General features: G+C 46.2%; 1 protein-coding gene across 2 annotated transcripts; it reads left to right on the forward strand.

Moving 5' to 3' along the window:
* Positions 1-20,795: 20,795 nt before the first annotated feature.
* On the forward strand, positions 20,796-84,217 carry DNAAF1 (dynein axonemal assembly factor 1). Of its 2 annotated transcripts, XM_073659610.1 has the most exons (12): positions 20,798-21,105; positions 30,864-30,939; positions 46,469-46,560; positions 49,716-49,937; positions 50,693-50,859; positions 53,433-53,554; positions 53,647-53,813; positions 67,984-68,256; positions 71,807-71,913; positions 75,551-75,625; positions 83,226-83,526; positions 84,021-84,214. In XM_073659610.1, exons 1-12 carry the CDS (start codon positions 20,970-20,972, stop codon positions 84,107-84,109), a joined length of 1,827 nt encoding a protein of 608 aa, XP_073515711.1. In that variant the 5' UTR covers positions 20,798-20,969; the 3' UTR covers positions 84,110-84,214. The 2 variants fall into 2 exon arrangements, with proteins under 2 accessions (XP_073515712.1, XP_073515711.1); XM_073659611.1 differs by lacking the exon at positions 67,984-68,256 and having other exon boundaries at positions 20,796-21,105; positions 84,021-84,217.
* Positions 84,218-144,179: the final 59,962 nt, after the last annotated feature.

The raw sequence follows: 144,179 nt of genomic DNA on the forward strand, positions 1-144,179 counted from the left end.
TCATATTACAGTGGGGAACATCACTGCCAGTCTCTTAGCTTCATATTACAGTGGGGAACATTGTCTGATCATACCACATCTCCTGGGCAGGCGAGGAAGCAAAAGAGTAATGGGATTGCAAATTATTCTTTTTTTGAAGTAAAACATTTTTTAAAAACAGGCAGTGAAATGTTTTATCTCACAAAGAAAATCAGCTGTGATCTTCTGCTGTCTTGTCTATATTATCTCTTTTGCTTTCTCTCCGGCCCAGGAGCTGTGGTATGATCAGACCATGTCCCTGCATGGTCAGACACAGCCATTACACAGTACATAGCAGGGGCACATTTGTAAGATTATCTCAGCTCAGGAAGATTTTTTAAAAACACATCCAATTGTGGAAATTATTATTATTCCAGCATCTATTGATTAAAATCAACTATATTCATGGGACAACCCCTTTAAAACTGATTATATGTAAGATTATCTCAGCACAGGAACATTTTTAAAAAAAACAAATCCAATTGTGGAAATTATTATTCCAAGATGCATTGTTTAAAATCAACTTTAAAATTAACTTTGTTTGTGGGAAAACCCCTTTAAGTATGTAAACCATGTGGTAGTGCAGCTATATAACTTACACAAGTGAATTACTTACCGTGGCATGCCAGAGCCAGTGTATCACTCTCCACAAGGAGAAACGTTACCCCTGAGACCTCAGTCCAGAGCCTCTCACCTAGCCAAATCAGTTCTCATATTTCGCACTGACGAGGGCCAACAGCCCGAAACACTGTGTCTGCAAATTGAGATTCTGATTTGGCTATTATCCTAAGCCATACTGCACGACTCGTTAAAGGGTCGATTGTGACTTGTAGGATTGTGGCTTACAATAGGTGGCGCTATAGAGTTCAAGTCCTCTTTTTGTCTGAAGAGGGAATTTGCATATTCAATTTCCTAGAGGAGCATTGCACGGCGAATAAGCCTCCTTACCTTGGCAAGCCAGAGCCAGTGTATCACTCTCCACAAGGAGAAACGTTACCCCTTAGACCTCAGTCCAGAGCCTCCCACCTAGCCAAATCAGTTCTCATATTTTGCACTGATGAGGGCCAACAGCCCGAAACACTGTGTCTGCAAACTGAGATTCTGATTTGGCTATCATCCTAAGCCATACTGCACGACTCGTTAAAGGGTCGATTGTGACTTGTAAGACTGCTGCTTCCAATAGGTGGCACTATAGAGTTCAAGTCCTCTTTTTCTCTGAAGAGGGAATTTGCATATTAAATTTCCTAGAAGAGCATTGCATGGCGAATAAGCCTCCTTACCTTGGCAAGCCAGAGCCGGTGTGTCACTCTTCACAAGGAGAAACATTACCCCTTAGACATAAGTTAATTATATTACTTATCACATTTAATACATCATATAGATACATCATTTGTCTCAATTGTTCACTACAATCTAATTTCTAGTGCATAAAAATGCATCAGGCACACTGCAAAGGCATAAATATCAAACACACCAATACATTTTATTGGGCAATGTGCACAAGCTGTTATTTTTCTACACCGGTGAATGAGATTTCTGAAATCATTGCTTATTCCTTCCTTGCAGATATGAAGCAGATTCAAACCAGAAGCATGTCAATTCTTGCAGCGGATTTCACCCATACTAATGCGCAGGGAAAAACATGCAACAAAATGGCGTTTTTCCTGCCAACACATATGGATTTTGAAGCAGAATTTTCTGCTGCAAATCTTTAATGCGTGCACATAGACTTAGGCCGTAATCACACATTTGTGTGTCACAGTGCGATTATAGCACTGGCGGACACAGACAGACGAGGGCCCCAATGCAAGAACAGAATATGGGCCCTTTGCAGCCCAATAGCTCATTATCATGCACAAATCCACCTGCTTTGGAGCCCTTATCTCTTGGGGCCCTGCGCAGCTGCACAGGCTGCACCAATGATATGTCCGCCCCTGGACTGTAGACTGTAACTCATGGACCAGCCACGGGTCTCATGACCCAAACGTCAGGTTGTCAAGTTTGAGTCAGGGGACCAGCTGCTAGTCTGTGAATCACGTGAATGTGGCCTTACACAGTAATATACAAAAATCTGCAGGTGTATCAGTGATATGATGAAGATTAACAGGTTGACACAAACTATATTCATATAGTTTGTGTCAACCTGTATTCACAGATGATCACCTCTCTGTAATACTAATACACAGATAAACTTAAATCTCAGGAGCCTACTGTGCATGTTTAAAACTGGTTTACCAGTTAAGCATATTATGTAAAAAAAAAAGATGGAACATTAGTATCCTCTAGTGTTCATGGCTGGTATTACCAATAATATATCACTATATATCTATCTGAAAAGAGCAAGAAAAAAAATTATAAAAAAAACAGACAAAATATATCAATTACTGATAATATTATTGGGAGGTAATAATAATTAGGTAAAGAAGAAAAATTATATAAATTACTGATAATGTTATTTCATGAGAAAAATATAAGCATATTGTCAGTAAAATCCCTTAGGCTAAGTGCCCACGATGCAGAAATGCTGCATATTTTTTCCGCTTCTCCCTGGCAGGAAAAACGCATGCGGATTTTACATGCGTTTTTCCTGCCAGACAAGGGGGGAAATTAGAACAGAGTATTGGGTTGCATACTATAATTGCAAATATTAAATGAAACATAAATATGTCACCCATACTGCAACCTACTCAATGGATATGCAGGAGGCCTGTCGTCAACAACTAATACCTAGTGGGTGCCAAAGCAAAAAAACAACGATTATATGGCCCATTGTACTGAAAGTATGAAACAACTTTATTCAAAATATTAGCACAGAAAATCTGGGGAGAAAATGCCAAAAATACATACATTACTTTAAAATATCAATAAAAGCAAGCAATTGTCATGTAAGATGCAGGTATCACACCTCTCCAAAGTTTTCCTGCTCCATAATTATCATATGATAGAGAAAGTGTGCTAATAAATAGGGGAGAATAAGCAAACCTGTGTGTATAATATAAATGACCACATCTAAATACTCATGTCACTTTCCCTCCATCCATCATAAATAGCCACCATCTACCATCATTACCTTAGGATGAAGCGGAGCCTCACCTTGTGGGGTATTCTTGATCATGAGGAAGGTGAGAGATCAACCTAAAACTTACTATTGCACCAACAGTTGTCTCCTTCTCACCCAGTGTCTTAATTATGGTTTTGTAGCCCATTCCAGCTTTGTGCAGGTCTATGATCTTGTCCCTGACATCCTTAGAAAGCTCTTTGGTCTTGCCCATGTTGTAGAGGTTAGAGTCTGACTGATTAATTGAGTCTTTGGACAGAAGTCTTTTATACAGGTGACTATGTAAGACAGCTGTCTTTAATACAGGTAACAAGTTGATTAGGAGCGTCTAACTGGTCTGTAGGAGCCAGAACTCATAATGGTTTGTAGGGGATCAAATACTTATTTCTCGCTGCAAAATGCAAAAAAATTATCTAATTTATACAATGTGATTTTCTTGGGATATTCTATCTCTCAATGTTAAAATGAACCTACCCTTAAAATTATAGACTGTTCATGTCTTTGCCAGTGGGCAAACTTACAAAAACAGCAAGGGATCAAATAATTATTTCCTTCACTGTATGATCCACTGATCTATTCAATAGGCATGTTCAGATCCTGCCTCTCTACATATATCTTCATCATGACTGCAGCTCGCAGTTCATGATTTATTAATGAACTCAGCTGAACCTATGTTGCTAGTATATTGACACCGCCAATGCTATTTAAGATACAATCACATAGCCACCCCAACAAGTTTCACGACAAGGGCTTCCTCAGGGGGCTGGGGCTATAATGAATACAGAAATATGCCGCTGCTCTTTTTAAGGCCTTTGGTTATACGCCATAGGTCCACAGAGAACCAATGGACTTCCCAGCACAAAATCAGTCAATCACATATACAGTGCTCAAAAAAATAAAGGGAACACTCAAATAACACATCCTAGATCTGAATGAATGAAATATTCTCATTGAACACTTTGTTCGGTACAAAGTTGAATGTGCTGACAACAAAATCATACAAAAATCATCGATGGAAATCAAATTTATTAACCAATGGATGCCTGGATTTGGAGTCACCCCCAAAATTAAAGTGGAAAAAACACACTACAGGCTAATCCAACTTTGATGTAATGTCCTTAACCGCTTCCCGACCGCCCACTGTATATAAACGTCGGCGCTGCCTGGGCTCTGTGCAGCGCCGACGTTTATGAACGGTCGGTGGTCCCACAGCCCTCAGGACCCCCCAGGGTCCTGCAAGTGCTGCGGGTGAGGTGCAGAGCGACAGCTCTGACAGGGGACATCATCAGGACCTGATTGGATCAGGTTCCAATGATGTTAACCCTTTGCTATCTTCTAGATGCCGCGATCTATAGTGATCGCGGCATTTAGAAGATAGTGAGAGGAGAGGGGGTCGTCCACTTACCTCTCCGACGGCCCCCTGATGTCTGACAGGACCTGCCATTGTCATGGCTGCCGGAGGTCACATGACCGCCTCCGGATCTGGCATGTATGGTGTCCTGCTAGACTCAGCCTGCAGCTGAAGTCTAGCAGAAGACACTGACTGTGAAACTGTCAGCAAAGTTCTCATGCAATGCAATACATGTCTATTGCATTGCATGAGAACAGTGATTAGGAAAATAAAAATTACTGTCCCATACAGGACTAAGTAAAAATGTAAAAAAAAAGTCTAAAAATTTTTTTTAAACTGTTAAAAAATAAATAAATCACAAAATAAATAAAAATAAATAAAATATTAAACCAATAAATGAGTATATTTATGCAAAAACAAAAAAAGTACACATATTTGGTATCGCCGCATCCGAAACAACCCGATCTATAAAACGGTCACACTAATTAACTCCTTCTGTGCACACCGTAATAAAAATATCATCATATCGCCAAACAAAAAGTGGAAAAAAATGCGATCAAAAAGCAAAATGGAGAGAAAAATGGTACCGCTGAAAACGTCATCTTGTTCCACAAAAAAAAAGCCGCCATACAGCTCCATCAGCCGAAAAATAAAAAAGTTATAGCTCTCAGAATAAAGCGATGCAAAAAAAATATTTTTTCTATAAAATTATTTTATTGTGTAAAAGAGCCAAAACATAAAAAAAAATAGAGTAAGTGTAGTATCGCTGTAGACGTACTGACCTGAAGAATAATGCTGCCTTATCACCTTTACCACACGCAGAACGGCATAAAAAAAACAATTCCTGAATTGTTGGTTTTTGTTAATTTTACCACCCAAAAAATGGAATAGAAAGCGATCAAAAAATGTCACGTACCAAAAAATGGTACCAATAAAAATATCAACTCGTCCCGCAAAAAACAAGCCATCACATGACTCTGTCGGCCGAAATATGGAAAAATTATAGCTCTCAAAATATGGCGATGCAAAAACTAGATTTTGCAAAAAAGCGTCTTTTAGTGTGTGACAGCTGTCAGTCATAAAAACCCGACATAAATCTGGTATCTCTGTAATCGCACCGACCCGAAGAATAAAGTAATCTCATCACTTATACCGCATGAGGAACGGCGTAAAAAATAAATAAAACCAATTCTTCACTTGCTACTGATTTGTTTATGTCTCCCAAAGATCGCAGTAAGGCTCTGCTCACATTTATCCTGCGCTCTGCGCTGAGCACTTACACCAGAGTTTCCGTGTAAATCTCTGAAATAATTGATTCAGACAGAACCCATGACGGAAGATTCCTTGTAATGAGGCAGATATAGGCCACTGTGGATGAAGTCTGGCCTGTGATCCCACGGTGTCAGTTTTTTTAGGCATGCATAAAAGTGCGGTTGGCCAAAGTTTTGTGCACTTCTGAAAAAAGGACACCGCTAAACAGAGGCCAGACGGAGTCCAGAGTAACTCTGCTGCCTCATTACAGTGAATGGATCCTACAGGGGTTTCATCTGAATTACATCACTTGGAAATTTAGATGGAAACCCCAATGTAAGTGCTCAGCCTAGAGCCCCGGATAAATGTTACGTAAAATGTTCCCAATAAAAGCTTCAACTCAGTCCTCAAAAAAAGCTAGTCCCCACTCAGGTCCGTTATCTGTTAAAAATATAACGGACTTCCAAGTTAGTGGTAGCAGAAAGGCTCTGGAAAAGCAAAATGGCCCTTGCCCCCCAAAAGAAATTCATAAAATTTTGTGCTCCCAAATCCAAATGCCTATTCTACAATAATTTGTTCTCCAATTGTCAAATAGTGCTCCATCCCTCCCAGATCTCGCCGTATGGCTAAGCGGTACGATACAGCCACATATGGGGTATTGCCACGTTTAGAAGAAATTGTGTGACACATTTCGGCACCATTTTTATCCATTGCCCTGTGTGAAAATGTAAAATCTGAGGGTAAAACATTTTTTTGTGGTAAAAATATAATTATGCTTTCTTCACTGCCCAATGGTATAAATTTAAAAATTAAAAAATACTCACTACTTCCCTAGATGAATTCCTTGAGAGGTGTAGTTTACAAAATGGGGTCACTTGTGGGGGTTTCTGCTGTTTCGGCATGTCAGCGACTCTTCAAATGTGACATGGTGTCTGCAACCTATCCCAGCCAACATAGAGCTCCTTTCTCTTCCAAACCCTGCCGTACACCAAAGCAGTGTTTTTCCCCCACATATGGGGTATCAGCATACTCAGGAGAAATTGCACAACAAATTTCATGGTGCAATTTCTCCTGTTATCCTTATGATAATGCAAAATTAGGGGATGAAAAACATTTTTTGTGGGAAAAATGAGAAGATTTTATTTTTATATTCAATATTATGAACTTCTGTGAAGCACCTGGGGGTGCAAGGTGCTCACCACACATCTAGATAAGTTCCCTAAGGGGTCTAGTTTCCAAAATGGTGTCACTTGTGGGGGGTTTCCACTGTTTAGGCACATCAGGGGCTCCCCAAATGCAACATGGTGTCCGCTAATTATTCAAGCAAATTTTACATTCAAAAAGTCAAATGGCGCTCCTTCCCTTCCAAACCCTGCCGTGCGCCCAAACAGTGGTTTTCCCTCACATATGGGGTATCAGCGCGCTAATGAGAAATTGCACTACAAATTGTGTAGTCCATTTTTTCTTGTTACCTCTGTGAAAATAAAAAAATTGGGTCTAAAGTAACATTTTTGTGAAAAAAAGTTAAATGTTCATTGTTTTCTTCCACATTCCAAAAATTCTTGTGAAACACCTGAAGGGTTAATAAACTTCTTGAATGTGGTTTTGAGCACCTTGAGGGGTGATGTTTTTAGAATGGTGTCACTTTTGGGTATTTTCTGTCATAAAGGCCCCTCAAAGTCACTTCAAATAAGATGTGGTCCCTAAAAAAATGTTTTTGTAAATTTTGTTGGAAAAATGAGAAATCGCTGGTCAACTTTTAACCCTTATAGTTTCCTAAGAAAAAAATTTTGGTTCCAAAATTGTGCTGATGTAAAGTAGACATGTGGGAAATGTTATTTATTAACTATTTTGTGTGACATATCTCTCTGATTTAAGGGCATGAAAATTCAAAGTTTGAAAATTGCTACATTTTCAGCCATATTTCCGATTTTTTCACAAATAAATGCAAGTGAAATTTTACAACTATCATGAAGTACAATATGTCACGAAAAAAACTCTCAGAATCAGGGGAATTCGTTGAAGCGTTCCAGAGTAATTACTTCATAAAGGGACAGTAGTCAGAATTGAAAAAATTGGCCTGGTCACGAAGGCAAAAACAGGTACTGGCGCGAAGTGGTTAAAACGAGTCAAAATGAGACTCAGTATTATGTGTGGCCTCCACGTGCCTGTATGACCTCCTTACACCGCCTGGGCATGCTCCTGATGAGATTGCGGATGGTCTCCTGTGGGATCTCCTCCCAGAACTGGACTAAAGCATCCGCCAACTCCTGGACTGTCTGTGGTGCAACGTGACGTTGGTGGATGGAGCAAGACATGATGTCCCAGATGTGCTCAATAGGATTCAGGTTTGAGGAATGGGCAGGCCAGTCCACACCTTCAATGCCTTCATCTTGCAGGAACTGCTGACACACTCCAGCCGTATGAGGTCTGGCATCGTCATGCATAAGGAGGAACCCAGGGCCAACCGCACCAGCATATGGTCTCACAAGGGTTCTGGGGATCTCATCTTGGTACCTAATGGCAGTCAGGCTACCTCTGGCGAGCACATGGAGGGCTGTGCGGCCCTCCAAAGAAATGCCACCCCACACCATTACTGACCCACTGACAAACCGGTCATGCTGAAGGATGTTGCAGGCAGCAGATCGCTCTCCACGGCGTCTCCAGACTCTGTCACGTCTGTCATATGTGTTCAGTGTGACCCTGCTTTCATCTGTGAAGGCACAGGGTGCCAATGGCGACTTTGCCAATCTTGTTGTTCTGGGGCAAATGCCAAGCATCCTGCACGTTGTTGGGCTGCGAGCACAACCCCCACCTGTGGACGTCGGGCCCTCATACCACCCTCATGGAGTCGGTTTCTAACCGTTTGTGCAGACACATGCACATTTGTGGCCTGCTGGAGTTCATTTTGCAGGGCTCTGGCAGTGCTCCTCCTGTTCCTCCTTGCACAACGGCGGAGATAGCGGTCCTGCTGCTGGGTTGTTGCACTCCTACGGCCCCCTCCACGTCTCCTGGTGTACTGGCCTGTCTCCTGGTAGCGCCTCCAGCCTCTGGACACTATGCTGACAGACACAGCAAACCTTCTTGCCACAGATCGCATTGATGTGCCATCCTGGAGGAGATCCCGCAGGAGACCATCCGCACCCTCATCAGGAGCATGCCCAGGCGTTGTAGGGAGGTCATACAGGCACGTGGAGGCCACACACAATACTGAGCCTCATTTTGTCTTGTTTTAAGGACATTACATCAAAGTTGGATCAGCCTGTAGTGTGTTTTTCCACTTTAATTTTGGGGGTAACTCCATATCCAGGCCTCCATTGGTTAATAAATTTGATTTCCATTGATGATTTTTGTGTGATTTTGTTGTCAGCACATTCAACTTTGTACAGAACAAAGTATTCAATGAGAATATTTCATTCATTCAGATCTAGGATGTGTTATTTGAGTGTTCCCTTTATTTTTTTGAGCAGTGTATATCACAAATGCTTAGTAAGTTTCATCATTGATACAATGACCAATCATGACAGTTATGTACTCCTTTCCCAAGATGCCTCACTACAGAGAGCTTATGATTCACCACCACGTCAGACGCCAAGGGGGCACCTACCTATATCCTAGGATCCGGTAGGTGCTACCGTATCCACTGGGCAGCGTAGATACTGCATGTATGCTGACATCGGATTGTTTATCTTTTTCCCATTGGGTGATGGAACTGGCCAAACATAGCATGCCACGTCTCCCTCCCTGATTGGTGCGCATCAAATGAAATTGTTTCTCCGTGGACAAAGAGAACATCTGATTAAGGTAAATGAGCAATTAGAAAAGGAGCTTAGTGAGGTACAACAATATATAAGCTCACCAGACTTTGTTAAACTAGAATTAATTCACAAAAATTGGATAATGAAAACTATTGTATAGTCATGACAATTACAGTATACCTACAAAAGAACTACACAACAAGATTGTATTCAAATAAAATGTTATAGCTTATTAAATATCAAATTAAAATCAGAAAAAAAAACAGGTGGAAGGGCAAGGCAGGGGACAGAAAATATATGCCACAGTACTGGTTGTTGTAAAAGGTATTGCATACTAATACACATAACAATAAACAATACTCCAAAAAATACAGAACAGAGAAATTAGATATGCCACCACAGATTAATTAATGCCCTGCATACACATAACCCCTGGGACACACAAAAATAAAAAGAATTGCAGTATCTGTATGTATGATATGCACGTTATTAAAAATTTACTTTTAATATATATTTTAAAATTAGACATCTTTAAAACAAAAAAAACACCTTATCACTGCAGAAGAAAGAAAGGGAGTGCCTTTCCTTATTATGGCACTACCTTGCCCTGCATATATGGGGCCATGTGGCTATTTAAATAGGTAAGGAGCCAATTGAATGGACGGGAAGCCGGGTGTGTCGGTGGGGGGAATCCGGAAGTGCGGCGTCATGCATAAACTAGAACACAATCTACAGAGAAATATCGAGGAATTTAAAACGTGAGATTAAGGACCGTAAACATCGTAAGTTTATTCGTGATCTGAATGATTTTGAGACTGGACAGGTATATAGGCAAAAAACTAGGACTGGTAATCAAAGACCTCCCAACGGTAGGTCGAGATATACAGATATCTCTGAAACAGAAAATTCAGAGTCGGATAATTCTGTGAGCAGGGTCGGACTGGCCTGGCGGGATACTGGTAAAATTCCAGGTGGGCCCCGGGGCCCCGCGACAGAGTTTAAAAAAAAAAAAATTTAAGGGACATGGGCCCATTAAATGCGCGAGTCAGGGGCGCGCGTACGCATGCATGCACGCGAACCTGACCTACCGCGATGTCCATGGCCAGCGGCCGCTTCACCACCCGGCAGACCCAGGTAAGTGCTGGGGCCCCAGGGGGAAGGCGCGCTATTGTGTCGGGGGAGGGAGAGCCCCCACCTCCTCCTCAGATACGCACCTCTCCTCGTTCCTCGCACGTCTTCTGATTCTGACGTCTCAAGGCAGAGGGCGAAGTGATGTCACTACCACCCTCTGCTCTGAGAACTGCAGAGTCAGAAGACGGTGACTACACTGGACCTGTAGCCAGGGAGAAGGAGAAGTGAGGATTTGATTTTTTTTTATGTATACAGCAGCATGAGGCCCCATATACTGTATGGAGAAACATCATGGGGGCCCCATACTGTATGGAACAACATCATGGGGGCCCCATATAGTGGATGGAGCAACATCATGGGGGCCCCATATAGTGTATGGAGCAACATCATGGGGGCCCCATATAGTGTATGGAGCAACATCATGGGGGCCCCATATAGTGTATGGAGCAACATCATGGGGGCCCCATATAGTGTATGGAGCAACATCATGGGGGCCCAATATACTGTATGGAGCAACATCATGGGGGCCCATATACTGTATGGAGCAACATCATGGTGGCCCATATACTGTATGGAGCAGCATTACATGGGGCCAATATACTGTATGGAGCAGCATTACATGGGACCAATATACTGTATGGAGCAGCATTACATGGGGCCAATATACTGTATGGAGCAGCATGGGGGCCCTAATACGAGGGTCAGTCAATAAGTAATGCCTCCTATTTTTTTTCTCCTTTTAATTGGCAAGAAATTCAAATGCAGTTACATAGGTTGAAAACCAAAACATTAACGATTAATTTGTCACTTTTCAATATAATCTCCATCCATTTCCAAAGTCTTGGTCCACCGTTTAACAAGGGCATGTATTCCAGCATGGTAAAAAGCATTCTTGGGACCTACCGTGCACAAACTTTTCTGTATCCCAGTTGTCCAATAATTTTCATCACACTGCCTTTACTGAGGCAGATAATGCCACACAATTCATCTGCAGTCACCCGGCGGTCACCACGAATGATGTCATCGACTCGCTGAATGTTGCTTGGAGTCACTGCGGTTACTGACCTGCCACTCCGCATTTAGTCAGCCAACGGTGATGGCCCTTCAGCTGTGTTACAGCGACGAACCCATCGTCTAACAGTACTGACATCCACTTTGCATCATCGTACACATTTTTCAGTCTCTTATGAACTCGAATGGGCGTTTCACCTTCTGCATGCAAGAATTCAATCACAGAACGTTGTCTAATACGAACATCGATGTCAGCCATTTTGCAAACGGATACAGTCCTGCCACCTATTGGTGCAGGAAGTTGCAATTGCTGTGGATTGGAGAAGAAGGTTTGAGGAATTGTGCCAAATTCAAATATTTAACATAACTACCTTATTTAAGGAGAAAAAAATAGGAGGCATTACTTATTGACTGACCCTCGTACTATATAGAGCAGAATGGGGCCCATATACTGTATGAAGCAGCAACATGGGGCCAATATACTGTATGGGGGCCCATATACTGTATGGAGCAGCATGGGGGCCCATATACTGTATGGAGCAGCATGGGGGCCCATATACTGTATGGAGCAACATCATGGGGGCCCATATACTGTATGGAGCAACATCATGGGGGCCCATATACTGTATGGAGCAACATCATGGGGGCCCATATACTGTATGGAGCAACACCATGGGGGCCCATATACTGTATGGAGAAACATCATGGGGGCCCATATACAGTATGGAGCAACATCATGGGGGCCCATATACTGTATGGAGCAGCACTGGGGCCCATATGCTGTATGGAGGAGCATGGGGGCCCATATACTGTATGGAGGAGCATGGGGACCCATATAATGTATGGAGCAGCATGGGGGCCCATATAATGTATGGAGCAACATCATGGGGGCCCATATACTGTATGGAGCAACATCATGGGGGCCCATATACTGTATGGAGCAACATCATGGGGGCCCATATACTGTATGGAGCAACATCATGGGGGCTCATATACTGTATGGAGCAACATCATGGGGGCCCATATACTGTATGGAGCAACATCATGGGGGCCCATATACCGTATGGAGCAACATCATGGGGGCCCATATGCTGTATGGAGCAACATCATGGGGGCTCATATACTGTATGGAGCAACATCATGGGGGCTCATATATTGTATGGAGCAACATCATGGGGGCTCATATACTGTATGGAGCAACATCATGGGGGCTCATATACTGTATGGAGCAACATCATGGGGGCTCATATACTGTATGGAGCAACATCATGGGGGCTCATATACTGTATGGAGCAGCATTACATGGGGCCCATATACTGAATGGAGCAGCATTACATGGGGCCCATATACCGTAGGGAGCAGCATTACATGGGGCCAATATACTGTATGGAGCACCATTACATGGGACCATTATACTGTATGGAGCAGCATTACATGGGGCCAATATATTGTATGGAGCAGCATTACATGGGGCCCATACACTGTATGGAGCAACAGCATGGGGGCCCATATACTGTATTGAGCAACAGCATGGGGGCCCATATACTATATGGAGCAGCATGGGGGGCAATATACTATATGGAGCAGCATGGGGGCCAATATACTATATGGAGCAGCATGGGGGCCCATATACTGTATGGAGCAGCATGGGGGCCCATATACTGTATGGAGCAGTATGGGGGCCCATATACTGTATGGAGCAGCATTACATGGGGCCCATATACTGTATGGAGCAGCAACACATGGGGCCCATATACTGTATGGAGCAGCATTACGTGGGGCCCATATACTGTATGGAGCAGCATTACATGGGGCCCATATACTGTATGGAGCAGCATTACATGGGGCCCATATACTGTATGGAGCAGCATTACATGGGGCCCATATACTGTATGGAGCAGCATTACATGAGGCCCATATACTGCATGGAGCAGCATTACATGGGGCCCATATACTGTATGGAGCAGCATTACATGGGGCCCATATACTGTATGGAGCAGCATTACATGGGGCCCATATACTGTATGGAGCAACAACATGGGGCCAATATACTGTATGGAGCACCATTACATGGGACCATTATACTGTATGGAGCAGCATTACATGGGGTCAATATATTGTATGGAGCAGCATTACATGGGGCCAATATACTGTATGGGGCAGCATCATGGGGGCTCATATACTGTATGGAGTAGCATTACATGGGGCCCATATACTGTATGGAGCAGCATTACATGGGGCCAATATACTGTATGGAGCACCATTACATGGGACCATTATACTGTATGGAGCACCATTACATGGGGCCAATATATTGTATGGAGCAGCATTACATGGGGCCAATATACTGTATGGAGCAGCATTACATGGGGTCCATACACTGTATGGAGCAACAGCATGGGGGCCCATATACTGTATGGAGCAACAGCATGAGGGCCCATATACTGTATGGAGCAACAGCATTGGGGCTCATATACTGTATGAAGTAGCATGAGGGCCCATATACTATATGGAGCACCATGGGGCCCAATATACTATATGGAGCAGCATGGGGGCCAATATACTTTATGGAGCAGCATGGGGGCCCATATACTGTATGGAGCAGCATAGGTGCCCATATACTGTATGGAGCAGCATGGGGGCCCATATACTGTATGGAGCAGCAACATGGGGCCCATATACTGTATGGAGCAGCAACATGGGGCCCATATACTGTATGGAGCAGCAACATGGGGCCCATATACTGTATGGAGCAGCATTACATGGGGCCCATATACTGACTGTATGGAGCAGCATTACATGGGGCCCATATACTGTATGGAGCAGCAACATGGGGCCATATACTATATTGGTCAGCAACATGGGGCCCATATACTGTATGGAGCAACAACATGGGACCCATATACTGTATGGAGCAGCATTACATGGGACCCATATACTGTATGGAGCAGCATTACATGGGGCCCATATACTGTATGGAGCAGCATTACATGGGGCCCATATACTGTATGGAGCAGCATTACATGGGGCCCATATATTGTATGGAGCAGCATTACATGGGGTCCATATACTGTATGGAGCAGCGTTACATGGGGCCCATATACTGTATGGAGCAGCATTACATGGGGCCCATATACTATATGGAGCAGCAACATGGGGCCCATATACTGTATGGAGCAACAACATGGGGCCAATATACTGTATGGAGCACCATTACATGGGACCATTATACTGTATGGAGCAGCATTACATGGGGTCAATATATTGTATGGAGCAGCATGACATGGGGCCAATATACTGTATGGAGCAGCATCATGGGGGCTCATATACTGTATGGCGTAGCATTACATGGGGCCCATATACTGTATGGAGCAGCATTAAATGGGACCATTATACTGTATGGAGCACCATTACATGGGGCTAATATATTGTATGGAGCAGCATTACATGGGGCCAATATACTGTATGGAGCAGCATTACATGGGGCCCATACACTGTATGGAGCAACAGCATGGGGGCCCATATACTGTACGGAGCAACAGCATGAGGGCCCATATACTGTATGGAGCAACAGCATTGGGGCTCATATACTGTATGAAGTAGCATGAGGGCCCATATACTATATGAAGCAGCATGGGGGCCAATAAACTATATGGAGCAGCATGGGGGCCAATATACTATATGGAGCAGCATGGGGGCCCATATACTGTATGGAGCAGCATGGGTGCCCATATACTGTATGGAGCAGCATTACATGGTGCCCATATACTGTATGGAGCGGCAACATGGGGCCCATATACTGTATGGAGCAGCATTACATGGGGCACATAATCTGTATGGAGCAGCATTACATGGGGCCCATATACTGTATGGAGCAGCATTACATGGGGCCCAGAATTCTGTATGGATATGGTCACTGTATCACCTGTATATACCTGTATTACAGCATATATGTGTACTCTGTATATGCTGTAATGTCACCAGTGATCACTGTACAGTCATGGCCAAAAGTAATGAGAATGAGACAAATAGTAATTTTTCCAAAGTTTACTGCTTCATTTTTTGTAATGGCAATTTGCATATACTCCTGAATGTCAAAGAGTGATCAGCTTAATAGCAATTACTGTACTTGCAAAGTCAATATTTGCCCAGAAAATGAACTTTAACCCCCAAAACGCATTTCAACATCATTGCAGTCCTGCCTTAAAAGGAGCAGCTAACATCATTTTAGTGATTGATCCATTAACACAGGTGTGGGTGTTGATGAGGACAGGGCTGGCGATCAATCAGTCATGATTAAGTAAGAATGACATCACTGGACACTTTAAAAGGAGGCTGGTTCTTGGTATCATTGTTTCTCTTCAGTTAACCATGGTTATCTCTAAACAAACACGTGCAGCCATCATTGCACTGCACAAAAATGGCCTAACAGGGAAGAGTATCGCAGCTACAAAGATTGCACCTCAGTCAACAATCTATCGCATCATCAAGAACTTCAAGGAGAGAGCTTCCATTGCTGTCAAAAAGGCTCCAGGGCGCCCAAGAAAGACCAGCAAGCGCCAGGACCGTATCTTAAAACTGTTTCAGCTGCAGGATCGGACTACCAGCAGTGCCGAGCTTGCTCAGGAATGGCAGCAGGCTGGTGTGAGTGCGTCTGCACGCACTGTGAGGCGGAGACTCTTTGAGCAAGGGCTGGTTTCAAGGAGGGCAGCAAAGAAGCCACTTCTCTCCAGAAAAAACATCAGGGACCGACTGATATTCTGCAAAAGGTACAGGGAGTGGACTGCTGAGGACTGGGGCAAAGTCATTTTCTCTGATGAATCCCCTTTTCGATTGTTTGGGACATCTGGAAAACAGCTTATTCTGAGAAGAAGAGGTGAGCGCTACCACCAGTCTTGTCTCATGCCAACTGTAAAGCATCCTGAAACCATTCATGTGTGGGGTTGCTTCTCAGCCAAGGGAATCGGCTCACTCACAGTCTTGCCTAAAAACACAGCCATGAATAAAGAATGGTACCAGAATGTCCTCCAAGAGCAACTTCTCCCAACCGTCCAAGAGCAGTTTGGCACCCAACAATGCCTTTTCCAGCATGATGGAGCACCTTGCCATAAAGCAAAGGTGATAACTAAATGGCTCATGGAACAAAACATAGAGATTTTGGCTCCATGGCCTGGAAACTCCCCAGATCTTAATCCCATTGAGAACTTGTGGTCAATCATCAAGAGACGGGTGGACAAACAAAAACCAACAAATTCTGGCAAAATGCAAGCATTGATTATGCAAGAATGGACTGCTATCAGTCAGGATTTGGTCCAAAAGTTGATTGAGAGCATGCCAGGGAGAATTACAGAGGTCTTGAAGAAGAAGGGGCAACACTGCAAATATTGACTTGCAGCATTAACTCATTCTGTCAATATAACCTATTGGTACTCATAATATGATTGCAATTATATTTCTGTATGTGATATAAACATCAGACAAACACTAATAAAAACCAGAGGCCAGCAGATCATGTGAAAATATAATTTTGGTGTAATTCTCAATACTTTTGGCCATGACTGTATTACCTGTACACTATATACAGGGCTCCTGTGTATAATGTCAGCAGTGATAATATTAGTGTTATAATTATTGTGTTTTTTATTAATGATCACTATTGTATTATTCGGTCACTATGGGGTGGTAATATATGATCTGGTCATGGTGTGTAAGTATTTGTTCCTTGTATGTGGTATTATTCGGTCACTATGTGGTGGTAATATATGATCTGGTCATGATGTGACAGTATTATTCAGTCTCTATGTGGTCTGGTCATGGTGTGACGGTATTATTCAGTCACTATGTGGAGGTAATATTGTCATGGTGTGACTGTATTAATCGCCTGTATGTGGTATTTGGTCACTATGTGGTAGTAATATGTGGTCTGGTTATAGTGTGGCGGTATTTGTTCCTTGTATGTGGTATTATTCGGTCACGATGAGGTGTTAATATGTAGTCTGGTCACGGTGTGGCGGCATTTATCCCTTGTATGTGGTGGTATTGCTCTTGTTATAGCAGATTTTGTTGTGTATGGCGGCCATTTGTTCTCTCTGATATCAATAAGGGGAAGATTCTTGATTTCCAATAGAGATTAAATACTTGGATGTTTAACCCCTCTCTGTCCTGTGACTATTACACAATAGCAAATATGCACTTACAGGTGTTCTATGATGAAAACAAATAATCACCTATCCTAACGACCCGTTAACACGTTCAGTATTTGGTCAGTATATTACATCAGTATTTGTAAGCCAAAAGCAGGAGTGGGTGATAAATGCAGAAGTGGTGACTGAGTGCTGATTGTTCCACTTCTGGTTTTGGCTTACAAATACTGATGTAAAATACTGACCAAATACTGAACGTGGCCAAAGCATAAGTGATAAGTTATTGACTGGTGGGGGCGCAACTGCTGGGACCTGCACCGATCTGCAGAATGTGGAGCATTTATCCTCATTAGTATGGAGCGGCATGTGCAACTTGACCACTGATCCATTCATTATCTAAGGGGCTGCACTTGACTTTTTCTGGAAGCCCCAAAGAGGATGAATGGAGCTGCGGTCAGACATCCCACCTGCCGCTTCATTTTAAAATGGGGATAAAAATTCCCCATTCTTCCGATTAGTGCGGTTTCCAATGCCCGGATTCCACCGATCAATAAGTTATCACCTATCTAACCTGTGGACCGGTGATGCTTTGTTTTCACCAAAGAACCCTTTAATGTAAACTACCGTAATTCTGTGTACATCCCAGTTACAGTTACAGTATGTGCACAGTAGATGTGCAGGAGCCGCAGTTCTGACGGTAATCCAAGGGTTAAAGCAATGTCCCACCAAATAACTTTATTCAGCTCCAAAGAGCATTCATTGATGTAGAAAAACGAGTCAAAAAATGCACGTTTTTTTCCACAGCGTTTTTTCTGCCAAGGAGATGCAGAAACACTGCAGAAACGCTGCAGAAATTTCTGCTTCAAATCCTGAACGTGCGCACACACCATTAAAAAGATGAGCACTATATTTCTGTATTCATTATAGCCCTAGCCCCCTGAGGAAGCACTTGTGGTGAAACTTGTTGGGGTGGCTATGTGATTGTATCTTAAATAGCAATGACAGTGTCAGTGTACTAGCAACAAAACAGAAAAAAACAGCCTTAGGCTGTGTGACCACTATGCGCTTTTTAAGCAATTCCGCTGCAGAAACGCTTAAAAAACGCATGGTAGACGGCCTGCCATGTTCCCCAATGACAATCCGCATGTGCTTTGCACATGCTGTGGAAATTTCCGCTGCGGATTATCATTGCAGAAAAATCCGCAGCATTACCATTAATTTTGCGTAAGCGCGGCATTTTCGCCGCCATTGACTTGCATTGGAACTCATGGAATCCACATCACTGCATCTGTACATGCAGAATTCAAGTGTTTCAATGTGTGGATGGTACCCGGGTCTGGAGAAGAGGAAACTCTCCTCCGGACCCGGGTACCATAGAACCTGTAAAAAAAATAATAAAATAAAAAATAAATATTATACTTACCTTCTGATGGCCCGCAGTGTGCTTGTCTCGCGGTAGACAAAAGGACGTGATTTAGTCATGTGACGGGTCACGCGATGCTGACGTCAGCAAGTCCTTTAGTGTACCATGAGCTGTCGGCAAGCGAAGACAAGGACACCGGGGGCCATCAGAAGGTAAGTATATATTTATTTTCTACCATTCTTTTGGTCACACTATATAAATGAATGCCGTTTGCAAGTTGTTACCAAGTTGTCAAGCACTTTCCAAGTGATGCTAAAATCGCTTGGAAAGCGCTTGTCAACCCGCATGCCGAAATGCATGAGAAGGACGCTTCACTTCCGCTTGTCCCTGGCAGGAAAAACGCATGTACAATCCGCATGCGTTTTTTCTGCCAGGGAGATGCAGAAACGCTCAGGAAAAAATCCAGAGCATTTCTGCATCGTGGGCACATAGCCTTACCAACACCAGGTCAGATTACCAAAGCACAAGCAGAATGCAGCAGACCCCCGTGATGAAGGCGGGGGCAGCACAGGTGCGTACTACTGATGCGACAGCCACCCCCTCCATGAACTGGCAGATATGTGAGTGGCTGTGCAGTATTATAATGCACACAACTGCAGTTTGTATAGGACGCAAGTCACACAGATAGGTGTGGTACACTCTGTTTGGCTTACAGCCTATTGATGACACCCATAATTTTAAACCGTGCGGGCTGCCCGGCACTATATACGTGCAACCCACAGGACAGACGCCCCAATTCACCCAACCAACATGCGCGTCATAGCGCATGCGGCCCCCAGCGCTGCAAGCTTTACTGCCTGGCCATCTCATACTGCGCAACCGACAAACGCTAACTTCAGTGCTCGCCGGGAGCAAAATTAAAATAAGTGGGCGGCGCCGACCCTGACTGAATGCGAGGATCACACCCGTTTGACTAAACGAGCAGGTAGGATATAAGTATAGGAAATGTTATATACGCATTATATTTGCGCCAATTTGAATGAAAAAAGCGTGCTAGCGATGCACATTGCATCATTAACAACGCAATGGGGGCAGTTTACATAGTCGATAAGACATGACGGGTTCCCTATAAGGGCATGAAAATTCAAAGTGTAAAAAATTGCAAAACTGTCGACAAAATTTACGATTTCTTTCACAAATAAATGCAAGTTATAGTGAATAGATTTTACCACTATCATGAAGTACAATATGTCATGAAAAAACAGTCTCAGAATCAGGGGGATCCGTTGAAGCGTTCCAGAGTAATTACCTCATAAAGTGACAGTGGTCAGAATTGTAAAAATTGGCCTGGTCATGAAGGTGTTAACCAGCTTGGGGGGGGGGTGAAGGGGTTAAATACACAACCAGAAGTCGCAGGTATATAGTTATAAAATACAGGGCACATGGCTTAATTTTTCCATGCGTTTTTTATGGGAGAAAAACTTAAAAAAATTGCTTCTCATTTTTTTTTTTTTTAATTCTCTATTATACTAAACTGCCAAGTTTCGGGCTACAGGAAACCATGTCACACCACAGCTAACAGCTGAGTCCCTGGACGTCGCCGTCCATTGTTACTTTCTCTCACAGAAGCCGACTTTACCTCAGCGAAGCGCGTAAGGGGAAAGAGTGACGTCACACATGGTGGGCGGAGTCTTCAGCCGGAGCTTTCTCCCGCGCAGGCGCGCTGTGGCGTAACCAAGGAAGACGCTGAGGGCGCGCAGTGGCTGATGGGACTAACTGATGGTAGCTGCCATGGTAACGCTAGACGCGCTGACTTTAGCGTACAGATAGATCTACTCCTCTTTGCACAGGGATTTGCCGTGTTTTGGGGGGGCGGTTGAGTAAAATGCTGCCAAAAACAGAACAGTGTCCAGAAGCAGAGCAGCAAATGGAAGACGTAAGGAAGCAAGAAAGCAGTGAGAACAAGGAGAATGTGGACAGCTGTAAGGACCCCCGAGAGGCAGGAGACAGGAGGCTGCCCGGTAGGTGACGGGTGCTACCAGTGAGTGTTATCCACAGCAGCCAATCAGAGCATTGCTTTCGTTTTCAAGAATGAAAGCTGGATTCTGATTGGTTGTTGCCCTGACTCTTTTGATTGGGCATACTTCCATACATGATGGGTTTAATTGTTGAGTGATGAGACCGAGTCGGGGTGAGGACGGAGGTTTTGTGACGGCCTTGTGGTCAATTGCAACTTTTTTTTGCTTTCAGAAAAGGTGCAGTGATTTTTAAGCAATATGGAGCCTCAGCTGTAATGTGCAAAACATCCTTTATTGCCTCCGCTGTACTAAGCCCTGGCTGCATCGCTGCCAGTCCTGTGCGGAGGCTGGTCACTCTGCAGAGCTCTGATAACCCCTGACAGCCAGCCTCCTTCCTTCCCATGTTCACCAGGTGACTGCCAACACCGCAGCAATGTCCCAGAAACACAGGGATGGGGCTCCCAGAAGTCTAAGCCAAAATGACCGTGGGGTCCCGATAATGGGTACGTCAGAAGCCTAAACTAAGGCAGCAGTGGTGCCCGGATCACGAAAAAGCACCATGCAAAATGACGACATCTACAGCTGGAAGGAAACGTTCATCTAAAGGGGTTAAAGGGGTTGTCACTCGCTTTCCCTGGGCTCTCGTGCGGTTGTATGACACGTGTCCCCGGCCTTCGTACGAATTGAACATGAATAGGAAATCAGAGATCAGTGGCAGCCTGGACTTCCTCTTCATGTTCAATTCCACAGAAGGCTGGGACAGTGACACCAGCGCTGATAGTGACGCCGGCCACTACTTGTCACAACAACCACACGGGAGCCTGGGGAGAGCGAGTGCCGACACTGTGGGAATGACATGGGAGGTGAGTTTAGGCTTTATTTTATAGGGGTCAAACATTTAGCACAAGAAGGGGTTGTCCTCGTAGTGGACAACCCCTTTAACCCTATTAAAGAGGTTGTCAAACCATTTATTTTTCTCTTACCAAACTGCATGCTTTTTTGGCTAAAAAAAAAAAACAAATTTTTTTTTTATGTAAATGGCGTTCATTAAACATTTAGCACTATTTATTTTCTATAGCCTCTGGGGTGAACTGTCTATTTCTGGCTGCAGAATGAGTGAGTTAGCCGAGAATCCGTCAGTGAGCGCATTCTGATGGTCTGACAGTAGAGGTTGTAGCCAGGGCTGTGGAGTAGGTAAGCCAAACCTCTGACTCCTCAATTTCCATGACACCGACTCCGACTTTTTTGCTCCCCTTCTTCTCGGAGCCATAACTTTTTATTTTTCCGTCAATATGGCCGTACGAGGGCTTGTTTTATGTAGGACGAGATGTTTTTGGTTGTCATTAAGATTTAAAAAGAGAAAACACAGTAATTTGACAATTAATGGCTTCACCCAACCAATAACCATGAGTGGAGAAAAAGTTTTTTTGTTATTATTCGTAGTCTCTGAAGCAAGGCCAAGAAAGGAAAAATTCTGCCGGGGTATGTAAACTTTTGAGCACAACTGTAAACCTTGTAAAGTGACCCCGGCAGCCATGATATGTTAATAGTGTCCCCCATGTGCCTCCATTTACTAATCCGCCACAGTGTTTCTTCCTCTCGGACCTAAATGTAAAGGCTGCAGCCAGACAGCCGTTGCTGATTGGCTGCAATGGTCACGTGATATTGTTTCTATCAGCAGACCAGCAGGGCACACAGGGCTGGTTCAGCAAGTAATTATAGGTTTTATTTATGCAGCACCATGGGGGCATTATTAACCCCTTTACTCCCGGGCCATTTTGCATGTTCGTTTTTTGCTCCCTTTCTTCCCAGAGCCATAACTTTTTTATTTTTCGGTCAGTATGGCCATGTGACGGCTTATTTTTTGCGGGACAAGTTGTACTTTTGGAAGACACCATTGGTTTTACCATATTGTGTACTGGAAAACGGGAAAAAATTCCAAGTGCGGTGAAATTGCAAAAAAAGTGCAATTCCACACTTGATTTTTTTTTTTTTTAACATGTTCACTAAATTCTATAACTGACCTGATATTATGATTCTCCAGGTTATTTATGTGTGTATATATATATTGTGACAGAGTCAGTGGTCTGATATACGAGGGGAGGTATGTGTCACTCAGGATGCTCTCCTGTGTGAACTGAAACCTACTGAATTTCTACCAGCATGTTATATGCTGGGGGGTTACCTCTCTTAAAAGGGTGTTGTTTTATGGGAATGGCAAAGAGGGTGGGAGGCCATTCCCCTACCTCCCCTCAGGGTGTGGCTGAGCAGGGTTAAATACTCAGTCAGCTTTGTTTCTCTGCAGTGTGTGGTCTGGAGAGTGAAGTCTCCAGGCTGAGTTTGGGTGAAACCAGAGAGCAACACCGGAAGACTGGTGTTGCTGAAGACATAAACAGGGTTATCCGGTACTTTTTTTAAGTTGCCCAATGTATTCAGCATGTGGGGATAAGTATCTCTGTAAATACCTTGTGTTGCAGATAATGCCTGTGAGCGGCGCCATCACTGGCCGCTCACAGACATCATGTGACACCCGGCTGCAGCCGGCTCTGACATCCGCTGACATCACGACAAGTCCAAGCTGCAGCCGAGGGTCCCTCTTCCGCGTTCCTCCGGTGGCTGCTGGGTTGTGGGCGGGGTTATTCCCCTGCGTCACACTCGGCATCCACCGCGCACTCTTCTCCCCATTCATTGGGAAAGCGCGCGATGGATGCTGGGTGTGACGCAGGGGGTAACCCCGCCCACAACCCAGCAGCCACCGCGGGGACCCCAGCGCTGAGTCATGCCTCACTTGTCGTGACGTCAGAGCGGGGTCACGTGATGCATGTCAGCAGCACAAAGTATTTACAAATATACTTATGCCCACATGCTGAATACATTGGGCAATTTTAAAAAAGTACCGGACAACTTCTTTAAAGGGAATCTGTCACCCCCCTGGGCGATATCAGACCTCTACTTCTGGGCATACAGGGTATAGAAAAGTAAATCTATACATACCTGTATGGCCCATAGTAGAGGTTTGTTTGCAGAGAAAAGCGTTTTAATCAATTCTGTTTTGTACAGGCTTGGCATCCCGGGGACACCAAGAAACCCCGCCCATCTGTTTATTATCCCCCCCCCCAAATCCCCGCCTATATTCTTAATTATCATATCCCCCCTCCCCTGCACGTCACAGGGCCCGGTGACGTGCACTGTGCTCCCTGACTTCCCAGGCATTCGCAAAGCACCACTCACATAGAGCGCACTTTGCTTCACCCTGGCCCCATCTGCCGGTGCTCTGCTCCGCAGGTTTCTACTGCGCAGGCGTCGGGAAATGACATTGACCCCCGGCGTCAATGTCTGTGTCTGTTTATTTTTATGAGTTACTGCTGGAGTTTATGCCACAGAATAAATCAGCAGGAAGTTTAACCCTAACCGTGTGTCCTATGTCTTCCTCTGGAGAGACGAGCAAGTCGCTTTACCACAGTTGGTGGAGAATGCAGGCAAAGATCCAGGAACACGTGTACCTGCCACAGAGAACGGTGGATGGGTGAAGGCCGTCAGCCAGCCAGAGATGTCCGGCAACATGGAGTAGCTTATTAAGCATTTAGTCCAGAGCCAGCAGCAGCAACATCAGCAGCACCTGCAACAATTAAAGCAACTCCGGGAGCTACAGCAGCAGCAGATCCTGCAGCAAGCTCAACAGGAGACGGCCAAGCTGTTACTACAACAGATCCAGTTGCAGCTAAAGGCTCAGCACCAGCAGGAGCAGCAGCATCAGATACAGCTTCGGTCGGACTCCATCCAGGGCAGAGCGACCTCCCCAACCCCAGGGCTGACTAATGACTCATACGTCAGTAAGGCGGTAAGACGGGCCATACAGAAGATGACCCCCGGGGATGGCGGTGAGAGCCCAACGAGTCCACCACTGGGTATACACCAGCGACAACCCCCCTTGCTCGCAGATGTTTGACCTACTGCATCTCGTTCAGAAGTGGTTGCAGCCAGAGTCCTCCACTCCGGCCTCGATGGTTGAGCGGGCGGTGATTGATAGATTCATGCGCTCCCTTACCAAGTCGGTACAGACTTGGATTGCCCAAGCCGATCCACAGAATGCAGATGACTTCATTGGCCTGATAGAGAGGTACAAGGGTGGTTGAGAAATCCCTTGGGAAACTGGATATAATCACTGCCCCGTACTGTGATACCCAAATAGGGGCGGGTTCACCACGGAAGGGGTTTAGAGCCACCACTGGAGGGCGTACCATGTCCACTGAAGGTGCCGCAAGGACTGTTGTTAAGGATATGGTCTGTTGGCGGTGTCACAACCCGGGACACGTAGCCGCCCGGTGTCATGTGTCCCCTGAGCCCATGGACTGCAGCCTAGGCAGCGAAGTTCTTATTATGCGTTTCCAGCCTACAGTGTGGACTGTCAACCCGGCGAGGGGGCACAGGCATGTGCTATGTCCATAAATGGAGTAAAGGTGCTTGGGCTGTTTAGACTCTGGAAGTCTGGTGACTTTAATCAGAGCTACCCTTTCCCACCAGTTGGTCCCTTCCAAAACTGAGGGCGTTTGGTGCATCCATGGGGACGCCAAGGACTACCCCATGGCCACAGTGACAGTGGGAACAGACTGTGGTGCCCAGTCGCACGAGGTCAGGGTGGTTAAGGATCTGATACATCCCATCATACTGGGCCATGATTTTTCTTTCTTTAGGGACTTGTGGGAGAAGGGAACTGGACTAAGTAGTGTGGGCAAAGCCAGGTCCCCGGAGAAGAACCCTCGACGAAGTTTCAGGTGGATGAGTTCCCACTGTGTGTCCTTGCCGGCGATGAAGGTGACACGGTGACCGAGGAGGCCGACCTCCCTGAGTTAGATGTGTCCGGAGAGAACTTTGGTACTACTCAAGTTTGGGACCTGACCTTAAAAGGCGGCGTTTGACCAGGTTACTGTATGTAATGGGGTTACCCAAGAGCCGGGGGCCGACGTCAGGTTCCCCCACTTTGCAGTTCAGGGGGAGTTGTTATATCGGGTGGCAAACTAAGGGGCGGTGAGATAGTGGAACAGCTACTAGTCCTGGGGCCATGCAGACGGAGGGTGCTAGATATGACCAATTCAAATGTTCTGGGGGGACACCTAGGGGGTCGAGAAAACTCAGGAGAGGATATTAAGAAGATTTATTGGCCAGGATGTTACCAAGAAATTCTGAACTATTGTAGGTCCTGTCCCACTTGCCAAATAACCGCTCCCTCCTCCCACTTCTGTAGTCCGCTAGTTCCACTACCAGTGATAGAGGTCCCCTTTGAGAAGATTGCTATGGATCTAGTAGGGCCCTTAGTCAAATCAGCCCGAGGCCACCAATAAATTCTAGTGATCATGGACTATGTGACCCGGTATCCAGAAGCGTTACCGCTAAGGAACTCTTTGAGCAAATGCATAGCCAGGGAACTGGTTCATATATTTGCCAGGACCAGGCTGCTGAAGGAAATCCTAACGGATCAAGGGACCCAGTTCATAAGCAAGGTAATGAAGGAGCTGTGCAAAGTCCTCCAGATTACCTAGCTGCGAACATCTGTTTACCATCCGCAGACAGACGGCTTAGTAGAGCGCTTTAATAAGACCCTGAAAGCGATGCTCAAGAAAGTCGTAGAGAAGGATGGACGTGACTGGAACTACCTGCTGCCATTCCTGCTCTTTTTGGTAAGGGATATTCCGTAAGCCTCTACCGGCTTTTCTCCATTTGAGCTTCTGTTTGGACGACATCCGTGAGGGCTCCTGGACATCGCTAAGGAAACATGGGAAGCCGAGGTTACGCCACACCGGAGCGTCATTGAACATGTTGCCCAGATGCAGAAAAGAATCTAACGAAAGTGATGCCGATTTTGAAAGCGCATCTACTCTAGGCGCAGGAAGCCAAGGCAAGGGTCTATAACCGATCGGTGAGGCTGAAGCAGTTCCAGCCCGGGAACCGTGTTTTGGTGCTAATCCCTACAGTCGAGAGCAAGTTCCTGGCCAAATGGCAAGGTCCGTGAGAGGTGGTGGAGAAATTCAGCGAGGTTAATTATAAAGTCCACCAGCCTGGCCGAAGAAAGCCGCACCAAATCTACCATGTGAACTTGCTCAAGCCGTGGAGTGACCGGGAAGCGGAGGACTCCTTGCCTGGGAGCCGCTCCCGAGGGCAAGGTGGAGTAGGTCACTATAGCCGAAACGCTATCGCCGGCCCAGAAGCAACAGTGTCGAGAACTACTACATCAGAATCGGGAGCTGTTCTCAGAGTTGCCGGGACATACTCAAGTGGTAGAGTATGACGTACTAACAGAGCCACATGTAAGAGTGAATCTGAAGCCGTACCGGATTCCGGAAGCACGCCGGGAGGTGATCTCGGCCGAGGTGAAAAGGATGTTAGACCTTGGGGTGATAGAGGAGTCAAAGAGTGGGTGGTCAAGCCCAATTGTCCTTGTACCAAAACCTAACGGAGAGTGGAGGTTTTGTAATAACTACCGCCGGCTGAATGAAGTGTCCAAGTGTGACCCGTACCCGATGTCCCTCGTCGACAAACTCATTGAGAGGATTGGACCGGCGAGGTTTGGACCGGCGAGGTACACCACCACTCTGGACCTGACGAAGGGCTACTGGCAGATCCCCATGTCCCAGATGGCTAAGGAGAAGACGGCTTTCTCGACACCTGATGGGTGCTTTCAATACACTTGGATGCCGTTCGGACTACAGGGGGCCCCCAGCCACCTTCCAGAGGGCTATGGATCGTATCCTAGCCCCACATAAGATGTATGCCGCAGCCTACCTTGACGACATCGTAGTCTTTAGCCCAGACTGGGCTAGTCACCAACCTAAACTACAGGCCAATGCTCTAAGGAAGGCGGGATTTCCCATAAATCCGAGAAAATGTGCCGTCGGAAGAGAGTAGGCCAAATACTTGGGCTAAGTCGTTGGAAGAGGCGAAATAAAGTCGCAAGTAAATAAAGTGGAGGAAATCCAGACCTGGCTGCAACCGCTATCCAAGAAGCAAGTAAGAGCATTCCTGGGAATGGTGGGATATTATCGGCGGTTTATCCCGAATTTTGCCATGATGGCTGCGCCACTGACAGATCTCCTAAAAGGCACCTGGTCAACCATGGTGAAGTGGATGGAGGAAACAGAGACCACGTTCCTACAGATAAAGCTAGCACTGTGTAAGCCGCCGGTCCTGGTCGCACCAGACTTTAAGAAAGGGTTTGTGGTCCAGACAGATGCTTCAGAGGTTGGTCTAGCAGCCGTACTCTCTCAATAAATAAATGGGGAAGAGCATCCCATTCTCTATCTGAGCCGGAAACTTTCGTCATACGAGAAGAACTACGCAATAGTAGAGAAAGAGTGTCTAGCCATAAAGTGGGTAGTAGATCCTTTTAGATATTATCTACTAGGCCGGAAGTTTAAGTTGGTGTCAGACTATGCCCTGTTAAGATGGTTGAGGGAAAAGAGAGGTAAAAATGCCACGGTAACTAGATGGTTCCTAGGTTTCCAGGACTTTAACTTTCAAGTGGAGCATAGGCCCGGGAAGTTACACAGGAACGCTGATGCCCTCTCTAGGATTCCCTGTCTAGTATTGGAAGGGGCCTAAACCCCCGGCTTTGGGCAGAGGGGGGGAATATGTGACAGAGTCACTGGTCTGATATACTGGTCTGAGGTATGTGTCACTCAGGATGCTCTCCTATGTTGTGAACGGAAACCTACTGAATTTCTACCAGCATGTTATATGCTGGGGGGTTACCTCTCTTAAAAAGGTGTTGTTTTATGAGCATGGCAAAGAGGGTGGGAGGCCATTCCCCTACCTCCCCTCAGGGTGTGACTGAGCAGGGTTAAATGCTCAGTCAGCTTTGTTTCTCTGGAGTGTTTCTCCAGTCTCTTTTGGGTGAAACCAGAGAGCAACACCGGAGGACTGGTGTTGCTGAAGACTTAACTATGTTACCTGCAGCGGGCAGAGCCTCGCTTACTATTGGACTCTGTCATACCTTATCTTTTTATATATACACATGGTTCCTGGAGATGACAATGCCGGGAGGAAGTGGGGAGAGCACCTTGCGCTCACCGGAGGTCACTGGAGCGGAAGTCACAGTGACTCGTCTGCACACAAGATCCATGCTGTACACTGAACATAGATGGGAGGAAACAGTGCGCCTTGCGTAAAAGGTGAAGTGCGCAGGCGCAGGATTTGGCCTCCTCAATTGCACGTCACTGGACACTGTGACCTGCAGGAAAGGGGGAAATATTGTAATGAACATAGGAGGCTGGGGTTCCTTACGGGCCTGCAAGGCATCAGAAACCGGAATTAGTAAAAAGAAATTTCAAAAGCAACAAGACCTCTAATATGAGGCATACAGGGAGGTACAGATTTACATTTCTATCACCTGTATGCCCATATTAGAAGGTCAGATAAGTGCCAGGGGGTGACAGATTCCCATTAAGTGGTGAAAAAGAAATCCAAAGTTTGTTAAAAAAAAAAAAGTCGCCATTTTCCAAGACTTGTAGCATCTCAATTTTTCCGGATCTGATGCCGGGTGGGGGCTTATTTTTTGCGTGCTGAGCTAACATTTTTATTGATACCTTTTTCGGGTAGATACACTGTTTTGATCGCCCGTTATTGCATTTTATTGCAATGTTGCAGTGACCAAAAAAATCTTAATTCTGCCGTTTCTAATTCTTTTTCTCGTTACGCCGTTTACTGATCGGATTAATTCTTTTTATATAGTGATAGATCAGGTGAGTCTGAACACGGCGATACAAAATATGTGTAAATTAGATATTTTTTTTTTGGTTTATTTTGAATGGGGCGAAAAAGAGGTGATTTAATAAACCTTTTATTTTTAAAAAAAAATTTAATATTTAAAAAAATTTTTTTTTTACTTTTACACATTCTTCAATAGATTTCATGGGAGACTAAAAGCTGCGATTGTCTGATTGCTTGTGTGTAGTAGAAATGCTCACTTGTTATGAGCGCCGACTGCTGGGCGACGCTCATTGCAATCTGGCAATGACAGCCACAGAGGTCTCCTGCAGACCCCGGGTTGTCATGCTAACCCATCGGCGACCTGCGGTCACATGACACGGGTGCCAATGGGCGGAGTTAGTGACGCACTTTTGGTAAGCACGAGTTAAATGCCGCTGTCAGAGATTGATAGCGGCATTTAACTAGTTAAAAGCCGCGAGTGGATCACGATTCCACCCGCGGCTGTTAGGGGCACATGACAGCTGTACAGATCAGCTATTATGTCCCCGGAAAGGTGCGGGCTCAGCGCCGGAGCCCACACCATAGGTGGAGAGCCCGACAAGTATTGTAATAGTACGACACCTGTCGGAAAGGGGTTCTTAAGCAGTGAACATCCCCTTTAAGGTAAGGGGAGCAGCCTAATTAATATAGTATTTGACTCATTGACAGGACAGAACAGGACAAGTCAGGATGTACAAAGAATGTCGCTGTATGTTCCGTTCTTGTCACATGGACATGTGACCACTGTAGCCAGTCACTAGCTGCAGAGGTGATGCGATGGTCACTTTTGCAGCCAGTAACTGACTTGATGCACAGAGATCAGAGAGGGAACCAGGCAGCGAAGAATGAGGAGCAACGGCGATCAGAAAGGTGAGCATACATTATTTTATAGCATTCTTGGCCATTTAAAAGTCAAAACGGGTGGAAAACCCTTTTCTATGACAGATATAACACTTGCTTATAAGATGATTTATGCAACTTTTTCTTCTCCTAAAAGCTATTTAATTTTTTCCTCATAGTTCACTGTGCAGAAACTGGTGAACACAAGGAAGAGAAAAGATTAGCATCTACGAAGGAGGATGACAGTGGCTCCAGGTAATTATGTACACCCTGACATCAGGTATATCATTAGAGCTCTTATGGCCTGGGACAACTTCCATCACCACCAGTGTGTGCCTCAGATGCTTCAAAAACACACGCACACACACGTCCACAAATATTTGGACAGTACCTAGAGATGAGTGAGAATGTTCTAAAAACGATCGCCAATTTCAAATCAGCACAAATATAGCGAAGTCTGATTCGTGTTCGGGTTCCCGAGCCTTTTGCGCAAAAGTCGGCCCAAACATGAACATCCCTGGTTTCCCATTCTGTCATCAGCATGACTGTGCGGGAAACAGTGTCTGTGATCGGCGGTAACAGCGCTACCGCCGGTCACAGCGTTGCAAAATCGTGGTGTGAGTGTGATCCCTCAGCTGTGACAGTGACCCGCGGTAAAAAGCTTACCGCGGCTCATAGGCGCCGGCTGATGGGAGTACTACACCCATCATCCGGCGCCTTCTGTCACAGTAAATAAGCAGCGCAAGCGCCTTTTCATGCCGGTGCTTGCGCAGTGAAAGTGAAAGTAAAAAAATAAATAAATGATCATTTAAATAAAAATAATAAACACATTATACTCAATTTAAAAAAACACCACATTCTCACCTTACACCTAATCCCGGATGCCCATGTCATCTGAGATAAAGATAAAATATTAAACCACCATAATGCTCACCTGTCCGCCATAGTCCATATAATATCGAGTGTCCCACGACGATGTCACTGATAGCACAGCCACATCCGGAGATGCGATCGTGCTATCTGGCAGCCGGCAATACACTGACAGGAGCGCGATCGCTTCCACAGTGCATCGCGATGAGCTGCCGGCACTGAGGTCACTGGAGTTCACACAGCTGAAGATCAGCTGAGAGCTCCGGTACCCTCACTTACAGCACCTGTGCTGCGTGAGAATTTTCCCACGCAACACTGATGCAGGAAGTGAGGTCACCGGGGCTCTCAGCTGATCTTCAGCTATTTGAACTCCAGTGACCTCAGCGCCGGCAGCTCATCGCGATACACTGCAGGAGCGATCGTGCTCCTGTTATTGTGTACAGTGCTGTCTTCTATAACAGTCACATCAGTGACTGCTGATGTGACTGCTGTAGGAGTGACCCGGATCGTCGTGGGACACTAGATTACGTCGTGATGGCGGACAGGTGAGGGATATTGTTGTTTTATTAGGTGAGCATACAGTGTTTTTTTTTGTTTTTAAATTAATTATTAAAACCGTGTGTTTTTTTTATTTAAAATAAGGACTTTATTCTGGCCGTGTCTTTATTTCAAAAACCTCGACTATGGGGTTAGTAATCTTATAGACTCCTCTCCATTACTAACCTGGGGTTCATGTCATCCGCTAATACAAGGCTGACATGAACCCCAACCCTATTACCCCACTCACCACCGCTACACATCAGTGGGAAGAGCGAGGCTAAGCGACAGATTTGGCACATCTTATGGATGCGCCATTTCTGGGTCCTCTGAGGGATGATATTGTTAGCCTCAGAAGGGGCCAGGATCCATGGCCCCTTCCTTGGCTATTAATTTCAGCTCACTGCTGTCTGTTTAGCCTTTGCTGGTTAGATTTTATAGAGGGATCCTACATAAAAAAAATTCTGGGGTCCCTCTGTAATCTAGCCAGTAAAGGCTAAGCAAACAGCTGTGAGCTGTTATTAATAGCCAGGGAACATCTTTGGCTAATGGCCCCTTCCCCAGCTAGTAATATCAGCAGTCGGCTTTCCCTCTGTTGGTTATGAAAATTATGCGGGAGCCCACGCGTTTGTTTTTTTTAATTTAATTCTTCATTTTATTTCATTTATATGAAATCCCATGCTCACTGTGCTTGTTTTTGACACTGCGTAAACTCACCCGCAGCATGTCCATTTCTGTAGCAGAGACTCAAGTCTCCTCTGCAGATCTTGTCCAATTGAAATTTCATTACATGCGGTGGATTCGCTTGTACTGACAAAACAAGTGCGGCATTAGAACGCAGCGTTTTGGACGCAGCGAAAATACTCACCCCATTTTCGATGGTAATCTAAGGGTTAAAGCGATGTCCCGCATTTCTTTTTTCAAATATCTTTATTTAGCTCCAAAAAGCATTCATTGCTGTACAAGGAACGCATGCAAAGAATGCATGTAAAAACACGTTTTTTCTGCTGCAAAGTGAATGAGAAACGTGAAGTGTCATGCACATGTTGAGTAATTTTGACTTGCAGATTTGGTAATCATCAGCATGTCAATTCTTTGTGCGTTTTTGCCGCATTTTTTACCCAATGAATGCACTGAAAAAACACAGGCAAAATCACGGCAAAAATTCATAAAAAACGCAGACAATAAATCGCATCAAAATCGCGGCGAAAATGCAGGCAAGAAAATGCCGCAAAATCACAGGCAATAAAATACATCAAAAACACAGGCAAGAAGACGTATCAAAATCACGGCTACATCAAAACTGCCACAAAATCGCAGACAAGAAAATGCATCAAAATCGCAGGCAATAAAGCACATCAAAAACGCAGGCAATAAAGGAATTTAACTAACACGCAATTTTGCTGTGTCTTATTGCCTGTGTTTTTGCCTTGATTTTGATGCATTTTCTTGCCGCGATTTTGATGCGTTTTCTCGCCTGCGATTTTGATGCGTTTTATTACCTGCGTTTTTGCCACGATTTTGCTGCCTGCGTTTTTTCCTGCGATTTTGATGCTTTTTTTGTGTATATTCTTTATTTAAGAATGTTGTAAGGGAAAAACAGAAACATAGATAGTGTGGTAAAGCAACTTGCTCGGCTCTTCAGAGGCAGACACAGGACACACGGTTTGGGTTAACTTCCTGCTGGTTTATTCTGTGGCATAAACTCCAGCAGTGTCCCATAAAAATAAACAGACACTATCTGGGTGAACAGGAAAAACAAAAAGATAAGGTATGACAGAGTCCAATAGTAAGCGAGGCTCTGACCGCTGCAGGTAGCACAGTGAAATCTTCAGCAACACCAGTCCTCCGGTGTTGCTCTCTGGTTTCACCCAAAAGAGACTGGAGACTTCACTCTCCAAACCAAACACTCCAGAGAAACAAAGCTGACTGAGCATTTAACCTTGCTCAGCCACACCCTGAGGGGGAATAGGGGAATGGCCTCCCACCCTCTTTGCCATTCCCATAAAACAACACCCTTTTAAGAGAGGTAACCCCCCCACATTATAACATGCTGGCAGAAATTCGGTAGGCTTCAGTTCACACAGGAGAGCATGCTGAGTGACACATACCTCCCCACATATATTAGACCAGTGACTTTGTCACATATTCCCCCCTCTACCCAAAGCCGGGGGTTTGGGCACCTTCCAATACCAGACAGGGAATCCTAGAGAGGACATCAGTGTTCCCGTGTAACTTCCCGGGCCTATGCTCCACCTGGAAGTTAAAGTCCTGAAGACCTAGGAACCATCTAGTTACCCTGGCATTTTTACCCCTCTTTTCCCTCAACCATCTTAACGGGGTATAGTCTGACACCAGCTTAAACTTCCGGCCTAGTAGATAATATCTAAAAGTATCTACTGCCCACTTTATGGCTAGATACTCTTTCTCTTCTATTGCGTAGTTCTTCTCGCATGACGAAAGTTTACGGCTCAGATAGAGAATGGGATGCTCTTCCCCATTTATTTATTGAGAGAGTACGGCTCCTAGACTAACCTCTGAAGCATCTGTCTGGACCACAAACTCTTTCTTAAAGTCTAGTGCGACTTGGACCGGCTGCTTATACAGTGCTAGCTTCATCTGTAGGAACGCGATCTCTGTTTCTCCGTCCACTACGGTCGATCTGGTGTCTTTTAGGAGATCCGTCAGCGGCACGGCCATCATGGCAAAATTCGGGATAAACCACCGGTAATATCCCACCATTCCCAGGAATGTTCTTACTTGCTTCTTGGATAGCGGTTGCGGCCAGGTCTGGATTGCCTCCACTTTATTTACTTGTGGCTTTATTTCGCCTCTTCCAACGACATAGCCCAAGTACTTTGCCTCCTCTTTTCCGACGGCACATTTTCTCGGATTTATGGTAAATCCCGCCTTCCTTATAGCATCCAGAACGGCCTGTAGTTTAGGTTGGTGACTAGCAGAGTCTGGGCTAAAGACTACGATGTCGTCAAGGTAGACTGCGGCATACATCTTATGTGGGGCTAGGATCCGATCCATAGTCCTCCGGAAGGTGGCTGGGGGTCCCCTGTAGTCCGAATGGCATCCGAGTGTATTGAAAGCACCCATCAGGTGTCGAGAAAGCCGTCTTCTCCTTGGCCATCTGGGACATGGAGATCTGCCAGTAGCCCTTCGTCAGGTCCAGAGTGGTGGTGTACCTCTCCGGTCCAAGCCTCTCGATGAGTTCGTCGACGCAAGACATCGGGTACTCGTCACACTTGGACACCTCATTCAGCCGGTGGTAGTTATTACAAAACCTCCACTCTCCTTTAGGTTTTGGTACAAGGACAATTGGGCTTGACCACCCACTCTTTGACTCCTCTATCACCCCAAGGTCTAACATCCTTTTCACCTCGGCCGAGATCACCTCCCGGCGTGCTTCCGGAATCCGGTACGGCTTCAGATTCACTCTTACATGTGGCTCTGTTAGTACGTCATATTCTACCACCTGAGTATGCCCCCGCAACTCTGAGAACAGCTCCCGATTCTGCTGCAGCAGTTCTCGACACTGTTGCTTCTGGGCCGGCGATAGAGTTTCTGCTATAGTGACCTACTCCACCTTGCCTTCGGGAGCGGCTCCCAGGCAAGGAGTACACCGCTTCCCGGTCACTCCACGGCTTGAGCAAGTTCACATGGTATAGTTGGTGCGGCTTTCTTCGGCCAGGCTGGTGGACTTTATAATTAACCTCGCTGACTTTCTCCACCATCTGGTATGGAGCTTGCCATTTGGCCAAGAACTTGCTCTCGACTGTAGGGCACCAAAACACGGTCCCCAGGCTGGAACTGCCTCAGCCTCGCTGATCAGTTATAGACCCTTGCCTGGGCTTCCTGCGCCTAGAGGAGATGCGCTTTCACTATCGGCATCACTCTCGCTATTCTTTCCTTCATCTGGGCGACATGTTCAATGACGGTTCAGTGTGGCGTAACCTCGGCTTCCCAGGTTTCCTTAGCGATGTCCAGGAGCCCTCATGGATGTTGTCCATAGAGAAGCTCAAACAGAGAAAAGCCCGTAGAGGCTTGTGGAACCTCCCTTACTGAGAAGAGCAGGAATGGCGGCAGGTAGTCCCAGTCACGTCCATCCTTCTCTACGACTTTCTTGCGCATCGCTTTCAGGGTCTTATTAAAGCGCTTTACTAAGCCGTCTGTCTGTGGATGGTTAATAGATGTTCGCAGCTAGGTAATCTGGAGGACCTTGCACAGCTCCTTCATTACCTTGCTTATGAACTGGGTCCCTTGATCCGTTAGGATTTCCTTCGGCAGCCTGGTCCTGGCAAATATATGAACCAGTTCCCTGGCTATGCATTTGCTCGAATAGTTCCTTAGCTGTACCACTTCTGGATACCGGGTCACATAGTCCATGATTACTAGAATGTATTGGTGGCCTTGGGCTGATTTGACTAAGGGCCCTACTAGGTCCAGAGTCTAACAAGCCAAGAACCTTTACTCCATTTATGTACACGGCACACGCCTGTGCCCCCTCGCCGGGTCGACAGTCCACACTGTAGGCTGGATTCGCATAATAGGAACTTCGCTGCCTAGGCTGCAGTCCATGAGCTCAGGGGACATATGACACCGGGCGGCTACGTGTCCCGGGTTGTGACATCGCCAACAGACTATATCCTTAACAACAGTCCTTGCGGCACCTTCAGTGGACGTGGGACGCCCCCCAGTTGTGGCTCTAAACCCCTTCCGTGGGTGAACCCGCCCCCTTTTGGGTATGCCACTACGGGGCAGTGATTATATCCGGTTTCCCAAAGATTTCTCTACCACCCTGGTACCTCTCTATCAGTCCAATGAAGTCATCTGCATTTTGTGGATTGCCCTGGGCAACCCAAGTCTGTACCGATTTGGGAAGGGAGCGCATGAATCTATCAATCGCCACCCGCTTGACCATCTGGGCCGGAGTGGAGGACTCTGGCTGCAACCACTTCTGAACAAGATGCAGTAGGTCAAACATCTGCGAGCGAGGGGGTTTGTCGCTAGCATATGCCCAGTGGTGGACTCATTGGGCTCTCACCGCCATATTCACTCCCAGACGTGCTAAGATCTCTGTCTTTAGCTTGGCATATTCCTTGGCATCCTGCAGTCGTAATATGCCTTTTGGGGTTCATCCGACAAACATGGCGCCAGAACGTCTGCCCACTGTTCTGGTGGAAGTCTCTCACGATCAGCCACCCTCTCAAAGACTGTCAGAAAGGCTTCTACATTATCCCCAGGGGTCATCTTCTACATGGCCCGTCTTACCGCCTTCCTGACGTGTGAGTCATCAGTCGGCCCTGGGGGTGGGGCGGTCGCTGTGCCCTGGATGGCGTCCGCCAGAAGCGGTTAACGGGAAAAACAAAAAGATAAGGTATGACAGAGTCCTATAGTAAGCGAGGCTCTGCCCGCTGCAGGTAGCACAGTGAAGTCTTCAGCAACACCAGTCCTCCGGTGTTGCTCTCTGGTTTCACCCAAACACAGCCTGGAGACTTCACTCTCCAGGCCAAACACTCCAGAGAAACAAAGCTGACTGAGCATTTAACCTTGCTCAGCCACACCCTGAGGGGGAATAGGGGAATGGCCTCCCACCCTCTTTGCCATTCCCATAAAACAACACCCTTTTAAGAGAGGTAACCCCCAGCATATCACATGCTGGCAGAAATTCAGTAGGTTTCCGTTCACAACATAGGAGAGCATCCTGAGTGACACATACCTCAGACCAGTATATCAGACCAGTGACTCTGTCACATATTCCCCCCCTCTGCCCAAAGCCGGGGGTTTAGGCACCTTCCAATACCAGACAGGGAATCCTAGAGAGGGCATCAGCGTTCCTGTGTAACTTCCCGGGCCTATGCTCCACTTGGAAGTTAAAGTCCTGGAAACCTAGGAACCATCTAGTTACCGTGACATTTTTACCTCTCTTTTCCCTCAACCATCTTAACAGGGCATAGTCTGACACCATATAACATGCTGGCAGAAATTCAGTAGGTTTCCGTTCACACAGGAGAGCATCCTCGTATATCATAACAGTGACTCTGTCACTGAATTTCATGAAATAATTAAAAAAAAATTTACGTGGGGCTTCGCCCTATCTTTGTATCCAGCCAGGTACAGCAGGCAGGAACCCGCAGCCCCCAACCACCAGCTGCCTATTTGTACCTGGCCGGACACAACAATATAGGGAAGCCCTTTTTTTTTTATTCTTATTTCATGAAATAATTTAAAAAAAAAAAAATATGTGGGGCTTCGCCCTACTTTTGTGTCCAGCCAGGTACAACTAGGCAGCTGGGGGCTGGAATCCGCAGCGCAGGGAGGCCCAAGCTTTCTGGGCCCCACCCGCTGCAAATTGCAATTCGCAGCCACCCCAGAAAATGGCACATTCATAGAAGCGCCATCTTCTGGCTCTGTACCTAACTCATCCAGGGCCCTGGTGTGGTGGCTCACTGGGTAATAAAGGGGTTAGGGCCAGCTTGGTATTATCAGCTGGCCCTAAGCCCGAAATTCATGGGATCACGCCAATATTAGACATGACCGCCATGAATTTCTAGTAAAGTATTTAAAAAAAACACAACACCCAGAATAAAGTCCTTTAATTGAAATGAACGCACAATTTTTTAATGTTCTAAATTAAACCATACTTACCATCACGTCCATTCCAGCTGAAGCCAATGTCTTCTGCAGTAAAAGTAAAATAATAAAGCAACCTCATCCTTACCTTTCCATGGTTCCCAGGACAGCTTCCGCTCTGCTACATTCACATGACAGGCTGGATCACAGCCGAAAGCTGCCATCCAGCTTGCCATGCCGCAGACACTGAGAAGCGCAGGCATGCTTGCACTCCTCAGTGTCTGGCTGTGACGGTATCCAGATGAGCCGAGTTCATGTCCAACGAACTCAGCTCACCTCATGCACGTCACTGACAGCGTGGGAAAATTCTCCTGCGCTTGCGGTGAGCGTGAGAGAATTCTCCTGTTCTTACTGCAAGCGCAGGAGAATTTTCCCACGTTGTCAGTGACGTGCATGAGGTGAGGAGGAGCTTCACTGAGGAGCTTCTCAGTGTCTGCGGCATGGCAAGCTGGATGGCAGCTTTCGGCTGCGATCCAGCCTGTCATGTGAATGTAGCAGAGCTGGAGCCGTCCTGGGAACCATGGAAAGGTAAGTATGAGGTTGGTTTATTATTTTATTTTTATTGCAGGAGATCGCTGGCTTCAGCTGGAATGGGCGTCATGGTAAGTATGGTTTAATTTAGAACATTAAAGAATTGTGTGTTTATTTCAATTAAAGGCCTTTATTCTGGCTGTTTGTGTTTTTTTTTAACTTTGACTATGAGGTTAGTAATGGGGGTGTCTTATAGATGCCTCTCCATTACTAACCTGGGCTTGATGTCAGCTGGCATTATAAGCTGACATCAACCCCAACCCTATTACCCCACGGCCACTACTACAGTGCAGTGGGAAGAGCGAGGCTAAGTGCCAGAATTGGCGCATCCTATGGATGCGCCATTTCTGGGGTGGCTGACGGCTGGTGTTTCTAGCCTGGGAGGGGGCCAATATTCATGGCACCCTTCCTGGGCTATTAATATCAGCCCCCAGTTGTCTGCCTAGCCTTTGCTAGCTATTAAAATAGGGGGGACCCCACGTCATTTTTTGGGATGGTCCCCCATTTTAATAGCTGGTAAAGGCTAGGTATTCAGCTGGGGGCTGATATTAGTAGCCTGGGAAGCTCCGTGGGTATTACCCCCTTCCCAGGCTTCAAACATCTGCCCCAGCCGTCTGCTTAACCTCCGCTAGAGACTAAAATTACGGAGAACCCTACGCCAATTTTTTTTTTAATAAATCCTTTATTTTAACACTAAATGACAAGTACAGTAACCAACACTGTCACTCTACTTATTATATATGTGACTGACATGTTTCTATCTATCTATCTAATCTATGTGTGATGCTCTATTCTTTCTGTTCTAAATTGTCGGGTACCGATGTATGCCGCTGATGAATTACCGGCCGGCTTTTTTAAGGAGATGGGTGCATGAAAACACTATTATTTTTTTAAAATAAATCCTTTATTTTAACACGAAATAACAAGTACAGTAACCAACACTGTCACTGTACTTATTATATATGTGACTGACATGTTTCTATCTATCTAATCTATGTGTGATGCTCTATTCTTTCTGTTCTAAATTGTCGGGTACCGGTGTATGCCACTGCTGAATTGCCGGCTTTTCATGTTTCACTGTGAGCACTGTTCCCATCGATTTGGGCAATCACTGTAATTCCACAACCAGCATGGCTGTGACATTACAGTGAGTGGCAGACAATCCTTGCATGATTGGTGCTCTAAATAGCGCCAAACATGCAGGACGGGGACCCGAGCTCCCCCCCGAGCATCGCGCAAGTATTCGGCGAGCTCCGAGCATCTCGAGTACTGAGATGCTCGGGCGAATACCGAGCAGTGGCGAGCATGCTCGCTCATCACTAGTAAAGATGTATGCAGTATAAACATAGTTTGTTGCTTAATTCCATGCTTCATAGTATACTCTTATTTTGGTATTTGTGCCAATGTTCCAGAAGCTTGTCTTGCTTAAGATAAGTCAAGTGAGTTTTTTAAAACGAATATTTGGTGTTTGATTTGTTAACCCATTCTGAAATGGGTGGAGGGTCAGGGCTCATCCATTGCCCTTCAATAAGGATTTTGGCCACATTGAGGAGATGAGATATTATAATATACTTTAAGTATTGATAGGTTGATTCTGAGAATGGAGGTTGAGTATGATTAGTGAGGGAGTTAGAGGGAATGAGATGTGATGCGTTTTATTGCCTACATTTTGCCTGCGATTTTGCCTCGTTTTTTCAGTGCATTCTGTGGGTGAAAACCACAGACAAAAATGCACACAGAATTGACATGCTGAAGATTATTTTCTATTTTCGCTTTTGGTGCATTTTGCCTGCGCTTTTCACCCATTGAATGCACTGGAAAAACGCAGGCAAAAATACACAGATAATTGACATGCTGATGATTATTTTCTGCACCGAATCTGCAAGTCAAAAAATAATCAACGTGTGCACGACACTTCACGTTTCTCATTCACTTTGCTGCAGAAAAAACATGTTTTTGCATGCGTTTTTTGATGCGTTTTTGTACAACATTGAATGCTTTTTGGAGCTTAATAAAGATATTTGAAAAAAGAAACATGGGACATTGCTTTAACCTTTGGATTACTGTCGGACCCGGGCTGAGTATTTTCACTGCTTCCAAAACGCTGCTTTCTAATGCGGATCCACCGCAATGTACTGACATTTAAATCGGTCAAAATCTGCAGCAGAACTTGAAATGCAGCGGATGAGTTTATGCCGCGTCAAAAACAAGCACAGTGGGCATGGGATTTCTTATAAATAAAATAAAATGAAGAATTAAATAAAAAAACGGCGTCATTTTCATAACTAGCAGAGGGAAAGCCGACCACTGGGGGCTGATATTACTAGCCAGAGAAGGGGCCATTAGCCATAGATGTTCTCTGGCTATTAATAACAGCGCACAGCTGTTTGCTTAGTCTTTACTGGCTACATTACAAGAGGACCCCAGAAAAATATCGACTTAGAGTCCCTCTTTAAAATCTAACCAGCAAAGGCTAAACAGACAGCTGTGAGCTGATATTAGTAGCCAGGGAACGGGCCATGGATCTTGGACCCCTCCGAGGCTAATAACATTAGCCCTCAGCGGACCTAGAAATGGCGCATTCATAAGATTCACCAAATCTGGTGCTTAGCCTCGCTCTCCCCGCTTCTGTGTAGGGGTGGCGAGTGGGGTAATAGCGTTGGGGTTCATGTCAGCTTTGTATTGGTGGCTGACATGAAGCATCTATAAGACGCCCCCTTTACTAGCCCTGTAGTCAAGGTTTTTGAAATAAAGATACTGCTAATTGTAAGGTAGCGCTATTCATCACGCTGGGGGCACTCGCTTCACCGGGTCAAAGCACACATGCAACGTTTTTCCGGTAATTCACAGTACAGCAGTTTATTACATCTCATAAACCGCTCATAACATAGTCCATCTCAGTGGCTCGCCGACATGTTACACATAATATCCCAGAGCCTTTCTAGTGACAGACATGCCCACTTGGCTCCAGATACAGCCTTCAGCAAGGTAACAATATCAATGTCCACATCAAGCAGCGTTTTTACCTTTGCCGGGTCGTAGCTGCTTCAGTCAGCTCGATTGTGCCACAGCTGTGGCTTTAAGGCTTCCCAGATGGGGCCTCTGGGCCACGTACCTTCAAAGGCTACTGGTATCTCAAACACAGGGGGGATCCAGCCTCTGCCTTCCAGGCTAGTGGAGTCCCACACAGGGACCAGGCCTCTCGCCCTCCAAGGCTACTGGTATCCTAAATACAGGGGGATCTAGCCTCTGCCTTCCATGCTTCACCAGGCCTCTCTTTCTCTCTCTGTTTCAAAACCACCAGGGTTTATATATCCTTTTGTGCACACAGGATCTGTGATGATGTCACAGTCACGTGATCAGTCACCTGAGGGGGAGGTAAATGGTCAGCTAGAGCACACCCCCTGGACATTCTAGCAATGCAGCAAGCCGCTGCATTACATAAGATAATGTCTTTTATTTAAATAAAATTCCACATGGTTTTAATAATTTATTTAAAAATAAAAAACACTGTATACTCACCTAATGTCTAATCCCCAAAGCCCTAGTCTCCTGTAAGAAACCAAAAATAAAAAAACAATATCCCTCACCTTTCCGCCGTCATGACGTAATCCACAGTGTCCCACGACGATCTGTGTCACTTCTACAGCTGCCACATCAGCAGTCACTAAATAATAATGTGACTGCTGTAGAAGACAGCACTATATACATTGACAGGAGTGTAATCACTCATGTCAGTGTATAGTGCTGTGCAGCAGGAGTGAGGTCATTTGAGTTCAAACAGCTGAAGATCAGCTGAGAGCTCTGGTGACCTCACTTACTACATCAGTGTTGTGTGGGAAAATGCTGATTCCAGGTGTAGCATTTGCTTTTGAAAGCTGTTGCTATGAACCCACAACATGTGGTCAAAGGAGCTCTCAAAAAGAGAAACAGACCATTAGGCTGAAAAAAAAGAAGAAATCTATCTGAGAGATAGCAGAAATGTTGGGAGTACCCAAAACAACAGTTTGGTATATTCTTCAAAAAAAGACGGAAGACAGAAGACCACATTGGTGGATGATCGCAGAATCCTTTCCATGGTAAAGAAAAACCCCTTCACAACATCTACACAATTGAAGAAGATTCTCCAGGGAGTAGATGTTTCAGTTTCTAAGTCTATCATAAAGAGAAGACTTCATGAGAGCAAATACAGAGGGTTCACCACAAGACGCAAACCATTAACCAGTCTTAAAAATAGAAAGGACAGATTAGACTTTGCCAAAAACCATCTAAAGAAGCCGCCAGGTTCTGGAAAAGCATTCTTTGGACAGATGAAACTAAGATCAGTCTGTACCAGAATGATGGGGAAAAAGAAAGTATGGAGAAGGCTTGGAACAGCTCCAAGCACATCCAAAGCACATCACATCCTCTGTAAAACATGGAGGCAGTGTGATGGCGCAGGCATGCATGGCTTCCAATGGCACCATGCCACCTGTGTTTATTGATGATGTGACTGAAGACAGAAGCAGCCGGATGAATTGTAAAGTGTATAGGACGATAACTCTCTGCTCAAATTCAACCAAATGCAGTAAGGATGATTGGACAACGCTTCACGGTACAGATGGACAATGATCCAACACATACTGCGAAAGCAAAGAAGTTAATCACCAGATCTCAACTCAATCAAGTATCATTTCACTTACTTAAGACAAAACTTAAAGGGGTTGTCCACTACTAGGACAACCCCTTCTTGATCTAAATCTTTGGCTCCTATAAAATAAAGACTATACTCACCTCCCGTGCCTGCGCCATTCCAGTGGTGTCAATACTTGCAGTCCCGGGGATTCCACACTGTTATGACACATGAGACCGGCTCCCAATGAGCGCCGGCGTCACTATCTCCGCGTTCGTATGAATTGAACATGAAGAGGGAGTCAGAGATCAGCGGCAGCCCGGACTTCCTCTTCATGTTCAATTCGACAGAAAGCGGAGACAGTGGCGCCGGCGCTGATTGGGCACGTGTCACAACAACCGCACGAGAGCCCCGGCGCCGGCATGGGACGTGAGTATAAGCTTTTTATTTTATTGGGGAGGCGTGGGGTATGACAAGGAGCTGTCCAAGTAGTGGACACCTTCTTTAAAGCAGAAAGACCCACAAACAAGCAGCAACAGAAGTCAGCTGCAGTAAAGACCTGGCAAAGCACCACAAAGGAGGGAAACCCAGCGTTTGGTGATGGCCATGGCTTCCAGACTTCAGGCAGTCATTGCCTGCAAAGGATTCTCTCCGAAGTATTAAAAATGAACATTTTATTTATGGTAAAGTTAATTAACCATTTACTTTTGAGCCCGTGAAATGAGGAGGCTTTTCAGAATAAAGTTTGCAATTCCTAAACGTTTCATAGGATATTTTTGCTCAACCCCTTTTAGGAAAGCAGGAGGTAAGGTCATGGATGGTAGATATGTGTTGGTAATGTAAGCTGTACCAGTAACACTAGGTTACTGAGAGGGTTTAATGTGACTGGAGTTTGGGTCTGAGTTGTTTGAGTAACCAAAACTCTGGGGTTTACAGGCCTATTAACATCAGGGGGGTTAGCTCACAGTATGGAGGGATTTGAGACTGGAGAAAGGCAGAGCTGCTGGTTAATCTGCTGTGCAAAGAGAGGTGTGCTGGAGGCAAACCATGAGGTGTTTGTTTGGTGAACCCCTTTAATACAAGTGTGAGCTGCTGCTGGGAATACTGAGGTTGGTGAGGCTGCTTCATTTATGTTGTTTCATTCTGCCTGAAGAAAGGCACTATTTATGTTAACCGTTGATACTGATGGAAGGTTGTTTTAGTTTTGGAGCTGTTATGATATAAAAACCTGTGCTACGTGTATCCAAGCGGCTACCTAAGAGCATGAACCCCTACACCCTTTAATTAAAGCTGGGAGTCTGCACTCCAATTGCATCTCGGTTGTTTAATTTTAAATAAAAAATAGGGACCTGCAGAGCTAAAATCACAAGGTTCAATCACTATCCAAATATTTCTGGGCCTATCTGTATATTGATGCTTAGATAGATGATAGATAGATATCCAGGGTTTTTGTGTCTTCCTCTCCCCTCCCCCACCCCCCCAAAAAAATAAAATAAATAAATAACACACACACAAATAAAGATAGATGCATGGATGGATAGATAGAGGGATACATAGATGGATAGATAGATTTTGACTTGACTATTTTTACATTGAAGTTAAAAGCATGCAAAATATGCACTGAAAAACATGCATAAAAAACATTCAGTAAAGAAAATTGCGAGGATTTCTTTTAAAGTCTAAATCATATTTTTCCACCTCAAAAAACTTTGTGTGCACATCAATTAGCAAGATTGGCATCGGTTTTTGGCTGATGGACGGGAACAGTAATAACCACCTTCCACCTGACTGCATCTGCGCCTCTTCGTTTGATAAGCTGGCGTAACGTCACTTAGGTGCTACACCTCAACCATGACGCTGCAAATGGCCTGCTAATCAAACGAAGATCCGCAGATGCTGTCAGGTAAGAGTCGGTTCTCAGGGCTCCCGTCCAGTAGCCACAGATTACTGTAATGGCTGATGGATTGGGTCCTGCAAAACGAATTGCACCAGCTCTAGTGAACATCAGGAGGCTCTGGCAGATTGCATGTGTCACCTGTTTTACCATGTTAGAGAGGCATATTTTGTATGATTGGTATTTTTATTTTATCCCTGCACATCCTCCCTTGTTTGTCTGGTTTGTGTATATCCTTACACTATTCCTCCCCACTTCCCTGGGGGGGGGGTAGATTAGAGCTGATTCAGGAGCTCAGCAAGGTACTAGGCCCCAGCATCTTCACCATCAGAAGTATCCTGGGGAGCAGGGATAACTAGGGCTCCCCTAGCGTTAGGGACAGGGAAGGAGCTCCTGGCCTCGGATAATCAGACAAAAGAATCGTGACCGCGTGTTTGGCATGATCTAGGAGCAATTTGATGCATATCAGAGGCCTCCCAACAATACAGTGGCTGAGCTGGTGGCTGCAGCTTGTTGTTCTCTCCCTATCGAAATATAGATGCACCCTCTGCTGATTTGAGCGTATGTTTATGGAGGACAAGCGATAAAGATATAATTTCCACTGCGAGTGAGTGATCGGCAGACAGCAATGATATGTGCGGCTTTACTTCCACAGACTGGGCTTCTTATTTTCTCATCATTTTTGTCTTTTTTTTTAGGTTAACCAAAAAGTACCTGAGAGAACTGTGCAAGCAACATAAACTGTATACAACCCCATATCTCAATGACACGTTGTACTTACACTACAAAGGTGGGTAAAATGACAAGAACATTTCCAAATCCATTCACAGTCATAATTGGATCTTAGGGCTCATTCAGACAAGGTTATAAATCAAAATTGCCACCTAGAAAAGCCCTACATCAAGAGAACAATTTAGGCAAAGTGAACACTTAGAAAGTATCTTAAAACAATGTACTATTTTTAGATACTTTCTAAGTGTTCACTTTGCCTGCCTTACTCCCTTGATGTAGGGCTTTTCTAGGTGGCAATTTTGATTTATACTGTTGTCAGTGACACAGTACCTGTGAATGGACCCATTTCTTTGGATTTAAGTTTATAATTCAGACATGCTATAGTCAACCAGGCAGCACACTGACCCTTATCAGTCAATAGTACATTCAAATGACTTATTTTACTCATGGAGAAATAAAAAACAAGAGGCACTCCCTGTGTAACATCGTGGCCAACTGATGAAGGTGGGTTTGAGGGTTGGTTGCCCACTTGATCAGGTTGTGCGTGGCCTGAGGAAGGAGTAGGTTCTACTCCGAAACGCATTGCAAACTGGAGGTTTTTTTTATACCTACCGCCTGCATTAACCTCTGTCAGAGGCATTGCCCGGAATTCACCACACTCCTCTCTCCTTTATTTGATTTTACTCATGGACACTGCATGCACTACTTTGGTCCGATTTATAGACCAGACTAGTGCTTGTCAATAGCATTCATCTCTTGCCCTCATCCAATATGAGCACACAGAGCTGCACTCAGTGCAAAAACTTGGGTCAAAAATTGTGGTTGTGACTGGCTCAGTCATTTTTCCACAACCTTTAGCTCATTCCTTGGGAATCTAAGCTTTAATCCACATTTTAAAGAATAGATATAAGGCAGTATAGTAGTTAGCACCCAGATGGTCTGACAAGATTCACCATTGAACTGACAGTCCAATCTCCGCCTTTGGGTACCTGCAGGCGAGCGTATAAATTGAATATGTGCTATTCGATTTTTTAATCAGACAGCACACTGACCCATGTTATTTAATAGGGTTGTTCAGATGAGCGATTCTTTTCTCAGTCCGACTGTCCGTGAGAAAAAAAATCGCAGCATGCACGCCTTTCATTCAAGTCTCGGATGAGACTCACCTAATCAAGTTTATGCGAGACTATTTGCATATTTAATTTCCCAGAGGAGCATGCATGGCTTATAAGCCTCACTCTGCATGCCACGCTTGGCTTGTCACTCTCTGCAAGGAGAAATGTTACCCCTTAGACCCAAGTCCAGAGCCTCTCACCTAGCCAAATCAGATCTCATACTTTGCACTGATGAGGGGCAAACACCATGTCTGCAAATTGAGATTCTGGTTTGGCTTTTATCCTAAGTTATTTTTCAAGGGTCAATATTGACTTTTAGGATCGATGCTTCCAATAGGTGGCGCTAGAGTTCTAGTCCTCTTCCTCTCTGAAGAGACAATTTGCATATTTCATTTCCCAGAGGAGCATGCATGGCCTATAAGTCTCCCCACTTTGTCATGACAGGCCTGGCTTGTCACTTTCCACAAATAGAAACGTTACCCCTTAGACCTTGGTGCAAGAATAATATGGGATCACACATGGACCATCAGAGTGGCATCCGATTTTTACAGATGGATTTCCAATATAAACCTAGGAAACTGTATGTGATTATTTACATGTGTTAATGCAGTTGTATGAAAATGGATCGGACATGGATGTCACGCAGATATAAAAAACGGACTCACAAATGGCACATGGATGAAAATCTGCAGAAAATTAGAAAAAAATCGTCCTAGTTTTCTGGATTCGACGATTTTTCATACACTCGTCTGCAGGTACCCTAATTGTTTACAGTGGCCCCACATTGTCCTCCAGACAGAAGGCGTTTTTTGCTGTGGCCCCACACTCAGGCTTTATAGAGGGTTCCCACTATCAGCTGTATGGTTATTAACCCCTTTACGACGTGGTACATAATAGTACGCACCACGTCGTAACCCCTGGTTCAGAACAGGCTCCGGCGCTGACCCCACACTGAACCGGGCACATGTCAGCTGATTTATACAGCTGACATGTGCCCGCAACAGCCACTGGTGGAATCGCGATCCACCCGCGGCTGTTAACTAGTTAAATGCTCTGACCGCGGCATTTAACAGCGCTGCGCTGGAGTCAAATGATCACGGGTCATCAATGGGTGGCCCAGTGGTTGGCGCTCGTAGCAAGTGAGCACATCTGCTGCATACAGGGGATCTGCTCATCGCCTGTGTGTAACAGAGACAATCAGACAAGTGCTGTTCTAGTCTCCTATGGAGACTATAGAAGCAAGCAGAAAGTGTAAAAAAAATGTTTTCAAAAATATTTAAAAAAAAAAAAAAAGTGTAAATCACCCCCCTTTCGCCCCATTCAAACTAAAACAATAAAAAAAAAACCACATACACATATTTGGTATCGCCGCGTTCAGAATCGCCCGATCTATCAATATAAAGAGAAGAATTAATCTGATCTGTAAATGATGTAACAAGAAAAAAAGTCTAAATGCCAGAATTACGTTTTTTTGATCGCCACAACATTACAATAAAATGCAATAACGGGCGATCAAAACATCAGAGCTACCCCAGAATGGTATCAATAAAAACATCAGCTCTGCACACAAAAAATAAGCCCTCACCCGGCCCTAGATCCCGAAAAATAGAGATGCTAAGTTTTTAACAAACTTTGGATTTTTTTCACCACTTACGGTAAATAAAAAAGAACCTGTACATGTTTGGTGTCTACAAACTCATAATGACCTGGAGAATAATAATGGCAGGTCAGTTTTAGCATTCAGTGAACGTGGTAAAAAAAAACAAAAAACTGTGGAATTGCACTTTTTTTGCAATTTCACCACACTTGGCATTTTTTTCCCATTTTCTAGTACACGATTTGGTAAAACCAGTGATGTCGTTCAAAAGTACAACTCGTCCTGCAAAAAAATAAGCCCTCACATGGCCATATTGACCAAAAAATAAAAATGTTATGGCTCTGGGAAGAAGGGAAGCAAAAAATGAAAATGCAAAAACGGAAAATGCTCCGGTCATTAATGGGTTAATAATGTGTTACCTTTTGCAAAATGTACATCTTTTTGCTGCCTGCTACAAAAAAAAAACCTGTTCTGCGCATCAGTTTTGTTCTTCTCGCTTAGGATTTACGCGTTTGGAAAATCTGGAGGAATACACGGGCCTGAAATGCCTTTGGTTGGAATGTAATGGTCTGCAGAGGATCGAGAATCTGGAGGCGCAGACAGAACTGCGTTGTCTCTTTTTACATCAAAACGTCATCAACAAAATTGAGAATCTTGAACACCTTCAAAAACTGGACTCCATTAACCTCTCCAACAATTACATCAAGACTATAGAAAATCTATGTGAGTGCCGAGCTCAACAGTCATCTGGATGTTTATAAGGATGGTGAAGGAGGGGGTGATGTTAGTACTAATTTTATAGGTCTACCATATACGCCGATGTGAAACAACTAGAAAAATGAACAAGTAGATGGCAGTTACTTAAAGTGGTAAATCCCATCTCAATACTTATGGCATATCCAGTGCTTGAGATGGTAATTCCCTTTTAAGCTTACAATTTTGGTAGGATCAGCCAACTATCTATTACGCATGGTATGTGGTGAACCTCCCCCTACCGCAGAAGTGGGGGGTGGGGTGTGGAAGAAGGATCAGGCATGTTCGATTTTTAACATGGAAGACCCTAAAACTGCTGCTTAATTTGAGTAGCATCAGTTTATTCCCCACTTTCCATTTGTGGAATTTTTATCATATTTCATTTAGCCATACTAAAAGAATTACTTCGACCGTATGTAAAAATGTATGGCGTAGACGATGTCATAATTTTCTGAAAGGTGGGGATTCATTCCTCTGGGACCACCATTTATTAAAGTACCTGAATGGCAAAGCAAAATAGTTGAGAGCAGCCAAGAAAGAAAAGTAAAAATTAGGTTGAGCTTGTGTGCTGTTCTCTCCTTTACAGTCGATGGTAGTTATGACCGAGCTGGTATGTTACTTAGTATTCGATACTGCTTTTTAGGAGGGTCAGGATCTGGAGATATCATAAATGTCAGGAGCCTAAGTCTTGATACTATTTTAATCTCACTGTCTTTGCTTTCCAGCCGGTCTGACAGTACTGAACACTCTACAGATTGCTCACAACCAGTTACAGACAGTGGGAGACGTCCAGCACCTTCAGGAATGTCACAATATTAGCATCCTCGATTTGTCTCACAATAAACTGGATGATCCCGCAGTCATCGATGTCCTCGAGAAGATGCCAAACTTGGTACGATGTCCTAAAGGCAGGCAGCATGTACGACACGTGGTGTGATACACATGACACTCTAATACAATTTTTCTACATTTCTCGTGATGCATATTTCTTCCAATACCGGACGTATGTGATGCGCTTGTCCATGGTTTGTGTTTATGGAGATTTGCTACAGTTAGGCTTACAATCACGAGCCCACCCCTCAGTGTGTCTGGGATACAGTTACTGACAGCTCAATGTCCAGTCTGGTGCAGGGGTGTGCTGAGGTGTCAGTGTTTTGATTGACAACTCGGCCGTCCAATCTGAGACTGTGAGGTGCTGGCTGTCTCCAGGTGTTAAATGTCCCAGGTGATTGCCTGGCTGTTTAGCTGGGCCGTTAGTCACTGACCTCTGCCAGACGTAGCTTCCGCTAAGCGTGGTTGGTTTTCTCTGTGCCTAGTGTTTTGCTGGATGATCTTTCATTACCTGACCTTGGACCTCTTTTTGACCATCCGTCTGTTTAACCCTTTTCTTCTGATCCGCTTTGTTCCTGGCATTTTGTCCTCGGACCATTACCTGAATACGCCTTTTGTCTTTTCTTTCTGTTTATGATGTATCCACCTGGCCTTTGACTTCGGACTCCTTGACTATCCCGAATCATGGCTTGTCTGTAATAAGTGACTCAGCGTCACACTTACATTACCATTGGATCCCCCACTATGCGGCTCAGTCACGGGTTCCATCTTTTTCTCCAGAAGTATAAGCACCGCGTGCTCTGCAATTTCTTTTTATTTGAACTGACAGGCACTTTGACAGAAAATGTCCATCTGGCACCATTTGTGTCTGGATCACTTTCCATCCCAAGTTCCTTTTTTTGGTTTCTATAGCGGATATGTTACATTCAACTTTTGGAAAGAAAATTCCTTCCAATTTTTAGACTGGGAGATTAAGGCATCTTTTGGAAAACCTATGTTCTGCGGCTGCAGTTTGACTTCGGTTTATTCACCCTTCCTGGGTCCAGCGCTGAATCCCCACCACTGCTCCCGATGTTTGTTATTTGAGGCTATGTGCCCACGATGCAGAAATGCTGCATATTTTTTACGCTTCTCCCTGGCAGGAAAAACGCATGCGTTTTTTACATGCGTTTTTCCCGCCAGGTAGAAGCGTTTGTAAAGCGTCTTTGCATGCATTTCTGCATGCAGGTTATCAAGCGCTTTTCCAAGCGATTTTAGCATCACTTAGAAAAGTGATTGACAACTTGTTCACACTATATAAATCCATGCAACCGGCATGGATTTATAGTAGTGTGACCAAGTTAGTTAAAAAAAAAAAAAATAAGAATGGTAAAAAATAAAAAAATAAACTTTATACTCACCTTCCGTTGTCCTCCCGGTGTTCTCTCTGCCGCGTCCGGTGTGTTGGGCGGCTTGCGCTGTTGTGAAGGACCTGCGGTGACGTCATTGAGCCATGTGACGGGTCACATGACTCAGTGAAGTCATGGCAGGTCCTTCACAACAGAGCCAGCATTGCAAGAGACCGGACGGCGTGGACAAAACACCGGGAGGACATCAGAAGGTGAGTATAAAGTTTATTTTTTATTTTAAATTCTTTTTTTACAGTTTCTATGGTACCCAGGTCTGGATGAGAGTCTCCTCTCCTCCAGACCTGGGTACCATCCGCACATAGAAACGCATAATATTCTTGTGTGCAAATGTACTGACACGGATATTATGCGTTTCAATGCAAGTCAATGGCGGTGATTACGTTGCGTGTCCGCAAAATTAATGGACATGCTGCGGATTTTTGAGCGCTGCATAAATGCTGCGGAAAAATCCGCAGCATGTGCATTGACATTGCTGCTTGTCATTGGGGACCATGGGGGGCTTATTACCAAGCGTTTCCCAAGCGTTTATGCTGCGGAAATTCCACAGCATAAACGCTTGGAAAACGCATAGTGGGCACACAGCCTTACACAGCACTGTAACATCATCAGCACTGCAACCAAGCAGTAAGCTTAGCAGTTTGTGCTATAAACTTGGGCAGAAACAGTGATCTCACTGATTGGCTGCAGCGCTGTTAGCATGACATCAGCGCTGCAGACAGTAGCAGACACAGAAGAGACTCAGCACCGGACCCAGGGAGGGTGAGTAAAGAACAGTGTTTTTTAAAGGAATTGTAGCCGGGGGAAGATGGAAAACTTTTCTAACTTTATTCCTTGCTGACCGCCAAGGATTCGTCTGTGTGTATAAAGGCAGACTATAAAAAATCCACTCTAAAAAGGTGACATTTCTTCCTATAGCCCATATCTTCCTACTAGCACTGTTGGACTGGATTGGCAAAGACCCACCAGTAACAGTGATTCTTGGGGCTCAGTGTTCTGCTGCATGCAAAAATAACCTGACCCTAGTAAACAAATTTACTTTTGTTTCTATGTAATATTAATTTGGCTAGCTTGCTAAATGAATGATAAGATGATACTTTTTTCTGCACAACTCATTAGCATTTCTTCACAGGGGCCCACCGGAGGATTCTCCTGTTACCCTGTGGGCCAGTCCAAGCCTGCCTACAGGCCATAGTTTTATCTTGCAATTGTTTTTTTTTCCCTATAGCATGTTTTAAACCTGATGGGAAATGAATTCATTAAGAAGATTCCTAATTACAGAAAGATAGTGACAGTGCGGTTGAAGGGGTTAACTTATCTGGATGACAGACCGATTTTCCCAAAAGACAGGTAAGAATTATATATAGCCTGATGTAAGGGTCCTTCCCTGTCGGAAACAAAAGTAAAAATTCTGTGACTTAATGATTGTTCTCCTCCAACAGAGCATGTGCCGAAGCCTGGGCCAGAGGTGGACGAGAGGCTGAAATGGAGGAGAGAGAACAGTGGGAGACCAGAGAAAGGAAGAAAATCCAAGATAGTATCGATGCCTTATCGGAAGTCCGGAGGCGAGCTGAGGAAAGAAAGCGCAGGAAGGACCTGGAAGAAGAAGGTATACAATATTCTACCAAGTACCAACTATATGAACAGAACGGCTTTATTTTACAATTTGATGTCAGGGCAACAGAAACCTTCTAGTATTTTAAGAAGTCATCTCATGAAGATAACCCCTGTCCATATGCTCTGTGTGAGCCGGAACAGAGAGCTGCTCTGTATGAGCAGATTCCAATATGGTAGACACCCATCCATCTGAATGACCGCCATATACTAATCCATTTCCATGGTCGCAGCCCCTGCAGGAAAAATGCCTGGCCACGGCTTTTTGTGGTAAAATAATCTGTTGCAGGCGGTGCCCGAATTGGGATCTGCGCGGTCAGCTACCCACCGCTAGGCTATATTCTGAAGTTAAACAGCAAGTTATCTGATATTTGCAGGGATCATATTATACAGGTGCTTCTCACAAAATTAGAATATCATCAAAAAGTTAATTTATTTCAGTTCTTCAATACGAAAAGTGAAACTTATATAGAGTCATTACAAACAGAGTGATCTATTTCAAGTGTTTATTTCTGTTAATGTTGATGATTATGTATTACAGCCAATGAAAACACAAAAGTCATTATCTCAGTAAATTAGAATAGTTAACAAAAAACACCTGCAAAGGCTTCCGAAGCTTTTAAAAAGGTCCCTTAGTCTGTTTCAGTAGGCTCCGCAATCATGGGAAAGACTGCTGACTTGACAGATGTCCAGAAGGCAGTCATTGACACACTCCACAAGGAGGGTAAGCCACAAAAGGTCATTGCTAAAGAAGCTGGCTGTTCACAGAGTGCTGTATCCAAGCATATTAATGGAAAGTTGAGTGGAAGGAAAAATGTGTTAGAAAAAGGTGCACAAGGAACCGGGATAACCGCAGCCTTGAAAGGATTGTTGAGAAAAGGCATTCAAAATTTTGGGGGAGATTCACAAGGAGTGGACTCCTGCTGGAGTCATTGCTTCAAGAGCCACCACACACAGACGTATCCAGGACATGGGCTACAAGTGTCACATTCCCTGTGTCAAGCCACTCATGACCAATAGACAACGCCAGAAGCGTCTTACCTGGACCAAGGATAAAAAGACCTAGACTGTTGCTCAGTGGTCCAAGGTGTTGTTATTAGAGATGAGCGTTGTTCGACTCGAACTGTTCGCCAATCTCAAATTCGAGCTGTTTTGGGCGGTGTTCGAGCCGTTCGGCGAACACGAACGATTTGAAAAAAATTCGGCTGTTCGAGGTTATGTTTGATAACTGTTCGTGCACCAAAATCATAACTGGATTTTTTCTCAGTAATGATGAAAATTAATGTTAATACGCAGTTTGAGTGTACAGCGGGGCGGGGGGAGGGGCAGGGGATGGATCTCTGCAGGAACAATGAAGATCTCCATTTTTTTTTCTCTTTCCCGCATTTACAGTGGGGAGGTGCAATCTGTCAGCCTATCAGCAGAGCACACACGGAGCGAAGTGCTTTTTTTCACACAAGCAAGGGCATGTGTCATTGGCAGTGTATGTCACATGTCCTTGCCCTATAAGACCCAGCCATTTTCCCCATCGCCACTATTTTCTCACTGCTGCAGCTGCGTGTTAGACGGCACCGCTGTTGCTGTGTGCGCTATACCTTGTTAATTTCAAGCCAATTTTCGCACAAATCTACAGATAGCTTGGGAGTAGGGAATAGTTGTGATTGCAGTCATTTTAAGGACTAGGTTACAGCATTTCCTACGACTTTTATCAGGCAGGTCTGTGCTCTTAAATAGATAGGTTGGGAGTAAAGACTAATTGTAATTGCAGTCCTTTTCAGGACTAAGTTACATCAGTTCCTATTAGTTTTTGCCAGGCAGGTCTGTGCCAGTGCTGTGCAAGTTTTTTTCACAGCATTTGGCTGAATCTAGCAAAGCTAATCCTTTTTGGCCTATTGCAGAGTGTGTTAGTCAGTGGAGTAGCCTATCTGTGTTGCAAGATATATCACCTGTGTATAGAATACCAATTTTTTTACTGCACCTAGTGAAGTAAAGCCTTTTGAGCATAGCATCATTCTATTAGTCCATCTATACTGACCTCCATCAGGTTACAAATTGAATATAATTTTTTTCTGCATCTAGCTCTGAAAAAATATTTGGGCTTCTAGCAGTGTGTGGGACTTGTTCTATTAGTCCATCTATACTGACCTCCATCAGGTTGCAAATTGAATATAATTTTTTTCTGCATCTAGCTCTGAAAAAATATTTGGGCTTCTAGCAGTGTGTGGGACTTGGTCTATTAGTCCATCTATACTGACCTCCATCAGGTTGCAAATTAAAAATATTTTTTTTCTGCATCTAGCTCTGAAAAAATATTTGGCCATCTAGCAGTGTGTGGGACTTGGTCTATTAGTCCATCTATACTGACCTCCATCAGGTTGCAAATTGAATATAATTTTTTTCTGCATCTAGCTCTGAAAAAATATTTGGGCTTCTAGCAGTGTGTGGGACTTGGTCTATTAGTCCATCTATACTGACCTCCATCACGTTGCAAATTGAATATAATTTTTTTCTGCATCTAACCCAGCCAATAGTTTTGGCCTAATACCACAGTTTGGCCACTCAGCTCTGCTCAGTTCCCATCCATTGTTTTTTTGTGCAAACAACTCCAGAGTTGTGAACTAGTTAACCTTCAAAATGAGTGGAAAAAGGCCTGCTGCTGGTGGAAAGGGGAATAGGCGTGTTGGGAAGGGGAAAAAATGTTGTGTCCGTGGGGTAGGTGTTAAAGCAACAGTAACATCTGCAGAAGAAAGACCATCTTCCAGCCAAACTAAAATGTCTACTTCTTTTAGCGGACAATGTGATAAGATCCCTTTCTTACGGCCACGCCAATCGCTACAAATTCCAGATGAGGCACAAAAACAGCAGGTGCTTCAACGGATATCAAGTGCTCCTTTAAGTGGGCTCTCCTCCACATCAACTTCAACATCACAAATACTCCAGTCCTCAAAGGTGTCACCCCAATCGCACTTGCTTCCTCACAGCTCCCAAATCTCCAGCTGCCCGTCTGAGTATGAGGTAGAACAGATGGTTGAGTCTGCAGAGCTGTTTACTCATACTATAGCCTGGGAATCAAAGGTCGGCTCCAGCGCTTCTGTGAATCCAGACGAGGAAATGATCTGCACTGATGCCCATAATCTTTATGAGTCGGATCCAGGACCAGACGCAGAAGGTTCTGACCATAATGTAGATCCTCGTTCCCAAACTGTAACTCCTGTTGGTGGAGACAATAAGGAAGACGATGATGAGACTCAAATACCTGATTGGAGCGACAACTTTAGTTTTTTGTCAGGGCAGGAACAGGTTGGCTCTGAGGACGACGGGTGTGATAACGCACAGGGTGATGATGATGAGGTTGGAGATCCCACTTACTGTCAACCCACAGTCAGCCAAGAGATGAGGTCAGCAGAGGAGGTGGAGGAGAATGCTAGTGACGACGAGGTCAGGTTGCTCCTTCCTGGACAGAGACGTAGTACTGGAAGCACGTCAACAACTGCATCCTCAAACACAACTCTGCCTCTCACCACAAGTCGTGGTGGCTCTTCAGGTCGCATGGGTGCTAAGCCTTGCATAGCCTGGGCATTTTTTCAGATCGATAAATATGACCCAACTCGTGTTATCTGTAACATTTGTCAGCAAAAGCTAAGTAGAGGCCAAAAAATACATAGTTTGAGTACTTCATGCATGAACCGGCACATGGACATGAAGCATAAGTTGCAGTGGGAAGCTCACTGTGCTACAATGCGGCCTAGCCGGCCGGGCCAACCACCGTCTGCCATGTCTTGTGCATCCGCGGCTTCTTCATCCTCTGTGACTGGGGGGACAGTAGTCATACCTGTTTTGGGACGCAGACCTGCCACCTCTTTACCCGCAACAGCCAGCGTGATTGGCAGGTCATCATTTTCTTTGGAGGTGGTAACACCTGCTGGTGTTGAGCGCTGTCCGACATCGATAGCACCACCTTTGGATCAAGGCAACCTAACATGTCCGCCTGCATCTTCCTCACAGACCGGCAGTTTGCCGGGGACACCCTTATCAACCCCGTCTAAGCACAATAGCCTGCCCTCGGTCCCTCAGATGTGGACAAGTAAAAGACCATTTCCTCCTAGCCATGAGAAAGCTAAGAGGTTGAATTTCACCATCTGCAAGCTCTTGGCTACAGAAATGCTGCCTTTCCACCTAGTGGACACAGAGGATTTTCGAGACCTTATGTCCGTCGCAGTGCCCCAGTACCGGATGCCCAGTCGGCACTACTTCTCAAAGAAAGGTGTGCCTGCGCTCCACCAGCATGTCGCACACAACATCACCGCTTCTTTGAGAAACTCTGTGTGTGACAGGGTGCATTTCACCACAGACACTTGGACGAGTAGGCATGGACAGGGGGGTTACATGTCGCTGACTGGGCACTGGGTAACTATGGTGACAGCAGGACAAGGGGCTGCTGTCCAAGTCTTGCCGTCCCCACGAGTTGTGCGTCAATCCTCTTTATCTCAAAGTTCCTCCACTGCTTCTGCCTTCTCAACCTCCTCTCGGTCCTCCACCTGCACCCAAAGCCTGTCTGGTCATGCCACAAGCTTTCTAACTGCGCAGAAGGGATCCTGCACACCTGATTACTATGCTGGCAGTAGGGCTCAACGTCATGAGGCGGTTTTTTCTTTGAAATGTCTGGGAAATGTGAGTCACACAGCTGAGGAGTTGTGGTCAGCTCTGGAGAACCAATTTCATGAATGGTTGTCTCCACTGGACCTGAAACCAGGGAAGGCCGTGTGTGACAATGCTGCAAACCTGGGTGCGGCCCTTCGCCGGGGCAATGTCACACACATGCCTTGTATGGCTCACGTGTTGAACCTGGTTGTCCAGCAATTTTTAGACCACTATCCCGGACTAGATGGCCTTCTGCAGAGGGCACGGTCGCTGTGTGCTCACTTCCGCCGTTCGCATCCCGCAGCTCAGCGACTTACATCTCTACAGAAGTCGTTGGGCCTGCCACTTCACCGGCTAAAATGCGATGTGCCTACCCGGTGGAATTCAACTCTGCACATGTTGCAGCGACTGTGGCAGCACCGACAATCCCTGGTGCAATACGTTCTGACGTATAGCCTGGGCCAACGAGATTCAGAGGTGGGGCAAATCACGCTGGAGGAGTGGTCTCAGATCAGGGACCTATGCACCCTTCTGCACAGGTTTGAAATGGCGACGAAGATGTTTAGTGCTGACGATGCCATTATCAGCATGACTATTCCGGTGATTTACATGCTGGAGCACACGTTAAACAGAATTCAGAGTCAGGTGGCGGCACAAGAGGAGGTGGAGGAAGTAGAGGAGGAGGAGTTGTATGCGGAAGGGCTAACATCTGCAAGGTTCAGACGGTCGGCAGCACCAAGGCGGCAGGCATGTGAGGGTGGGGGAGATGGTTTTACCAGGGCGCATGGTAGCAGCCAAACTAGTGAGGAAGGTGCAGGAGCCCAGGAAGAAGTGGAGGACGAACTGATGGAAGACTCATCAGATGAGGGAGACCTTGATCACATTTCTGTTGTGCGAGGTTGGGGGGAGAGGACAGAGGAAGGAAGCATGATTGTTACCTCGCCACCAACACAACAGGGACTTGGTGCTCCTGGATGCGCAAGACACATGAGTGCCTTCTTGCTGCACTACCTGCAACATGACCCTCGAATTGTGAGAATTAGAAATAATCCTGACTACTGGGTTGCCACACTGTTAGATCCCCGGTACAAAAGTAAATTTGCAGAAATTATTCCTGCCATAGAAAGGGATGCACGCATGCAGGAGTATCAGCAGAGACTGTTGCAGAATCTTACATGTGCTTTTCCACAAAACACCAGTGGTGCACGTAGTGAATCTCACAGTTCCAACTTGCCAACCGTGGGACCGTCAAGTGTTCAGCACTCAAACCGTAACAGAACCACAGTATCTGCTGGTAACATCAATTTTGCGGAATCATTTCACCACTTTTTTAGCCCATCCTTTGCAAGGCCACAGGAGACAAGAAGTCTGACACATAGTCAACGCCTAGAGACGATGGTACAGGAGTATCTCCAAGTAAACATTGAAGCCATGACTGTGTCACTGGACCCTTGCTCTTTTTGGGCTTCCAATCTAGATAAATGGCCGGAGCTAGCCACTTACGCCTTGGAGATCTTGTCATGCCCCGCAGCCAGCTTTCTGTCTGAACGTCTGTTCAGCACTGCTGGTGGTGTGCTGACAGATAAGCGCACGCGGCTCTCCACTGATAATGTAGACAGACTCACGTTCATAAAGATGAACAAATCATGGATCCGAAACGACTTTTCTACCCCTGTGTCATCCTGGGGAGTGTAAAAGCTTGATGATTGGTTAAAATCACCTCACCAACCGTTTTAAGCTTTCAAATTACTAATCATGTTTATCTGTATCTTGGCTGGAAAATAATTTGGGCTTTGTAGCAGTGTGCAGCACTGTTTCTAATAGGCCATCTATACTAAGCTCCACCAGATTTAAAATTACTAATCATGTTTATCTGTATCTTGGCTGGAAAATAATTTGGGCTTTGTAGCAGTGTGCAGTACTGATTCTATTAGGCCATCTATACTAAGCTCCACCAGATTTAAAATTACTAATCATGTTTATCTGTATCTTGGCTGGAAAATAATTTGGGCTTTGTAGCAGTGTGCAGCACTGATTCTATTAGGCCATCTATATTAAGCTCCACCAGATTTAAAATTACTAATCATGTTTATCTGTATCTTGGCTGGAAAATAATTTGGGCTTTGTAGCAGTGTGCAGTACTGATTCTATTAGGCCATCTATACTAAGCTCCACCAGATTTAAAATTACTAATCATGTTTATCTGTATCTTGGCTGGAAAATAATTTGGGCTTTGTTGCAGTGTGCAGTACTGATTCTATTAGGCCATCTATACTAAGCTCCACCAGATTTAAAATTAATAATAATTTTTAGCTACATCTAGCCCGGAAAATAATTTTGGGGCTCCGAGATGCGCAAGACACATAAGTGCCTTCTTGCTGCACTACCTGCAACATGACCCTCAGATTGTCAGAATTCGAAGTAATCCTGACTACTGAGTTGCCACACTCTTAGATCCTCCACACTCTTCGATCAACCTTTTCATTTTAATAAAGACCAAAAAAATGGTCATTTTTGAAATCATAAGCATTAGCAGGTTATTACAAACTGAAATCAAACAGTTTTCAACTCAAAACTTTATTCTAGGTGATGTTACATTTGCACATAGGACCCCTTGTTCGAAAGGAGCTTCTGAACTCTCTCGTCCATTGAATTTGTCAGGTTTTGGATGGTTTCTGCTTCAATTGTTTTGCATGAGGACAGAATACCCTCCCAGAGCTGTTGCTTAGATGTGAACTGCCTCCCGCCATCATAGACACTCCTTTTGATGATGCTCCAGAGGTTCTGAATGGGGTAGAGGTCAGGGGAGCATGGGGGTCACACCATAAGTTTGTCCCCTTTTATGCCCATATTAGCCAGAGATGCAGATGTTTATGTGCAGCATGAGACAGTGCATTATCATGCATAAAAATTATCTTGCTGTGGAATACACGGTTCTTCTTCTTGAACGATGGCAGGAAGTGCTGTTTGAGAAACTCCACATACATTATGGAGTTCATCTTTACCCCTTCAGGGATCCTAAAGGGGCCGACAATCTCTCTCCCCATGATTCCAGCCCAAAACATTACTCCACCTCCTCCTTGTTGGCGCTGTAGCCGTGTTTGCGTGGGGTGTCCATCAACCAGCCATCCTCCACTCCATCCATCTGGACCATCGAGCGTTGCACGGCACTCATCCGTGAACAAAACAGTTTTGAAATCAGTCTTCATGTAATGTTTGGCCCACTGGAGCCGTTTCTGCTTGTGTGAAGTGGATAGAGGAGGTCGACAGGATGGCGTACGCACAGCTGCAAACCTCTGAAGGACCCTGCATCTTGTTGTTCGGGGGACGTTGGAGGCACCAGCAGCTTCAAAAACTTGTCTGCTGCTATGACAAGGCTTTTTTGCCGCTGCTCTTTTAACCTGACGTAATTGCCTGTAGGGTAGAGTCCTCAATTTGCCCTTATCAGCACGCACACGTGTGTACTGTGAATCAGCTATATACTTCTTGATTGCCAAGACACTTCATCCTGATCATCGCACAATGTTGATTGTAGTCATGCCTTGACCTAAACACTCCACAATTTGTTGCTTCTCAGCAGCCGACACATCCTTATTCTTTCCCATTTTGGCAGAAAATGTAGGCTGCTTAATAGTGTGGGACAGCCTTCTTAAGTAGTCTTGCCTTTCATTGGACACACCTGCCAAACTAATTAGCACAGGTGTCTGCAATTGCTTACAGTGATATAAAGAGCCCTGACACACATCACCATCAATGAGTTTAACTGATAAACAAACAAATTCTTCCCTTATCACTCTTAAACACTTTTTGCATAATAATTTGGAACACAGTGTACATGTGCTTTTCCACAAAACACCAGTGGTTCACGTAGTGAATCTTACAGTTCTAACTTGCCAACCATGGTCTGTATGGAGTTGTTCAATAAAGGGCCCAAAATTAAGATAACATAGACGGGAGAGGTCTCTATGAATAGGAATTCCTAAGTATTTGATACCCTGTGAGGGCCAGGCAAAGGGAAAGTTGGACTGGATGGAATCCTGTATGGATTTGGGGAGGGAGACATCGAGGGCCTCAGACTTTGCTGCATTGATTTTAAAATTTGACCATGTAACAAAGTGATCTATTTCAGCCATAACAGCAGGGATGGATATTTGTGATTGAGTGATATATACTAGAACATCATCAGCAAATAGAGAGCACTTGTACTCGGTGCCTCCCACATCAATCCACCAAATATTGGGGTAATGGCGAATTGATGAGAGCAGGTGCTCCGTCACTAGGATGTATAAGAGAGGGGACAGAGGACATCTCTGCCTTGTCCCATTAGTGATTATGAAAGGTGATGAAAATGTTCTGACGCGCGCCCTGGGCCTTGGGACACCCGGAGCCGGACCCTTTTTAGGAGGATGCTGGTTGTTGTAGTCTCCGTTGTTGCGACCCGGTTCCGTGGCTCAGGGCGGTCAAAGCAGTGGCGGAACTATTTATGTGGTTTTGATGTTTAAATGTCCGACTACGCCACCCGTGGATTGCGGTCAGAGTGAACCGCCGCTGCAGGGCAGACCCCTGAGGCTGGTGTTGTGGGTGCAGCAGAGCGTAGCATAACTCCCCACGGGAGGAGTATAGTCTCAGGGCAGTGTATGCGGAGGATGGGGGTGATGGTGCAGGGCAGCAGCAGTAACGACACGGAGTCAGTGATGCAGTCCAGGGCCTTTACTCACAGTTCTTATTATCCAGACCACTTCTGCAGGTAACGGCTGCCCACGTCGTACTGTGCTCACCAGGTGAGGGGCTCAGACAACTCCCAGATAACTTTGGAGCGCTTCACAGGACCCCCTTTGTGTGTCCTTTGTCTGGCCTTTCTTACCAACCCTTCTGTCCGGCTGCCTCGGGCCTCCTCTTGGTAAACTTGGCGCCAGTTTCCCTGACCCTATGTGGTGCCTTCCTAGCGGGTGTAGCGAGGGGCTGCGCCACATAAAATGTCACAGCCTCCGGTTTCTAGCTGAGGGTCGTTTCCCGCCTCCACTAGTTTCCGGGACCTGTCTCCCCCTTTGGCCTGACCCCTCCACGCAGGTGGATTCGGGCGTGCGGTGGCGACTCACCCATGCGCACCCCTGGAATCCCTTCTTTCCTCGTTCCTGGAGCCTTCTCCGCTCCTCTTCCTTCCTTCTCCCTCTTCCAGGCCTGGGCCTCTGTTACTAGGCCCGCCTCCGGAGCAGAGCTCATGCAAGAGCCCCTGCTCCCTGTCACTTGTGCTCAGACTTCTCTGCACTGAACTAAGATGGTGCCCACCTTTTATACTCCCTTCTCAATGCACCCAGGAACTGCTTCCTCCCTGCTCCTGCACTACAGGGTTCCCCTTCCTCAGTGTTCCCTCCCCCCACTCCAGCCAGGGACAGGGACTGTCGTGCCCATCTCAGGGGCATATTGGTCGCCCTGCCCCACGGCAATGTGGTGTAATGCATGCAGGTGTCGGGTCCTGATCCACACTCCATCCTTACCTGAGAGTGAGATATCACACCTCTGGGTGAGGTGCAATACCTCTGCAGCAACCGAGCCCTCAGGGTGCTACAGTTCCATTTATCTTCAGCCTAGGTGACGTATTGCGATACAGGGCCGTGATTTTGGCTATAAAAGGGTCCCCTAGACCCCCCCCCCTGCTTTTTAAGAGAATAATATATGGCGTGCCAGGAGACTCTATGGAATGCTTTCTCAGCATCCAACGAGAGTATCTAATTACAAATTTTTAACTGCATCTAGCCCAGGAAATACTTTGTGCCTAGTAGCAGTGTCTGCTAGTCAGTGGATTATCCCGGCTGTTAAGCAAGCTACACCACCTGTAGTTTGGACACTTAATTTTTTCAAAGGAAATGCTTCGGGACCACAGGATACTCAGTGAAGAGCATCAGGAGGCACCCCAAGGCATAGGGGCTGGGACTGGCGGTAGGATGCCTTGCGGTGGACAGCCGAGCTCGATCCTTATAAAAGCTTTTTAACTGCAGCAGCTTTAGTGGACGCTACTGGAGCTGGAATTACGCGGCTGCTGGCATGAGACTTGCCCTCCAATAGATCCTTGTAAAAGGATTTAAAGTGTATTCATTCAAATTCGAGAGACAATTTAAATGAAAAAGCTTAGAGCTGCCTCCACCACAGGGGGGCTCGCTCGACCCACCAGCGGACAGGCACCAGTATTGGGAGAGGGGGGCTGGCCGTCAGGGTCCACCGCGGTTCTGGCACAAACCCGGCGACACGGAAGTGGCACGGGCAGGAACGGACTGGCCGTGTCGGCTTCTCACTTTTTGGATTTTAGAAGGGCATGACATGCCTATATCTGTGTCTTCCCCTCCTTTTACTCCTCCACGTCTTTTCTTTTCGCATGACTATATGTACTTGTCACTTTTCTATGTGTTAGTTATGTCTTCTGAGCAGTTTGTCAGCTTTTGGACACCTTTGAAGGTGTTTTCTATGTGTTTCTATGTGTTTTTGTTTGCCTGCCATTGGTTTTAACGGTGTTCGAAGGTGTTCGACGAACAGTTTGACGAACAGTTCGGCGAACACAAGGGTGTTCTACGAACCGAACCGAACTCGAACACTACGGGGGTGGCTGAACACTAGTTGTTATCAGATGAAAGTAAATTTTGCATTTCATTTGGAAATCAAGGTCCCAGAGTCTGGAGGAAGAGTGGAGAGGCCACATTCCAAGCTGCTTGAGGTCTAGTGTGAAGTTTTCACCATCAGTGATGGTTTGGGGAGCCATGTCATCTGCTGGTGTAGGTCCACTGTGTTTTATCAAGACCAAAGTCAGCGCAGTCGTCTACCAGGAAATTTTAGGGCACTTCATGCTTCCCTCTGCCGACAAGCTTTTTGGAGATGGAAATGTCATTCTCCAGCAGTACTTGGCACCAGTCCACACTGCCAGAAGTACCAATACCTGGTGTAAAAACAACAGTATCACTGTGCTTGATTGGCCAGCAAACTCGCCTGACCTTAACCCTATAGAGAATCTATGGGGTATTGTCAAGAGGAAGATGAGAGACACCAGAGCCAACAATGCAGACGAGATGAAGGCTGCTATCAAAGCAACCTGGGCTTCCATAACACCTCATCATTGCCACAGGCTGATCGTCTCCATGCCTCGCCGCATTGATGCAGTAATTGATGCAAAAGGAGCCCCGACCAAGTATTGAGTGCATTTACTGAATATATATTTCGGATTTTAAAAAGGTTTTTCAAGCTGGTGTTATAAAGTATTCTAATTTACTGAGATAATGACTTTTGTGTTTTCATTGGCTGTAAGCCATAATCATCAACATTAACTGAAATAAACACTTGAAATAGATCACTCTGTGTGTAATGACTATATAATATATGAATTTCACTTTTTGTATTGAAGAACTGAAATAAATGTAACTTTTTGATGATATTCTAATTTTGTGAGAAGCACTTGTATTTCACCTGCACTTTTAGTACAGAGATTTCCACACCATGTTAATGGCTGCTGCATTTTCTTCTGATTATGCACCATTTCTAAGGCTGCATTCACACATTTGTGCGATACATCCTGGTACTGTCTGTTTTTTTTCTTAGACAGCACATGGACAGATACAGCTTCATTGATCTATACACACATCCATGACCGGTCTGTGAGACTCGGAGCAGATCCTGTTCTCATCCAATTTTGTGTATCAGACTCAGTCATTAAAGGGAATCTGTCTGCAGGTTTTTGCTACCTCATCTGAGAGGAGCATGATGTAGGGGCAGAGACCATGATTCCAGCGATATATCAATTAGTTTACTGGGTACAGCAGTTGTGACACAGAGTTCTTAGATGTAGCAATGCAGCAGAGCTGAGAAAGCTAACTTCGCCAACACCAGGCTTTATATGTACATAGTCTATAGACAGTGAGCTGCTTATCACAGGAGGGGGCGGAGTCAGACTACTATGTGAGAGCTGTTGTAGTCCAGGCAATCACCAGGTGATAAAACCTTCACTGTAAGTAAACAACAGCATACAGCCAGACATGTGACACATCATTGAAATCTGTGTTTTAATCAATATCTAATGCTACCATCAGATTACATAGCAAAAACCTGCTGTCAGATTAACTTTAAAATCTATGGAGTCCATGTAAAATGGATGGAACACAGAAGACAGACTTTTACTACAGAGTTTCATCTGTTTTCAACTGATCCATTGCTAAGTTTTTACAAAAATATAAGAAAAGAAATGGCGGCAACACGGATGATACATGAGAGAAAAACAGTTAATTTTATGTGGGTGTAAAAAGGGAGATGGATGCGGATAGCACTCGGACCGAAAATAGCTGTTCTGCACGTGCCCTAAACGGAAGGGACACAGATTACTGTTCATCCTAATAAAATAGAAATGACTTCAATGAAATCTCCTAATTAAAAGCCTAATGAGGGTGCATGACATACCTACATAATAGCGAGCATTGGGGGTCACAATTTATGAACCCCACCGATGGTACCATGCTGATATCATCTGTCTAGATAGATTAAACTTGAAGTATCTGTCATAAAGGTTTAAACCTTTCCATATAGAATAAAGAGTCTTTGTAACACACCCGGATCGTGCACCCACCTCACCACGGACCGGGGAGAGCCTGGAGGGGCGTAGCTAGGCAACCACCTGGGTTTTCACTAGAGCCCCTGTTGGTGTGGTTAGTCTTGGGCCCAGGTGGACGCCAGGTACTACTCCAGGACAGATCCCGCAGCCGCAGCAGCTGACCCCACAGGTCAGGACACTATACACAGACTCAAAGTCCAAGGTGTGACCGGATAATGGTGTAACGAATAGTAGTGCTAGTACAGACGGGACATGGTAGTAAGCACAGGTACAGGTTTACGTACCGCTGGAGCCGTTTCAGGCTCAGATACCGCAGATGCTTTTTCAGGCTCACATACCGCCGGAGCGGCTTCGGGCTCAGGTACCCCAGGTGCAGTTTCTGGATCAGGTACCGCAGGTGCGGTTTCAGGATCAGGTACCGCAGGTGCGGTTTCAGGATCGGGTACCGCAGGTGCGGTTTCAGGATCAGGTACCGCAGGTGCGGTTTCAGGATCAGGTACCACAGGTGCGGTTTCAGGATCAGGTACCACAGATGTGGATTCGGGATCAGGTACCGCAGATGCGGATTCGGGATCAGGTACTGCAGGTATGGTTTCTGGTTCAGGTACCGCAGGTGCGGATTCAGGTTTAAAGTACAGATACAGATCAGACTGGAATGCATACTAGAACAGATGCAGGTTCAGGGACCTGACAACGGGCTTGCAGCTAGTTGACTGCTAGCTACAGGTGGAGGTGCCTTAAGTACTAAGTGCCTCCTATCTATTGGCTGGGAACACAAGATTTCTGGGACATGAGAGCAGAGGACATGACAGGGTGGCCTGGGTGGTGAGTAAGTCGGCATCCCTGCTGGGAGATAGGAGCTAAGGCATGCAGGGACGCCGGTATTAGTCGTCTTCCAAAATGGAAACTCATGTCCCCTCGCATGTTCTATGTTTAGGAAATCAGCAAACAGCAGAAGAAAAACACTGCAGAAATGAAGAGTCTCAAGAGAAAATCCAAAGATTTGTTGAAAAGACTTTTGAGGCCTGTGAAGAGTTGACCACTAATATAAGCCCTGACACAACAATAGGTCCTCCCATCCAGATTCTGAAGGTTGAGATGTCTCATAACATGGATCCCGATCAGCACACAATTACAGAAAGAGGCAGCAATGCTGGGAATCAGGGCCGATTATTGGTTGTGGATGCAGAATCTGGCTGTGTCACACATGGTAAGCAAAATGAATGACTACACAATGGATGAGCAACGACTGCAGGGCATCATAACTTCTGGTGACAATATGGCGATAAGAATTATGGCTAATTTAAAGTGGTTGTACAGTGAAAACAAGTTATCACCTATTCATTGGTAGGGGTCTGAACGCTGGGACCCACATTGATAAGCAGAATGGGGGACTTTAATCCCCATTACGATAGATCAGCATTCCGCATATTCGATTGCCGATTCTTTCATTCCCTAGGGGCTGCCAAGCTCTAAATTCAGCTAATATAAATTGGGAGGGGTATAAAGCTAGAAAAGGTGTGTGAATAAAATTTAACTTTTATTAATATAATTTAAAAAAACTCTCATTATATAAAAACTGTTTGTGAATGAATATTCATACATCAAATGATGTATATAGGGCTACTGCTGTATAATTTTAAGCAGTTCTAGCCCACAAATTACTTATTTCAAATGTGAAGACACAAGAATAAATTGTCCACAGCCGATGTCCCTATAATTATTGGCTGGCTTATTGTAAATAATGTGTCCCAGGTATCCCAACACTCTCTGTCAGAAAATTAAATTCTTATAAATTCCATATATCAGATGCCATAAGGATGTGAAGAGTAATGATTAATTCTCCACTAATGAGCCTCTTATGGCTTCTATATTCTCTGCACTATTAGTGGGTTATTAATCATATTCATAGAGAGATGAAGTATTGTATTTGTGCGATCTCACTGCTATAGGTAAAATTAAAGAAACAGCTATATGGCTGAACTTGCATCCACTGCATACACAGTCTAGCTGTGTGCGAGTGGTCTGCTTGCAGTCATAGTTATTTATTGCAGAGATTAAACATGCCGTTAGTGTGTATCGTTAGCTTCGCATAGAGATCAAGGCTCACTCTCTTCCCCACAGCGTTCTCACTCGGGTTACGTGTAGAGAATCTGCACGCGGTCAATGCTGCTCCATATATCAAGCCGGCAGAGTGAAAGTTGTTTATTATAGGGATCGTGCAGTTAAATGCCCGTTAGTATCGCTGGCTAAAGCACGTGGAGAACAAGGCACTTTGTCTCCCCGACAGCGCTCTCATTCAGATCGCGTGCAGGTGCTCTGCACGCGGTCAGTGCCGCTTTGTATATTAAGACGGCAGAGTAAAGATTAGAGTGAGATAACGATAGTGCCTAACATAATAGAGAGTAGTATGTGGATCCTGGAGTGTGTCACCACATTTAGAATATAAGAGTAAACGTCCCTGACGCGCGTTTCGCCGTGGTTACCGGCTTTTTCTAAGGGCTAGACTGTGTATGCAGTGGATGCAAGTTCAGCCATATAGCTGTTTCTTTAATTTTACCTATAGCAGTGAGATCGCACAAATACAATACTTCATCTCTCTATGAATATGATTAATAACCCACTAATAGTGCAGAGAATATAGAAGCCATAAGAGGCTCATTAGTGGAGAATTAATCATTACTCTTCACATCCTTATGGCATCTGATATATGGAATTTATAAGAATTTAATTTTCTGACAGAGAGTGTTGGGATACCTGGGACACATTATTTACAATAAGCCAGCCAATAATTATAGGGACATCGACTGTGGACAATTTATTCTTGTGTCTTCACATTTGAAATAAGTAATTTGTGGGCTAGAACTGCTTAAAATTATACAGCAGTAGCCCTATATACATCATTTGATGTATGAATATTCATTCACAAACAGTTTTTATATAATGAGAGTTTTTTTAAATTATATTAATAAAAGTTAAATTTTATTCACACACCTTTTCTAGCTTTATACCCCTCCCAATTTATATTAGCTGAATGTATCAGTGGTGACCACTAGTGTGAATTTTGTCCATTATTCTAATCAGTACTCTATGCAATTCAAGCTCTACATTCAGCCCCACAGAGAATGAATGGAGTGTCATTAAGGTATCCGACCTGCCGCTTCATTTTGTAGCAGGGATAATGATTAAACCGTCCTGCCAATCCCAGTGGTCGGATGCCCATTGATTAGCAAGTTATCACTTATATTGTAGATAAGTGGTAACTTGTTTTCACTGAACAACCCCTTTAATTTACCCTACATTTTAGAGCTCGAAGAGAGCCTTTCTCAAAGACAAAATGAGATTTTTTAAGTAGCTAAAAGGAAGCATAAAAGCCCACCTTCCCTAAGGCTAAATTGCCTGTAGAAAGTGATCGGCACTCATTTATTTTTATTCACTTGTCCCCATACAGTTTCCATTAAAAGTGACAGGCAAACAAATTATTGTTCAGTCACTGGCCATGTTTAACCTGGGCAATGATTTGATGATTTTCCAATGTGACGATATTTTACTACAAATTTGTAACTTTTTGCACACCGTTTATTTTAAAACCAATTTATTAGTAAATGTGGACAAAGTGTAAACTTTGCTTTAACCCATTACAGACATATGACATACTGGTGCGTTATATGCCGGCTCCCTGGTTTTGATGCGGGCCCGCATCTTTCCCTGCAGATGATGGCTGTTTTATTCAGCGGGTGGAGTGGAGCATTGCCCGCAACTGTTAACATGTTAAATGCCGCTGTGAATCTCGGCACTAAACAGGTGCCGGCAGGGAACCATGTAATTCTATGTGCCCATTGGCGCCTCCCGTGACGTGATGGGTTTCCTTGATAGGCGAGGGTCTGCTGAAGACCCCCGTGCCTTTCATTACAATCCTCCTATGAAAGCCAGTGTTTACCTTGCGCTCATAGGAGATTGTGATACTATACAAAGCTATGCTGATGCATTGCTGTATATAGCACAAGAGATTGGATGATCGCAGCTTCAAGTCCCCTAAGCAGATTATTAAATACAGTGAAAAGTTTAAAAAATGTTTTTAAAAATATAAAAAAAAACAAAAGTTCAAATCATCCCATTTTTGCCCCATTAAAAATAAAATAATTAAAAAAAATACACATATTTGTATCGCTGCATTAGTACAAGTCCGATCTATCAAAATATAAAATAAATTAATCCGATCGGTAAACAGCGTAGCAAGACAACAAATCAAAACTCCAGAATTACTTTTTTTGGGCCCCTGCAACATTCCAGTAAAATGCAAAAAGAGGCGATCAAAACATCTTATCTACTCCAAAATGGTATCAGTGAAAACGTCAGGTCAGGGAGCAAAAAATAACTTTGCATGTTTGGTATCTACATACTCGTACTGACATGGAGAATCCTATTGACAGATCAGTAACATAGTCAATAAAAAAAAACCTCAAAAACATTTTTTTTGCAATTTCAACGCACTTGGAATTGTTTTCCCTCTTTCTATTGCGACACATGATAAAATGAATAGTGTCATTCAAAAGTATAACCTGTCCCGCAAAAAACAAGCCCTCAAATGGCTATGTGGATGGAAAAATAAAAAAAAGTTTTGGCTCTGGAGATTATGAAAAAGTTTTTACGTTTCTTTTTTTTTTTTTTAGCTTCTCTTTTGTGTAGGCTACCAGATATTTGACATCTTTGAATCTATAATTGCCACAAAACTGATCCCATTATATATATTTTTTTAGAATCAGAGGGGGAGATGAACAAGGAAGGTTCCCTAACCACTGGACTGGCTGATGATGAGGAGATAGAGATTGTCCCACTGAAGGCCACAGAAAGGTTGTACATTGAGGTATGTGAGACTGACCTCACAGGTCATCAGTTACCTAAATCATTACCAAAGATGTGTTATGAATCGTTCATACTTCTCCGAATAGATTCCACTTGTACTATTGACAAGCAAAATAATGACCATTTCACCACTCAGCATTTTTTTAAGAGACATTTTGCGCACAATCCATTAAAGCCTGCATCTGTCTGACTAAAAGCTCTTTTACATGGACTGATAATATCCATACGAGAGTACAATAGAGTGCACGTTCCCGATTATCGGCCCATATAAACAAGCCGCCAATCACTTGGTTAATGAGCAAAGCGGATAGTTTATGGCGGTATAATGATCATCGTTATCTGCAGCAGATTGTCCAGTGTAAATGGGATATGCTGCTGATAATGTAATCCTGTCGTTGGCAGAATGATCGTATTAATAATATGTTTAATAGTTCATATTACCGATCCATCTTCCCCATAAAGTTTTTCTCAACCAGTGTGGGCAGTAAATGAGTACTGATGGACGCAACATTCCCCAACTCCACATATATTGTACTGCAGATTATCAGTGCACAATTCACACTGAAAATCTGCAGTGTGTGAATTCACTTTCTGTTGTATTGCTACTGATTTTTAGTGTGGATTGTGCCCTAAAAATCTACTGCAAGTTACAGTATAATAATTTTGGAGTTGTGCCATGCCGATTGGTGATGGGTATTCTAACCCCTTCACGATCTTGGACGTATCCATACGTCAAGGAAGGGGAGGACTTCCCGACCCTGGACGTATGAATACGTCCTAGCGATTTTGCGCTCACAGGAACTGTTCATGCATTATCGCCGCCGGGAGTTCAGCTAACATGATAGCATGGTATTTTATCCCCCCAAATTCTGCAATCGATATCGATCACAGAATTTAGAAGGCAGGAAGAGGGAGGGGGTCCATCTTCGCTCTGATCCGCGCCCCCATGACGTCCTCACAAGGGCCCGATCGTTGCCATGGTGACCTTAGGTTGTCATGACGACATTCAGGTCACCGGGATACGGCAAGCTCCTTAGACCATGCGCAGAGCATGGTCAAAGGGGCTTGTGTCAGTGCAACTCTGACAGTTATAAATCATTGCAACGCTCGTTCATTGCAATGCTTTATTACAGTGATCAGAGTGTTGAAAGTGAAAGTCCCATACAGGGACCAAGTAAGAAAATATAAAAAAAGTAAAAAAACAAATTGTAAGAGTATATATTTTTTAAAAAATTACAAAATAATAATAAAAAAATATTTCATACCAATAAATATGTATTTTTATGTAAAAAAAACATATTTGGCTTTGCTGCATCCGGAACAAACCGACCTATAAAACTGTCACACTAGTGAATGCTTTCAGTGAACACCGTAAAAACAAGCAAAAAAAACGAGACAAAAATTTGGCTTTTTCATCATAATGCCGAACAAAGAGTGGAACAAAACGTAATCCAAAAGATGAATGTAAATAAAAATGGTATCTCTGAAAATGCCATCTTATCTCTCAAAAAAAAGCCAATGATCCAGTGGTGTCTATCTTTTTAGGCATGCATAAAAGTGCGGTCGACCACACTTTTATGCACTTCTGAAAAGAAGAACAACGCTGAACATAGGCCATTATAGTGAATGGATACCTTAAGGTTTAATCTGAATCACATCACTTGGAGATTTAGATGGAAACCCTGATGTAAGTGCTCAGCACAGAGTGCAGGATAAATTTGATCCAAATTGTTATGTAAAATGTTTCCAATAAAAGCTTGTACTCAATCAACAAAAAACCCAAGTCCCCACTCAGGTCTGTCATCTGTTAACTGAAATATAGGGGGCGTCCACGTTACTGGTAGTACAAAGGTTCTGGAAAAGCGAAATGGCTCCTCACTCCTCAAAAGAAATTTAGCAAATTCTGCGTTCGCAAATCCAAATGCCGCCCCTCCGTTCTGATCCTCACACTGTGCCAATACCACATTTAGCGTCCACATGTTTGGAATTTCTGTGGGGGATTTCCACTGTTTAGGCACATCAGGGGCTATCCCAATGCGACATGGCGTCCGCTCTGGATTCCAGACAATTTTCCAGACTGTGCTCCTTCCGCTCCAAGCCCTGCCTTGCGCCCAAACAGCAGCTTTCCCCCACATATGGGGTATCGGTGTACTCAGGAGAAATTGCACAACAAATTTTGGTGTCTATTTTCTCCCGTTACCCTTGTGAAAATAACAAATTTGGGGTTAAAGTAACATTTTTGTGAAAAGAAGGAAAATGTTCCTTTATTCCTTCCACATTGCTTTAATTCCTGTGAAGCACCTGAAGGGTTAATAAACTTCTTGAATCTGGTTTTGAGCACTTTGAGGAGTGCAATTTTTAGAAAGATGTCACATTTGGGTATTTTCCATCATATAGACCTCCCAAATTCACTTCAAATGTGGTGTGATACCTAAAAAAAAAAAAAAAGTTTTGTTGGACAAATGAGAAATTGCTTATCAAATTTTAACCCTTCTAACTTCCTAATAAAAAATGTTTAAAAAATTATGCAGCTGTAAAGTAGACATATGGGAAATGTTATTTACTAACTATTTTGTGTGACATATGTCGCTGATTTAAGGGCATAAGAATTAGAAGTTTGAAAAATTTTGAAATTTTCAACATTTTCGCCAAATTTCCGATATTTTCACAAATAAACGCAAGTGATATCGAAGAAATTTTACCACTGGGATCCGTTAAAACATTTCAGAGTTATCACCACGTAAAACGACACTGGTCAGAATTGTAAAATTTGACCTGGTCATGAAGGTGAAAACAGGCTTGGGGGTGAAGGAGTTAAAGGGGTTTTCCCACGAACAAAAGTTCATTTTAAAAATTGTCTGTGTCTGACCGTGTACGGAACATACCGCAGCTCCTGGGCAGGGGAGGAAGCAAAAGAGTATACAGACATTACAGCAGGGGGTCGCAGAGGATTCATTTTGTGAGGTAAAATATTGTTTAAAAACAGGCAGTGAAATGTTTTACCTCACAAAATGAATCCTCTGCGATCCCCTGCTGTAATGTCTGTATACTCTTTTGCTTCCTCCCCTGCCCAGGAGCTGCGGTATGTTCCGTACACGGTCAGACACAGCCAATTTTTAAAATTAACTTTTGTTTGTGGGAATACCCCTTTATGGCCTCATTCACATGTCCGTTTTTTTCTCGTGCGAGAAAAAGGGACCAAGTTTCAACAGTGATTTTCATCAGAATTTTATCATACTTGGGTCCAATTTTTATCATTTTTTTTCATATGTGGAAAAAAAAGCTTCAACACTTTATCTTATTTAGCAATCTGTGAACATCGAACTTCACTCGAGTTGTATCCGAGTGCTTCCCATTTTTTTTCCACAGACCCATAAGCATGCACTGGTGATTTTGATCTGACACACGGATCAAGGTCTGACATGTCTCCTCGATTTTGCACCAGCCATTCAGCCCGCACAAAATCATGGAAATGTGAATGGTCCTATAGACTTTCATAGGTATGAGTGCTATCTGAAAAACACGAATAGCACTCAGACAAGAAAAAGTGATGTGTGAATAAGGTCTAAGATTGAATGTGCTGAGAAATTGTCTGTGCAACATAAAATGATGTTGCCTTCTGATTGTCTGTTATATAGGATTTGCCAGATTTGGAAGATTTGGACATTACTGAGCTGCCACCAAACATGCTGGAGAACATTACTACTAACCAGGTAAGTATTAGGGTTTGTGCTGCCAATTTTCTCCAGTGTTTTACAGTATAAGTCCCGTGGATGAGATTTTTATCTGATCTCATCCACACACTGAGTAGGAAAAATCTGCAGCAGAAATGAACTTGCTGTGTGGATAAGGGATAAAAGCTAAACCAGAATCTCAATTTGCAGGCACAGTGTTTCAGGTGTTGCCTCTCATCAGTGCAAATTATGAGATCTGATTTGGCTAGGTGAGAGGATCTGAACTGGTGTCTACGGCGTAATGTTGCTTATGGAGAATGACAAGCCAAGCCTAGTATGTCAGAGTGAGGAGACTTAGAAGCCATCCATACTCCTTTGGGAAATTTAATATGCAAATTTAGAGAGAGAAAGAGGACTAGAACTCTAGCGCCACCTATTGGAAGCAGCGATTCTAAAAGTCAATATCAACTCCTTCACAAGCTCTGCAATGTGACTTAAGATAAAAGCCTGTTATGCCTTTGTAGCAACTCATTCGGGAAAATAGGTTATACATTTATAAACTACAACTGACCTTGCCGGTTCCTGTACAGACTAGATATCCTGAATCTGCAGGCCCTAGTGTTGCCTGCGTGTGCAGAGATAGCCCTAACCACAGTATAGAGGATGGCAACTTGGACCTATAACGGCCTAAAAGGCAGTCAGGTTGCTTCACGTGCCTTCTAAAGAACTGGAGGGCAGAGCAGAGTGCGAATACCTGCTAAAGGGAAAGTGTGCTGAAAAAAGGAAAGATCCCAGAGTGAGTAAAGTAAATCACAAAACACCATACAAAGAATAAAGCTAGTTCTGTTAGCAAATATACTGCCTACTTCCTAAAGATAAACAGAAAATAGGTGCAGAGTATAGCACAGAAATAGCAAAGCTAAAATCCTTAGCTGGAATTTCACAGACTGGCTCAAAAGATCAACAGAATGTAATGTCAGTGCAGCATCCCGGCACTATCCCTCTTCCTTCTCCTGGCAGGAACGCCAATGTGCTCACCTACTCAGCCTTCCTACTCTGATTCTCGCCATGACTGCCATGGTCTCCTGGGAGTGTGCTTAGGGCATGTGGGCGTGCTCCCCGCTTCTAAAAGGGGCAGCACGCACGCTTCTCAAAATTTCCCCTGCCAATAGCTGGGAGGCGTCAGGTATTTAAGGCACGCTCCCCTATAGTGAGGTGCCGGAACAATATCCGTGATTAGTGTGTACACTTGTTTCTTTGTTGTAAGTTCTCTGTATCCATGCTCCCTGAACCTGATCCTGTCCGTCCTGTCTGAACCTGATCTGTCTGTCCCCCTGAACCTGTTCTTGAACCCGTCCTGCCTTTACCTAGTCCTGATTCTGATCTGCCCAGTCAGTACCTAGTTTGCTACTCTCACCTGTTCAGTCTGAACCAGTATCTGTGATCCTGCACCTAAGTCCGTTTTGTGTTCCTGAACCTGTTCTGTCCATTCCGTTCCAGTATCCACTTCATTTACCAGCCGTGCAGTCTTATTTAGAACTTGTTCTATCTAACCAGCCGTACAGCATCCTTTCCTCCTGTTAACCAGTTCCTTGCCAGGCTGACTCTCCAAGTCCATCTCTGCTTTCCAATTGCTGCGGCTCCGGGGTCTGTCCTGGAGTGGTACCTGGCGTCCACCTACTGTCAATTCTAACCACACCATTGGGGCCCTAGTGAAGAACCAGGTGGTCACTTAGCTACGCCCCTCAAGGCTCTCCCCGGTCCTTGGCACAGTAGTTCCACCAGCATGGCACAGAATGTCAGAACATCCAAAATGAATCTATCACCAGCAAGAAATTCCAGCTGGGGTAAAGAATATAAATATAAAGCTGCAACCGATAGGTGATAGGGCAGACAAATGAAAACACCTGTGTTAGCTAAACAGACTGCAGCCAAAATAATAAAACTAAAACACCTGGGAAAAAGGTGTGTCTGCAGTGGCTCAGTGGATAGAGACGCCAACAACCAAACACATACTCAAGGGTTCAAGCCCACGAGCGTGACAGTACCCACCTTTTACAACGGGCCACTGGACCTGCAGAGATCCCCAATTTCTGATGTTGCTGACAGAACTCCCACATGAGGTGACCTGCATGCAAATCTTTTGCATCAACCCAGTAATTCTGCTCCGGATCGAAACCCTTCCATTTAACGCAATGTTGCGGTCGACGTCTGACATGTCTACAACCCAACACCTGCTCTTCATCATACTCATTGCCATACAAATTTTCCGCCTCAACCAAGGATTTATCCTCCGTAACAAAACTATGTGATAAAGCATCAGCTCCATCATTTTTAGTATCAAGGAGATATGTCACAGAGAAATCAACATCAGGTTGACTGAGGACAGGAGCTCAGCCTCAGCTGACCATTAGGAAAAGTTAGTACTCTTCTTGGTCATATCAGTAAGAGGTTTAACTATGAAAGAAAAGTTCTTAATGAACTTACGATAAAAATTAGCAAACCCTAAGAACCTCTGTAAATCTTTAAGATTAGTTGTTGTACCCAATCAAGGACGGCCTGTACCTTAACAGGATCCATCTGAGCACAATTCTTAGACCTATGTGGGGGAAGAACTTCACACTTGGTCTCAGAAAAAAACATCCTCAGAATCATGAACAAAATCGGGAGTAGGATATCTCATAGATGACAGTCATTTAGATATGCAACTTAAAAAACAGAAATTCCTCCAAGACTTAACCTTGTGAGTCTCCCAATTGATGGTAGGATTGTGTTTCAGCAACCAGGATATACCCAACACAATTTTAGCTGGCAAAGTAGGAAGAACCATGAATGAAACAGATTCTGTGTGTAACACACCCACTTTCATGCACACATTCTCAACCTTAGAAGTAACATGAGTCTGGGTAAGGGGAGAAGTATAAATTGCGGATACTTGAACAGGATAACCAAGAGTTGCAACTGTGTACCTACACTCGACAGCAAAATCACTGTCAATGAGATCTAAGGCGGAACCTGAGTCAACAAATGCAGAGGTAACTATGACTCCAGATTTGGTAGCCAAAGACAATTGTAAAAATCAGCCAGTAGTCTGCATGTGAGATAACTTCAAACCTTTAAGATCAGTATCCTTACATATTAATGACTCTTTTCTATCCTTCTCCTTAGCTTTAAGAAATTCATTACTGTATCTAAACCACTGAATTATTACATTAGGATTACAAATTCAAAAATAATACTGATATCACAATCAAGAAATATGACAAACGAGGTTCGATTGTGGTGATGAACACAACGGACTACATTAAACTGGGTATCAGATATACTAGGTGATACTAATGTCAATTCACGATTAACTGGTTACCATACGCTAAACTGTAAGGAGAAATTTTCAAATTAATTGATGATGGTATCACATTAGGTATCTTTACAACTAAAGAGACGGAATATTTTAAAATCTATAATCCAGTCACCCCTATTCTATGCGCACTAACTAAAAGAAACAAAGGTTCATTCCCTCCACCTATGATGCCCAGGTTCACTGGGAGAAAAAATATGGGAATGGATTGATCATTTGTTACAGCCTTTTGTTCAAAGGGTACCAGGCTTTCTAAGAAGGGTTGTGAAGTCGGGAAGCCAAACCTCCGACTCCTCAATTTCCCTGACTCCGACTCCAGGACTCCAATTCCACAGCACTGCCTAACTTCTGAGCCTGGATCCTTAGATCAGGAATAGAACAGAAATTTATAGGACATTTCATAACTTTCCCAAATTCTGATGAAAAAAAATTACAGTAGATCCTGCATTGAACTACTGTACCCAATTTATTATATATTTTAGAAGTCGGAGTCGGTCCATTTTATACCAACACCAACTTCACGACTCCAACTCCACAGCCTTGTTTCTAAGAGATTTAAAATATGTACTTTTAGCTCTTAACAAAATCATATGGTGTGAACAGTACACTTGGGTAGGGTGCAATGTTACTGCATTATACACTTCCATCCCACATCCTGTAGCATTTTCATCTTAAAAAATATAGTAACTATTCATCTATATTACAGGAATACATTAAGGATGTTGTTTCATTCCTGATGAAGAATTTTTTTTTTTTATTTTAATGGCATGTATTATCTGCAAGCAGTCGGTGATTCAGTGGGTGCCAGATATTCCCCCTCACAAGCGAATTTAACCATGATTTGGTGGGAGGAATATTATATTTTCAGTACTGATAGCCCTTTTATTAACTTCCTTTTTTTTGTATGGCAAATTCATCGATGACTTGCTCATTATTTATAAATAAAGTTAGAATGGATTCGCACCTATTATAGGTTGCGCTCAGAAGGAAAAATTTACAAATTTTCTCTTATTGTGCCGAAGGTATATATTTCATATTGCTCATTATTTAGGCATCAGATGATTCTGCCATACCTAAATTTATTGATTATATCAATTTAAATCCATTTAATTTGAAATTTACTGTAAATACCCCCAAAAAATTATTGAATTTTTGGATCTACAATTGATAGGCAGTCCAAATCATTCAATTATCACAACATATAGGAAAAAAATAGTCGGAAATACAATCCTTCGTGCCTGTACTCATCATCTGGCATATACTATAAAATCAATCCCTATAGGAGAATACACCAGAGCAAAAAGAAACTACAGTTCAGATGAGCTCTATGATACAGAATCAGCAAAAATCAGTCAGAGATGTCATGATAGGGGCTATAAGAAATGGATGCTCACCAGAGCTAAGAAGATTGTAGATAGGATGAAAATCTATGCTATAGAACAGGTTCAAATAAATAATAGAGGAGGTAATAGAGAAGCCGCACTGAAAAGAAGAGAGGCATGGTGGATATTTAACCTCAATATTAAAGTACCAATGGGACTTAAACTAAGAAAATACATCATACTTCATTATTGATAGGGGAAACTAATGATTAAGTTGAATGAATAAAAACTGAATTCAGTCAGTTAATGAACTTTATGGCTTATTCGATTCAACTTAGCCATGGAATTCTAACATATTAATTATAAATAGCAAAAATTTGTTTGAATTGCCTGATAAATGTGCTGTCATGATATAACTTTATTTCCCTATAATATCTGGAGATTTCGCTTAGTCAATTTCCATCTTGTTTTCCTTCCCATTACTAGAAAGCATGTATGTATGTAGAAGGTTACCCCTTAGGATCTGAACTGGTTAACTTGTAAATCAGGCACAATGTGTGTAGTCCGGATATTCTGATTAAATATAGAATCTAAATGTCTCCTCATATGCATCCATCATTATTAAGGGTCTCAAGATCTGAAACACGTTGATTTTATTGCACTATATATCATGATATTTTAAAACCTACTTGCACTTAAATGTACTGATGTCACGTTGAATAAAGTTTAAAGGTTTATGAAAAGCTGGGGAACTGGATTCCTTTCTAGTTCACCGATGCTGTATCTGAGGCACATATGTCTCCCTTGCTCTGGACCTTCATTAAGTGAGCTTTATTGAATGCTGGTGAGCTGGACTGCCTTTCCAAATAATAAACTGCAACTGACCCTGCCGGTTCCTGTTCAGATGAGATATCCTGACTTCGCAGGCTGGGTGTGCAGAGATAGCCCTAACCACAGAATAGAGGATGGCAACTCGGACCTATAACTGCCTGAAAGGCCGTCGAGTTGCTTCAAGTGCCTCCTAAAGAACCGGAGGGCAGAGCAGAGTGTGAATACCTACTAAGGGGAAAGTGTGCTGAAAAAAGGAAAGATTCCAGAGTGAGTAAAGTTAATCACTACATACCAAACAATAAAGCAAGTACTGTTAGCAAATATACTGCCTACTTCCTAAAGATAAACAGAAGATAGGAGCAGATTATAGTATAAAAAACCTTAGCTATAATTTCACATACTGGCTCTAAACCTCAACAGAATGTCAGAACGTTGAAAATAAATCTATCACCAGTAGGAAATGCCAGCCGAGGAAAAGAATATAAAGCTGCTTATAGGTGATAAGGCAGACAAATGAAAACTTCTGTATTAGCTAAACAGACTGCAGCCAGAATAATAGAACTAAAGCACCTGGGCAAAGGTGTGTCTGCAGTGGCTCTGCGAGTAGAGAAGCTGACAACCAAATACAGACTCAAGGGTTCCAGCCCAGGAGCATGACAAAGCGACACCAAAATCTGAATTTGCAGACATTGTGTTTTGGGGTGTTGCCTTATCAATCCAAAGTATGAGATCTGATTTGGCCAGTTTTGGCTTGTCACTATCCATAAGTAGAAACTTTACTCCTTAGACCAGAGCCTCTCACCTATCCAAATCAGATCTCATACTTTGCACTGATGACGGGCAACACCCAGAAACACCGTGTGTGCAAATTGAGATTCTGGTTTGGCTTTTATCTAAAGTCATATTGCACGACTCGATATTGACTTTTAGGATTGCTGTTTCCAATAGGTGGCACTAGAGTTTGAGTGTTCTTCCTCTCTTAAGAGACAATTTGCATATTTGCTGCAAGCATAGAAACCATGTATACAGTACATTAGAAAGAAGCAGATTACAGGTTAAACAGCTATTAAAAGATCAATTGTCTGATGAACGACCATTATGCTGATGACGCCATGCATATATTTTAATCCATATTGAATGCTACTATCGTTGAATCTGATAGTTGTTCAGTGACAGCTGGCGAGGAGACAGGTTTTTGTGAGGACTTCCTAGAAACATTCTCTCATAGAAAGATCACTTGTGTACTAGCCACTACCAAATAAAAATGGTAACCTGTTGGAGACACAGCAACTTTTCGTTTCTTCACTCCCCTTCCAAGAGTGGAGAAACTAAAAGTTTTTTGTCTTTTTGTTTTTGTAACGTTCACTTTGCAGTACAAATACCCTTTTTTTTTTTTTTTCTTTTTGTACTAAAAAAAAAACTTTTTTATTTTTTGGAGTTGTATCAGGCCTTGTTATTTTTGTGATGAGACTTAGTTTTTATTGTTACTATTTTGGGGTCCATTTACATTTCTGATTTCTTTTTATTCCATTTTTTTAGAACGGCAAAGTGTCTAAAAATAATGATTTTGCCATGTAGATTTTTTTATGTTCTGGCATTTGCCTTATAGGATAAATAGTTTAATGGTTTGGAGCATTATGCAGACACCATACCAAATATGATAATTTTTTTACTTTCTACAGTTAACTTTTTACATTGGGTGGGAAAATGAGGGTGAATTAAACTTAAATATTTTTTTTTAAATAAAAATGTAATAACCTATTTAAAACTGCGCGATGTACCTTTACAAACTCCCATCAGAGCTAGCTCACTGAGGAATTATTAGTTAACCTCATTCTGCAGCCCGTCCTTTGTATTGAGCAAGGCCAAGCACGTCTAGTCGGAATGTGGCCAGAAGTATGGAAATCGCATGCTTGCGGTACCGTGACCACTCTCTCTCGCCGCTGACACCGGCTGTGCGCATGCTATGAGGATTCAGAAGTCTGCAGTCATACAGAGTGACTGCAGATTTTTATCAAAAAACAGACAATTCCCTTTAAGCTCTTGGAAAATGGCAATTGCCAGTTTTTCAGGCTCTTGTCATCTTTATCTTCTATGATTTTTCTTTACCGGTCGTGTCCTGTAACAGGTATATCGTCCAAAGATTGAAGTGATATCTGGGGACAGCGATGAGAGTGACGGAGAGTGGGAGAAAGAAGATGTGACCACCGTCAGTGGGGGCGATGAGCAGCTGACACACCATCTAAGTATATTTCCTACAAATGTCATTGATATATCAGCATCTGTGAATATTCATCCAGATGCTGCCACGTCCAAGCCTAAAAGTCCCCTCATCCAAGAAATAAGTCATGAACGCTTGGATGAAAGAGGCCACAAAGAAAGTCAAAACAGGAAGCACGATCTGGACTCAACGGAGGAACCGACACCGGGTAATTAACTCCTATTTGTTATAGAATCCAGTTGGAGAGCTCTGTCAGGTTTCATACACGTGACAAAATGCAAATATGTAGCCATGCTATGGGCTGCGCAAAATATTGATGATATATTCTGCTGAGGTTTCCCTTAAAAGCACTGAAAACATTACATCCAGAGAAAATTTAGACTGATGCATGACATTATATGGAGCAAGCTGCTATTCTTATAATAATAATAATTTTTATTTGTATTTTGTCAACATATTTCGGCAGCACTTTGCAATTCAGACAGTGCATGTACAAACAGTATCAAATGTTAGAGTGTAACACATGAAATGTGCCGGTAGTGACACTATGAGAGCGCGGCCGCAGTGTCCGTGCAAATTGAGGACAGGCAGCTCTCACTTAAGTGCTGTCAATCAAAATATTAAATATATTAATAATTTTAAATATTTCTTCCACTCTGATTTTAGTACTCAGTTCTTCATTTACTTTTTATTCCTTCGCAGAGAATTGCAAGAACGTGGACAAGACAGCGGAAGACTCCTCGACTCTTGGGGAGGAGATTGGAGAAGTTTATACATATGATTTGGATTAAAAATCGAAAACTGGGAGGGGTGGCTGATAAGGTTATAATTATGTTCTGTTCTATGGTTTGACGCTTAAATTGTGTTCTTTGTGGAGATACATAATGTGTACACTTGTTTTCTATGGGTTAATATGGTAAATAAAGTTTATTAACTAATACACAAAATTAAGTAAACTTTTTTTTTTATTGTGTTTTTAATGACTTGCATAAAAAGACCCTTTACTACGCCATTACGGTTACAGTAAATAAATAAAGACGTTTGGCGTGACATCACCGCTGCAGCCACATCAACAAAGATTGGAGGCAACAGTGGAAAGGCAATGCTGGAGAATCAATGGGCAACTACAAGTAGGAAATTGAATAAAAAAAATAGATTATATAGATAATAATGGGGTTTTAACCCCTTTCTAACATGTGCTGTTTTTGCACGTCGGGTACAGAGTGTAACGGGTCTGGGAGGCGGAACCTCAGAGCTACTATACAAGGGGGCAGTCCTTGTAAGGGAGCGGGTGGCGACCAGGGAAGACGGGCAGGAGGTCACAGCAGGTGACCGGGACAGTCTCTGGGTGAACGGGCTGGAGGTCACGGCAAGTGACCGGGGCAGTCTCTGGATGAACGGGCTGATGGTCACGGCAAGTGACCGGGGCAGTCTCTGGATGAACGGGCAGATGGTCACGGCAAGTGACCGGGGCAGTCTCTAGGAAAAGGGTTGGTACGACCTGTGGCGGCTGATGATAGACGTGAGCTCCCAGGTGAGCAGGCGAGAGTCTCTGGATGAACGGGTGGTCACAGCATGTGACGGCGGAGCCTCCAGGAAGACCAACAGACAGGCAGCAGATGAGCGCTCCCAGGTGAGCGGGCAGAAGTCTCTGGACAGGCGGGTGGTCACAGCACGTGATGGCAGAGCCTCCAGGTAGGCTAGTAGACAGGCAGCAGATGAGCGCTCCCAGGTGAGCGAGCAGGAGTCACTGGACAGGCAGGTGGTCACAGCACGTGACGGCGGAGCCTCCAGGTAGACTAGCAGGCAGGTAGCAGGTGTGTGCTCCCAGGTGAGCGGGCAAGCTGGTCCATAGACAGACTGACAGGAGTTGGAAGGCAGACCGTCGGACCTCGGGCAAGCAGGCAGGTGGCTGATGTGCGCTCCCAGGTGAGCGGGCAGGCTGGTCCTTAGACAGACTGATAGGAGTAGTAAGGCAGACCGTCGGACCTCAGACTAGCAGGCAGGTAGCAGATAATCAGGCAGGAATCTGGCAGGTAACTGGCATGTAACTGGCAGGTAACTGGCAACGGGACCTGAGGGCTGAAGCAGAGTAGTGAACAGTGCAACAACATTGCTCGGGCACCTCCATTTTGGAGGAGGTGCCTTATATATGGTGAAGTCCTCCGGCCATTGGCCGGGGACTCCTTAGGACGGCGCGCGCGGCCCCTTTAAGAGGGAGGGAGAGCGTGCGCGCGCGCCCTAAACACAGTGGCCGGGAAGGAGCGCGCGCTGCCAGCAGAGCGGGAGGAGGACGCCGGGCACGGAGCAGGGAGGTGAGGGGAACAGCGTCCCTGCCTAGCAGAGGGCAGGGACGCCGGCGCTACAGTACCCCCCCCTTTAGGCCCCCCCTTTTTTAGGCCAGACAGAAATTTAGCAAGGATAAGAGGGGCATGGATGTTCTCCCGGGGCTCCCACGTTCTCTCCTCAGGACCAAACCCCTTCCAATCTACTAGAAAAAAGGTCTTTCCTCTTACCCTTTTGGTGGCAAGAATGTTCTCTACCTCAAACTCGTCCTCAGCAGAAACCGGAGCAGGAGGCGTACCTGTAGACTTGGAAAAAGAGTTAAGTACCACAGGTTTGAGGAGAGATACATGGAAGGAGTTAGGGATCCGTAAGTTGGCCGGGAGTTTCAATTTATAGGCCACCGGGTTGATCTGACTGATGACCTCCAGGGGGCCGATGAACCGAGGCCCTAACTTGTAAGAAGGTATCTTGAGTCGGACATATTTAGATGAGAGCCAGACTTTATCTCCGGGACGAAATTGTGGAGGATCCAGGCGTTTTTTGTCAGCGTGTCTTTTCATCCGTTCGGACGACTGAAGGAGTGCGGATCGGGTACTCTCCCAAATGGAGGAAAATTTGCTAACGAGAGATTCCGCAGCCGGGTTGTCCACAGAGGTGGAGACAGGAAAAGGAATCCGAGGATGCTGACCGAAGACTACAAAAAACGGGGATTTGGAGGAGGATTCGCTCTCGTGATTGTTATAAGAGAACTCGGCCCATGGTAGGAGATCCACCCAGTCAGAATGATGGGCATTAACGAAGTGCCGGAGGTAACTGGTCAGGTTCTGATTGATCCGCTCCACTTGACCATTGGACTGTGGGTGGTAAGCGGAAGAGAAGTCCAGGGTGACATCTAGCAGTTTACAAGTGGCTCTCCAGAAGCGTGAGGTGAACTGTACCCCACGATCCGACACGATGTGGAGGGGCAGGCCATGAAGACGAAAGATGTGATGAATAAAGTCTTTAGCTTGCTCGGGTGCAGACGGGAGGCCTGGCAGGGGAACGAAATGAGCCATCTTGGAGAAGCGGTCAGCGACCACCCAAATGACCGTACAACCGGCAGAGACTGGGAGGTCTGTTATAAAGTCCATTGCTATATGCTGCCAGGGGGCAGCAGGTACTGGGAGCGGAAGGAGGCGACCGGCTGGCAGATGTCTCGGAACCTTGTTGCGGGCGCAGGACACACAGGCAGAAACAAAGTCTATTACGTCCTTGTGCAGGGTAGGCCACCAGTAGTGCCGGGTAATAAGCTGGAGGGTCTTTTTCTGACCGGCATGGCCAGCTAGTTTAGACGAGTGACCCCAGTGAAGGATCTTCTCCCGATCAGGTACTGATACGAACGTCTTTCCGGGAGGGAGACGATTTAGACTCACGGGAGCCACCTGCATTACTCTGGCGGGATCGATGATGTGTTTCGGATCTTCCTCGAGATCAGACACCAGAAAGGATCGAGACAAGGCGTCCGCCTTGACGTTTTTGTCAGCCGGGCGAAAATGAAGAACAAAATCAAAGCGAGCAAAAAACAAGGACCACCGGGCTTGGCGCGGGTTAAGTCTCTGGGCATGCTGGAGGTAAGCCAAGTTCTTGTGGTCAGTGTAAATTATTACCGGGTGAAGAGCCCCCTCGAGCAGGTAACGCCACTCCTCCAATGCCAGTTTGATGGCCAATAACTCTCGGCCTCCTATGGAATAATTGCGCTCTGAGGAGGAGAAGAGTTTAGAGAAGAAGCCGCAAGTTACCATCCTCCCGGAAGATGATTTTTGAGTAAGTACCACTCCGGCTCCAGAGGAGGAGGCGTCAACTTCCAGGAAGAACTGCTTGTTGCCGTCCGGGCGATGCAGCACCGGGGCGGAAGAGAAGGCCTGTTTTAAGGAAAGAAAGGCCTCCTCTGCTTCTGGTGGCCACTCTTTGGGATTAGTACCCTTACGGGTGAGCGCGGAAATTGGGGCAGTCCGGGAAGAGAAGTGTGGTATGAAGAGGCGGTAGTAGTTGGCGAAGCCCAGGAACCGCTGAATGGCCTTCAACCCCTCCGGTCGAGGCCATTTCTCGATGGCAGACAGTTTCTCTGGATCCATTCGTAGGCCGGTCTGAGAAATAATGTAGCCCAAAAACGGAAGCGAGGTCTGCTCAAAGAGGCACTTCTCGTATTTAGCGAAGAGGTGATTCTGCCTGAGCCTGAGCAGGACCTGACGAACGTCCCTCCGGTGAGTCTGGAGATCCGGAGAGAAGACCAAGATGTCGTCCAGGTACACCACTACGCAGGAGTAGAGAAGGTCCCGGAAGATGTCATTGACCAACTCTTGAAAGACAGCAGGAGCGTTACAGAGACCAAAGGTCATTACCAGATATTCATAGTGGCCGTCCCGGGTGTTGAATGCCGTCTTCCATTCATCCCCCTGACGGATACGAACCAGGTTGTACGCCCCACGGAGGTCCAGTTTGGTGAAGATTCTAGCCCCTCTCAGACGATCAAATAACTCCGGAATGAGCGGAAGGGGGTACTTATTCTTCACCGTGATCTGGTTAAGGCCTCTATAGTCTATACAGGGACGGAGAGAGCCGTCCTTCTTTTTTACGAAGAAGAAGCCTGCTCCCGCTGGGGAGGTAGATTTCCGGATGAATCCCCTGGCCAGATTCTCCTCAATATATTCGGACATCGACCGGGTCTCAGCAGCGGATAATGGATAAATACGCCCACGGGTAGGAGTAGTACCAGGTAACAAGTCGATAGGGCAGTCGTATGGTCTATGAGGGGGTAGTGTCTCTGCTTCCTTTTTATTAAAGACATCAGCATAAGACCAATAAGGAATCGGAAGTCCAGGTAGATTAGCTGGGGTAGGAGAAAGACGGACGGGATGGACGGGAACCAGACAGGTCTTATGGCAGTCCTGTCCCCAGCGAAGGACTTCTCCGGTCTGCCAGTCAAGCACGGGTGCATGTCTCTGGAGCCAAGGTAGACCTAGCAGGAGGGCGTGAGAGAGTCCAGGCAGAACATGAAAGGAGATACTCTCAGAATGCAGCATTCCCACCTGCAGAGTAATGGATTCGGTGATGAGTTGGATGGGGCGTGGTAAGAGACCCCCATCCACGGCAGCAACAGACAAGGGTACAGCCAGAGGTTTGGTGGGGATGCGGTATTTCTCTACCAGGGACTGTGAAATAAGATTCCCGGCTGCTCCAGAGTCCAGTTGGGCTAGTTCGAAATAACGGTTCTCCCCGCAGACGATTGAAACTGACAGCAGCAGAGATGGAGAGGATTTATTCTTGTCTAGGTCGACCTCTCTGAGCGAACCTAGACACAGACGTTTCCCGACCTCTCTGGGCAGGCACGGATCCGGTGCTCCTTACTGCCACAGTAGAAGCAGCTCCCCTCGGCACGGCGTAAGTCCTGACGGGTTTTGACCATCTTGGTCTGGTCGACCTGCATAGGCTCAGGAGAGTGTACCTGGGGAGAGACGGAGGGAGTGACGGGTTTCTGAAAAGTAGGAGCTAGACGTGGAAACCTCCTCTCACGGGTGACCTCTTTGGCACGCTCCTGGAACCGTAGGTCAATCCGGGTGGCAAGAGTTATTAGGTCATTGAGAGTGGTAGGAACGTCCCGACCGGCAAGTTCATCTTTAATACGGCCGGACAGACCCTCCCAGAAGACGGATACCAGAGCGTCGTTATCCCAGGCCAGCTCCGAGGCAAGGGTACGGAACCGTATGGCATATTGGCCCACGGTGAGACTTCCCTGACGGAGGCGTAGCAGTGATGATGCGGATGAGGTCTTCCGTCCGGGTTCGTCGAAGACTTTCCGGAAAGCCGTGAGAAAAGCAGGCAAGTTGGACACCAGGGGGTCTCCTCTCTCCCATAGAGGATTTAGCCAGGCCAGGGCCTCCCCGGTGAGATGGGACATGATGAAGGCAATTTTGGCCCGGTCGGAGTTAAACTGGTGGGACAATAGTTCAAAGTGCAGGGTGCACTGATTTATGAAGCCCCGAGCCTGGGCGGAGTCGCCTCCGAAGCGAGGAGGTGCAGAAAGCCGGGGTCCGGGGTAGGATACCATGGTATTAGTGGGCAGCGGAGCTGCCGGATTGCGAGACATGGCACTGGCAGAGGTTGCTGGTGGAGCAGTCAGAGTGTCCAGGCGAGTATTGACATTCCGCAGGTGACCCAGGATGGACTCCTGTTGGGACCTTTGACGGGACAGTTCATGACACAGGTCCGAGAGCGAGGGAGCTTGGGTGCCACCGGGTTCCATGGCCCGAGCAAACTGTAACGGGTCTGGGAGGTGGAACCTCAGAGCTACTATACAAGGGGGCAGTCCTTGTAAGGGAGCGGGTGGCGACCAGGGAAGACGGGCAGGAGGTCACAGCAGGTGACCGGGACAGTCTCTGGGTGAACGGGCTGGAGGTCACGGCAAGTGACCGGGGCAGTCTCTGGATGAACGGGCTGATGGTCACGGCAAGTGACCGGGGCAGTCTCTGGATGAACGGGCAGATGGTCACGGCAAGTGACCGGGGCAGTCTCTAGGAAAAGGGTTGGTACGACCTGTGGCGGCTGATGATAGACGTGAGCTCCCAGGTGAGCAGGCGAGAGTCTCTGGATGAACGGGTGGTCACAGCATGTGACGGCGGAGCCTCCAGGAAGACCAACAGACAGGCGGCAGATGAGCGCTCCCAGGTGAGCGGGCAGAAGTCTCTGGACAGGCGGGTGGTCACAGCACGTGACGGCAGAGCCTCCAGGTAGGCTAGTAGACAGGCAGCAGATGAGCGCTCCCAGGTGAGCGAGCAGGAGTCACTGGACAGGCAGGTGGTCACAGCACGTGACGGCGGAGCCTCCAGGTAGACTAGCAGGCAGGTAGCAGGTGTGTGCTCCCAGGTGAGCGGGCAAGCTGGTCCATAGACAGACTGACAGGAGTTGGAAGGCAGACCGTCGGACCTCGGGCAAGCAGGCAGGTGGCTGATGTGCGCTCCCAGGTGAGCGGGCAGGCTGGTCCTTAGACAGACTGATAGGAGTAGTAAGGCAGACCGTCGGACCTCAGACTAGCAGGCAGGTAGCAGATAATCAGGCAGGAATCTGGCAGGTAACTGGCATGTAACTGGCAGGTAACTGGCAACGGGACCTGAGGGCTGAAGCAGAGTAGTGAACAGTGCAACAACATTGCTCGGGCACCTCCATTTTGGAGGAGGTGCCTTATATATGGTGAAGTCCTCCGGCCATTGACCGGGGACTCCTTAGGACGGCGCGCGTGGCCCCTTTAAGAGGGAGGGAGAGCGCGCGCGCGCGCCCTAAGCACAGTGGCCGGGAAGGAGCGCGCGCTGCCAGCAGAGCGGGAGGAGGACGCCGGGCACGGAGCAGGGAGGTGAGGGAAACAGCGTCCCTGCCTAGCAGAGGGCAGGGACGCCGGCGCTACACAGAGTGTATGGAGAGGGCTCAGGAGCTGAGCTGAGTAGAGTTGACTGTGGTGTTATACATCTAGTACCTGTCGCAATAGCAGCGATCAATGCTACCTCCAATCACTGCTGTTCAGTCATTTATATGCCACTGCCAGACTCCCTCTTGTGACGTGACTTCAGGAATGCAAAGACTTACCATGGAGGCCGAGGACCTTTTAAAAGCTCCCGGCAGCGCCATTTTGGTGGCGTGGCGAAGGGAAGTGACATCGCCGCGACCGCACTCTTCCGACATCACTTCCAGGTGCGTTCCTCCCCTCTTTCTTTTAGTCAAAAATCTTGCATCTAAGACTAAAGAGAAACCGACAAACAGGAAGGAAATGTGCAGTTTGCGGTAAAAACCTGTCAATTTCGCATAAAAAAACAATTATGTCAGCGTTGTACTGAGAAAATAGTAAGAGTACAGCCTTCCCTTATGGATGAGATAAAAGTCATGGTCTATCAGGAAATCCAGACCTTACTGTCCTCCTACTCTAGATCCCTTTCTCTAGCGCCACCTGAAGCAAAAAAGAGGAAGATAATATGGTATGAGAACTCAGAATCGGAGGAAGCCCAGGTATCTGTCTCCAAAGATATGATAGAGAAAGGATATTTAACCTCAGCTCACTTTAAGATCCAAGAAATAAACAATCTTACAGGTCTGCAAGGCTAAAATTGTTTGAAAAGTAAGATGTGATATACTTTCGATCCCTGAAAGGAGTTGTCCACTACATGGACAACCCTTTCTTGAGGTAAATGTTAAGTCCCGATTAAATTAAAAAGCTTATGCTCGCCACCTAAGCTCTACACTAAAGGAAAAGAACCTGCTAGCTCCTGGTACCTGTTTTTCGTGGTACAGAAGCAGAGAAAAGGAATTCCTTTCCCAAGACAGTGCTCTAGGGTATTGCAGTGATGTTCTTGGGCTGATGGAAAAATTTAACATTGAGTACAATGTGAGTGAGTGGAGACTCTTTATTGATTCATCCAAAAAAAGTCTGAAAGCTGTGCTACTGTACAATGGTAGCAAGTATGCTTCAGTGCCTGTAGTGAATTCTGTACACTTGAAGGATAGCAATGAGAATTTAGACTTTATTCTCAAGAAACTTAACTACGATGTTCAAGGATGGTCAATATGTTGTGATTTGAAAGTTCTCTCTTTGCTCCTTGGGCAGCAAGGAGAATACACAAAGTACCCATGCTTTTTGTGTAAATGGGAAAGCCTGGATAGGACTCATCACTGTAGCCAAAAAGTTGGTCAACGAGTACATCTTTGCACATCTTTGCATACCATAGTTGTGGAAAGTTTGGTTGATGCCACTAAAGTTCTCCTGCCACCACTCTGCTTTAAGTGTGGACTGATGAAGCAGTTTGTGAAAGCTCTAGTAAAAGAAGGAAAGACTTTTAAGTACCTGTACCAAGTTTCAGGGACTGTCCAAAGCAAAACTGAAGGAAGGCAGTTTTGTGGATCCGGAAATTTGAAAACTCATGAAGGACGACGTTTTCCAAACAAAAATGAAAGCTGCTGAGAAAAGTGCTTGGGATTGTTTTAAAGAAGTTGTGAAGACATTTCTAGGTAACAACAAAGATCCAAAAAGTCTATCGTGGCGAACATGCAGAAAAGTTTCAAAGCCTTGGGTTGTGTGATGAATTTGAAGTTACATTTTTTACATTCCCATTTGAACTACTTTTCTGAAAACCTTGGTACTGTTAGCGAAGAGCAAGGAGAAAAATTTCATCAGGATTTCAAGGAAATGGAACGATGATACCAAGGTAGATGGAACGTGAACATGATGGGGGACTACAGCCAGATACTTCACAGAAAAGATCCGCAGGCCTTCTATAAGAGAAAAGATATCAAGAGAAGATTTGAAGAGAAAAGGAAAACTTGCAATAGTTAATTTCCAATAAGGTTGCAGAATATAGGTTCAATAAATTTTTATATATACTATTGTGTACATTTTTGGCTACAACAAAGATTTTTCTTGTTCATCTCGCTTGTACATAATTTCACACACGTTTTGTTTAAAATCCATATGTGGTGGTTAAAAATAGAAGTGTTTTTTGAAATCCGGGCATAACAAAACATATGACTCAGTCATTGGATTTGAAAAAATGTTCATAAACTCAAATTTTGCATTGCTGTGTGTAGCATCGGTGTCTCTGCCCCCTGACAGGCAGAGACGCCGCCCCCCTTACCGCCGCGCTCCCAGCCCGGCTTCTTCCGGCTCTCCTGCTGCTGCCGGCGCGTGCAGCTTCCCGGGCACTGTGCTTAGGGCATGCGCGCGTTCCCTCCCTCTTAAAGATGCCGCGCGCGCCGTCCTAAGGAGTCCCCGGCCAATGGCCGGAGGACTTCTCATATAAAAGGCACCTCCTCCAAAATGGAGGTGCCCGTGCAAGGTTGTAGCTTTGTGTTCTAAACTCTGCTTCAGCCCTCAGGTCCCGCTGCTAGTCTGACTACCAGTCCAGTCCGCCAGCCTGACTACCAGTCCAGTCCGCCAGCCTGACTACCAGTCCAGCCCGCCAGCCTGACATCCAGTCCGCCAGCCTGATTACCAGTCCAGTCCGGCAGCCAAGTGTACTCTCCAGCCCGACGGTCTGCCACGATCCAAACCCGCCAGTCTGTCTATGGGCTAGGCTTGCCTGCCTACCAGGAGGCTCTTACTAGTTACCTGCCGTGCCTACCCGCCAGCCTACCTGAAGGCTCCTACCAGTTACCTGCCGTGCCTACCAGCTAGCCTACCCGGAGGCTCCTGACAGTTACCTGTGGGAGTCACCTGCTCTCATACAAGGACTGGCCCAGAGTAGCTCCTGGTCCCTCTGCTCGGTCCTTCCCTGGTTCACCGAGTCGATTGATCCGCCGTGCGACCTTGGTCAGTCCGAGTTGATACCTAGTTACGCCCCTCTGGTCCCTCCTTGCACCGCAGCACAGAGGTTCCACCACCCGGATCCGTAACAGTTTGCACGGGCCATGGAACCCGGTGGCCCCCAGGCTCCTTCGCTTGATGACCTGTACCAGGAGGTTTCTCGTCAGAGATCCCAACAGGAAACCATCCTGACCTACCTGTGGTCTGTCAACTCTCGCCTGGCGGCGCCGCTGCCTACCAGTACGACGGCATCCAGCTCTGGACCCCGGCTTTCTGCGCCTCCTCGTTTTGGGGGTGACCCCGTCTTATGTCGGGGTTTTCTGAACCAGTGCATGCTGCACTTTGAACTACTAGCACATCAGTTTCCCTCCGACCGGGCCAAGGTGGCGTTCATCATGTCTCACCTCACCGGGGAAGCAAGCATTGGCATGGCTAAACCCTCTATGGGAGAGAGGAGATTCCCGGGTGTCCGATCTTCCGGCTTTCCTCACTGCCTTCCGGAAGGTCTTCGATGAGCCCGGACGAAGGACTTCTACTGCCTCCTCATTGCTCCGTCTCCGGCAAGGGAGTCTCACCGTGGGCCAGTATGCCATACAGTTCCATACACTCGCTTCTGAGGTTGCCTGGAACAACGAGGCCCTGGTGTCCACCTTCTGGGAGGGTCTTTCCGGTCGGATTAAGGACGAGCTAGCCGGCCGGGACATTCCTACCACCCTGGATGACCTGGTGTCACTAGCTACCCGGATTGACATCCGTTTCCTAGAACGTGCTAAGGAGACTACCCGGGAGAGATTTCCTCGTCTTGCTCCTGTTTTCCAGAAACCTGCCTCCCAACCAGCAACTCCCTGGGCACGCTCGCCCGAACCCATGCAGATCGACCAGACCAAGATGGTCAAGTTTCACCAAGAAACATGCCGAGCCGAGGGGAGCTGTTTCTACTGTGGTAGTAAGGAGCATCTGATCCGTTCCTGTCCGGTGAAGTCGGGAAACTCCAGTGTCTAGGACCGCTCGGAGAGGTCGTCCTAGGCAAGAATAAATCCTCTCCATTCTTGACTTTATCTGTCTCCATTTCCTGTGGAGAGAACCGCTTCTTTGAAACCGCAGACCTGGATTCCGGAGCCGCTGGGAATCTCATTTCCCAGTCCCTTGTAGAGAAGTATCAGATTCCTACAAAACCTCTAGCTGAACCACTGGCAGTCGCTTCCGTGGATGGAAGACTCCTTCCGGTGACCATCTTGCTCGTCACTGAGCCCGTAACCCTTCAGGTGGGAATGCTGCACTAAGAGAGGATCTCCTTCCATGTGCTTTCCGGACTCTCTCACTCCCTTTTGCTAGGTCTACCCTGGCTACAGAGACATGAACCCGTCCTGAATTGGCAATCCGGTGAGGTGCTCCGTTGGGAGCAGGATTGCCATGAGACCTGCCTGGTCCCGGTTCGCCCGGCTCGACCTCCGTCTACTCCGGCTAATTTACCTGGTCTACTGGCACCTTACTGGTCCTATGCAGATGTCTTCGACAAGAAGGAAGCAGAGACACTGCCACCTCACAGGCCATATGATTGCCCTATTGACCTGGTACCCGGTGCCACTCCACCCCTTGGGCGTATCTACCCTTTGTAGTTGGCCGAAACCCTGGCCATGTCGGAGTACATCGAAGAAAATCTGGCTAGGGGATTCATTCAGAAATCTACCTCCCCGGCTGGAGCTGGATTCTTCTTCGTAGAAAAGAAAGGTGGTTCACTACGCCCCTGTATTGATTATAGAGGACTCAACCCGATTACTATCAAAAACAAATACCCCCTGCCGCTCATCTCTGAGCTGTTCGACCGCCTTAAAGGCGCGAAGATCTTCACCAAGCTCGATCTTCGTGGGGCGTATAACTTGGTCCGGATCCGCCAAGGAGACGAGTGGAAGACGGCATTCAATACCCGGGATGGCCACTATGAATACCATGTGATGCCCTTCGGCCTCTGTAATGCTCCAGCCGTCTTCCAAGAACTAGTAAACAATATCTTCTGAGACCTCTTACATTCTTGCGTGGTGGTGTACCTGGACGACATCTTGGTCTTCTCTCCGGATCTTCCCACGCACCGGAGGAATGTTCGTCAGGTCCTGCTTAGGCTCAGGCAGAATCACCTATACGCAAAATTTGAGAAATGCCTCTTCGAGCAGACTTCTTCCGTTCCTGGGCTATATCATCTCTAAGACTGGTCTACGGATGGACTCCGAGAAGGTCTCTGCCGTCTTAAAGTGGCCCCGTCCGGAGGGGTTGAAGGCGATTCAGCAATTCTTGGGCTTCGCCAGCTATTACTATCTCTTCATCCCACATTTCTCTTCCCAGACTGCTCCCATCTCTGCGCTCACCCGTAAGGGAGCAAATCCTAAGGAATGACCGTCCGAAGCGGAGGAGGCCTTCCTCTCCTTAAAACAAGCCTTCTCTTCTGCCCCTGTGCTGCACCGTCCGGATTGCAACAAACAGTTCTTTCTGGAGGTTGATGCTTCCTCTTCCGGAGCGGTGCTCACCCAGAAATCTCCGTCCGGGAGAATGGTAACCTGCGGCTTCTTCTCCAAGCTCTTCTCCTCGTCCGAGCACAAATACTCCATAGGACACCGAGAACTGCTAGCCATCAAATTGGCGCTGGAGGAGTGGCGTTACCTGCTTGAGGGGGCTCTGCACCCGGTGGTCATCTACACTGACCACGAAAACCTGGCATATCTACGGAATGCCCAAAGACTCAATCCGCGTCAGGCCCAGTGGTCTTTGTTGTTCGCCCGCTTTAACATTACCCTACATTACCGCCCTGCGGACAAGAACGTTAAAGCCGACTCCTTGTCCCGATCCTTCCTGTCTTCCGATCAAGAGGAGGAGCCTATGCATATCATCGATCCCTCCAAAGTGATGAATGTGGCTCCCTTGAACCTGTCTCGTCTCCCACCCGATAAGACGTTTGTAGCGGTTCCTGATCGTAAGAAGGTTCTTCACTGGGGTCATTCATCTAAACTAGACGGCTATGCTGGCCAGAAGAAGACCTTCCTGCTCATTACCCGGTATTACTGGTGGCCTACCCTGCGCAAGGATGTGGTAGACTTCATCACGGCCTGTTCGTCCTGTGCCCGCAACAAGGTTCCCAGACATCTTCCAGCCGGCCGTCTCCTGCCTCTTCCCGTACCTGCTGCCCCGTGGCAACACATTGCTATGGACTTTATTACAGATCTTCCTGTTTCTGCCGGTTGTACTGTCATTTGGGTGGTCGCTGACTGCTTTTCTAAAATGGCCCACTTTTTCCCTCTGCCTGATCTCCAGTCTGCATCTGTGCTGGCTAAGGACTTCATCCATCATATCTTTCGTCTTCATGGCCTACCCCTCCACATTGTGTCTGATCGCGGGGTCCAGTTTACTTCGTGCTTCTGGAGAACTACGTGTAAGCTGCTGGATGTCACCCTGGATTTCTCCTCTGCTTACCATCCACAGTCCAATGGTCAAGTGAAACGTATCAACCAGATCCTTACCAGCTTCCTCCGGCACTTTGTCAACGCTCACCATACCGATTGGGTAGAGCTTCTACCATGGGCCGAGTTCTCCTATAACAACCACGAGAGCGAATCTTCTTCCAAGTCCCTGTTCTTTGTGGTCTACGGTCAACATCCCCGGATTCCGTTTCCCGTCTCCGCTTCAGTGGACAACCCTGCCGCGGAGTCTCTGGTCAGCGAATTTTCTACCATTTGGGAGGACACTAGATCCGCACTTCTTCAATCCTCCGAGTGGATGAAGAGACATGCCAACAAGAGACGCCTGGACCCACCTCAATTCCGTCTGGGAGACCAGGCTTGGCTCTCCTCCAAACATGTTCGTCTCAAAATACCCTCCTATAAGTTGGGTCCACGGTTCATCGGTCCATTTGAAGTCCTCAAGCAACTCAATCCAGTGGCCTACAAGTTAAAACTCCCAGCCACCTTATGGATTCCCAATTCCTTCCACGTATCTCTCCTCAAACCAGTTGTTCTTAATTCTTTTTCCGACGATCCAGGTACCCCCCCAGCTCCAGTCTCCGCTGAGGACGTCTATGAGGTAGAGAACATTCTGGCCACCAAGAGGGTAAGAGGAAAGACCTTTTTTCTGGTGGATTGGAAGGGGTTTGGCCCAGAGGAGAGAACTTGGGAACCCAGGGAGAACATCCACGCCCCGCTTCTCCTTAAAAAATGTCTTTCAGGCCTAAAAAAGAGGGGGCGTAAAGGGAGGGGGGACTGTAGCATCGGCGTCTCTGCCACCTGACAGGCAGAGATGCCGTCCCCCTTACCGCCGCGCTCCAGGCCTGGCATCTTCCAGCTCTCCTGCTGCTGTTGCTGCCGGCACGCGCAGCTTCCCGGGCACTGTGCTTAGGGCGCGCGCGCTCCCTCCCTCTTAAAGGGGCTGCGCACGCCATCCTAAGGAGTCCCCGGCCAATGGCCAGAGGACTTCTCATATAAAAGGCACCTCCTCCAAAATGGAGGTGCCCGTGCAAGGTTGTAGCTTTGTGTTCTAAACTCTGCTTCAGCCCTCAGGTCCCACTGCTAGTCTGTCTACCAGTCCAGTCCACCAGCCTCACTACCAGTCCACCAGCCTGACTACTATTCCAGTCCGCCAGCCTGCCTACCAGTCCGCCAGCCTGACTACTAGTCCAGTCCGCCAGCCTGACTACCAGTTCCATCCGCCAGCCTGACTACCCGTCTCCGCCAGCCAAGTGTACTCTCCAGCCCGACGTTCTGCCTACGATCCAAACCCGCAGTCTGTCTATGGGCTAGGCTTGCCTGCCTACCCGGAGAATGTACCAGTTACCTGCCGTGCCTATCAGCCAGCCTACCAGGAGACTCTTACTAGTTACCTGCCGTGCCTACCCGCCAGCCTACCTGGAGGCTCCTACCAGTTACCTGCCGTGCCTACCAGCTAGCCTACCCGGAGGCTCCTGCCAGTTACCCGTGGGAGTAACCTGCTCTCATACAAGGACTGGCCCAGAGTAGCACCTGGTCCCTCTTCTCGGTCCTTCCCTGGTTCACGGAGTCGATTGAGCTGCCGTGCAACCTTGGTCAGCCCGAGTTGATACCTAGTTACGCCCCTCTGGTCCCTCCTTGCACCGCAGCACAGAGGTTCCACCACCCGGATCCGTAACACTGTGTTCATCAGATCAAATCATAAGATCCCAGACGAAGGTCATTTTCCCCATACATGCAAATATTCAAACTTTTATCCTGGGTAAATGGTGATTCCCAGAGAAACAAATAGGTATTCAAAGTGAGTTGAAGGATCGATTTCCTTTAGATGAAGAAATTTTTAAAGGATGGTCTGAGATACCAAAAGGTGATATTCAGATACATAAGGTGGCAAAGAAGATGATCTTACCATTTGAAGATTCATCACAGCTTAAAGACCCTATGGATCGAATAATAGACAGTCTTTTAAAAATATCCTGGGAGGCATTGGTGGCATTATTAAATATAAATGTGATGTACACCTTTGTTGCAATATCCATGTTTCGGTGACTGAACCATCTTGGGAATCATCAAGGGTAGTTACACCAAGAGAAGAGTTGTTTGCCTCTTTACCTCTTCTTGTAAAAGTCTCGGGATTTTTGGTAGATGCCTTGGCAGAATCTGTCAGAAGAGCAGCAAGAGCCTCAGTTCTATCTAATAATACAAGACGAGCTCTGTGGCTAAATGCGTGGAAGGGTGATGTGACCTCCAAATCAAAGCTATGCGCTCCCTTCCAGGGAGAATATATGTTTGGTCCAGTCCTAGACTATTTCTTGGAAAAAGCATCAGACAAGAAGAAATCATTGGCCGTACAATGAACATGTTCACACTCACACCAGGGAAACACCGAACCCACACCCAACTGGTACCTGTACAGACTAGAAAGGCCCTAGCCTCACAACTAAAAAAACATCTCGTTGTACCTGGCTCTCTAAAAGGCCATCAAGTGGTTTCTCGTACCTCCTGAGGAACCAGAGCGAAGGCTGCAACACACTACCAACAAGGGGAAAGGAAAGTGTGAGGAGAGATACGAGAACCCAAGGTGAGGAACTAAAACATTCAAATAAGGTGAAGGAGTGAAGGTTAGGGAGTATCAAAAAGTAAAAGCTACAAGAAGACCTTCTAAGAACCTAACTGTGGAAAAAGGAAAAAGGTCTGGGAGGGAAAGCAATCCAACTTACTGCAAGAATACAACTGAAGTTTACCCAACAAGGTAAACCCCTAATATAAAGAGCTGGAACTCCTAAGTCTATTTCCACCAGGAACTATAGCCAGCCAGGGATTGCAGAGAAGGGATACTATACCCATCCAGAACACGATAATATTCAAATATTTGCAATGCTTTCAAGTTACTTGGCTGGATCCAATGAAGGACCGCTTGCACCTTAAGAGGGTCCATCCGAAACCCTGAAGCAGAAACGAAATGTCCTAAGAACTGGACCTGCTGTAATTCAAATTGACATTTCTCTAGTTTAGCAAATAAATGATTGTCACGTAGAATCTAAGAACCTGTCTGACTTGTTCACGATGCTCTTCCTGAGTACGCAAGTAAATCAATATGTCATCCAGATAAATTACCACAAATCTACCCTCCAGAGGGCAAAAAATTAAATTTATGAAATTTGAAAGACTGCCAGAGCATTGGTTAATCTCAACGGCATTGCCGAATCTTCAAAATGACCTTCAAGTGTATATTTCCATTTGTCACCCTGACATAAGCGTATAGGTTCTATGCCCCTCTTAAGTCAAGTTTGGAAAACCATTTAGCTCCAGAAAATTGGTTAAAAAGGTCAGGTATAAGGAGCAAAAGGTAAGGATTACGAACTGTGATTTTATTAATATCTCTAAAATCCAAGCATGGACTCAAACCGCCATCTTTTTTCTTAACAAAAAATAACCCCATGGTGACTGGAGAGGTGTATGACCCTTAGAAACATTATTTTGCATATATTCTTTCAAAGTCTCCCTGTCTGGAAGGGAAAGATTAAATAAATGAGATTTAGGCATCTTAACTCCTGAGGTAGAGAAGGAAAAACCATGAATGAAATGGATTCAATATGTAACACTACAATTTTCATACATACTCGACCTTATCAATTGCTGAAACTTGAATAGGAAGACCAAGAGTAGGGACATCATAGCCACAGTTTACAGTGAAATCATGATCAATTAGATTCAAGGCAGAACCTGATTCCACAAATAAAACTGAACTTAGTCTCCTGGGACATCTGTAAGAAAAACCTGGATGTCTGAACAAGAGGCAATCTCAGACCCTTAGCAGCTGCATCTTCACATTTTAAAGTATCTTTTTTCTTTCTTTTACAAATTAATTTGATATATTTCAAATATTGAACCAGGGCGTGAACTGAATGACCACAGTATAAACAAAAATGAGCAGATGCTCCGAGTTCTTTACCCCCTCTGGGATCTAAGCAATACTAATTTGCCTAGGTTCACAAGTTTCAACTGACAGTGAGGACGATGCCACTTAAACACGTTTAAATGTTTTTCTCTCTCTCGGGCATCTATCTAAATGAACACCAAGTGTCATAGCCTCCTCCAGGGACTGTGGACAGGAACTGGGAGGGAAAGCAAACCAACTTACTGCAAGAATACAACTGGAGTTTACCCAGCAAGGTAAACCCCTACGATAAAGAGCTGGAACTCCTAAGTATACATCCACCAGGAAATATAGCCAGAGAGGAAGTGCAGAGAAAGGATACTATATGAAGACCCACCCAGAACGTGATAGGGCAAACTGAAATGGGAAAGTGGAAAAAAATCTGAAAAGCAAACCAAGATGTGAGAATAAGGACAAAGGATCAATCAGCATTTGGACAGGAAAGGAAAAGAGCCATAGCTCAACGGTCAAAAGAACTGACCTTGAAGTAACAGGTCATCAGATCGAATCCCCAAACTAATCCATGACACAAGGATCTTTCATCCATCACAGTGCCAACCCCCTCAGTATAAAAGAAAAGGAAACATGGGACGTTGGAGCTATCCAAAAGGAGGCAAAGGTAGAAACATTCTACTCTGTCAGAACATCCACCAAAGTAAACAATGATACCAAGAAGGTAGGAGGCAAAATTTCACAGTATCTTCCCCAATGGCAGAACATTTCTTCAAAAGGTCTACAAATCGGATTCTCCTCTTACCCTTTACAGAGACTAACAATAACATCTCTTTCCTCCCCAAGATTACAAGACACCTGGATGTCGAGTGTCCAGAACCTGCAATCCATTGGGGTGGTCTCTCCAATCGCGGAAATAGAAAAAGTCAGAGGTCATTATTCACATTTGATCCTCATAAAAAAACAAATGGGACATACAGGGTAATAATAAACTTGAAACCTTTGAACTGTCAAACTCACCCGCAAGAAGTTCAAGATGGAATCCATGAAATCCACCGTACCCCTGATAGAAAAAAAAATTGTCATGGCAACCATCGATTTACACAACTCTTATTACAACATTCCCATCCATCCAGACTATCAAAAGTTTCTAAGATTTGCTGTGTCCCAAGACAGTCAGATTCAATGTACTATCATTTAGAATCTCATTAGCACCACACATTTTTACAAAGATCACGGCCTAGGTAGTGATGTTTAAAACACAACAGAACATCTGCATAATTCTTTATCTGGATGATTCTCTGGTCATGGCTCCCACAGCTCAAACAGCACTTAAAAAGAACACACCAGAACTTAACATCTTTAGGGTGGCTGATAAATCGCCAAAAATCAGATTGGATTCCTTCTACCCGAAAAACCTTTCTGGATATTCTGCTAGATTCTCCGTAACATACAACTTTTCTGCCAAAGGAAAAACAGACTCAGTTAAGATCCAAAATTTTTGTCATAAGAGTCCTACAGACTTACGTAATTTCATGTTGGCAAAGATGTCCGGGTCGCTGGACAAGAAGATTCTGGTACCCAAGCAAGTGAAATCTTCCCTCCTTTGGTGGCTGACTCCAAAATATTTAGACACAAGAGTAGCCTGTAACCAGATTCCCTTATAAACTGTAAGAACAGATGCCAGCAGGAGAGGATTGGGAGCCATAGTCTCCCAGACCTCCTTCCAGAGGGCCTGGTCTCAGGAAATCAGTCATTCATCTACCAATCTCAGAGAATTAAAAGCTGTGGCTGGACAGACATCTGTCTGAGATGATTTAGTGAATCCTGCTTTGAGCAGGGGGTTGGACCAGATGACCCAGGAGGTCCCTTCTAACTCTACCATTCTATGATTCTATGATTCTATAAGTTCTCAAGACAGTAGTAACCTTGGTTTTCAAGGTATCCATTTAAAAATGTATTCTGATAATATGACTACAGTGACTCACCTATGTCATCAAGGAAGTACAAAACACAAGAAGCTACAGTAAGTTTCAAACAAAATCTTCTCTTGGGCCGAAAGTCATCTGCTTTCACTATCAGCACTTCACTTAAAAGGCTCGACAAATATCCAAGCAGACAATCTGACCAGGAGAAATCTTCACCCTGGGGAATGGAATCTAGATTCCAGAATTTTTGACCAGATAACCAAAAAATGGGGTTATCTAGAGGTGGTTTTGTTTGCATTCGAAACACAAAAGTGCAACAGCCGAAACACAAAAGCGAAGTAATACTTCTCTCTGAACCTCAACAATACCTGTATAGCGGTAGATGCATTGACTCATCCCTCCTTTTTCCTCCGATTCCTCTGTTACCAAGAACATTGCAGAAGATGAGAGTAGAAAATGTCCAAAAAATCCTTATTGCACCCCTTTTGCCAAAGGGAAGTTGGTTCGGGACCCTGAACAATGTAACATCCCTGGCGGCATGCTTGCATAGTGCACCACCTCCCACTATGCAAGACCGCAATCTTACCTGTCAGTCCAGCCTGCAAATCTTGCTCCAGTTCATGCTGTGTGCATGTCTCTTGACTGACTGCTTAGGGCGGCGGCCCGGTTACTTCCTGATTCTTATAGCTGCTGTGGGTGCACCCCTAATGCGTCTCCAGCCTATTGCTGTGAGTCACTGGATATTTAAACACCCTCTACCCAGTAGGAGGTGCCTGAGCAACACTAACATTCAGTGTGCTCCTTTACTCTGAAGTTGCCAGGTCCAGTTCTGCTTCTTGTCTGTTTCCGCCATCTCTGGGGGCTGCATACCCAGGCCTGTAATCTGTGACTTCTTGTCCGTTTCTGCCATCTCTGGGGGCTGTATACCCAGGCCTGTTATCTCTGACTTCTAGTCTGTTCCGCCACTCTGGGGGCTGTATACCCAGGCTCGTTCTTGTATCTCATTGTAGTAGCAGTTCCTGTCTGAACTGTATCCTAGCCTGTTACCTGTTTGTCTCTATGTCCGTACCTTCCCTTTTCCTGCAGTATCTGAACCTGCACCTGCTCCAACTCGTTGTCTCTGTACTTCTGTTTGTGAGTTTTGTGTCCACTCGCTACTTCATAGTAAGTACCTTGTGTGTATCTGGTCCTGCTTGTCCCTTTTCCCTTCCTCCGCATCTTCCTCCTGTGTTCTAGCCATCTTCCTGTATTTTCCAGTCTGTTCCATGTGAACAGAGCCCTGTCCTCTCTGCCTTGTCCACCGCACCTGCGGTTTTGCTCCGCTCTGCCTTGCCCACCGCACCTGCGGTTTTCGCTCCGCTCTGCTTGCTCACCGCACCAGCAGTTCCTCTCTGCTCTGCCTTGTCCTCCGCTCCGGCGGCTTCCCTCTGCTCTGCCTTACCCACCGCTTCGGCGGTGTCTCTCTGCTCTGACTTGCCCACCGCTCCGGCGGTTTCCCTCTGCTCTGCCTTACCCACCGCTCCGGCGGCTTCTCTCTGCTCTGCCTTGCTCACTGCACCAGCGTTTTTTCTCTGCTCTGACTTGCCTACTGCTCCGGCGGCTTCTCTCTGCTCTGCCTTGCTCACTGCTCCGGCGGCTTCTCTCTGCTCTGCCTTGCCCACCGCTCCGGCGGTTCCGCTCTGCTCTGCCTTGCCCACCGCACCTGCGGTTTCTCTCTGCTCTGCCTTGCTCACCGCTCCGGCAGCTTCTCTCCGCTCTGCCTTGCCCACCGCTCCGGCGGTTCGGCTCTGCTCTGCCTTGTCCACCCCACCTGTGGTTTCTCTTTGCTCTGCCTTGTCCACCACTCCGATGGTTTCGCTCTGCTCTGCCTTGCCCACCGCACCTGCGGTTTTCGCTCCGCTCTGCTTGCTCACCGCACCAGCAGTTCCTCTCTGCTCTGCCTTGTCCTCCGCTCCGGCGGTTTCGCTTTACTCTGCTTGTCTACCGCATCTGTGGCTCTGTACCTGTCTGTACTGGACCCTATCCAGCCTGCGCTCCAACCTGCTAGTACCTCCTTGTCTGCACTCCAGCCGTGCTTGCCAGCATTTCCCTGTCTGCATACCAGCCGTGCTTGCCAGTGCCCACCTGTCTGCATACCAGCCGTGCTTGCCGGTGCCCACCTGTCTGCATACCAGCCGTACTTGCCAGTACCCACCTGTCTGCATACCAGCCGTACTTGCCAATACCCACCTGCCTGTATGCCAGTCTAACCTGCCTGTTCCTGCATTCCCCGGTGTGGGTCAACAACTGTGACCGGGGTCTGACCTGGAGTCTGACCTGGAGTCGCACCTGGTCTCTCTACTCGATTCCTCCTTGGTCCACGGAGTCGACTATGCCGCCATGCAACCTTGGTCGGATCGGGTTGATACGTAGTTACGCCCCTCCAGGCACTCCTCAGTTCATGGTACAGTGGGATCACTAATCACGCTCACGCCAGTCAGTCCGGGCACGAGCATAACAGTTTGCTCAGGCCATGGTTCCCGTTGACCCCCACGGCCATTCGCTCTCAGAGACATTTTGAATCCTTGTCTGGCGAATACGTGCACCAAGAAAAATTTTTTTCTCAAGCTATGGCCCAGGCGATTTACTCACCAGCCCAAATGGATCTATCAGCACTCGTTCCTGCGGATCCACCACGGTACTGTGGGGATCCAAAACGAAGCTGTGCATTTGTGGAGCAATGCATGCTGCATTTCAAGTTCTATGCTCACTATTTTCCTACTGATCGGGTTAAAGTAGCATTCATGATGTCCTACCTAGCGGGTGATGCCTTGCAATGGATCACCCCCCTATGGGAAGCATGGGATCCTATCATCTTTGACCTGCAGGCCTTCCTGGTGGCCTTTCTAATGGTCTTTGATGACCCCAATCCTGAAGCCTCTGCTAAAGCTTCCCTTCCCAATATCCCAGAGCAGCCCTGATGGGTAATGTGTGTAGGTAGCCTACCAGTTCTCCAGCCCGAAGAGACTGCTGCCAACCCAGAATCCACACAGGATGACTATGCTCCACAGAATACTTCTCTTCCCAACCTCAACAGGCAGTCCAGACGTGCAAGGCGTAGAGGTAAACCGTCACGCCAGGTTCTGTCCTCCCAAAGACCTCCTGTTCCCCAGCCTGTAGAGGCAGCTTTCCACACAGAATCCATGAAGGATGACTATGTTCGTTGGGCAAAGCAGAAGCCAGAACTTAGTCACAAAATCGGATTGCGGTCCCGCTGCGGTGGTTTGGGACCCCCTGACGGTCTTTATCCAGCGAAGGTTGGAGAATCCCAAGACATTAGGCCTGTAGGAGAGGCTGCCCTTGGCGTTAGTGTTTCCTCTCCACAGATGACTATGACTGTCTCTGTGGCAAGTGAAGGCCTCGGATTAACCGGAAGTTTCGGGCTTAAAGCTTTGAAGAGTCGGTGTCTGATTCCCGTCCGATAACTCCAGAAGCCAGTTTGGGCATTGTCAGCAGAAGGACGAGCCCTACTCAGAAACAGTCAAAATATGTCTGTACAAATTAAGCTCCAGATTGGAGCATTACATATAAAGAAGTTCGCATTCCAGGTGCTGACTGGCTTACCCACAGATCGTCCAGAGCCGAGAGATCTAGTGCCCGCTCAGGTCTGGAGATCCTGCATGGTATATCCTGGGGGACTGCTAAGGTACAAGGGGTGTCCAGTCCCCACATCTTCAGGACAGTCAGCAGTTTCTTCTTCTTCTTCACCAGATCTGCTAGTCGCTGACTCGCTGTGCGCTGAAGTCTCCAAAGGAAGAGAAGCGGAGGCGTTGTCCCCACACAGTCTCGACGATTGTACCAATGATCTGGCTTCAGGTACTGTCCCGCCTTACAGACAAGTCATCTCTGAAACCAGTCTGAAGATGGTCCTAAAGCAAGGACCCTCCATATCTAATAAATCTGGTCCTACGTCCATCAAGGCGGTGTTTACCCCCGAGCCTCTGCACCCCTCCAACCAGGCGGAGGACTTCCAGTTGTCTCCTGAATCCTCCGGGGTGCTACCTGATAACAAAGGGAGAGAGACTTTCCTACACCCGGTACCTGGTACGCCGCCCACTTCATCCAGCAAGCTTGGCAAAATGTACTTCGAAGCAGTGATTACCCCCGAGTCTCTGCACCCCTCCAACCAGGCGGAGGACCTCCAGTTGTCTCCTGAATCCACCAGGGTGCTACCTGATAACAAATGGAGAGAGACTTTCCTGTGTGCTGTTCCTGGTACTTCACCCACTTCATCTGTTGCTGAGGATGGCTTGATAGGAGGAAGCATCCTAGTCACCAAGATGATGAGATCAGTTTCGTTTCCTCTAATGGACAGGAGAGGTAATCCTCTTGAAGAGAAGGATTGGCCTCCAAAAAAGGTTATGTGGGGCCCAATATATTAAATGTAAGGTTATGTGAGGCCCAATATATTAAATGTAATGTTATGTGGGGCCCAATGTATTAAATGTAATGTTATGTGGGGCCCAATATATTAATTGGAAGACTACGTGGGGCCCAATATATTCAATGAAAAACTATATGGGCCCATTATATAAAAGAAAAAGCTATGTGGGGTCCAATATATTAAATTGAAGACTATATGGGGACCATTTAATTTAATTGGAAGCTAAGTGTAGCCCATTATGCTACATGGAAGGCTATGTGGGGCACATTATACTATAATGAGAGCTATATTGCGGCCATTATACTATATGGAAGGCTATACTGGGCCCATTATGTTAAATGGAGGGTTATGTGGGGCCCATTTTATTAAATGGATGATGGTGTGCTCCGGTGGCACTCCTATGGTAAACGGTGTGCTCCGGTGGCATGCTAACGGGAGAAGGTGTGCTCCGGTGGCATGCTAACGGGAGAAGGTGTGCTCCGGAGGCATGCTAATGGGAGAAGGTGTGCTCCGGTGGCATGCTAACCGGAGAAGGTGTTCTCCGGTGGCATGCTAACGGGGAAAGGTGTGCTCCGGTGGCATGCTAACGGGGAAAGGTGTGCTCCGGTGGCATGCTAACAGGGAAAGGTGTGCTCCGGTGGCATGCTAACGGGGAAAGGTGTGCTCTGGTGGCATGGTAACGGGGAAAGGTGTGCTCCGGTGGCATGCTAACGGTAAAGCTGTGCTACGGTAGCATGCTAACGGGAAAAGGTGTGCTCCGCTGGCATGCTAATGGGAAAAGGTGTGCTATGGTGGCATGCTAATGGGAAAAGGTGTGCTACGGTGGGATGCTAACGGGAAAATGTGTGCTCCGGTGGGATGCTAACGGGAGAAGGTGTGCTACGGTAGCATGCTAGCGGGAAAAGGTGTGCTACGGTGGCATGCTAACGGGAAAAGGTGTGCTCCAGTGGCATGCTAACGGGGAAAGGTGTGCTCCGGTGGCATGCGAAGGGTAAAGGTGAGCTCCAGTGGCACGCTAACGGTAAAAGGTGTGCTCCGGTGGCATGCTAACGGTAAAAGGTGTGCTCCGGTGGCATGCTATCGATAAAAGGTGTTCAATGGTGGCATGCTAATGGGAAAGGGTGTGCAACGGTGGCATTCTAATGGGAGAAGGTGTGCTCTGGTGGCACGCTAACGGTAAAAGGTGTGCTCCGGTGGCATGCTAACGGTAAAAGGTGTGCTCCGGTGGCATGCTATCGATAAAAGGTGTTCAATGGTGGCATGCTAACGGGAAAGGGTGTGCAACGGTGGCATTCTAACGGGAGAAGGTGTGCTCTGGTGGCATGCTAATGGTAAAAGGTGTGCTCCGGTGGCATGCTAACGGTAAAAGATGTGCTCCCATGGCATTCTAACGGGACAAGGTGTAATCCGGTGGTATGCTAATGGGGAAAGGTGTGCTTCGGTGGCATGCTAACGGGATAAGGTGTGATCCCGTGGCATGCTAACGGGAAAAGGTGTGATCCCGTGGCATGCTAACGGGAAAAGGTGTGCTCCATTGGTATGCTAACGGGAGAAGGTGTGCTCCGATGGCATGCTAACGGAAAAAGGTGTGCTACGGTGGCATGCTCACGGTAAAGGTGTGCTCCGATGGCATGTGTAAGGCGGTGATTTTCACACCGTGCAGTAACTGAGGCAGTGACCCAAGCAAGTCCAACATAAACAGCTTTATTCTGCAACTCATGGGTAAACAGAACAGTCCTGCGGTTCGCAGTCGGGTTACCACGAGTCTTTAAACAATGGTTGCCATGGGAAACAGCCGTGTCGGGCCGATCAGAACCTGACAGGTGCAGAGGCTTCCCAGGCATAGGTTCAGCCACCCTCAATCCTGCTGAGCTTCCCTGCTGTGCTCCTAGAAGGTTTCAACATAGAGCAACACTAATCCTTAATGCAGGGTTTTTAAAGAACCTGTGGCAAGAGCCACTGGAAAACCCAGTTGGAGGGATGAGACCACTTCCACTGCCTCCTATGACCTCCTCCAAGAAATGAAGACCCTGCCGGGTTTTACTAATCAGCCTTAGCCAGATAGCCTGACTAGGTCAATGCTCACCTTCATTCCTTTTAATAGGTCTCTGTACATATTCTGGGGGAAATATAACGTCCCTCGTATACAATCCCGGTCACTGCCTCACACATGCTAACGGGAAAAGGTGTGCTCCGGTGGCATGCTATTGGTAAAAGGTGTGCTCTGGTGGCATGCTAACGGTAAAAGATGTGCTCCAGTGGCATGCTAACGGGAAAATGTGTGCTCCAGTGGCATGCTAATGGTAAAGGTGTGCTCCAGTGGCATGCTAACAGTAAAGGTGTGCTCCGGTGGCATGCTAACAGGAAAAGGTGTGATCCGGTGGCATGCTAACGGAAAAAGGTGTGCTCCATTGGCATTCTAACGGGAGAAGGTGTGCTCCGGTGGCATGCTAACGGTAAAAGATGTGCTCCCATGGCATTCTAACGGGACAAGGTGTAATCCAGTGGTATGCTAATGGGGAAAGGTGTGCTTCGGTGGCATGCTAACGGGAAAAGATGTGCTCCCGTGGCATGCTAACGGAAGGTGTGCTCCGATGACATGCTAACGGGAAAAGGTGTGCTACGGTGGCATGCTCACGGTAAAGGTGTCCTCCGATGGCATGTGTAAGGCGGTGATTTTCACACCGTGCAGTAACTGAGGCAGTGACCCAAGCAAGTCCAACATAAACAGCTTTATTCTGCAACTCATGGGTAAACAGAACAGTCCTGCGGTTCGCAGTCGGGTTACCAAGAGTCTTTAAACAATGGTTGCCATGGGCAACAGCCGTGCCGGGCCAATCAGAGCCTGACAGGTGCAGAGGCTTCCCAGGCGTGGGTTCAGCCACCCTCAATCCTGCTGAGCTTCCCTGCTGTGCTCCTAGAAGGTTCCAACATAGAGTAACACTAATCCTTAGTGCAGGGTTTTTATAGGACCTGTGGCAAGAGCCACTGGAAAACCCAGTTGGAGGGAGGAGGCCGCTTCCACTGCCTCCTATGACCGCCTCCAAGAAATGAAGACCCTGCCGGGTTTTACTAATCAGCCTTAGCCAGATAGCCTGACTAGGTCAATGCTCACCTTCATTCCTTTTAATAGGTCTCTGTACACATTCTGGGGGAAATATAACGTCCCTTGTATACAATGCCGGTCACTGCCTCACACTTGCTAACAGGAAAAGGTGTGCTCCGGTGGCATGCTATTGGTAAAAGGTGTGCTCTGGTGGCAAGGTAACGGTAAAAGACGTGCTACAGTGGCATGCTAAAGAGAATAGGTGTTCTCCGGTGGCATGCTAACAGGAAAACGTGTGCTCCAGTGGCATGCTAATGGTAAAGGTGTGCTCCGGTGGCATGCTAACGGTAAAGGTGTGCTCTGGTGGCATGCTAACAGGAAAAGGTGTGCTCCGGTGGCATGCTAACGGGAAAAGGTGTGCCCGGCGGCATACTAACGGGAAAAGGTGTGCTACGGTGGCATGCTAGCGGGAAAAGGTGTGCTCCAGTGGCATGCTAACAGGAAAAGGTGTGCTCCGGTGGCATGCTAACGGGAAAAGGTGTGCCCAGTAGCATACTAACGGGAAAAGGTGTGCTACGTGGCATGCTAGCGGGAAAAGGTGTGCTTCGGTGGCATGATAACAAGAAAAGGGGTACTCCATTGGCACCACAACGGTAAAGGGACTTGGAAATGTCACATGTGAAGTCATACTCGCATAGCGTCTGTTGTTGCAGGGATCAAAAGAGCGACCCGGTGCAAAAAGATGTGGACACTGTGCGGCAGATGGTGGTTTAAGGACAGCAAACCGCAAAATAAGACCAAGTAACAGCAAGAAAACAAGTGATTGTGAGTCTTTAAACGGTGATGTATGATCAGATGAAGTGGAATGCAGTAAGTTTGGAAATATGATTAACATGTTAATAAAGTGTCTGAAATGTATGAACGAAAAAGAGAAAAAGGTGGATTGTTACAGCCTTGTGACGGCTTTAGGATGTATACGGCTGTTTATGGTCACCTCCACATACAAAGGCAGGAGATGAGACTATCAAAGTATCGAACTTGGAGTTGTCAGTAATGTTGGAGGAGAAATTAATAAAGGAAGTAAAATGGGAAAGAAAAAAAGGGGTTGTATGTTTGTCTGGTCAGAGGGATGTTTGTCTGGTCAGTGGGATGTTTGTCTGGTCAGAGGGATGTTTGCTTCACGTTGGGGAAGAGGATTGAATGATCCGGCACCTGTCCTATCCACAGGATGGTCAGCTAGTGCTGCCATAGGGAAAGAGCCGACCTAGTGTCACTATCAATCATCTGAGTCTGCAGTACAACTGATTAGGGGTCCGGCAGGGGGGCGCTCATGACACAGGTGGACCTTGGGGTGGTTTTCCGGTTGTGGACGCTGCACCTAGAGGGTTTTCTTCATGTAATTATCCTCCTCAAATTGAAGACTTGTGAACTTTATAAATATTCTTCATTTGCTTATTTTCTTCCTTCTCTCCCAAACACGTTGCTGAAGTGCTGTCTCACCCCCACTCCTCCCATCCAGAAGCTTCTTGTAGCTGCTGCTCAGCGAGATTCGTCCTCTATATACCAGCAGTCTGTGTATGGGCCTGTCCCTGTCTGATCCTCTCTGCTCTCCACCCCTGCACTCAGACATGGGAAACCCTGTACTCGGATTATTTCACATCTTGGTGAACAACAGCTGAAAGGACCCTATAAAGGAGCCTGTACCAGGCAGGTGACAGCGGTGCAGCATTGTGCTTGTGGGGGCAATCGGGCGGTGCAGTCAGAAATTGGGGAATACTTGGGTGCTCTCTGGACGGACAATATTAGTGCTGCAGTAATTTCTCACAAGTTTTTGCAGAGAGCGGCCACTAATATAGAATAAAGTAAAACAATTGTGCTCTGTAAATAATGGCTGTGCTTTGCTACAAATGCTTCATGTTTGCAGGAGTTTTTTTTTTCTTTAATACATTTTATTTAGTTTATAATTGATTTTTTCTCTTTCTGCCAGATATCAGGACATGATAGAGGCCGTACGGGACTGATATAATACGTTCTTGGCTGAGAAGGAAAGAAGCTTCATTCCTCCATGAGCTGCAGTTCTTTGTGTCCAGTCGGGAGCTCTATTAGTAAGTAGATTTTATCACCGGCGCAGACATTTCCGGGAAGGTTCCAATTGGCCGAATACAAGACGTTCATTAAACTCTTCATTTGAAATAAATGTCTGGTTATCATCCACAATACTTAATACCGGTCACTTGTCAAATTTGTACATTTTTTACCTGTTATAAAATGCTGCTGATCCCTTGAATCTTTTCTTTTTTTTTTGTTATTTTAGACAAGGTAAAACATTACATATTTCTGACAAGTCCCAGGTCTTTTCACACCACTCGTTTTGCAGGCTCTTTAATACTACAGCACTTACGTTATTGGGGTCATTTTTGTGCAGTTTGCAGTTACATGATTTTTTTTGCATGTTTTTTTTAGCTTTGTCTTGTTATTACATCACATTCATCTTTTTCCTCTCTTGTTTTCCTGGACTGAAGGAAACATATCTCCAAGTCATTCTGAGCTGCCGGCAGGAGAGATGGACCCTCAGGAGCCTCCTGGTCTTCAGAATCCACATGAAGGAAAAGACCAAGAACAAGAAAGGCCTCCGACAGCAGAGCAACCTGTCCGCTAAAAAGTCCCAGAAAAAGAAGCGATGGTCCCGCAGCTCATCTGTGTTTTTCCTAAATGTGGTTTATACTTTTACTGATTGTAATTTTCTTGGTCGATACCAGATAAAGTTTTGGATGACAACTGTCTGGACTTGTGTCTTATTTTACATTTCTCCTTTTTTCTTCTAGCTTCTTCTCCAGTGAGATCTGGCTTAGGTGATACAAGCCTTTCTCTATCCGGCATTTTTGCAGCAGGCTGGAGAATGACTTTCTGGATTATAATTTGCCTTAGTCTCAGGTGCCCATACACTAGTTGGCTTTAGACCGGATGCTTGTCCACACAACACATCCCGACTCCCCCATATACATGAATGTGGTTATATGTGTGGGGGAGATGGCCCCATACACAGCACATGGTCGGCTGCTCCAGCAAAATTCCTTGGGTTTGACCTACCTTCCTGTAATATATATGGGGGGCCATTAGTTGGATGTTTGCAGGACCCCTCTTTGTCCGACAGCTTACCTCCCCCACACATAGCAAGCAGTGTACAGACAAGCCCCCTTCCCCCACATACAGCATATATAACCAAGTCCCCCTCCCCCACATATAGCCAGGTTCCGCTCCCCGTGATCTTTGTATAATGACCGCCATCCTGGTATAATGTCGCCCCATCCAGGTATAATGTCCCGCCATCCAGGTATAATGTACCCCCATCCTGGTATAATGTCGCCCCATCCTGATATAATGTACCCCCATTCTGGTATAATGTACCACCACCCTGATATAATGTCCGCCATCCTGGTATAATGTCGCCCCATCCAGGTATAATGTCCCGCCATCCAGGTATAATGTACCCCCATTCTGGTATAAAGTACCCCCACCCTGATATAATGTCCGCCATCCTGATATAATGTCCGCCATCCTAGTATAATGTCCCCATGTTCCCCCATCCTGATATAATGTCCCCCCATCCTGGTATAATGTCCCCCAATCCTGGTATAATGTTCCCTCATCCTGGTATAATGTACCCCCATCCTAGTATAATGTACCCCCATCCTAGTATAATGTACCCCCATCCTGGTATAATATCCCCCATCCAGGTATAATATCCCCTATCGTGGTGTAATGTACCCCCATCCTGGTATAATGTCCCCTCATCCTGAGATAATGTTCACCATCCTGTAATAATATACGCCATCCTGATATAATGTCCCCCCATCCTGGTATAATGTCCCCATTTTGTAATAATTTTCACATCCTTGGCCCCTTCCTTTCTTCTCCATCACATTTAAAAAAAAAAAAAAAAAACAACCCACGATTATTCTTACCTTCCTCCGTTCCCACGACATGCGGCGTACTTCAATAGCTGGCGCGGGAGCTGACGTCTGCGTGCCAGCAAAGGCAGCACATGAAGTAACTGCCATGTGCGACCCATCATTGGCGAGACGACATCTGCTGACAAGCTCTGACTGGCCGGCAGCGTGTATTGCAGTGCAGTGAGCCAGCGGGTCTCTGCGTCACAATACATATCAGCGGAATGTGCATCAGAGGACGCACAACCAGGTGAAATTGGTGTCGGCGATCCACGCTCCAGCACGGGCCTGGTCGCGGTTGCACCCTCCATGACCACGATCATTACACCCCTGCTTGTTTTGTATGTTTCAATGTAACAATATTGCAGTATATAGTGGAAATAATGCTCTATATGAATCCAGCCTAATGTTGGTCTTCACAGGAGTATCAAGATGGGGGTTCACAGCTGAATGGAACCATACAAGCTCATGCTCGCTGTACAGCACACTTGTCATATGTTACGTGTGAAGCGGGCTCCACTCCTGAGCCAACTCCACACATACGGACCCTGCTGTGGACGTACTGGTACTGTACGTTCATCTGTGCAGAGGAATTAATGTTTTGAATTGATTTTATGTATGTGCATGGGGAGAGGAGAGCCCTTATCCCAGCACTGACTGTCTTAAAAAAGGCACGGAACAAATGAATTTATATTGCAGCTTTTTTACATGCAGAAAAAGTTGCGACTTGTACAAAATTCTATAACTATGCAACACACTGGACGCCAGCTCTTTTTTTTAACATCGAGAAGTTTGCTACCTTGCTTAAAATGTTGCGCTTAAATAATCTACACCAAATTTATCATTAGGGGCGAAATTTGCTAAATATGGAATAGTGAAGTTGAAGTGATTACACAGGATTTGGCTGAGATTCCGCCATTTTTAATAAATGTGAACCATTGTGTTTTTATGTTACACCACAATATTAGCACGTTTTACCACACAATTGGAGGGCTTATTTCTATGTAGCTACATAGTGGGCCCCAAGAATGATTTTCTCTGGTGGGCCCAAGGTACTCCAGTCCGATGGTGGTTGGACGTCATCTAATCCGAGGGGCCTCTATAGAGACTCCTTAAGGGAGGAAGTGTTACAATAACTTTTATGGGGCCATATGTCAATCGACTGGTGCTCCTCAACCAACACCAGCTTCTTACAGAGGAAAGGTGGAAAGGTTTTTTTTTAATGTTATATTTTGCACTACTTAGGAGATATATTCAGTGTCAGCTCCATTATGGATGAGAAGAACAAGACACGATGAGGACGGAGAACGTTCCTTCTATCGTTGTATTATACAGTATAATTAGTCCCAGCTTGGTCGCTGAGATGCGCTCTACAATACATCCCACTCCTCTGTAATATACAGTGTACAGACATCAGAAGCCCCCAACTCCCTCCCCTGGGCATGTAGTGCTCCTGCCAAGATTGCAGCGTGTCCTCCGATGCTGGCTGTACAGTGCGACAGCTGCCACGTGGCAGGCGACTGTACAGTAAGTGTAAAGGGTGAGAATATAATGTAGAATCGTTATTGTACGTGTCATTGTCACTGACCACATAGCTCAGCCCTCAATAAAAATCTTTATTGTAACATGTCTGATCTGTTTATGTCATAATCTCACCGGGAATTATTTTGGGGTTATGAGAGGATCTACAGTAGTGTTCAAAATAATAGCAGTGTGTTCAAAAACATGAGTTAAGCACAAAATCTTTATACTAGTTTTTATTTCCATGCATTGGGAACATTACACACTGTTTTCTAATTCAAAACATGAAGAGAAATGTATATAATTTTTAACTACTTTACAGAAAATAACAAAAAATGAACATCGGGCTGTTCTAAAAAATAGCAGTGTCTGCATTTGTCTTTACAAACGCACAATATGTACTCTCTTCTCTCTCTTTTTTTGAGGATTTAGCATTCTTGTGAATCACTAACCTAATATTTAGTTATACCCACAGTTTTTTAGAACTGTTTCACATCTACTGTATGTTCCATAGAGTCAACCAATTTCTGGCACCTGTCAGTTATTCCAGCCCAGGATGCTTTGACTACATCCCACAATTTTTTGCATTTGTTGACTTTTTGCCTCAGAAACGGCATTTTTGATGTCACCCACAAGTGTTCTATCGGATTAAGGTCCGGGGATTGGGCTGGCCACTCCATTTGTTTTGAATGTCTTATTTATTATGAATAGTGTTGTGCGAGAGAATGCTCGACACTGCTCGTTACTCGCCCGAGCATCTCACTACTCGGGATGTTCGGCGAGCACCGAGCAATTCCAGATTACTCGGGCGGGAGCTCGGGTCTCCGCCCTGCACGTTTGGCGCTCTTTACAGAGCCAATGAACATGCAGGGATTGCCAGCCAGTCACTGTAATGCCGCAGCCATGTTGTTTGTGGGCATTACAGTGATTGGCTGGCCGCACTGTAGCAGAGGTGAGAGAGCCTTTAAGAGAACTCTTATATGGTGCTTCAAAGATGGAGAGACACTGCCATCTGCTGGCCAGACACAGTCAAGCGGAACCAAGATATACAAGAGAAGTTGAAGAGAGAGCAGATTTAGATGCTGGACCCGATCAGGTGACTTCCAGGAAGGAGTTCCTGGAGATAAGAGGCCAGCGCGCCAAGCCAGAGGAGTTTTTGGCGCCAAGCTGCAGAGAGGAGGAGACGCGTTCTCTGCGTGCTGAGAAGTAGTGTTGAGCCACCCCCGTAATGTTCGAGTTCGATTCGGTTCGTCGAACACCCGTGTGTTCGCCGAACTGTTCGTCGAACTGTTCGTCGAACACCTTCGAACACCGTTAAAACCAATGGCAGGCAAACAAAAACACATAGAAACACATAGAAAACACCTTCAAAGGTGTCCAAAAGCTGACAAACTGCTCAGAAGACACAACTAACACATGGAAAAGTGACAAGTACAAATAGTCATGCGAAAAGAAAAGAGGTGGAGGAGTAAAAGGAGGGGGAGACACAGATATAGGCATGTCATGCCCTTCTAAAATCCAAAAAGTGAGAAGCCGACACGTTCAGTCCGCTCCTGCCCGTGCCACCTCCGTGTCGCCGGGTTTGTGCCAGAGCCGCGGTGAACCCTGACGGCCAGCCCCCCTCTCCCAATATTGGTGCCTGTCCACTGGTGGGTCAAGCGAGCCCCCCTGTGGTGGAGGCAGCTCTAAGCTTTTTAATTTCAATTGTCTCTCTAATTTGAATAAATACACTTTAAATCCATTTACAAGGATCTATTGGAGGGCAAGTCTCATGCCAGCAGCCGCGTAATTCCAGCTCCAGTAGCGTCCACTAAAGCTGCTGCAGTTAAAAAGCTTTTATAAGGATCGAGCTCGGCTGTCCACCGCAAGGCATCCTACTGCCAGTCCGAGCCCCTATGCCTTGGGGTGCCTCCTGATGCTCTTAACTGAGTATCCCGTGGTCCCGAAGCATTTCCTTTGAAAAAATGAAGTGTCCAAACTACAGGTGGTGTAGCTTGCTTAACAGCCGGGATAATCCGCTGACTAGCAGACACTGCTACTAGGCACAAAGTATTTCCTGGGCTAGATGCAGTTAAAAATTTGTAATTAGATACTCTCGTTGGATGCTGAGAAAGCATTCCATAGAGTCTCCTGGCACGCCATATATGATTCTCTTAAAAAGCTTGGGGTAGGGGTCTAGGGGACCCTTTTATAGCCAAAATCACGGCCCTGTATCGCAATACGTCACCTAGGCTGAAGATAAATGGAACTGTAGCACCCTGAGGGCTCGGTTGCTATAGAGGTATTGCACCTCACCCAGAGGTGTGATATCTCACTCTCAGGTAAGGATGTAGTGTGGATCAGGACCCGACACCTGCATGCATTACACCACATTGCCGTGGGGCAGGGCGACCAATATGCCCCTGAGATGGGCACGACAGTCCCTGTCCCTGGCTGGAGTGGGGGGGGGGAACACTGAGGAAGGGGAACCCTGTAGTGCAGGAGCAGGGAGGAAGCAGTTCCTGGGTGCATTGAGAAGGGAGTATAAAAGGTGGGCACCATCTTAGTTCAGTGCAGAGAAGTCTGAGCAGAAGTGGCAGGGAGCAGGGGCTCTGCATGAGCTCTGCTCCGGAGGCGGGCCTAGTAACAGAGGCCCAGGCCTGGAAGAGGGAGAAGGAAGGAAGAGGAGCGGAGAAGGCTCCAGGAACGAGGAACGAAGGGATCTCAGGGGTGCGGACGGGCGAGTCGCCACCGCACGCCCAAATCCACCTGCGTGGAGGGGTCAGGCCAAAGGGGGAGACCGGTCCCCGAAACTAGTGGAGGCAGGAAACGACCCTCAGCTAGAAACAGGAGGCTGTGACATTTTATGTGGCGCAGCCCCTCGCTACACCCGCTAGGAAGGCACCACATAGGGTCAGGGAAACTGGCGCCAAGTTTACCAAGAGGAGGCCCGAGGCAGCCGGACAGAAGGGTTGGTAAGAAAGGCCAGACAAAGGACACACAAAGGGGGTCCTGTGAAGCACTCCAAAGTTATCTGGGAGTTGTCTGAGCCCCTCACCTGGTGAGCACAGTACGACGTGGGCAGCCGTTACCTGCAGACGTGGTCTGGATAATAAGAACTTTGAGTAAAGGCCCTGGACTGTATCACTGACTCCGTGTCATTACTGCTGCTGCCCTGCACCATCACCCCCATCCTCCGCATACACTGCCCTGAGGCTATACTCCTCCCGTGGGGAGTTATGCTACGCTCTGCTGCACCCACAACACCAGCCTCAGCGGTCTGCCCTGGAGCGGCGGTTCACTCTGACCGCAATCCACGGGTGGCGTAGTCGGACATTTAAACATCAAAACCATATAAATAGTTCCGCCACTGCTTTGACCGCCCTGAGCCACGGAACCGGGTCGCCGCCACGGAGACTACAACCACCAGCATCCACCAAAAAGGGTCCGGCTCCGGGTGTCCCAAGGCCCAGGGGGCGCGTCAGAACATTTTCATCACCTTTCACAATCACCAATGGGACAAGGCAGGGATGTTCTCTGTCCCCTCTCTTATACATCCTAGTGACGGAGCACCTGCTCTCATCAATTCGCCATAACCCCAATATTAGGTGGATTGAGGTGGGAGGCACCGAGTACAAGTGCTCTCTATTTGCTGATGATGTCCTAGTATATATCACTCAATCACATATATCCATCCATGCTGTTATGGCTGAAATAGATCACTTTGTTACATGGTCAAATTTTAAAATCAATGCAGCGAAGTCTGAGGCCCTCGATGTCTCCCTCCCCAAATCCATATAGGATTCCATCCAGTCCAACTTTCCCTTTGCCTGGCCCTCACAGGGTATCAAATACTTAGGAATTCCTATTCATAGAGACCTCTCCCATCTATGTTATCTTAATTTTGGGCCCTTTATTGAACAACTCCATACAGACCACGGTTGGCAAGTTAGAACTGTAAGATTCACTACGTGAACCACTGGTGTTTTGTGGAAAAGCACATGTACACTGTGTTCCAAATTATTATGCAAAAAGTGTTTAGGAGTGATAAGGGAAGAATTTGTTTGTTTGTCAGTTAAACTCATTGATGGTGATGTGTGTCAGGGCTCTTTATATCACTGTAAGCAATTGCAGACACCTGTGCTAATTAGTTTGGCAGGTGTGTCCAATGAAAGGCAAGACTACTTAAGAAGGCTGTCTCACATTATTAAGCAGCCTACATTTTCTGCCAAAATGGGAAAGAAAAAGGATGTGTTGGCTGCTGAGAAGCAACAAATTGTGGAGTGTTTAGGTCAAGGCATGACTACAATCAACATTGTGCGATGATCAGGATGAAGTGTCTTGGCAATCAAGAAGTATGTAGCTGATTCACAGTACACACGTGTGCGTGCTGATAAGGGCAAATTGAGGACTCTTTCCTACAGGCAATTACGTCAGGTTGAAAGAGCAGCGGCAAAAAAGCCTTGTCATAGCAGCAGACAAGTTTTTGAAGCTGCTTGTGCCTCCAACGTCCCCCGAACAACAAGATGCAGGGTCCTTCAGAGGTTTGCAGCTGTGCATACGCCATCCTGTCGACCTCCTCTATCCACTTCACACAAGCAGAAACGGCTCCAGTGGGCCAAACATTACATGAAGACTGATTTCAAAACTGTTTTGTTCACGGATGAGTGCCGTGCAGCGCTCGATGGTCCAGATGGATGGAGTGGAGGATGGCTGGTTGATGGACACCCCACGCAAACACGGCTACAGCGCCAACAAGGAGGAGGTGGAGTAATGTTTTGGGCTGGAATCATGGGGAGAGAGATTGTCGGCCCCTTTAGGATCCCTGAAGGCGCTAAAGATGAACTCCATAATGTATGTGGATTTTCTCAAACAGCACTTCCTGCCATGGTTCAAGAAGAAGAACCGTGTATTTCACAGCAAGATCATTTTTCTGCATGATAATGCACCATCTCATGCTGCACATAAAACATCTGCATCTCTGGCTGATATGGGCATAAAAGGGGACAAACTTATGGTGTGACCCCCATGCTCCCCTGACCTCTACCCCATTCAGAACCTTTGGAGCATCATTAAAAGGAGTGTCTATGATGGCGGGAGGCAGTTCACATTTAAGCAACAGCTCTGGGAGGGTATTCTGTCCTCATGCAAAACAATTGAAGCAGAAACCATCCAAAACCTGACAAATTCAATGGACGAGATAGTTCAGAAGCTCCTTTCGAACAAGGGGTCCTATGTGCAAATGTAACATCACCTAGAATAAAGTTTTGAGTTGAAAACTGTTTGATTTCAGTTTCTAACAACCTGCTAATGCTTATAATTTCAAAAATGACCATTTTTTTGGTCTTTATTAAAATGAAAAGGTTGATCGAAAAGTTTGGGGGATCTAAGAGTGTGGCAACCCAGTAGTCATGATTACTTCGAATTCTGACAATATGAGGGTCATGCTGCAGGTAGTGCAGCAAGAAGGCACTTATGTGTCTTGCGCATCTCGGAGCCCCAAAATTATTTTCCGGGCTAGATGCAGCTAAAAATTATTATTAATTTTAAATCTGGTGAAGCTTTAGTATAGATGGCCTAATAAGATCAGTGCTGCACACTGCTACAAAGCCCAAATTATTTTCCAGTCAAGATACAGATAAACATGATTAGTAATTTTAAATCTGGTGGAGCTTATTATAGATGGCCTAATAGAATCAGTGCTGCACACTGCTACAAAGCCCAAATTATTTTCCAGCCAAGATACAGATAAACATGATTAGTAATTTGAAAGCTTAAAACGGTTGGTAGGGTGATTTTAACCAATCATCAAGCTTTTACTCTCCCCAGGATGACACAGGGGTAGAAAAGTCGTTTCGGATCCATGATTTGTTCATCTTTATGAACGTGAGTCTGTCTACATTATCAGTGGAGAGCCGCGTGCGCTTATCTGTCAGCACACCACCAGCAGCGCTGAACACACGTTCAGACAGAACGCTGGCTGTGGGGCATGACAAGATCTCCAAGGCGTAAGTGGCTAGCTCCGGACATTTATCCAGATTGGAAGCCCAAAAAGAGCAAGGGTCCAGTGACACAGTCATGGCTTCAATGTTTACTTGGAGATACTCCTGTACCATCGTCTCTAGGCGTTGACTATATGTCAGACTTCTTGTCTCCTGTGGCCTTGCAAAGGATGGGCTAAAAAAGTGGTGAAATGATTCCGCAAAATTGATGTTACCAGCAGATACTGTGGTTCTGTTACGGTTTGAGTGCTGAACACTTGACGGTCCCACGGTTGGCAAGTTGGAACTGTGAGATTCACTACGTGCACCACTGGTATTTTGTGGAAAAGCACATGTAAGATTCTGCAACAGTCTCTGCTGATACTCCTGCATGCGTGCATCCCTTTCTATGGCAGGAATAATTTCTGCAAATTTACTTTTGTACCGTGGATCTAACAGTGTGGCAACCCAGTAGTCAGGATTATTTCTAATTCTCACAATTCGAGGGTCATGTTGCAGGTAGTGCAGCAAGAAGGCACTCATGTGTGTTGCGCATCCAGGAGCACCAAGTCCCTGTTGTGTTGGTGGCGAGGTAACAATCATGCTTCCTTCCTCTGTCCTCTCCCCCCAACCTCGCACAACAGAAATGTGATCAAGGTCTCCCTCATCTGATGAGTCTTCCATCAGTTCGTCCTCCACTTCTTCCTGGGCTCCTGCACCTTCCTCACTAGTTTGGCTGCTACCATGCGCCCTGGTAAAACCATCTCCCCCACCCTCACATGCCTGCCGCCTTGGTGCTGCCGACCGTCTGGACCTTGCAGATGTTAGCCCTTCCGCATACAACTCCTCCTCCTCTACTTCCTCCACCTCCTCTTGTGCCACCACCTGACTCCGAATTCTGTTTAACATGTGCTCCAGCATGTAAATCACCGGAATAGTCATGCTGATAATGGCATCGTCTGCACTAAACATCTTCGTCGCCATTTCAAAACTGTGCAGAAGGGTGCATAGGTCCCTGATCTGAGACCACTCCTCCAGCGTGATTTGCCCCACCTCTGGATCTCGTTGGCCCAGGCTATACGTCAGAACGTATTGCACCAGGGCTTGTCGGTGCTGCCACAGTCGCTGCAACATGTGCAGAGTTGAATTCCACCGGGTAGGCACATCGCATTTTAGCCGGTGAAGTGGCAGGCCCAACGACTTCTGTAGAGATGTAAGTCGCTGAGCTGCGGGATGCGAACGGCGAAAGTGAGCACACAGCGACCGTGCCCTCTGCAGAAGGCCATCTAGTCTGGGATAGTGGGCTAAAAATTGCTGGACAACCAGGTTCAACATGTGAGCCATACAAGGCACGTGTGTGACATTGCCCCGGCAAAGGGCCGCACCCAGGTTTGCAGCATTGTCGCACACGGCCTTCCCTGGTTTCAGGTCCAGTGGAGACAACCATTCATGAAATTGGTTCTCCAGAGCTGACCACAACTCCTCAGCTGTGTGACTCACATTTCCCAGACATTTCAATGTAAAAACCGCCTGATGACGTTGAGCCCTACTGCCAGCATAGTAAGGAGGTGTGCAGGATCCCTTCTGCGCAGTTAGAAAGCTTGTGGCATGACCAGACAGGCTTTGGGTGCAGGTGGAAGACCGAGAGGAGGTTGAGGAGGCAGAAGCAGTGGAGGAACTTTGACATAAAGAGGATTGACGCACAACTCGTGGGGACGGCAAGACTTGGACAGCAGCCCCTTGTCCTGCTGTCACAATAGTTACCCAGTGCCCAGTCAGCGACATGTAACGCCCCTGTCCATGCCTACTCGTCCAAGTGTCTGTGGTGAAATGCACCCTGTCGCACACAGAGTTTCTCAAAGAAGCGGTGATGTTGTGTGCGACATGCTGGTGGAGCGCAGGCACACCTTTCTTTGAGAAGTAGTGCCGACTGGGCATCTGGTACTGGGGCACTGCGACGGACATAAGGTCTCGAAAATCCTCTGTGTCCACCAGGCGGAAAGGCAGCATTTCTGTAGCCAAGAACTTGCAGATGGTGAAATTCAACCTCTTAGCTTTCTCATGGCTAGGAGGAAATGGTCTTTTACTTGTCCACATCTGAGGGACCGAGGGCTGGCTATTGTGCTTAGACGGGGTTGATAAGGGTGTCCCCGGCAAACTGCCGGTCTGTGAGGAAGATGCAGGCGGACATGTTAGGTTGCCTTGATCCAAAGGTGGTGCTATCGATGTCGGACAGCGCTCAACACCAGCTGGTGTTACCACCTCCAAAGAAAATGATGACCTGCCAATCACGCTGGCTGTTGCGGGTAAAGAGGTGGCAGGTCTGCGCCCTAAAACAGGTGTGACTGCTGTCCCCCCAGTCACAGAGGATGAAGAGGCCGCGGATGCACAAGATATGGCAGACGGTGGTTGGCCCGGCCGGCTAGGCCGCATTGTAGCACACTGAGCTTCCCACTGCAACTTATGCTTCATGTCCATGTGCCGGTTCATGCATGAAGTACTCAAACTATGTATTTTTTGGCCTCTACTTAGCTTTTGCTGACAAATGTTACAGATAACACGAGTTGGGTCATCTTTATCGATCTGAAAAAATGCCCAGGCTATGCAAGGCTTAGCACCCATGCGACCTGAAGAGCCACCACGACTTGTGGTGAGAGGCAGAGTTGTGTTTGAGGATGCAGTTGTTGACGTGCTTCCAGTACTACGTCTCTGTCCAGGAAGGCGCAACCTGACCTCGTCGTCACTAGCATCTTCCTCCACCTCCTCTGCTGACCTCATCTCTTGGCTGACTGTGGGTTGACAGTAAGTGGGATCTCCAACCTCATCATCATCACCCTGTGCGTTATCACACCCGTCGTCCTGAGAGCCAACCTGTTCCTGCCCTGACAAAAAACTAAAGTTGTCGCTCCAATCAGGTATTTGAGTCTTATCATCGTCTTCCTCATTGTCTCCACCAACAGGAGTTACAGTTTGGGAATGAGGGTCTACATTATGGTCAAAACCTTCTGCGTCTGGTCCTGGATCCGACTCATAAAGATTCTGGGCATCAGTGCAGATCATTTCCTCGTCTGGATTCACAGAAGCGCTGGAGGCGACCTCTGATTCCCAGGCTATAGTATGAGTAAACAGCTCTGCAGACTCAACCATCTGTTCTACCTCATACTCAGACGGGCAGCTGGAGATTTGGGAGCTGTGAGGAAGCAAGTGCGATTGGGGTGACACCTTTGAGGACTGGAGTATTTGTGATGTTGAAGTTGATGTGGAGGAGAGCCCACTTAAAGGAGCACTTGATATCCGTTGAAGCACCTGCTGTTTTTGTGCCTCATCTGGAATTTGTAGCGATTGGCGTGGCCGTAAGAAAGGGATCTTATCACATTGTCCGCTAAAAGAAGTAGACATTTTAGTTTGGCTGGAAGATGGTCTTTCTTCTGCAGATGTTACTGTTGCTTTAACACCTACCCCACGGACACAACCTTTTTCCCCTTCCCAACACGCCTATTCCCCTTTCCACCAGCAGCAGGCCTTTTTCCACTCATTTTGGTGGTTAACTAATTCACAACTCTGGAGTTGTTTGCACAAAAAAACAATGGATGGGAACCGAGCAGAGCTGAGTGGCCAAACTGTGGTATTAGGCCAAAACTATTGGCTGGGTTAGATGCAGAAAAAAATTATATTCAATTTGCAACCTGATGGAGGTCAGTATAGATGGACTAATAGAGAAAGTCCCACACACTGCTAGAAGGCCAAATATTTTTTCAGAGCTAGATGCAGAAAAAAATATATTCAGTTTGCAACCTGATGGAGGTCTGTATAGATGGATTAATAGAACAAGTCCCACACACAGCTAGAAGCCCAATATTTTTTCAGAGGTAGATGCAGAAAAAAATATATTCAGTTTGCAACCTGATGGAGGTCAGTATAGATGGACTAATACAACAAGTCCCACACACAGCTAGAAGCCCAATATTTTTTCAGAGGTAGATGCAGAAAAAAATATATTCAGTTTGCAACCTGGTCTGTATAGATGGACTAATACAACAAGTCCCACACACAGCTAGAAGCCCAATATTTTTTCAGAGGTAGATGCAGAAAAAAATATATTCAATTTGCAACCTGATGGAGGTCAGTATAGATGGACTAATACAACAACTCCCACACACAGCTAGAAGCCCAATATATTTTCAGAGGTAGATGCAGAAAAAAATATATTCAGTTTGCAACCTGATGGAGGTCAGTATAGATGGATTAATAGAACAAGTCCCACACACAGCTAGAAGCCCAATATTTTTTCAGAGGTAGATGCAGAAAAAAATGTATTCAGTTTGCAACCTGATGGAGGTCAGTATAGATGGACTAATACAACAAGTCCCACACACAGCTAGAAGCCCAATATTTTTTCAGAGGTAGATGCAGAAAAAAATATATTCAGTTTGCAACCTGATGGAGGTCTGTATAGATGGATTAATAGAACAAGTCCCACACACAGCTAGAAGCCCAATATTTTTTCAGAGGTAGATGCAGAAAAAAATATATTCAGTTTGCAACCTGATGGAGGTCAGTATAGATGGACTAATACAACAAGTCCCACACACAGCTAGAAGCCCAATATTTTTTCAGAGGTAGATGCAGAAAAAAATATATTCAGTTTGCAACCTGATGGAGGTCTGTATAGATGGATTAATAGAACAAGTCCCACACACAGCTAGAAGCCCAATATTTTTTCAGAGGTAGATGCAGAAAAAAATATATTCAGTTTGCAACCTGATGGAGGTCTGTATAGATGGATTAATAGAACAAGTCCCACACACAGCTAGAAGCCCAATATTTTTTCAGAGGTAGATGCAGAAAAAAATATATTCAGTTTGCAACCTGATGGAGGTCAGTATAGATGGATTAATAGAACAAGTCCCACACACAGCTAGAAGCCCAATATTTTTTCAGAGCTAGATGCAGAAAAAAATATATTCAGTTTGCAACCTGATGGAGGTCAGTATAGATGGACTAATACAACAAGTCCCACACACAGCTAGAAGCCCAATATTTTTTCAGAGGTAGATGCAGAAAAAAATATATTCAGTTTGCAACCTGATGGAGGTCTGTATAGATGGATTAATAGAACAAGTCCCACACACAGCTAGAAGCCCAATATTTTTTCAGAGGTAGATGCAGAAAAAAATATATTCAGTTTGCAACCTGATGGAGGTCTGTATAGATGGATTAATAGAACAAGTCCCACACACAGCTAGAAGCCCAATATTTTTTCAGAGGTAGATGAAGAAAAAAATATATGCAGTTTGCAACCTGATGGAGGTCAGTATAGATGGACTAATACAACAAGTCCCACACACAGCTAGAAGCCCAATATTTTTTCAGAGCTAGATGCAGAAAAAAATTATATTCAATTTGCAACCTGATGGAGGTCAGTATAGTATAATAGAATGATGCTATGCCCAAAAGATTTTACTTCACTAGGTGCAGTAAAAAAATTGGTATTCTATACACAGGTGGTATATCTTGCAACACAGATAGGCTACTCCACTGACTAACACACTCTGCAATAGGCCAAAAAGGATTAGCTTTGCTAGATTCAGCCAAATGCTGTGAAAAAAACTTGCACAGCACTGGCACAGACCTGCCTGGCAAAAACTGATAGGAACTGATGTAACCTAGTCCTGAAAAGGACTCCAATTACAATTAGTCTTTACTCCCACAATCTATATATTTAAGAGCACAGACCTGCCTGATAAAAGTCGTAGGAAATGCTGTAACCTAGTCCTTAAAAGGACTGCAATCACAACTATTCCCTACTCCCAAGCTATCTGTAGATTTGTGCGAAAATTGGCTTGAAATTAACAAGGTATAGCGCACACAGCAACAGCGGTGCCGTCTAACACGCAGCTGCAGCAGTGAGAAAATGGTGGCGACGGGGAAAATGGCTTGGTCTTATAGGGCAAGGACATGTGACATACACTGCCAATGACACATGCCCTTGCTTGTGTGAAAAAAAGCACTTCGCTCCGTGTGTGCGCTGCTGATAGGCTGACAGATTGCACCTCCCCACTGTAAATGCGGGAAAGAGGAAAAAAAATGGAGATCTTCATTGTTCCTGCAGAGATCCATCCCCTGCCCCTCCCCCCACCCCGCTGTACACTCAAACTGCGTATTAACATTAATTTTCATCATTACTGAGAAAAAATCCAGTTATGATTTTGGTGCACGAACAATTATCGAACATAACCTCGAACAGCCGAATTTTTCTCAAATTGTTCGTGTTCGCCGAACGGCTCGAACACCGCCCAAAACAGCTCGAATTTGAGATTGGCGAACAGTTCGAGTAGAACAACGCTCATCTCTACTGAGAAGCCCCGTGTGGCAGGCCTAAGCCAGAGGTCTGTGAGGTGCCAGAGGCGGGCGCCGGTGGAAGAGCTCCAGATCCCTCACAGATGTGACCCGAGTGCTGTGCCTGCTGAGGAGACTCGGAGCCTGCTTGCAGTGCTGAGTGAGTTCGCGGAACCCAACGTCGCCCGCCGACTGACGAGGTCTGGACTCCCCTACCCAAGGCTTGAGAGATTGCCTCCAACAGCAAAGAAGAGAGGAGTTGAGAGACGGCTGCCCCAAGAAAGTCACGCCAGTGAAGGCAGAGGAGCTGCATACGTGAACAGGGCCATCACTTCTACTGTTCACTCACGGTACCGGGGCCAATTGGGTTTAGGTACTCAGGTTGGGAGGGGAACGGTTGGGGTTAAAGGAGCTCAACGTGATCTAATTGAATTTGTCCGGAAAAGACTTTCGGCCTAGCGGGAATAACCGGTGACCCCCGCTAGGGCCATATGCAGAGTTAAAGAACTCACGTGGTGTCTCCCATGACTGAGGGCACCACATTACTTTGAGAGACTTCGTATCTTGCTAATATTTCAAATTACTGTTCATTACCCTTGTTGCCAATCCCTTGTTCAGAATACCTGTTATATATATATATATATATATACATATATAAACTGTTTATATTCATCTTTGACTGTTCTCGCCTTGTGTCTCTGTGCGTTGCATTCCGGCACCTGCATTACATTTGGCGTAGTCAGCAGGATGCAACATTCAGACGCAGAGATGGCGGAGCAGTCTGTGACTGGGTCCGGCCGGAGCCATATACCCCTGGGGGCTATGCTCAGCCATCTTCCCAAGTTCACGGGGGATGGCATGTCACTGTGGGACTGGGTAGAAAGACTGAGAAGTATGCTACGTATGTATCCCCTCGATCCCCTAGCCCAGGCGGAACTGGCCCTCCTAACCCTTGATGGAGAGGTCCGGCAGACTGTGATGTACCGCCCACCTGGGGACCGTGACACTGTGGACAGAGTGATAAAAATTCTAGAGGACATGCACGGTGACACCACAGATCTGGGACACTTGCGCCTAAGGTTGTTTCAGCGGGTCCAAGGGGAAAAATGAGACCATAAATCAGTATGTTAATGCATTGCAGGAAGTGACGGCCCATATCACTAAGAAGGCTCGAGACGGGAACCGAGGACTGGGACCATTAGATGAAGTGTTGCTTGACCAACTGATTGCTGGCTTGAAAGACCCTTCCCTGAGGCAGATGTTGAAGGAGCGGCTGCGGTTGAGCCCTGATCTGGGCTTCCTGGAGGTAGGGGCTGAAGTTAGAGTCCTGGAGAAAGAAGTTCCTGTTCTCAAAGCCACAGTTAGAAGTCATGAGGCAATTGCCCCTGGATTCACCAACAAAGAGCCTGATTGGGTATGGGAAATACGTCAGGAAATTCGAGATATTCGGGGTGAGTTGAACGCTATCAGAAAGACCCCTGCTGCCCCCTTGCCGATGGGCCGTACCGCCCAACGCGGACGGAGACCAGAGCGAGAAAGACGTTCCTAGCACGGCATGTACCCGACCTATCAGTAGAACGAGGACCAGAGTGTTGGACCTGCGGCGGTAGGGGGCATATCTCCAAAGACTGTCCAAACCGAGAAAGGAGGAGGAGGGGGCAGCCATTAAACTAAAATGCCCCACGGTTGTGGAGCATACCGTGGGGTCTCAAGCTTCAGAGAGTGGAAGAGGGAGCTCTGAAGATATTGTCTCCGAGAGGCCCATTATCTGGGCTGAATTTAATGGGCAGCGGATCCGCTGTCTAATGGACAACGGGGCTCAAGTGACCACTATGCCTGAGACATACTTCCAAAGTCACTTTCCTGAAGTTGCTCATTCCTGGCGGGAACCCACAGTCAAACTGGTGGCGGCTAATCAACTACCTATCCCAGTAGCGGGGGTAGTATGGATGTCTGTCCGGGCATATGGAAAGGACCTCGGTCGGAAAGGGATCGTACTGACCACAGGGCCCAGAGGCGATGGGCCCATTGTAACCCTGGGCATGAATGTGCTGAAGGAGGTCGGACAGTTCCTGGCTGAGGGCTGTGACAAAAACAACTGGACCCGCGCCACTCGAGACCCAGCTAACGAGAGTATTACAGCATCTCGTGCGGGTCAAATTCAAAAATTGACCGCTACCTCTCAGTACCTTGGTAAGGTATCGATACCACCCAAAGTCACAATGACACTGCCAGTGGAACAGACTGTACTCACGTTACCGGTGCTAGCACATGTGTCCTTAGAAGGCGTGGACATTCAAATTGAACCAATGGAGGGAGAGGAAGCGCCCTCTGGACTCCTGGTTGCTCGGACCCTGGCCACCGTGCGGCAGGGCCGAGTGCCCGTGCGTTGCATCAATCTAAGTGGCACGAGTTTACAGTTGTTGCCCCGACAAGAGGTGGCGCGAGTGTGTATAATGCCAGTGGCCCTTACCAGAGCTAACGCTATAGGGCTGGCACCTGTGAAAGGAGAGCCATGGACCCTGGAGGTGTCCCTCTACAGCCAGGAGAATGGAAGAGAACCCTTGGCTGGGCGCCACCTCTTGGAGAAAATGGAGGCTAATCTTACTGAGTTTTCTGCTGGGCAAGTAATGCAGATCGAACAACTTCTACAGCGATTTCAGGGAGTGTTTGCACAACATGAAGACTATTTCGGGTGCACTCGGGACATTCAGCACGAAATACCCACCGGAAATACTGCTCCCATCCGAGAGAGATATCGGCAGATCCCGCCTCAAATGTACCAGGAGGTGAAAGAGCTGTTGGCCCACATGTTGCGGAACGGCGTGATCCGCGAAAGTCAGAGTCCTTGGGCGGCTCCTATCGTGCTGGTCCGGAAGAAGGATGGTACCCTGAGATTCTGTGTAGACTATCGGAAGCTGAATGCCTGTACAGTACGGGACTCCTATCCACTCCCCCGAATTGAAGAGTCTCTATCTGCGTTAGGAAGAGCCAAGTTCTTCTCTTCCCTCGACCTGGCCAGTGGCTATTGGCAGGTCCCAGTAGCTGAGAAGGATCGTCCGAAGACAGCTTTTGTTCTCCCTATGGGCCTGTTTGAGTTCAATCGGATGCCGTTTGGGCTAACAAATGCGCCGGGAACCTTCCAAAGACTGATGGACAGATGCTTGGGGGACCTCAACTTTGAAGCCACTTTAATATATCTGGACGATATAATTATCTATTCCGCTACGTTTGAAGATCATCTCCGCTGACTGGAACAAGTGTTAGAATGGCTTCAAACGCACGGCCTGAAAATTAAGCCTCATAAGTGTCATCTCTTCAAGTGACAAATTGAATATCTGGGGCACACTGTGTCCAGTGCAGGAGTGCACCCCACTGCGGAGAAAGTAGCTGCCGTGCAGAAGTGGCCCACACCCGCCAATCTAAAAGAACTGAGGGCATTTCTGGGGCTCTCTGGATACTACCGCAGATTCAATAAAGACTTCGCTAAGATTGCGATCCCGCTCAATGAATTGCTGAGAGGAACGGCTGGGGGAGCCAAGCGGCAGCCCATTCAGTGGGGCCCACGACAAGAAAAGGCATTCCGAGCATTGAAAATGGCGCTAACGGATGCCCCAATTCTGGCCTATGCTGACTTTTCGCAGCCTTTTATGTTGTACACTGATGGAAGCTTGCATGGACTAGGAGCAGTGCTGGCTCAAGTGCAAGGAGGAAAAGAGCGGGCGATCACGTATGCCAGCAGGTCGCTCCGAGATACGGAGAAGAATCCGGACAACTACAGTTAGTTTAAGCTGGAGCTACTGGCACTGGTGTGGGCCATGACCGAGAAATTTGCTGAGTACTTGTCAGGGTCAGAAGTGCAAGTGCGGACAGATAACAACCCTTTGGCCCTCTTGGAGAAGGCCAAACTGGGCGCATTAGAGCAGCAGTGGGTCGTAAGGATGTTCAAATACCAGTATAAAATTGCCTATCGGTCCAAGGCCCACAACACTCATGCAGATGCCCTGTCCCGGGTCACTCAGACGGGGCCGAAGAGGGACAGAGATGAGGAGCTCGAAGGCGACGAGATTCCGGATTTCAGCCAGTTCGCCGCTGCCGTGGTCGATGCCCAAGAGACCAGAGAGGAGCCGAGGCCCACTCAAATTCTGGGCCGCTCAAGAGACGAGTGGATACATCAGCAACAATCCGACCCAGAGCTGGCAAAGCTGAGAGAATGGGTCGCCCTTGGTCAAAGACCCGACCAGGAAGCCAGAGCCGCTTCACTTCCAACTACCCTACAAATCCTAGGCCAGTGGGAGAGGCTCTTCCTGAAGGATGGCTTCCTATGCCGAAGAATCCAGCTAACTCGAGAGCTTGATGTTACCTGGCAGGTAGTAGTTCCAGGAGCGCTGGTAACGCAGCTAGCCCAGGAAGCTCATAGAAGAGGTGCTCACTTCGGCGTAGAGAAGACCTTTCGGTGGTTGCAACGGCTCGTGTATTGGCCTCAACTGCAGCAAGAAGTCGAGGGGGTCTGCCGAACATGTCACCAGTGCGAGTTGAACAAGCCCCCGGAACAAAGAGCTCCCATTCAGACCATCCGAACTTCTGCCCCCTTGGAAGTCCTGATGATTAACTACCTGATGATAGGAACTTCATACAATGGTTATGGACACTGTTTAGTCATGACTGATCACTTCACCAAGTTCGCAGTAGTGACGCATACCAAAGACCAGACAGAAGAAGCCGCAGCTAAGGCCATCTGTCAGGATTTCATCCGGATTTATGGGTGCCCGAAGCGGATACACTCTGACCAGGGGGCCTGCTTCCAAGGACGAGTGATGGATGAACTATACCGCATCTATGGGATCGATCGATCCCGAACAACGCCCTATCACCCTCAAGGGAATGGCGCTTGCGAGCGCTTCAACCGAACCCTGTTGCAAATGTTGCGAACGCTAGAAGCGGACAAAAAGATGAAGTGGCCCGAATTTGTGTCCGAGCTGGTGTGGGTGTATAATAATCGAGTTCATGCGACTACTGGCTACACCCCTTACATGTTGCTGTTTGGCAGAGGTGGGCGAGAAATTACTGAACTGGAGCTAGACTCAGAAGACTCCAGCCCGGGCAGTAGCCCAAGTAGCTGGATTCGAGAACACCAGCTCCATACAGTGAGAAGATTGGTTGCTCAGAAGTTTCAGGAAGTTGAGCATGCAGATCGGCCCCCGACCTCAGGTGGATCACTCCAGCCAGGAGACAGTGTACTGGTAAGGGTCAAACGATTTGGGAGTAAACTGGACCATCGTTGGGAGGCGATACCATATCGGGTGGTGAAGAAGGTTCACCCAGACAACCCAGTCTACGAGGTTAGGCCCGAAGGGGATGACGCCGCGACACCCAGGGTGTTGCACCGCAATATACTGCGACCTTGCTCCTCTGAAGCAGAAGCCTGTAACGAGGTTGGCCCTCAAACAAATTGGCTGGAGTGCCACATGCAGGAACCTTGGGGGATGAAGAAGGATGGGCCACAATGCAGTTGGGCCTGTCAGAACCATCAATGCCAACCCTGAGTGGAACCCAGAATGAGTCGAGAAGTGACTTGCAATCCCCAGTGGTTGATTCACCGGATATCCCGGAGTCACCTCCGCAGGAGGAGCCCCGCAGAACTGAGCGGGCCAATGCCGGAATTCCTCCTAACCGGTATGCTCAAGAAGAGTTTCTGGTCTCAGATCCAACAGAAAATGCAGGAGTGTGCTCAACTCCTGTCTGAACTTGCACTGCCTGGAAAGAGACATAAATTCTGCAAGAAATCCACTCGCCCGAGGACTGGCGAACAAAAAGGAGGGAGGAATGTAGCAGAGGCGAGAGAGCCTTTAAGAGAACTCTTATATGGTGCTTCAAAGATGGAGAGAGACTGCTGTCTGCTGGCCAGACACAGTCAAGCAGAACGAAGATATACAAGAGAAGTTGAAGAGAGAGCAGATTTAGATGCTGGACCCGATCAGGTGACTTCCAGGAAGGAGTTCCTGGAGATAAGACGCCAGCGCGCCAAGCCTGAGGAGTTTTTGGCGCCAAGCAGCAGAGAGGAGGAGACGCGTTCTCTGCGTGCTGAGAAGCCCCGTGTGGCAGGCCTAAGCCAGAGGTCTGTGAGCTGCCAGAGCCGGGCGCCGGTGGAAGAGCTCCAGATCCCTCACAGATGTGACCCGAGTGCTCTGCCTGCTGAGGAGACTCAGAGCCTGCTTGCAGTGCTGAGTGAGTTCGCGGAACCCAACGTCGCCCGCCGACTGACGAGGTCTGGACTCCCCTACCCAAGGCTTGAGAGATTGCCTCCAACAGCAAAGAAGAGAGGAGTTGAGAGACGGCTGCCCCAAGAAAGTCACGCCAGTGAAGGCAGAGGAGCTGCATACGTGAACAGGGCCATCACTTCTACTGTTCACTCACGGTACCGGGGCCAATTGGGTTTAGGTACTCAGGTTGGGAGGGGAACGGTTGGGGTTAAAGGAGCTCAACGTGATCTAATTGAATTTGTCCGGAAAAGACTTTCGGCCTAGCGGGAATAACCGGTGACCCCCGCTAGGGTCATATGCAGAGTTAAAGAACTCACGTGGTGTCTCCCATGACTGAGGGCACCACATTACTTTGAGAGACTTCGTATCTTGCTAATATTTCAAATTACTGTTCATTACCCTTGTTGCCAATCCCTTGTTCAGAATACCTGTTATATATATATATATATATAAACTGTTTATATTCATCTTTGACTGTTCTCGCCTTGTGTCTCTGTGCGTTGCATTCCAGCACCTGCATTACAGCACAGCGTCACCTCGAGTATTTAAAACCGGGCGCCGCTATCTCGGACACAGTCGCTCCGGATCAGCCTGTGTAGGGTCAGTGCTGCTGAGCTAGGGAGAGATTTATACTCCGAAATAGTTAGTGTAGGGTCTCTAAAGCCTGCCAAATCAAACAAACAGTCCTTCTCAGGACTAATATCCATCCCAGATATCAGGCAGGTAGGCTCTATAGCAGACGCAGTGGTTATACCAGCAAACGCTGCATTACAGTCCTGTGTGCTCCTGTTGGTCAAATTGCTAGACTTATCCCCCGGTCTCAGGGGCCAGGAAAAATCCTTTTTTTTTCATCTAAATCCTGTATTTTTTTTTTCCTCAGTCAGACTGCACAAATACGCATCTTACAAACCTTTTGGTATCCCCCACCCCCCCAAAAAAAAAAAAATTGAGTGTGTCTGTGACTGTTCAGACACCAATATATCTGTTTAAAAGAGTCTGGTGTAGGCCAGAGAAATAGAACTGTCGTTTTGCAGTTCCACGGGTCAAATCTCTGTATTATCCTGCTTTTGGCATTTTTTGCCGTAAAAAAAAACTGTAATAGTGTCTCCCTGACTATTCATGCAAAAAGAAAAGGGAAAGGGCGCATGTGTAGACTCACAGGGCTATTTATATAAATTAAAAAGTGCCAGTGCACTCAGCTGTGATGGTTGTGTACGTCTACACAACCAAGATTAAGCGTGTGATTAATGAGGCTCCGGGTCGCCTCTCTCTAATTGTAATACCGTCCTGTCGGTGTTTGCATCGCAACTCCGTGCTCCTCGAGTGGTCACGCGATCCTGCCGGACCGGATACCACGTCACCGCAGGTCCTCAGTTGTTTATCCCAGTGGCTGGATAACCGCAGGTCCTCAAACATCCAAATATGCCGGGCTGCTCCTGCCGCTTTGGCTCCGTATGGAGATATTTCACATGGAAACAATGGTGCAGCGGTCTCAGGGAGCGCCAAAGGAATACTGGACAATTTACTAGATGATAACCCACCTTTATTCTTCCTCCAATACCACTGCCACAACGCGTTTCCACGGTCTAAGCCGTCTTCATCAGGTGGGGTAAAGGAGAATGTTACAATGACAGCTTAATAAAGGGGTGGTATTTTACATCATTTAGACCACGTGTTGTAATCAATTAACCCTTTCATTGAAAAACTCCATATAATGCATTCTTTACCAATTAACCTCTTATTTCCCCTTGAAACAGCATTGTGCACTCATATTTAAAAATCCCTACATGGATTCATAAACTCGCAATTCTTAATAAAAACTTCCTATTTGTGTTTAAAAAAAAATATATATATATATATATTTTTTTTTATTACAAACTATTAAAATCACCCTGGGGACCTTCTTAGGGTGTCTTAACAGTTCTGTACTGCGATTTCCAGCCCCCAATTCAAAAGTTAAGTTTCTTAAAGAGACAGTACACTTTCATATAAAATGGCCGAAAATAACCTTGTACCGTTGCCCACTACGATTATAAACCCCATACATTTTTAAAATCAACCTGGGATCCTTCCCAGGGTGTCCTGACAATGCTATACTGCGATTACCAACCCCCAATTCAAAAGTTAAGTTTCTTAAAGAGACAGTACACTTTCATATAAAATGGCCGAAAATAACCTTGTACGGTTGCCCACTACTATTATAAAGCTCCTAAAACCCAATACTATCCATTATCATGATCGGAACCTATGCTTCCAGTAAACCAAGTAACCGACGACAATAGGAAAAATTAGCTAAATGACAACCCGAAAGGGCGAGCAAGTCTCCTGCTAGGCTGCCTCATACCATACCTTCAATCCTGTGCAGGTAACCCCGCAAGCCGTCATTCAACGGCTGATGACAACCCGGGAAAGATATGAGAGGGACAACATAAAACCTTCTCGGATTTAATGGTTTGATGTGTTTTCAATCGTAAAGTTCAAACCCTCAGGGTACAAAGTACCCATTTTGTATATCCAAAAACTTTCTTTCTTTATAAGTGTACTCAATCGTTCTTGTCCATTATCCACAATATGGTCAATGATGTTTATTTTCATTTTACTCGGGTCTTTGTGGTGATGGTTTGCATAGTGTCTAGAGACCCTATGTAATTGATATCCTGCCCTTATATTAGATCTGGGTTTATTTAATCGGGCATGGGCCTTCTGAATTGTCCGGCCTATGTATTGCAAGCCACAAGGGCACTCCAACAAGTATATTACATAAGTGGATTGGCATGTTAATCTCTGTTTGATCTGAAAAACCTCATTAGTGGTATTAGATTTAAAGGTTTTTGCATTATTGGTTATAACGCCGCAACACATACATTTAGGTGTATTGCATGCGAAACAGCCTCCTGTGTTAGTATTAGTCGTCACATCCCTTCTTTTTTTTCTTTCTATTCGCGTTGCTGGGAGCAAGCAAGGTTTTTACACTTCTATTCTTCCTGAAGATAATATTTGGTTTCTCTGGAATGCTTTTGGAGAGAATGGGGTCACCTTTTAAAATAAACCAATGTTTCTGTAATCACTCCTGTACTACCGACCTGGATTGGCAAAATGGGAGTAATTAAACTCCACTTTGTCTTTTCCTCTGTTCTTAAAGAAGCCTTATCCGGATTCTCCCTTCTGTCCAAGCACAAATCTTGTGATAGGGTGCACCTTCTTTTATATGCATCTTTTAAGTTTTTTTGGATAGCCTTTTTCCAAGAATCTCTTTTTGAGAATCTTGGATTTCACCTCAAAGTCAGAATCCAGAGTACAGTTTTTCCTGACTCTCCAATACTGCCCATAAGGCACATTTTTGATCCATCCGGGAAGGTGTCCACTGTTGAATTTGAGGTAGCTATTCACATCCACTGGTTTAAAAAACGTGGATGTGAATACTAGTGTTGAGCCACCCCCGTAGTGTTCGAGTTCGGTTCGGTTCGTCGAACAAACGTGTGTTCGCCGAACTGTTCGTCGAACTGTTCGTCTAACACCTTCGAACACCGTTAAAACCAATGGCAGGCAAACAAAAACACATAGAAACACATAGAAAACACCTTCAAAGGTGTCCAAAAGCTGACAAACTGCTCAGAAGACACAACTAACACATGGAAAAGTGACAAGTACATATAGTCATGCGAAAAGAAAAGAGGTGGAGGAGTAAAAGGAGGGGGAGACACAGATATAGGCATGTCATGTCCTTCTAAAATCCAAAAAGTGAGAAGCCGACACGTTCAGTCCGCTCCTGCCCGTGCCACCTCCATGTCGCCGGGTTTGTGCCAGAGCCGCGGTGAACCCTGACGGCCAGCCCCCCTCTCCCAATACTGGTGCCTGTCCGCTGGTGGGTCGAGCGAGCCCCCCTGTGGTGGAGGCAGCTCTAAGCTTTTTAATTTAAATTGTCTCTCTAATTTGAATGAATACACTTTAAATCCATTTACAAGGATCTATTGGAGGGCAAGTCTCATGCCAGCAGCCGCGTAATTCCAGCTCCAGTAGCGTCCACTAAAGCTGCTGCAGTTAAAAAGCTTTTATAAGGATCGAGCTCGGCTGTCCACCGCAAGGCATCCTACTGCCAGTCCCAGCCCCTATGCCTTGGGGTGCCTCCTGATGCTCTTCACTGAGTATCCCGTGGTCCCGAAGCATTTCCTTTGAAAAAATTAAGTGTCCAAACTACAGGTGGTGTATCTTGCTTAACAGCCGGGATAATCCGCTGACTAGCAGACACTGCTACTAGGCACAAAGTATTTCCTGGGCTAGATGCAGTTAAAAATTTGTAATTAGATACTCTCGTTGGATGCTGAGAAAGCATTCCATAGAGTCTCCTGGCACGCCATATATGATTCTCTTAAAAAGCTTGGGGTAGGGGTCTAGGGGACCCTTTTATAGCCAAAATCACGGCCCTGTATCGCAATACGTCACCTAGGCTGAAGATAAATGGAACTGTAGCACCCTGAGGGCTCGGTTGCTACAGAGGTATTGCACCTCACCCAGAGGTGTGATATCTCACTCTCAGGTAAGGATGGAGTGTGGATCAGGACCCGACACCTGCATGCATTACACCACATTGACGTGGGGCAGGGCGACCAATATGCCCCTGAGATGGGCACGACAGTCCCTGTCCCTGGCTGGAGTGGGGGGAGGGAACACTGAGGAAGGGGAACCCTGTAGTGCAGGAGCAGGGAGGAAGCAGTTCCTGGGTGCATTGAGAAGGGAGTATAAAAGGTGGGCACCATCTTAGTTCAGTGCAGAGAAGTCAGAGCAGAAGTGGCAGGGAGCAGGGGCTCTGCATGAGCTCTGCTCCGGAGGCGGGCCTAGTAACAGAGGCCCAGGCCTGGAAGAGGGAGAAGGAAGGAAGAGGAGCGGAGAAGGCTCCAGGAACGAGGAACGAAGGGATCCCAGGGGTGCGGACGGGCGAGTCGCCACCGCACGCCCGAATCCACCTGCATGGAGGGGTCAGGCCAAAGGGGGAGACCGGTCCCCGAAACTAGTGGAGGCAGGAAACGACCCTCAGCTAGAAACCGGAGGCTGTGACATTTTATGTGGCGCAGCCCCTCGCTACACCCGCTAGGAGGGCAGCACATAGGGTCAGGGAAACTGGCGCCAAGTTTACCAAGAGGAGGCCCGAGGCAGCCGGACAGAAGGGTTGGTAAGAAAGGCCAGACAAAGGACACACAAAGGGGGTCCTGTGAAGCGCTCCAAAGTTATCTGGGAGTTGTCTGAGCCCCTCACCTGGTGAGCACAGTACGACGTGGGCAGCCGTTACCTGCAGACGTGGTCTGGATAATAAGAACTGTGAGTAAAGGCCCTGGACTGCATCACTGACTCCGTGTCGTTACTGCTGCTGCCCTGCACCATCACCCCCATCCTCCGCATACACTGCCCTGAGGCTATACTCCTCCCGTGGGGAGTTATGCTACGCTCTGCTGCACCCACAACACCAGCCTCAGCGGTCTGCCCTGCAGCGGCGGTTCACTCTGACCGCAATCCACGGGTGGCGTAGCCGGACATTTAAACATCAAAACCACATAAATAGTTCCGCCACTGGTTTGACCACCCTGAGCCACGGAACCGGGTCGCCGCCACGAAGACTACAACCACCAGCATCCACCAAAAAGGGTCCGGCTCCGGGTGTCCCAAGGCCCAGGGGGTGCATCAGAACATTTTCATCACCTTTCACAATCACCAATGGGACAAGGCACGGATGTCCTCTGTCCCCTCTCTTATACATCCTAGTGACGGAGCACCTGCTCTCATCAATTCGCCATAACCCCAATATTAGGTGGATTGAGGCGGGAGGCACCGAGTACAAATGCTCTCTATTTGCTGATGATGTCCTAGTATATATCACTCAATCAATAGATCACTTTGTTACATGGTCAAATTTTAAAATCAATGCAGCGAAGTCTGAGGCCCTCGATGTCTCCCTCCCCAAATCCATATAGGATTCCATCCAGTCCAACTTTCCCTTTGCCTGGCCCTCACAGGGTATCAAATACTTAGGAATTCCTATTCATAGAGACCTCTCCCATCTATGTTATCTTAATTTTGGGCCCTTTATTGAACAACTCCATACAGACCACGGTTGGCAAGTTAGAACTGTAAGATTCACTACGTGAACCACTGGTGTTTTGTGGAAAAGCACATGTACACTGTGTTCCAAATTATTATGCAAAAAGTGTTTAGGAGTGATAAGGGAAGAATTTGTTTGTTTGTCAGTTAAACTCATTGATGGTGATGTGTGTCAGGGCTCTTTATATCACTGTAAGCAATTGCAGACACTTGTGCTAATTAGTTTGGCAGGTGTGTAAAATGAAAGGCAAGACTACTTAAGAAGGCTGTCTCACATTATTAAGCAGCCTACATTTTCTGCCAAAATGAGAAAGAAAAAGGATGTGTCGGCTGCTGAGAAGCAACAAATTGTGGAGTGTTTAGGTCAAGGCATGACTACAATCAACATTGTGCGATGATCAGGATGAAGTGTCTTGGCAATCAAGAAGTATGTAGCTGATTCACAGTACACACGTGTGCGTGCTGATAAGGGCAAATTGAGGACTCTTTCCTACAGGCAATTACGTCAGGTTAAAAGAGCAGCGGCAAAAAAGCCTTGTCATAGCAGCAGACAAGTTTTTGAAGCTTCTGGTGCCTCCAACGTTCCCCGAACAACAAGATGCAGGGTCCTCCAGAGGTTTGCAGCTGTGCATATGCCATCCTGTCGACCTCCTCTATCCACTTCACACAAGCAGAAACGGCTCCAGTGGGCCAAACATTACATGAAGACTGATTTCAAAACTGTTTTGTTCACGGATGAGTGCCGTGCAGCACTCGATGGTCCAGATGGATGGAGTGGAGGATGGCTGGTTGATGGACACCCCACGCAAACACGGCTACAGCGCCAACAAGGAGGAGGTGGAGTAATGTTTTGGGCTGGAATCATGGGGAGAGAGATTGTCGGCCCCTTTAGGATCCCTGAAGGCGCTAAAGATGAACTCCATAATGTATGTGGATTTTCTCAAACAGCACTTCCTGCCATGGTTCAAGAAGAAGAACCATGTATTTCACAGCAAGATCATTTTTTTTGCATGATAATGCACCATCTCATGCTGCACATAAAACATCTGCATCTCTGGCTGATATGGGCATAAAAGGGGACAAACTTATGGTGTGATCCCCATGCTCCCCTGACCTCTACCCCATTCAGAACCTCTGGAGCATCATCAAAGGAGTGTCTATGATGGCGGGAGGCAGTTCACATCTAAGCAACAGCTCTGGGAGGGTATTCTGTCCTCATGCAAAACAATTGAAGCAGAAACCATCCAAAACCTGACAAATTCAATGAACGAGAGAGTTCAGAAGCTCCTTTCGAACAAGGGGTCCTATGTGAAAATGTAACATCACCTAGAATAAAGTTTTGAGTTGAAAACTGTTTGATTTCAGTTTCTAATAACCTGCTAATGCTTAGAATTTCAAAAATGACCATTTTTTTGGTCTTTATTAAAATGAAAAGGTTGATCGAAAAGTTTGGGGGATCTAAGAGTGTGGCAACCCAGTAGTCATGATTACTTCGAATTCTGACAATATGAGGGTCATGTTGCAGGTAGTGCAGCAAGAAGGCACTTATGTGTCTTGCGCATCTCGGAGCCCCAAAATTATTTTCCGGGCTAGATGCAGCTAAAAATTATTATTAATTTTAAATCTGGTGGAGCTTAGTATAGATGGGCTAATAGGATCAGTGCTGCACACTGCTACAAAGCCCAAATTATTTTCCAGTCAAGATACAGATAAACATGATTAGTAATTTGAAAGCTTAAAACGGTTGGTAGGGTGATTTTAACCAATCATCAAGCTTTTACTCTCCCCAGGATGACACAGGGGTAGAAAAGTCGTTTCGGATCCATGATTTATTCATCTTTATGAACGTGAGTCTGTCTACATTATCAGTGGAGAGCCGCGTGCGCTTATCTGTCAGCACACCACCAGCAGCGCTGAACACACGTTCACACAGAACGCTGGCTGCGGGGCATGACAAGATCTCCAAGGCGTAAGTGGCTAGCTCCGGCCATTTATCCAGATTGGAAGCCCAAAAAGAGCAAGGGTCCAGTGACACAGTCATGGCTTCAATGTTTACTTGGAGATACTCCTGTACCATCGTCTCTAGGCGTTGACTATGTGTCAGACTTCTTGTCTCCTGTGGCCTTGCAAAGGATGGGCTAAAAAAGTGGTGAAATGATTCCGCAAAATTGATGTTACCAGCAGATACTGTGGTTCTGTTACGGTTTGAGTGCTGAACACTTGACGGTCCCACGGTTGTCAAGTTGGAACTGTGAGATTCACTACGTGCACCACTGGTGTTTTGTGGAAAAGCACATGTAAGATTCTGCAACAGTCTCTGCTGATACTCCTGCATGTGTGCATCCCTTTCTATGGCAGGAATAATTTCTGCAAATTTACTTTTGTACCGGGGATCTAACAGTGTGGCAACCCAGTAGTCAGGATTATTTCTAATTCTCACAATTCGAGGGTCATGTTGCAGGTAGTGCAGCAAGAAGGCACTCATGTGTGTTGCGCATCCAGGAGCACCAAGTCCCTGTTGTGTTGGTGGCGAGGTAACAATCATGCTTCCTTCCTCTGTCCTCTCCTCCCAACCTCGCACAACAGAAATGTGATCAAGGTCTCCCTCATCTGATGAGTCTTCCATCAGTTCGTCCTCCACTTCTTCCTGGGCTCCTGCACCTTCCTCACTAGTTTGGCTGCTACCATGCGCCCTGGTAAAACCATCTCCCCCACCCTCACATGCCTGCCGCCTTGGTGCTGCCGACCGTCTGGACCTTGCAGATGTTAGCCCTTCCGCATACAACTCCTCCTCCTCTACTTCCTCCACCTCCTCTTGTGCCACCACCTGACTCCGAATTCTGTTTAACATGTGCTCCAGCATGTAAATCACCGGAATAGTCATGCTGATAATGGCATCGTCAGCACTAAACATCTTCGTCGCCATTTCAAAACTGTGCAGAAGGGTGCATAGGTCCCTGATCTGAGACCACTCCTCCAGCGTGATTTGCCCCACCTCTGGATCTCGTTGGCCCAGGCTATACGTCAGAACGTGTCACACACAGAGTTTCTCAAAGAAGCGGTGATGTTGTGTGCGACATGCTGGTGGAGCGCAGGCACACCTTTCTTTGAGAAGTAGTGCCGACTGGGCATCTGGTACTGGGGCACTGCGACGGACATAAGGTCTCGAAAATCCTCTGTGTCCACCAGGCGGAAAGGCAGCATTTCTGTAGCCAAGAGCTTGCAGATGGTGAAATTCAACCTCTTAGCTTTCTCATGGCTAGGAGGAAATGGTCTTTTACTTGTCCACATCTGAGGGACCGAGGGCTGGCTATTGTGCTTAGACGGGGTTGATAAGGGTGTCCCCGGCAAACTGCTGGTCTGTGAGGAAGAT

Source organism: Phyllobates terribilis, unplaced genomic scaffold (assembly GCF_046119375.1).
Source record: "Phyllobates terribilis strain yellow unplaced genomic scaffold, ASM4611937v1 Scaffold_13__5_contigs__length_258822181, whole genome shotgun sequence".
Lineage (NCBI taxonomy): Eukaryota > Metazoa > Chordata > Amphibia > Anura > Dendrobatidae > Phyllobates > Phyllobates terribilis.

Coding starts and splice junctions, on each gene's coding strand:
- DNAAF1 (XM_073659610.1), top strand. CDS start 20,970: ATGCTGCCAAAAACAGAACAGTGTCCAGAAGCAGAGCAGCAAATGGAA. Junction 53,555..53,646: donor CCGATTTTCCCAAAAGACAG/GTAAGAATTATA, acceptor CTCCTCCAACAG/AGCATGTGCCGAAGCCTGGG. Junction 53,814..67,983: donor GAAGGACCTGGAAGAAGAAG/GTATACAATATT, acceptor TTCTATGTTTAG/GAAATCAGCAAACAGCAGAA.